The sequence below is a fragment of the Haliotis rubra genome, unplaced genomic scaffold (genome assembly GCF_003918875.1).
Source record: "Haliotis rubra isolate DU_JTF1 unplaced genomic scaffold, ASM391887v1 Scf382, whole genome shotgun sequence".
Lineage (NCBI taxonomy): Eukaryota > Metazoa > Mollusca > Gastropoda > Lepetellida > Haliotidae > Haliotis > Haliotis rubra.
Window position 1 is genome coordinate 204,975 of NW_025767060.1, and position 110,515 is coordinate 315,489.

The 110,515-nt window shown below is 43.1% G+C and overlaps 2 protein-coding genes across 4 annotated transcripts; one reads left to right on the top strand and one right to left on the bottom strand.

The window, feature by feature from the left end:
* Positions 1–11,553: 11,553 nt before the first annotated feature.
* On the bottom strand, positions 11,554–85,961 carry LOC124286401 (protein furry homolog-like). Its single transcript, XM_046722769.1, is given in 73 exon segments — positions 11,554–13,607; positions 14,571–14,668; positions 15,356–15,552; positions 16,278–16,388; positions 16,502–16,585; positions 16,695–16,793; positions 17,219–17,283; positions 19,569–19,659; positions 20,006–20,219; positions 21,270–21,394; positions 22,955–22,989; positions 23,296–23,488; positions 23,620–23,881; positions 24,008–24,169; positions 24,220–24,407; positions 24,781–24,869; positions 25,991–26,084; positions 28,103–28,120; positions 29,094–29,169; positions 29,438–29,445; positions 29,447–29,673; positions 30,467–30,641; positions 30,968–31,120; positions 31,307–31,474; positions 32,400–32,497; positions 32,638–32,737; positions 33,226–33,545; positions 34,302–34,530; positions 34,737–34,835; positions 35,189–35,399; positions 36,521–36,692; positions 37,127–37,306; positions 37,747–37,847; positions 38,056–38,215; positions 39,677–39,753; positions 40,497–40,696; positions 41,056–41,130; positions 41,759–41,893; positions 42,690–42,931; positions 43,426–43,709; positions 44,056–44,210; positions 50,308–50,319; positions 51,992–52,151; positions 52,702–52,810; positions 53,752–53,924; positions 54,072–54,130; positions 54,133–54,223; positions 54,854–55,030; positions 56,178–56,348; positions 58,198–58,334; positions 58,613–58,702; positions 59,001–59,192; positions 61,104–61,270; positions 61,911–61,978; positions 62,660–62,815; positions 63,028–63,332; positions 64,089–64,169; positions 64,434–64,590; positions 65,574–65,731; positions 66,417–66,515; positions 66,754–66,891; positions 73,206–73,329; positions 73,816–73,899; positions 77,292–77,551; positions 78,668–79,082; positions 79,499–79,683; positions 80,073–80,126; positions 81,417–81,447; positions 81,841–81,977; positions 83,320–83,373; positions 83,729–83,784; positions 83,787–83,897; positions 85,861–85,961. Coding segments are annotated over 73 exon segments (10,194 nt in total). The 5' UTR covers positions 85,913–85,961; the 3' UTR covers positions 11,554–13,446.
* A 1,696-nt stretch (positions 85,962–87,657) lies between these two features.
* Positions 87,658–101,199, top strand: LOC124286397 (anaphase-promoting complex subunit 10-like). 3 transcript variants are annotated; one of them, XM_046722765.1, is made up of 6 exons: positions 87,658–87,805; positions 95,005–95,023; positions 98,774–98,919; positions 99,791–99,953; positions 100,327–100,591; positions 100,742–101,199. In XM_046722765.1, exons 3-6 carry the CDS (start codon positions 98,805–98,807, stop codon positions 100,850–100,852), a joined length of 654 nt encoding a protein of 217 aa, XP_046578721.1. In that variant the 5' UTR covers positions 87,658–87,805; positions 95,005–95,023; positions 98,774–98,804; the 3' UTR covers positions 100,853–101,199. The 3 variants fall into 3 exon arrangements, with proteins under 3 accessions (XP_046578721.1, XP_046578722.1, XP_046578720.1); XM_046722766.1 differs by lacking the exons at positions 87,658–87,805; positions 95,005–95,023 and having other exon boundaries at positions 98,726–98,919; positions 100,327–100,593; positions 100,685–101,199; XM_046722764.1 differs by lacking the exons at positions 87,658–87,805; positions 95,005–95,023 and having other exon boundaries at positions 98,726–98,919.
* The last annotated feature ends 9,316 nt before the right edge of the window (positions 101,200–110,515 follow it).

A 110,515-nucleotide genomic window follows, 5' to 3' on the forward strand; every position in this document is an offset into this window, starting at 1 on the left:
GGGGGTCAACGCATGTCAACGCCTCTTCTTAGGAGTCAACACAGGACGACGCCTTTTCCTAGGAGTCAACGCATGACAAAGACTTTTCTTAGGAATCAACACATGACGACGCCTTTTCCTAGGAGTCAACGCATGACAACGCCTCTTCTTAGGAGTCAACACATGACGACGCCTTTTCCTAGGAGTCAACACATGACGACGCCTCTTCTTAGGGGGTCAACGCATGTCAACGCCTTTTCTTAGGGGTCAACACATGACGACGCCTTTTCCTAGGAGTCAACGCATGACAAAGACTTTTCTTAGGAATCAACGCATGACAACGCCTCTTCTTAGGAGTCAACACATGACAACGCCTTTTCCTAGGAGTCAACGCATGACAACGCCTCTTCTTAGGAGTCAACACATGACGACGCCTTTTCCTAGGAGTCAACGCATGACAAAGACATTTCTTAGGAATCATCGCATGACAACGCCTCTTCTTAGGAGTCAACACATGACAACGCCTCTTCTTAGGAGTCAACGCATGACAGTGATACTTCATAGGTGTGAACGCGTGACAGCGTCACTGTCAGCGTATCCTTTCACGAGTCAACACATGACATTGGCGTAAACAGATCACTGCCACAAGTGTGTTTGGTATTGTATTTTATACTCCACTGACGTATTAAGCAATAGAACTAAAATATAGAACAAACTTTATGCATAACAACTTCTTTTTATTCGTGAGTGCGATGTTTCGATACAGATTCTTGTACCACTGTCAAGCAGGAATGGAACATGAAGAAGGGGGATGTATATATACTCAGCAGCAAAACAAACGTCAGTACGAATTCAAAATTAGATAGGCACTGTAATCAAATCATTACAGAAATGGACATAATAAGCGGATCAAACACATTTTTTTGTGTACAATATCCTGACACAATTAATAACTCAGCACAATTCCAAGACATTACGTGAACGTTTGCAGTCCATTCAGACTCTTGACTTCAGTTTCTAGTGTGACCACCACGAGCGGCAATAACTGCAGCACAGCGTCTATGCATGGAGTGCACCAATCGATTAATGAAGGCCATTGGCACCTTGAACCACACTCTGAGAAAGGCCTGGCGCAATAAATCGGCTGTGTTCGGCCTTGGTATGACATTATTCAGTTTCCTCTGAATTTCATCCCAAAGATGTTCAACTGGGTTTCAATCAGGACTAAGGGCTGGCCACTGCATAATATTGACACCGTTCTGCTGTAGGAAGTCCCGTGTATCTCTGGCAGTATGGGCCCGGGCGTTATCATGCTGGAAAATGTTGTTCCGGTGACGTGCGAAATGTGGTATGACGTGGGGTCTGAGAGCTTGGTCGATGTAGCGCACCGCTGTGATGCCGCCTCTCTCCCTGGACCAAGGTTCTGGAACACCACAGGACCCACTCTGGTTCAGGCCTATTCCACCCCATACCATGATGCTTGCACCTCCCCATGGGTCTCTTTCCATAAAACATTGGTCTGAGTAACGCTGGCCACGTCGTCGCCATATTCTTGTTCTGCCATCTGCAGTTGATACGCAGTACCGACTCTCATCTGTGAACAGAACAGTTCTCCATTGCCTGTATCGCCAGTTTTGGTGGTGTAGGGCAAACTGTAGACGTTCACGCCGATGACAAGGGTGAGGATAGGTCCACGGTAAGGTCTACGGCAATGGAGGTTCCCGCTGTTAAGACGTCGGCGTACTGTATCAGTACTGATTGGTCTTCCGTGTGTTCCCACTGTCTGGCGTGCTGTTTCGGATGCCTGCATGAAGGGATTCTGTACATGCTGTCGCACAACATGGCGGTCTTGTCGTCTTGTGGTCACCCTTGGTCTGCCAGTACGGGGGCAATCATTTGTGGTGTTGGTGGCCCTGAAACCTTGCTGCAGCCTGTAGATGGTCCGAACGTTGACCTGGAAGTGATTAGCAACGGCTTGTGCAATGTGGCCAGCTTCAAGTCTTCCTAGCGCCTGGTTCCTCTGAGCTGTCGTGAGAAGGGGCATCCAGCTGACGTTGTAATGTGAATGTTTCAACCAGGTTTGGGGGTGCATTTTATAGCGCTGGTCCTTGTGAACAGCACGGGCAGCATGAGTTGCATGAAAAACATGGAGAACACCGTACCATCTCCGAGATCAGGCAGCGTTTTTGAGATCATTTCCTGGGTTCCATTCTGAGTTTGGGAAGGAATGTCTTTGCTCAGGTAAAGTTGGAGATGTTGTGAAAAATATATAAGTCTGTTTGTTTGTTTGTTAGCGAGAATGGTGATGTCAGACCACTCTCTTTGATTATTGGGGCTTGCTTTGATGTGGTCGGAAATGGCTGATTTGCTGTCGGAATTGGTAACAGAGGTCTGATGTTCTTCACTCGGGTGTTGATGGGTCGGGACGTTTCGCATATGTAGCTCTGCCCACAATCACAGTTTATTTTGTAGATGACACATTTTGTGTTGTTGTTCTTGACGGTGGCTGGTTTTCTTCCAATGGCAACGCAAAATAAACTGTGATTGTGGACAGAGCTACATGGGCGAAACGTCCCGACCCATCAACCCATCAAGAAAAGAAGTTAGAACTAAAATGTTGCTGAACTCATTGACTGTAATTTCGTTGATATTTTTTCACGTGTACGCAATTGTATGAAATCCATATACATGTATTTAGTGTTTGATGCACGTGTTTAGTTTTTGATATGCATGTCCCTGGTGTTTGATATGCATGTCCCTGGTGTTTGATATGCATGTCCCTGGTGTTTGATATGCATGTCCCTGGTGTTTGATATGCATGACTCTGCTACGTGATATCCATGAGTGTAATGCAACCACGATTGTTCACCAGGAAGTCCAGAGGAAGTAGGTGACTAGTTTTGCATATTCTATACGTTTTGACACCAAGAATATCACTTACAAAGTTAACAATTCTGGATATGATCTCGGTCAACACTTCTCACAAGTGTTCAAGTGGCATGGCTTGATGTACACTGATAGTGGCAAGAAAGTAGATTGAATCTTGTGTCAACAAGGCTCTCTCAAAAAGGAAGGACATGAGAATACTGATATCCCTACATCACGCAGCATATGAAAGACAAGAATAGCCTTGTCCCTACATCACAGGGATTGTATACGGCTGCAGAATATCTTTGTCCCAGTATCACAGGCAGCGTATAAAATATGAGCAAGGTCTTGTCCCTAAATCACGGTAAGCGTATAAAACATAAGCATGGTCCTGTCCCTATAAAACATGAGCATGGTCCTGTCCCTATAAAACATGAGCATGGTCCTGTCCTTGAATCACAGGGAGTGTATAAAACATGAGCATGTCTTGTCATAGCATCACAGGCAGCGTATAAAACATGAGCAAGGTCTTGTCATAGCATCACAGGGAGCGTATAAAACATGAGCCAGGTCTTGTCATAGCATCACAGGGAGCGTATAAAGCACATGAGCAAGGTCTTGTCATAGCATCACAGGGAGCGTATAAAGCACAAGCAAGGTCTTGTCATAGCATCACAGGGAGCGTATAAAACATGAGCAAGGTCTTGTCATAGCATCACAGGGAGTGTATAAAACATGAGCAAGGTCTTGTCATAGCATCACAGGGAGCGTATAAAGCACAAGCAAGGTCTTGTCATAGCATCACAGGGAGCGTATAAAACATGAGCAAGGTCTTGTCATAGCATCACAGGGAGCGTATAAAACATGAGCCAGGTCTTGTCATAGCATCACAGGGAGCGTATAAAACATGAGCCAGGTCTTGTCATAGCATCACAGGGAGCGTATAAAACATGAGCAAGGTCTTGTCATAGCATCACAGGGAGCGTATAAAACATGAGCCAGGTCTTGTCATAGCATCACAGGGAGCGTATAAAGCACAAGCAAGGTCTTGTCATAGCATCACAGGGAGCGTATAAAACATGAGCAAGGTCTTGTCATAGCATCACAGGTAGCGTATAAAACATGAGCAAGGTCTTGTCATAGCATCACAGGGAGCGTATAAAACATGAGCAAGGTCTTGTCATAGCATCACAGGGAGCGTATAAAACATGAGCCAGGTCTTGTCATAGCATCACAGGGAGCGTATAAAACATGAGCAAGGTCTTGTCATAGCATCACAGGGAGCGTATAAAACATGAGCAAGGTCTTGTCATAGCATCACAGGGAGCGTATAAAACATGAGCCAGGTCTTGTCATAGCATCACAGGGAGCGTATAAAACATGAGCCAGGTCTTGTCATAGCATCACAGGGAGCGTATAAAACATGAGCCAGGTCTTGTCATAGCATCACAGGGAGCGTATAAAACATGAGCAAGGTCTTGTCATAGCATCACAGGGAGCGTATAAAACATGAGCAAGGTCTTGTCATAGCATCACAGGGAGCGTATAAAACATGAGCCAGGTCTTGTCATAGCATCACAGGGAGCGTATAAAACATGAGCAAGGTCTTGTCATAGCATCACAGGAGCGTATAAAACATGAGCAGGTCTTGTCATAGCATCACAGGGAGCGTATAAAACATGAGCAAGGTCTTGTCATAGCATCACAGTCTTGTCATAGCATCATGAGCGGAGCATAGTATATAAAGCACAAGCAAGGTCTTGTCATAGCATCACAGGGAGCGTATAAAACATGAGCCAGGTCTTGTCATAGCATCACAGGGAGCGTATATAAAACATGAGCAAGGTCTTGTCATAGCATCACAGGGAGCGTATATAAAACATGAGCAAGGTCTTGTCATAGCATCACAGGGAGCGTATATAAAACATGAGCAAGGTCTTGTCATAGCATCACAGGGAGCGTATAAAACATGAGCAAGGTCTTGTCATAGCATCACAGGGAGCGTATATAAAACATGAGCAAGGTCTTGTCATAGCATCACAGGTAGCGTATAAAACATGAGCAAGGTCTTGTCATAGCATCACAGGGAGCGTATAAAACATGAGCAAGGTCTTGTCATAGCATCACAGGGAGCGTATAAAAAACATGAGCAAAGGTCTTGTCATAGCATCACAGGGAGCGTATAAAACATGAGCCAGGTCTTGTCATAGCATCACAGGGAGCGTATAAAACATGAGCCAAGGTCTTGTCATAGCATCACAGGGAGCGTATAAAACATGAGCAAGGTCTTGTCATAGCATCACAGGGAGCGTATAAAACATGAGCAAGGTCTTGTCATAGCATCACAGGGAGCGTATAAAACATGAGCAAGGTCTTGTCATAGCATCACAGGGAGCGTATAAAACATGAGCCAGGTCTTGTCATAGCATCACAGGGAGCGTATAAAACACAGGAGCCAGGTCTTATCATAGCATCACATGAGCGTATAAAACATGAGCAACGTCTTGTCATAGCATCACAGGGAGCGTATAAAACATGAGCAAGGTCTTGTCATAGCATCACAGGGAGCGTATAAAACATGAGCAAGGTCTTGTCATAGCATCACAGGGAGCGTATAAAACATGAGCAAGGTCTTGTCATAGCATCACAGGGAGCGTATAAAAACATGAGCAAAGGTCTTGTCATAGCATCACAGGGGGCGTATATAAAACATGAGCAAGGTCTTGTCATAGCATCACAGGGAGCGTATAAAAAGCACAAAGCAAGGTCTTGTCATAGCATCACAGGGAGCGTATAAAACATGAGCAAGGTCTTGTCATAGCATCACAGGGAGCGTATAAAGCACAAAGAGCCAGGTCTTGTCATAGCATCACAGGGAGCGTATAAAAAACATGAGCAAGGTCTTGTCATAGCATCACAGGTCTTGGTCATAGCATATAAGTATAAAACATGAGCAAGGTCTTGTCATAGCATCACAGGGAGCGTATAAAGCACAAGCAAGGTCTTGTCATAGCATCACAGGGAGCGTATAAAACATGAGCCAGGTCTTGTCATAGCATCACAGGGAGCGTATAAAACATGAGCAAGGTCTTGTCATAGCATCACAGGGAGCGTATAAAACATGAGCCAGGTCTTGTCATAGCATCACAGGGAGCGTATAAAACATGAGCAAGGTCTTGTCATAGCATCACAGGGAGCGTATAAAACATGAGCAAGGTCTTGTCATAGCATCACAGGTAGTGTATAAAACATGAGCAAGGTCTTGTCATAGCATCACAGGGAGTGTATAAAACATGAGCCAGGTCTTGTCATAGCATCACAGGGAGCGTATAAAACATGAGCAAGGTCTTGTCATAGCATCACAGGGAGCGTATAAAACATGAGCCAGGTCTTGTCATAGCATCACAGGGAGCGTATAAAGCACAAGCAAGGTCTTGTCATAGCATCACAGGGAGCGTATAAAACATGAGCCAGGTCTTGTCATAGCATCACAGGGAGCGTATAAAGCACAAGCAAGGTCTTGTCATAGCATCACAGGGAGCGTATAAAGCACAAGCAAGGTCTTGTCATAGCATCACAGGGAGCGTATAAAGCACAAGCAAGGTCTTGTCATAGCATCACAGGGAGCGTATAAAACATGAGCAAGGTCTTGTCATAGCATCACAGGGAGTGTATAAAACATGAGCAAGGTCTTGTCATAGCATCACAGGGAGCGTATAAAGCACAAGCAAGGTCTTGTCATAGCATCACAGGGGCGTGTATAAAACATGAGCCAGGTCTTGTCATAGCATCACAGGGAGCGTATAAAGCACAAGCAAGGTCTTGTCATAGCATCACAGGGAGCGTATAAAACATGAGCCAGGTCTTGTCATAGCATCACAGGTAGCGTATAAAACATGAGCAAGGTCTTGTCATAGCATCACAGGGAGCGTATAAAACATGAGCAAGGTCTTGTCATAGCATCACAGGTAGCGTATAAAACATGAGCAAGGTCTTGTCATAGCATCACAGGGAGCGTATAAAACATGAGCCAGGTCTTGTCATAGCATCACAGGGAGCGTATAAACCATGAGCCAGGTCTTGTCATAGCATCACAGGGAGCGTATAAAACATGAGCAAGGTCTTGTCATAGCATCACAGGGAGCGTATAAAGCACAAGCAAGGTCTTGTCATAGCATCACAGGGAGCGTATAAAACATGAGCCAGGTCTTGTCATAGCATCACAGGGAGCGTATAAAACATGAGCCAGGTCTTGTCATAGCATCACAGGGAGCGTATAAAGCATGAGCAAGGTCTTGTCATAGCATCACAGGGAGCGTATAAAGCACAAGCAAGGTCTTGTCATAGCATCACAGGGAGCGTATAAAGCACAAGCAAGGTCTTGTCATAGCATCACAGGGAGCGTATAAAGCACAAGCAAGGTCTTGTCATAGCATCACAGGGAGCGTATAAAACATGAGCAAGGTCTTGTCATAGCATCACAGGGAGCGTATAAAACATGAGCAAGGTCTTGTCATAGCATCACAGGGAGCGTATAAAGCACAAGCAAGGTCTTGTCATAGCATCACAGGGAGCGTATAAAACATGAGCCAGGTCTTGTCATAGCATCACAGGGAGCGTATAAAGCACAAGCAAGGTCTTGTCATAGCATCACAGGGAGTGTATAAAACATGAGCAAGGTCTTGTCATAGCATCACAGGGAGCGTATAAAACATGAGCAAGGTCTTGTCATAGCATCACAGGGAGTGTATAAAACATGAGCCAGGTCTTGTCATAGCATCACAGGGAGCGTATAAAACATGAGCAAGGTCTTGTCATAGCATCACAGGGAGTGTATAAAACATGAGCAAGGTCTTGTCATAGCATCACAGGGAGCGTATAAAACATGAGCAAGGTCTTGTCATAGCATCACAGGGAGCGTATAAAACATGAGCCAGGTCTTGTCCCTGCAACCGTTATTGTTGTGGGTGAAATAACAACCAATAATTATCAAACATTGTCACGGGTTCTGAAGGGGCAAGGTGACGCTCTCACTGGCTGTTATAACGTTTTTCAACACTTCACACCACAACACTGATTTTACCACAATGTTTAATGAAGGTATAAAACAGGTCATATGATACGTAGGTAGTGCAGCAATGGAATGGATCATTGAAATACAAGAAGGGTTACAAAATGTGATTGTTTATTTAGACATACAGTGTGCTCTCTGTTGCCCCACCCTCGATACTGGTGTCGTGTCTGTCATTACAGGTAAACACACGTGTCTCAGTTACCTCAATAGCTTTATTACTAAAAGTAGTTAACATGTTTGCACATGAAAAAGTATATTGCACTCAATTAACATTTCTTATTGCGTAATGGTACAAGTGGTTTAAGATTATATTGATGATGCGGTAATATGGTAGAATATTGTGACAAGTACTTGTGGTTGTTTTCAACATATGTATCTTATAACAGGTTTTCGAAAGTTTGCAAAATGGACGTAAGATATTTCCAGTGGTGCACCCAATGTTAAGTCCATTTCCACCTAATCTCATCTCATGTAGTTGTGTTTTTTGTGGTACAACATAATCATGCATTTGCCACTGGAAGCACACATTGCTGTTCGGAGCTGTTCTTGCTATTTACCGTCTCCAATCCGGATTCACCCCGGTTGTTTCTTCATCTGTCAGTGCCAGACCTGGTAGGCTTGAACTCGGAAACAACCTCTACCACTGGGCTTTGGTTTGCTTCCACACATCTGACATGTTACGATATAACTGACATGTCGATAGGACTTAACTCATTGTCCATCAAGTTCTGACAACCAGAGTGAATGAATGAGTTTAGTTTTACGCTGCTTTTAGCAACATTCCAGCACTATTCAGGCAGGGACACCAGATATGGGCTTCACACATTGTGCCCATGTGGGGAATCGAACCCGGATCTTCGGCGGGATGAGCGAACGCTTTAACCACCGGACTACTCCACCACCTCTCTGACAACCAGAATTGGAATCAAAGTGAATCATTACATTGAGTAATTTGGTGAGTCAGTTTGGTGGGTTTAACAGCATTTTCAACAGTGTTCCACCTGTCCCACGGCCTGTCGGCTAGATGTGGGAAAAGCCCCCAAGTCACAGAGGTCTTGGACATTAACCATTCGGTGAAATACACAAGTATGGGGGTTACAAACCGGGTAGCATAAATCGAACCCACAATCGCAAGTTTCTAACGTGTGAATTGCGGCAGTTTAGATGACTGTGTCCAGACAACTCTGCACAGAGCATTGTGGTACCTGTTGTGGTACCTGTTGTGGTAGCCGTTGTAGGAGTGGCAGCAGCAGTAGGCTGACTCAGGCATTCCATAATTCCTCCTCCATTCATAAAGCCATTTTTAAATAGATGACACCATACTAGTTAAGAGTTTAAACTTTATTTTACAAATGTGGTTTAGTAAGTACAAAACTATTTGTACAGATATGAGAAAGCATGGTGAAATGCAATACGTGTTCAAAATATTCATTATTGTTACAGGTCTTTGAATGGCTTTATAAGTGATACACATAAGGGAGAGAGTTTTTATGGATGTCAATTTCTTTATTATTAGCAACACAACGTTTTGGAGTATGTCCTTACTCCTTACCACATTCACCTATCAAAGGAGTAAGGATATACTCCCGAAACGTGTTTAGCATCATAAAGAAGTTGACATCCATAAAACGTTCCTCCTTATCATTGTTACAGTCTGAACCCAATTCACCACTGGGAGAATAATTAAAACCTTTGGTTTAAGTGTCACAGATTTTCACAATAGCTTCATGACAGTGAAAATGTACAGTGTAGTGAAAACAAGGTAATGTCGAAGTGTGACATCTGAGCAAAGAAATAACTTCAGAAAGAGGGAGATTTTTTTTCAAACAAATCAAGAAATACATATACAGACTTGTGGGATTGATCTGTACATATATACAGTTCAGTGTTATTTACGTCAGAGGGAAGTGACTCGTATATCTGCACTAACTTCAAAACTAATGAAGAAAACATACCACCATTTAAAGAAGAAAAACAAACTTTACAATGACTAAAATGGGTGAAAGAAAGAACGGGTTTGTGAATACAATAATTCCTATCCCACTTTTTTGTATGTTATAAAACTTAATAACTTCCGTGTAAAAAAGAATATTTCGGAAAATGTGTCAAAGAGGATATGCAATGACTAAAGGCCATGTAAGTGTCAGGTTTTCAAACTTATACTTCACTCCAAAACACATGGCTTGATTTATTGTGTGTTCCATCAAGATCTTCCAAGATCCATCTTGACAATATATCATGAATTTGTTTCCGTCTCAGAAATATTAATGCATTTCCATTTTACTTCTTTTCTTTGTCAAAACAGATGTAGAAGAAATAGGAAAAGATGCCAACTATACAATCAGTTGATGGTGACCTGAGCTAAAGATGCTTTCTGTATTAATACAATGATGTTGACTAGATCCTTTCCCTGTATCCCAGATCACATACACGTACTGACAGCACTCATTGTGGTAGCACTCAATACATAAGTATACACAAGCACTTCAATACACACATATCTACACTAGCACTTCAATACTCATGTATATATACTAGCATAATGGGCTTTCAGCAAATTATCTTTAAAATCATCATCATAATCATCATCTAAATGACACAATGTTGGATCCACAGACAGTTAGGGGCTACAGGCTTTTCAAGGTCAGAACCAAGCAGAAAATGGGTACCCGGTGGGCTAAGTCATGTAACAATAACCTTCTAGAGCCTCACCTTCAGCTTGGGTTATCGGGAATAATAATGAACAGTCTGAGCTATGAGCATGCTGTTGCTGTGTATGTAGTGCAATATAAATGGACTAATTATTATTATAATTAGCATTAATTATAACTTCAATTTCTTTACCCTAATCCAATACCTACATGTATTACTGACAAATCCTAAAAAGACAAACCAAATTGTTAACGTTATAAAACAAACACTGAATATTAAACACACAGCTGTACATAAGACATTGTAGCAGCACTGTGTGACATTTTGTCTGTTGTAGGGGTGTGTAAACCAAGTGGTGTGTTAAACAAGTCAGAGTACCTTACCATGCACTAATGACAGGTTCACTGCTTCACTGCTTACATAGCCAACATGATAACAACAATGCTATATCAAACATGTTTCTTCAAATGTAACTATTTGGAAGAGCAAATACAGTTTTCAAAAGCTAACTTTTCCAACTATGTTTTACTTATCTTACCAAAATACAAAGTAGGGATCTGTGAGATGACTAGATGAGTTTCCTATTACACAGCTTTGAATAATATTCAGGTTCTATCACTGTATGTCAGCTAAATACAGGATGAGAGACTCCAGCAGTGCTGATCGCTGCCGTTGACTACTTTGGTGAAACCCATGAGCAAGGGTGCTGACAAACCAGGAGTCAAACTACAAAGGTTCCTGGTGAGTCTAAGGGAGGTAACTCTGTACAATGAAAATTGGAGCACATTAATAACTGGGCCTCACATGTAACTTTGCCACTAGACTTAGAAAAGTGAATGTTTCTGTCATATACCTGTGGTAAATGCTTTACTCCCAGGTAAAAGAATTCATTTCAGTATGCATCCTATGTCAAAAACTGCAATGTATTACAGTTCAATACACTTGTAACTATGAGAACCACTGTGGAATCTGAACCTGTGTGAACCTGTGTGAACCTGACGGTAGTGCTGTGTCCTGTGAGTTGTATGACTACACAGACATCAGCACATCAAACATATATCACTAAGCATCAGTGACAACAGCAAAACCACTGCTGGTTCTGTCAAAGATAAAGTCTTTGTTGAATACTAAGTATACCCTACAGTAGTGATGTTTGGCACTCTCAGGAAGCTGGGAAACATCGCAGCAACACTTAAACACTGAATCAAGCAAACCACAAGCACAGTATTGTTGTACATACATACAATCAGCAAAACAATGTGCAATTAAAGCCACAATATATGGAAGCATACAGAGAATGTAAAATGTGATAAGCAAACACCACATGGCAGAAAACCATTAATAATCATGACATAATGATATATGAGATAGATATGAGATTCATATTTCTTTTTATGCATCATCCTTCCTCCAGAAGCACTTCTCATGACATGTCTCTGTACAATGTATTACATAACAAAACACAATACACAAAACATGATAATGCCATCACATAAGGGTCTGCAAATCAATGATACATGTTTTGACTTTTCCATTAAACCCAAATTTCAAGGGCCAAAAAGGTTAACCAGTAAACTTATTATCCCTTTCCTATCACCAAAATATGAGTTTGGAACACACTAAAGCAGTTGGGGAACTGTTAAAAACTGATGAGAAGCTCTTCAGCTGCTCACTGTCCCAGTTAGGAGTCTATCTGGTCGTTGTGAGTGGTGTTTCACCAATATTACCATGGGCCATGTCACAATTAAAAGTTTTCATCTTTTTGTATGAAGGATTGGGAACAGTAAAGCCAAGTAACACAACATGGATGGGTGGATGAATGAATGCCCCTTTAGAGAGCAGTGGATGGAAGAACTACTACTGCCTCTATTAGAAAGCTTAACACCAATATCATACATTATCAGCATAAAACTATATTGGGCCTTTAGTAAACATAATTCCACAAAAACACAATGACACATCTAATACTCAGACACTTGTGAAGGTTCTCCAGTTGTCTGTCAAGACTCCCCTCAGTTGTCTGCTAGGGCTAAAGTTTGGTCATGTAATGAATTAACTCATTCTGGTCTATGAAAGCAGGCTTCATACAAAGGATGGTTTACTTTTCAGGTTATCTTTTTATGGAACTCTTAATCCCTTCATAGAAATTTGGTTATTTACTAGTCACAGTTCTCATCTTCATCCAGACCAACAAAAATCAAAGAGCCTGGCAATCATCTTGCCTGTGACTTGCAGCAAGTGTTAGATATCATGTTAGGACATCATGTAAAACAAAGCTGAGCATTTATTGAATATAAAACACATTTTGAGTAAAATATAACACTGAATGTACATGAACGACAATTAATAGGGTGGAATTTGTTATTCAGTAGAAGAAAGTCATTTGATGTCTGGTTGCTAGGTGACAGTCCTGTAGCTTGAAGACAGGACAGCTTCCAGGTCCTATTGCTAGGCAACCGTCATCAGCACTCATCAGTTGAAGGACTGAGGAGACAGATACAAAGATGGAAGTGACAGCTGGTGTTGCTCAGTGATCTGTCTGTGGATGAGGACCTCCGAACATGGGTTCTCAGTGGTTACATTAGGGCAGTCATATCAATGTGGTCACATCATCGTGGTCAAATCACAGCAGTCACATCATTGTAGTCTCATCAATGTGGTCACATCATTGTAGTCTCATCAATGTTGTCACATCATGATGTCACATCAATGTTGTCACATCATGGTGACATCATCAATTCACCATGGTCACATCACAGTGGTCACAGTCGCTTGTCACATCACGGTGGTCACTTCACGGTGGTCACATCACGGTGGTCACATCATGACAGTCACAGGTCGGTGGACTCTTCACAGAGGTTACACCCCAGAAGTCACAATGAACTAGAGTCTTGTGGTTTCATGACCTGCTCGGCGCGGCTGTTGGACGCGGATGCTGGCTGTGGCCACTCCTGATTCAGTTTAATGTTGATGTCCATCAACTGACCGTACAGCTGGTTAAGGTCAAGGTCAACTCGAGTAAGAACAAAAATACCTGAAAGAAATGAACATCAGGAACTAAATGTGTTATATCACCACAGAATATATAAAGTAACTGAAATCTATGAAAGTATGTAACTTTCTGAATAAAATTGATATTTTATACTTATCCTGACTCATGAGGTAAGCAAATAGCATGAGTCAGGATAAGGAAAAATAATTGAAATCTAAACTCAGATTTACACGATCATCTAGGGGTGGGTATTGCAGATAATTTTCATATTACGATATATTGCGATGCGAAATCATATATTGCGATATGTATTGCAATATATTGCATGAAGACTCTTTTAACAAAAATGACTCATAATCGCGTTAATGCTTTATTATAAAGCAAAAACACAACAAATTCACAATGCTTGATTAAGTTTTAATAACAACTTTTAATCATGACAAAATAAAAACCGTGAACTTTTTCAACCCAAATGCTGCCATGCTTAAACCTTTGTCCTAGTATTTGTTCGTTGTTGGGTGTCACCATTTTACAACAATCGCATGACTTCCGGTGTGAAAAACGGATATATCTGAAGATTTCCGCGTGTTACAAAGTTTTCCTAACGCATGTCAAAATACCGTTTTTCAATCAGCATATCGCAATACGTATCGTTTTGATGACTGAACCGGTAAATACCGGTAAACCGGTTATATTGCACAGCCTTACGATCATCCCTTTGTAAATCAAAATCACCGGAAAATTGGCATATCCATGAAAATTGGAAATAATCATTCAAGTTATATAAATACATATTAAGTTCTTGGATGATTTACAAAGTACATATTCCATGACATTAAGAACTCCCGTACAAACCAGTTAAGAAAACACTTATCACTTGCGGCAGGTTGATCCATTCATGGAAATGAAAGATGTAAAAGCTGTGGTCACAGCACCTCAAGAAGCTCACTGAATGGAGTTAATCACAGCAGCGGACATTGTTCTAAAACTCCATCAGACACTCACCATTTTTCTTCTCTGCCAGACAGCTGCAGAAGATGTTGAGTAGCGTGAGGATATCGTCTTCAGATGACATCCCAAACACATCATTAGGCCAGATAGATCTGAAAACAGGACATACTCACATGTCTAAACTACCTGTGCGTAAAATGATATATTATTCTTCAGCTGTAATACAAAGTCTAACGTCAGTTCATTAAGATTCCAGAGAATGTTGCCAATGTGTCTAGGCAAGTTATACACAGTCATAGATACATGGTTGTAGTGTGTAAGTAATTGAGACCACACAATCCAGATTAACATCATAAGCATCTATGTGGGCAACTTGGATATGATACGCATCGACAAAGTCAGTGTCACCAGCTCATTCCATTAGTTGCCTCTTACGACAAGCAACAGTTGCTCTGAATGATTCTAGTTTCCTCCTACTCCTACCCGTGAAGATCCGGATCAGGATTGGTCTTCAGCAACCCATGCTTGTAAGAGGCGACTAACAGGACCTGGTGGTCAGGGTCGCTGACTTGGTTTATACATGTCATCGGTTCCCATTGCATAGAGGTTCATGCTGTTGATCACTGGATTGTCTGGTCCAGACTCAATTATTTACAGACTGCCATATAACTAGTATATTTCTGAGTGAGGCGTTAAACAACAAACCAACCAACCAATCTTGTCTCCTCCACAAACAAGACCAATGAGCAGTCTTGTCCACAGGCTGCTAATTACCAGGTGGATACAGAGATATACTGCAATATCAATGTAAACTAAACACTCCCCTGCCATCAACCTACCTGAATGACCGCAGTAGCTGGATGGCCTTCGGGTACTGCTGACTGTGGATGTACTCGGCCAGACTGGACACTGCCTCCTGTTTGCTGACCACCTTGCAGTCCACGTTGAATGGGGATGCTTGTCCGTTCTCCAGCTCCTGCATGGCGTGAGACAGGGAGCTCTTCACGGACGTGGCTTGTAGAGACATATCTGTCACCTGTACAGACAAAGTGTTCAATAACCAGAGACAGGTATATGTAGTAGACATGTGCTAGAACTACTTTATTGCTGACAAGGTACTGTTCTCCCTGTGGGCAATGGGTGATGAAATGCTAACAACACATTGTTCTCCCTGTGGGGAATAGGTGATGAAATGCTAACAACACATTGTTCTCCCTGTGGGCAATAGGTGATGGAATGCTAACAACACATTGTTCTCCCTGTGGGCAATAGGTGATGGAATGCTAACAACACATTGTTCTCCCTGTGGGGAATAGGTGATGAAATGCTAACAAGACATTGTTCTCCCTGTGGGGAATAGGTGATGAAATGCTAACAACACATTGTTCTCCCTGTGGGCAATGGGTGATGGAATGCTAACAACACATTGTTCTCCCTGTGGGGAATGGGTGATGGAATGCTAACAACACATTGTTCTCCCTGTGGGGAATGGGTGATGGAATGCTAACAACACATTGTTCTCCCTGTGGGGAATGGGTGATGGAATGCTAACGAGGTATTGTTCTACCTGTGGCATCCAGGTGCGGAAATGCTAACAAGGGATTGTCCTTCCCATATATACCAGGTGAAGAAACACTAACACGATATTGTTGTACCGATGTATAACAGGTGATGGAATACTAACAAGGTTTTTGTCCTACCTGTATTTTCACGGATAATGGTTAATGGAGTGGTTAATAGAATCATGCGCTACTGACTTACCTGTGGGGACTGGGTGACTGAGTGAAAGACCTCCAGAAGCTTCAGGTAACTCTCAAACAGCAACACCAGCCCAAACACCAGCTTGTACAGCCTCCGGCACAGATTCAGCTTCTGTAACACATAGTTACAACAATACTTGACTGACTAACACCCACACAAGATAGGCACTCACCAACATCTCACACATTATTACACAATAGACATTCCTGTCTGCTTGTACTAACCTGCTCCTCCCCACACAACAGAGCTGTCCCTCCACCGTCTCCCAGAGACTGTTGCTTAATGGAAGACTTCAGGGCCTCAAGGCTCTATCAACATAATCAGAAATAACATCAATAACATGAATAACCCTTAAGAATAAAATATAGGATGAAAAGACAGTGAAATTAGCAAAGGATGATCCTTAAATTTACACACCTGTTCTGATTGGTCCTTTCTCATGCAGTAGGTCTCAAAACATTCCTGTATCTCCAACATACAGAAACGGTGGCGCTCCAACACTCGACTGCCAATCAGCTGAAAATCACAGAAAGCAGATTAAACACCTTCCATACAAGTGCAGCTGGAGAAACAATTCAGCCATAATGAAGACAGCACAGAATATCCGACATAACAAGGGTATCTCTCGTAGCACTGGCACTATCACTAACACAGCACATTCCATACTGAAGTCCCAAACTGTATATTTCCTTAATTGACAGATGAACTTTCCCTGCATCTTGAAAGAGAGATTTAGAGAATGTTTTCTGTGTTGGTATTAAACTTCAAAGTGAAGAGTATTCTATTTAAAAGGAACTTGAAATAAAAATTGACAGACAGACCACCTAATCCCTACTAGGCTCCCACAAGCACAGGATGCTAGCGATTCAGTCTTCCCTACAATCCTGAGGGTCGATATTCAATACAAGGTACACATATTGTGATACATTGGTCATACTCACACTGTCGGACTCAGCAAATATGAAGGGGCATTCCATCTGCACATACAGCATGTCCAGCACTGTCAGTGATTACATCAGGAAGATAACGGTAATTCTGGTTGACAGACTTAGCTATCTACATAACACAATGTTGGGGTTTGTGCAGCAAACTGATTTGTTCAAAAACATGTAGTAGATCATTAAGTACAAGTAACTAACAACACAGCAGTACTGTAGGTGCTGGGATGATAACACCCAACACAGCAGTACAGTAGGTGCTGGGATGATAACACCCAACACGGCAGTACTGTAGGTGCTGGGATGATAACACCCAACACAGCAGTACTGTAGGTGCTGGGATGATAACACCCAACACGGCAGTACTGTAGGTGCTGGGATGATATAACACACCAACACAGCAGTACTGTAGGTGCTGGGATGATAACACCAACCAACACGGTACTGTAGGTGCTGGGATGATAAACGGCAGTACTGTAGGTGCTGGGATGATAACACTGTAGGTGCTGGGCTGTAGGTGCTGGGATGATAACACCCAACACAGCAGTACTGTAGGTGCTGGGATGATAACACCAACACACACTGTAGGTGCTGGGATGATAACACCCAACACAGCAGTACTGTAGGTGCTGGGATGATACACCCAACAACACATGCGCAGTACTGTAGGTGCTGGGATGATAACTGGGATGATAACACCAACACGGCAGCAGTACTGTAGGTGCTGGGATGATAACACCCAACACAGCAGTACTGTAGGTGCTGGGATGATGATAACACCCAACACAGCAGTAAGCGTGTACTGTAGGAGCTGGGATAACACAACACAGCAGTACTGTAGCTGGGATGTACAGCAGTACTGTAGGTGCTGGGATGATAACACCCAACACAGCAGTACTGTAGGTGCTGGGATGATAACACCAACACAGCAGTACTGTAGGTGCTGGGATGATAACACAGCAGTACCGTAGGTGTAGCGTACTGTAGGTGCTGGGATGATAACACCCAACACAGCAGTACTGTAGGTGCTGGGATGATAACACCCAACACAGCAGTACTGTAGGTGCTGGGATGATAACACCCAACAGGTGCTGGGATGGCAGTACTGTAGGTGCTGGGATGATAACACCCAACACAGCAGTACTGTAGGTGCTGGGATGATAACACCCAACACGGCAGTACTGTAGGTGCTGGGATGATAACACGCAACACAACACCCAACAGTAGTACTGTAGGTGCTGGGATGATAACACCCAACACAGCAGTACTGTAGGTGCTGGGATGATAACACCCAACACAGCAGTACTGTAGGTGCTGGGATGATAACACCCAACACAGCAGTACTGTAGGTGCTGGGATGATAACACCCAACACAGCAGTACTGTAGGTGCTGGGATGATAACACCCAACACAGCAGTACTGTAGGTGCTGGGATGATAACACCCAACCCAACAGCAGTACTGTAGGTGCTGGGATGATAACACCCAACACAGCAGTACTGTAGGTGCTGGGATGATAACACAACACAACACAGATGATAACACCCAACACAGCTGGGATACAACACGTGTACTGTAGGTGCTGGGATGATGGGACTGTAGGTGCTGGGATGATAACACCCAACACAGCAGTACAGGTGCTGGGATGTACAGGTGCTAGGGGATGATAACACCCAACACAGCAGTACTGTAGGTGCTGGGATGATAACACCCAACACAGAAGTACTGTACACTGTAGGTGCTGGGATGATAACACCCAACACGGCAGTACTGTAGGTGCTGGGATGATAACACCCAACACAGCAGTACTGTAGGTGCTGGGATGATAACACCCAACATGGCAGTACTGTAGGTGCTGGGATGATAACACCCAACACAGCAGTACTGTAGGTGCTGGGATGATAACACCCAACACAGCAGTACTGTAGGTGCTGGGATGATAACACCCAACACAGCAGTACTGTAGGTGCTGGGATGATAACACCCAACACAGCAGTACTGTAGGTGCTGGGATGATAACACCCAGCAGTAACTGGATGATAACACCCAACACAGCAGTACTGTAGGTGCTGGGATGATAACACCCAACACAGCAGTAGTGTAGGTGCTGGGATGATAACACCCAACACAGCAGTACTGTAGGTGCTGGGATGATAATACCCAACACGGAGTACTGGCCTTACAAATACGTAGATTGACAGTAAGTATGGTTTAACACTATTTTTAGCAATATTCCAGCAACATCACAGCAGGGATACCAGAACTGGGCTTAACACATTGTACCCATGTGGGGAATTGAACCCAGGTCTTCAGCATGATGAGCCAACATTTAAACCACTAGGCTGAAAGGATATTGATCTGTGAGGCTACAGTCTTCAAAGTCTCAGTCTTGGAGATGTAGAAACATGCTTCCTTTGTCATTGTCATTAACCGACGCCGCAGCTCCTGAAGTGGACAAAAGTCATAGTGAATATGGTCTCATGAAAATAATCAAGAGGAATCATGGTGGCCTGTTAATGATGGAGTCTGATACAGACAAACTACATCTCCACATGGTGTTCATAATATAAAGCATGCAATTTGACAAGAATATCTGTTCACTAGATAATTACTACCTTTGTGTCTCTGTAGATTTAGCAGGATTCTTATGAAATACCAGCTTGGATAATTACATACAATATTCCAGCAAGAGGAATCAAACCTGTGTCATCAACATAATGATCTAACACTTTAACCAGAGGGCTAGTGCCAGTACTGATCAGGTAATGGTTGAATTCAGGTAGCCACTCACCCGGAACAGCCTGGGGAACAACTGGAAGGTGTTGAAGGTGTGGGCCAGGGACACCTCCCCCATCACCTTGGTAACATGGTTCTTCCACACCTCCTCCACCTCGTCACTTTGCAGGTTGAAACTCAGCGACTGCAGCTGGGAGAAGCTCGGTGATGACACTGATGATGCCAACTCCACGATGTCCGTCTCACTTGGGTTGCTGCACAGACTACGCCTGTAAGGATATGCAACATGGAGTTTTGTATTTGACAGTAACGGTATCAGTCTCATATCTCACAATGTCAAAAAAGACAAGGGTCCACTCACCATTCAAATTACATACCAAGAGAGGGAGTGAATGGTACTCTACATATGTAAGTACATGTACATTAAATCTGGACCAGACAAACCAGTGATTGGCAACTAATGTACAACTAAGTGTTGACACCTACGTGGATGCTGTGAGAGGGCTGGACCAGACAAACCAGTGATTGGTACAACTAATGTACCACTAAGTGTTGACACCTACGTGGATGCTGTGAGAGGGCTGGACCAGACAAACCAGTGATTGGTACAACTAATGTACAACTAAGTGTTGACACCTACGTGGATGCTGTGAGAGGGCTGGACCTGACAAACCAGTGATTGGTACAACTAATGTACAACTAAGTGTTGACACCTACGTGGATGCTGTGGCTGGACCTGACAAACCAGTGAGTGTAATGACACCTACGTAGTGATGCTACGTGGATGCTGTGAGAGGGCTGGACCTGACAAACCAGTGATTGGTACAACTAATGTACAACTAAGTGTTGACACCTACGTGGATGCTGTGAGAGGGCTGGACCAGACAAACCAGTGATTGGTACAACTAATGTACAACTAAGTGTTGACACCTACGTGGATGCTGTGAGAGGGCTGGACCAGACAAACCAGTGATTGGTACAACTAATGTACAACTAAGTGTTGACACCTACGTGGATGCTGTGAGAGGGCTGGACCTGACAAACCAGTGATTGGTACAACTAATGTACAACTAAGTGTTGACACCTACGTGGATGCTGTGAGAGGGCTGGACCAGACAAACCAGTGATTGGTACAACTAATGTACAACTAAGTGTTGACACCTACGTGGATGCTGTGAGAGGGCTGGACCAGACAAACCAGTGATTGGTACAACTAATGTACAACTAAGTGTTGACACCTACGTGGATGCTGTGAGAGGGCTGGACCTGACAAACCAGTGATTGGTACAACTAATGTACAACTAAGTGTTGACACCTACGTGGATGCTGTGAGAGGGCTGGACTTCCGTCGTCTCTCCAACTTGGGGTTGGTCACCACGATGGACTCAGAAACCGGTAGGTCCTGGGGGATGTCGTCATTGTCATCCATCGCCGAACTCTCCGACTGCAGGAGGGAAAACAATACATGTAAACAACTTCCACAAAAATGATGGTCACAGAGGCCATGTACTGTGAAATGTCAACTCAAACTGATGGGACAGGCATTTATTACTTTGCTGCTTTATCTAATAGTGACTTAAGTAGCTGAAATCATGACATCAAATGATTTATGTGATCTTCATGACATTGTACCAAAGCACTTACAAATTTATAAACCACTTGTTAGGGATATATTTTTTATCCATTAGTTTTGTTGGGTATTTCTTATTGGTGCATTAGTACAGATCTTCAACTACTTTATCACATGTAGACAGAGAACGTCCCTATTAAGCCTGCGTTTGTATCATAGCAAACTAAAGAATGAATGTATTGTCGTGTTATGGGTTTCCAGATGCCTATAAAATCATCCAAGTATTTACAATGTCTGTGATGCAACAGCCCTTGTATGCAGCACGAGTGAACACTGCCATCTAAAATGTATGATGTCTGAAAACCTATAATCCTGTGATGTATGTGTCACTGTTAAACACATGAGCAACTCAGTATGCAGAGATGCCAACCCTATTTTGGGCCTAAGTGTAACACTGGAGGTCAAAAAGTGTAATTTGGACCTAAAAAGTGTAATACTTAAAACACTTACATAGTGAAAAGGTGATAACTTTATAAAAATTACTTTTAAAAAGGCTTATTCACATGAATAGGAAAGATTCTAGACAGAAATACACGTGACCAATCATTATGCAGTGCCATACATCAAAAATTGTTGGTCAGGTGACACAAAATACTTTAATTCCTTACAAGTTAATTTGAATGAGTGCAATGCTAAGAGTAAGCGATTCCTATCGGTGTAAGGCCATTTCTGAACCCCTGCACTAGTGCGTTACGAAAAATATTCCCTGTGAAATTTTATCCACTTTATTGATTTTCGCAAAACGGGTAGAAAAGCATAATTTTCACAGATTAAGTGTAATGGCGAAATTTAATGGTCAAAATCGTAATAATTATGCCCAAAGCGTAAGGGTTGGCATCTCTGCAGTATGTGTGTCAGTATCTCTGAGACTCACCTCATCCTCGGAGAGTGTTTCCTTGACACTGAGACTCACCTCATCCTTGGAGAGTGTTTCCTTGACACTGAGACTCACCTCATCCTTCGGAGAGTGTTTCCTTGACACTGAGACTCACCTCATCCTCGGAGAGTGTTTCCTTGACACTGAGACTCACCTCATCCTCGGAGAGTGTTTCCTTGACACTGAGACTCACCTCACCTCATCCCTCGGAGAGTGTTTCCTTTGATACTGAGACTCACCTCATCCTGACTTGACACTGAGACTCACCTCATCCTCGGGAGAGTGTTTCCTTGACACTGAGACTCACCTCACTCGGAGAGTGTTTCCTTGACACTGAGACTCACCTCATCCTCGGAGAGTGTTTCCTTGACACTGAGACTCACCTCATCCCGGGAGAGTGTTTCCTTGACACTGAGACTCACCTCACTCGAGAGTGTTTCCTTGACACTGAGACTCACCTCATCCTCGGAGAGTGTTTCCTTGACACTGAGACTCACCTCATCCTCGAGAGAGTGTTTCCTTGACACTGAGACTCACCTCATCCTCGAGAGTGTTTCCTTGATACTGAGACTCACCTCATCCTCGAGAGCGTTTCCTTGACACTGAGACTCACCTCATCCTCGGAGAGTGTTTCCTTGACACTGAGACTCACCTCATCCTCGGAGAGTGTTTCCCTTGACACTGAGACTCACCTCATCCCTCGAGAGTGTTTCCTTGACACTGAGACTCACCTCATCCTCGGAGAGTGTTTCCTTGACACTGAGACTCACCTCATCCTCGGAGAGTTTCCTTGACACTGAGACTCACCTCATCATCCTCGAGAGTGTTTCCTTGACACTGAGACTCACCTCATCCTCGGAGAGTGTTTCCTTGACACTGAGACTCACCTCATCCTCGGAGAGTGTTTCCTTGACACTGAGACTCACCTCATCCTCGAGAGTGTTTCCCTTGACACTGAGACTCACCTCATCCTCGGAGAGTGTTTCCTTGACACTGAGACTCACCTCATCCTCGAGAGTGTTTCCTTGACACTGAGACTCACCTCATCCTCCGGAGAGTGTTTCCCTTGACACTGAGACTCACCTCATCCTCGGAGAGTGTTTCCTTGACACTGAGACTCACCTCATCCTCGAGAGAGTGTTTCCTTGACACTGAGACTCACCTCATCCTCGGAGAGTGTTTCCTTGACACTGAGACTCACCTCATCCTCGGAGAGTGTTTCCTTGACACTGAGACTCACCTCATCCTCGGAGAGTGTTTCCTTGACACTGAGACTCACCTCATCCTCGGAGAGTGTTTCCTTGACACTGAGACTCACCTCATCCTCGGAGAGTGTTTCCTTGACACTGAGACTCACCTCATCCTCGGAGAGTGTTTCCTTGACACTGAGACTCACCTCATCCTCGGAGAGTGTTTCCTTGACACTGAGACTCACCTCATCCTCGAGAGTGTTTCCTTGACACTGAGACTCACCTCATCCCTCGGAGAGTGTTTCCTTGACACTGAGACTCACATCCTCGGGAGAGTGTTTCCTTGACACTGAGACTCACCTCATCCCTCGGAGAGTGTTTCCTTTGACCTCATCCTGAGACTTGACACTGAGACTCACCTCATCAGAGAGTGTTTCCTTGACACTGAGACTCACCTCATCCTCGGAGAGTGTTTCCTTGACACTGAGACTCACCTCATCCTCGGAGAGTGTTTCCTTGACACTGAGACTCACCTCATCCTCGGAGAGTGTTTCCTTGACACTGAGACTCACCTCATCCTCGGAGAGTGTTTCCTTGACACTGAGACTCTCACTGGGTAAGATGGTGATCTCTGTCAGGCTGGGGAACCAATCAGCTTCAGATCTGGCACACTGCCGAAGTGGGGACGTACTGTTGTCGGTGAGTCTTGGAGGTTCAGGGAATGACGCCTATCACCGATTTGGGAGAAGAAATCCTCGGTCTATGAAACAGAAATCATCAATGAAATAACCTCCTTCATGTTTTCATATGGCACTCATTTGAGAGTCACAGAAAGCTGTGGTGCTGGAGTCCAAAGACTCTTCACAGTATGAATACAGAAATGTAAGAAACTGACTAATATCCTTACAAAACAATCTACACAATTTTGAAACCCAAGATTTCATTCAATGAAAAAATACTAGAGGCAGTGACTTGAATTGTTTGGACAACAAGACACTTTTACCAACATTGATTCCAACAGCAAATGAAGACCGTGTTGTTAAGTCCCTGCTGAGGACCGGCTGTGTATTTAAGCCCCTACTTAAGGGTAATTATTTAAGAAAATTCCAACTGAGTGCAGACTCCCCACTTACCTCAGACTCCTCCAATTCATTGTCCAGGAAGTCGAATCCCTTGAACGTGACCATCAGCTCATTGCCGCTACTGTCGTCCAACACGTTGTCTACAACACAGATACAACATGGTTGACAGTCAGTATCCTGCATGACTTATCTCAAGCTATACAACATCACAAGTCATTTACAACATCTTTTTAATATAATATTACTAACCACATCAACTGCCACTTTTATAGTGTCATCTTAGATATTATTTATTTATGCGTGAGTGAGTGAGTTGGGTTTTACACCGCTTTTAGCAATATTCCAGCAATATCACGGCGGCGGACACCTGAAATGGGCTTCACACATTGTTATTATTTATGAAATAATATGAATTTATAATAGCTTCATTACCAAGGTCAGCATTACATGTTCAGAAATTATTTACCATGCTCATGTTATGTATTCAGCAAACAAAATTCAACAAAATACTTCAAGATGTTATTATCCATGCTCATGTTATTTAGGCAGAAAACATAATTCAATAAAATACTACAAGAGCACACAAGAAAATGAATTTTGACAAACCTGTAGAGGTTATGAATTCTTGAAGAAAGTCCTCCTTGGGGTACACATAAGCATTAAAATGTCCATTTTACCAAACAAAAACTTGTTTTGTTTAGTGAGACCACCCCTACAGGGCCCCCCTACAGCCAAGAGCAGGTAACTGGCTGCTTACCTCGTACCTCACTTTTCATGCTGAACGTATCAGACAGAATGAGGGGAGGTGGGCAGCCGTACCCCAAGGAGGACTTTCTTCAAAGAATTCATAACCTCTACAGGTTTGTAAAATTCTTTTTCAGAAGAAGTCCTCCTTGGGGTACATATAAGCATAAGACGGGTCGGGTCGGGACCACGTGGTCCGCCATCTTGCCTGCCACACGGCTGGAAACAGCGAACACGTCGGCAAAGTTACAACAAATCATGAATGAAAAAAGTCATACAAAGATTCCAGCTAGCGCCCATGCGAAAAAGAAGGAACCATACATACAGAATTCAACTCTTTCTCACTTATTTTCTCGTAGATAAGGCGAAGACGTGTCTTCTACTGGACCATGCACAACCGTTCTTGACAACAACAGCATGAAAAGTGAGGTAGACATTTTAATGCTTATATGTACCCCAAGGAGGACTTCTGAAACAGAAACCTGGATACAGTGTCTCTCAGATTCATCAGACTTACTGGTTGAGGGGGCTTCAGGCAAAGAGGCTTCCTCTCCACTAGATGCCACACTATGCTGGTGGTCCAGCGTGTCACTTGATTGGCTGAATATGACCTGGAAGTAAATGTAAGGTCAGGGTTAACCCCAGTTGTATGTCAGTCATCCTTTCTCATTTTGTTTCTTCATAAAGTAATTATTTGCGACCATAATAATCCAAATATAGCTTACAACAGTCATAGTGCTACAGATGTGGAACGTGGCAAGAGTACGGAACTTGCAATGTCAAGCATGATCGATTACAATGACTAACACAATACCAGATCAATCTATTATCCAATCATCCCTGAATTATTATTAATTTATTGGTAATACTTATTCATACTTGAGATTCACTGAACAAAAATCATGTTATCAGTATTTTCAAGATGACAAGTACTTGTGTCGACACTGAACACAATCACACAAAAACACACTGCTGTAGAAATGTGCTGAATCTTCAACACAATATTTTTCCATAATCTCTAGTAAAGTACAGGTTTAATGTGAGAAATTGGGAATTTTGTGTCTATTCCAGCTACACTGGCATGTCAGCTTTAATTGTCAATACATTCTTGACAACATTCTCAACTTGGAAACCCAAATACAAGGATGTGTACCTCATGCAAGGGAGACAATTATGCCTTGGACCACTCGGCCTGTGCTCCTTAAAAGTTGGGATGTCACCTCAGTAATTCATCAGAAACTGACCCCATACCAAATGAATAAATGTGGTATCAATGTAAGTATCATTGGCTGTGCAAGATGAGAAATATCTTTAAAAGATTTGTACTTACTTATTTACAACACACAAAACAAAACAATTCTATTTCCATTTTTATAATAGATATTGTGAAGTATGTCATAAAAACCTATCTTAGACAAAAACAAGGGCAGAAATTGAAACATTTGAAGAATTAGGCCACATCACTGTAATCGACTTGTGTCACAACGTCATATATACCATCAATGTGAAAATCAGATATAAGCAATACTAACTGAACATTAAGCAAAACTAACAAGCAAAAAACACATTTATCATTATCTAACTGCAAAGTAATTTCATGGCTACTCATTGCTACATCTCCAGTCACGTAACCACAATGAGATATCTGGTGATGCAATATAACTACAGAGTCCATATACATGTACTATGCTTTATATTGGAGTATTGGAAATCCTCAAAGAAAACAACACCTAGCCCAGAAGACCCAGGTGTACATGGGGAAAACAGGCAATATACATCATAATGCCCCACTACTATGACCCAGTCAGACCAATGGGGTGTCTCCAAATGGGGATGATGGGATTGAGACAAGAGGAGGAAAGTTTCATGATGCAAATCCGTGCATCATCCAACATAATTAGGGGTCTCTGAAAGGGAAGGATGAATGCAACAGAATCATTAAAACGTGCAGCCACCGAAACCTGGCACCGAAACACACACCTGGCGCTTCCAGTGACTGGACCTAGTCTAGCCTGATCTCACAAACAGTGCTGCTTTGAACATTAGACTACTTTCACGTGGCTATTATGGAGACATTGCGTCTAACAGAAGAAAGAAATCTACTTGTCCATGATTCAATTACAAATATCATACATACGTATGATGAAACAGAACTATCATTTTCAAGTTTGTGCCAAAAGAATTCCCAAAATGTCAAAGGTCACAAAACAAAGACCATTTTCAGGGTTGTAGATCTGTCAGAAGCAGGGATGGTTTGAAAACTCGTAAACTGGTTACTTTTCTCACACTTTAACATATCCAAATAATAGTTCTGCATAATTATTCATTTTGTGAATATAATTTGTCCCCAAACTAAAATCAAAACAAGTGCCAAGGGGCATCATCGTTTAAAAAACAATGTACTGATTACTGTTCTTTGACCATGTGATCCGAATGAATGTTCTTACATGAAAATAACTGAAACATCTACAGTGCAGGAGTCCAGGCGATACTAGTTACTGTCCCAGTCACAGGAGGCGTTGTAGGAGAAGAGTGGGGGGGTGAGACACAAGCAACTCAATACAGGAGGGCATGAAATAACTGAAGTAGACAGATGATGGGGATGTCAACGTCCTAGTCGACGTCTTACCTTATTGATTACAGTGTCCTAAACACCAGGACAAAATGAAGTGACGTTAGTTTGTCAATCTCTCATGTACTCATGACATATGCTGTAGTTTACACTGGTGCTAGTGGGTGAGGGAGTAGGAAGTGCTGTCACTGTGGCCAGCAAAATCTCAGCTATTGCGGGGCAGTATCTTGCATGCATGCACACACACCACACATGCATGCGCACACACACACTGAAACTAATGTTTCCCTTAAGATCCAAAAAGGAAAGGGCAACAGAATTTCAAAAGGGGTACCCTTATTCCAAAATGAGCAGGCAATGACAAATTTCCAAGGATGTCAAGTTATTTATGCATATGATACTTAAAGACTCAAAGAGCAAAGTTATTTCACTTAACTTAAACATGAAATAGAAACTAAAAACCATGAAGTACTAAAATAAATTATTGTATCATAGAAGGGCAGGGCACCAAATAACATGGGGAGGGCGTTGCACCCTACTAAATATGCATAGGAAATCACTAGAATCACTCACTCATGCACTCACACACAGAAACACACACACAGACAACATACATACAACACACACATACGCACAACACACAGCATGCTCAAGGTAAGCACTACTTGACTCAACATGCATCAAGCCATAGTCAGCTAACTGAAAAGCTGAGGCTGAAATCTGACACAGGTCACAGCCAAGACTTCTTGGCAGATGAAGCTTGGCACTCATACCCACAATGTAGTACAGAGCACCATGTGTCAGAAACTATCAAACACATGACATTTCCTAGTCAAACACATGACTCTTTCTGCTGGGAAGGAACAAATGCATGCAGTTTCTAAATGTCACTATGTTGAAAAATGAAACAGAAAAATGCAGAAGTTGTAATACTGACTTTTCCAAAACAAAATATCTGCTTGTGCATTAGTAAAGTTCCAATAGATTCCAGTAACACAAGACACTCTGCATGAACAAACACAGACCCAAGGGAACACTGCCGACTTACTGATGGGCTCTTGAGTAGGCCAACACGTGGACCAAAACAGGTGAGCAGGTTGACGAGGCGCTCTCGGAGTTCGAGCCTAAAACACAAAAATAGCATAAAAATGTGAAAAATAACCTAACCAAAACAATATCATTAAAAGAGTCATCATTAGTGATATGTTAGCAATCTATTTCAGAGCAGATATTTCTAAGTTACATCATAAATGCTGAAAAAAATTGTTCCCTTGTATTTGTCTACTAAAACAAGAGAATATTAGATTCATTCACGTATGCCATGTTGCCACCACTTGTATAGCAGCTGATGTGGCTAAGTGTAAATGACCTTGACCTAGTTTATTCACTGACCTGAGAAGCTTGGGGTCTGCGCCACACAGAGTCAATGTCCTGGTTGTTGGATGGTTTCCTTGACAACGACACACCTGAGCTGCTTTGTATTGGGCCACCAGCAGCACCAGCCGTAGCACCACCACCACCACCAGCAGCAGCAGCAGCACCGCCGGCTGAGGATTGGTCATTGACAAAAAACTTCCTGCCGATGATGGGAGTCTTTGACAAGTCAACAGAGAAGTCCAGAGTGCGCCCTACAGATTAATATAGACTGACCATCAGTGTACGATGCATTGAACAGGATTTCATTGCCTAACATCAGCTTAACATTAACATTTGTGTGCAAGGGGACATCAAGATCACTGTAATCTGAGTGAGTTTTTGCTTTTGGCAATATTCCAGCAATATCATAGCGGGGGACACCAGAAATGGTCTTCACACATTGTACCCATGAATTGAACCCCGGTATTCGGTGTGACGAGCGAATGCTTTAACCACGAGGCTACCCCACTTCCCCGTAACCTATCTGAATGACCCTCACCTCAGAGCAGGTAACCGATCATAGTGTTCTCAATGATGATGTCCTACTAACAGTGTTCTTACACTGAGGGGAATGGTACAGTTTATGGTCGTTACAAGCATGTTAAGACCATCGCTAAAGAACTAACATTTTCCTGCTGCTTCATATCTGCTGCCAAAATAAGCATAATTAACAAACATGTGCTGACAGAAAATCTAATACATTTCCACACCAAGAAATTTAGTTACCATGGTCTGGGTATAATGAACTATCTTAGTGCAAACATCAGTTACTTCTACAGTGCTGTTTTCTGTAATAAAATCTGTAACATACACAAGTGTATATATATATATTGACCTGTCAATGGTCTAGAAGTTGGCAAGAGCATGTCTATAGGAGCAGAGCAAATGCATTATGTGACATATAAACATCATATGGATGTTGATGAGATGAAGAAAGAAGGTGAGGCATCAAGACCAAGGACACAGTGGCATAAATCCATCCACTGTGATGTGCCTGCAGTTTACCTGGCAGCTCCTTATGAATCTTGGTGTATATCTCCGCCTCAGCAAAGGAGGTGTGGGAGTACATGCTGAGCTCGGAGCTGACAGAGAAGCTGAGGGAGGGTGGGGCAGCGGCCAGGGTGGACGACCTCGTTACTGCCAGCTTCAGGATCTTCAGAGCCTCTTTCCAGTGGACACTCTGAACACATGGAATGGATAAAGGAAGTTTACATCAGAACAACAGAAAATTGGTCACAATAACAGCAGACAAAGGCAGAAGCCCAATGTAACATACGTCATATTTGGGATAACACTTTCTCAGTAAAGTACAGATTCTAGTACTTTTGCTGGGTCAAGTCCCTTCTGGGATTCGAACCAACACTCTCTGAGTCAAGCACTCAATCACCAGCGCACAAAGTCAGCAATCTAACCCACTCAGTCAGAGGACTGCAGTCACCCAGGACATGACCTAAACTCCGGTCTGCTGAAACACCTCTACTTGTGGAGAGTTGGAGACCCACTGACCTGAATGTACTTGGTGGCAGTGTGGAAGACCTCGGTGTTGAGGACCGAGTTGTGTGCCGAGCTGTGTGTGGAGTTGATGTCCACATAGTGGGTCATACAGTGCAATATCTGCAGTACGCCGGGCTGGTGGGAGGGGGGACCCTTCTCTAGTACCTGCAACATGTCAAACATTAAACATCAAGTACCTGCAACATATCAACCACCTGAAACATGTCAAACATCTAACCCACAACTCACACATCAAACATCAATCACTTGCAACATAACATAACATCATAATCAAAAATAAGATACATGATCATTGACTGCATTAACAAGTCCAACATAAGTCTGACTGACCTCTACAAGGAAAGTGAGCATGCTGACAGCGGCAAAGGAGTTGACGTCCAGCAGGTACTTGACCACACACTTGGTCCACTGGAGGCTGTCCTTGCCAAAGGTGCCTCGGCTGTACAGGGACATCACAGTGGCCAGGTTGGACAGTCGGTCGGTCTGCTGGGTGCACATCTGACACGCAAACAATATCCCATGATACTTATGTTGACAGTTATACAGTAGCCTCTACAGACATCCTAATTGTCTTTAGAAGTGTTTCCATTACAACACTATGGAAATATCTCTGCAACAATAGTATGTGTGCACATTGTTCCTGGGCTTGTCTGTATCGGCTAATTCATTCTTATGCTGCCCATGCAACCAATATGGTCTGACTAAACTGAGACGCTTTCACAGAGTTGTTCTTTCATTTGCTACCCACACTTAGCAATATTTTATCTATAGGTCGGCAGCATGGAAAATGAATGGGTCTCGACCAGACAATCCAGTGATTTATGAGGTGAGCAATCATCACCACCGTAGGTGAACGAAGTATAAGGTAAGTCTGACGATCAGACTTATTACATCCCTTGGGATGTGGTCCTGTGCTCAAAGCTCAGGTCACAAATCGGTAAAGTTAAGCTGCGTCAAGCTCGGAGAGTCCTTGGATGGGCGACCGTGTTTGGCAGCTTGACTCCTGAGAGTTTCTAGGACTTGAGCCCTGCCCCACAACGAAGCACATGTGACACATGTGGTCTCACCTTAGGCAAGTGAGTTGGTTCAAAATTGTTTCTGTTCACCCAGCAGGAAAAATGAGTACCCGGTGGACAAAAAGTCATATGACTATAACCTTCTAGCGTCTAACAGGCAGCTTGGTTATCCGGGGTAATAATGTGCTGTGCCTTGATTGTTAGCGCGATGAGCACACATGGTATGGAGTTTGGCGCTATATAAATGGACACATTATTATTATAAATTCCAACACAAAATCTGATGGAGGCTTTCACAAAGACATCAGTCCGGTATGGCTGAAGTACAATCTATGTCAGTCACAGAGTCATGATACACTTGAGAAACATGGCACTTGGAACGGGTAAGAGAGATGAAAGAGACTGACCTGTGCGATATGGTCGGATGCTTCACGACAGGTCTGGTTGGGGTTTTTATAGTTGGCAACCAGGTATGGCAGCATGCCGATAATGTTCATAGGGAACCCTGTACATACACAAAATAAATTCAAGAAAAACTTATGACACTGATTGTTTTGGAAAAATCGTTAACTAAAGGGTTGTGATTAAAATCAGGAAATGAGTTAAGTTTTGATTAGTTAGGAGATGGAATTACAGCAGACGAACCCCATTTGCCAGAGGGATCAATGACAGGTGCCTTGATACACAGGATGATCTTGGACAGCAGGGACCAGGTGGCTTCTGCAGTTACTGGAGATGTGCAGCCCTGGGGACAGAAGGTCAGTGTTAGTCAGTGACTTAGTGTTTACTGTCATGATCTGAGGCAGCCTAGTCTTACATTCAACAGTAGAGACATCAACAGGGGAAGTTGGGCCACTTGGTCTGAGATGGGCTATTCTCACCTTCAACAGGAGAGTCTGCAGCCCTGGGGAAGTTGGGCCACTTGATCTGAGATGGGCTATTCTCACCTTCAACAGGAGAGTCTGCAGCCGGGGGAAGTTGGGCCACTTGGTCTGAGATGGGCTATTCTCACCTTCAACAGGAAAGTCTGCAGCCGGGAAGTTGGGAAGTTGGGCCACTCTGATCTGAGATGGGCCGGGAAGTTGGGCCACTTGATCTGAGATCTTCAACAGGAAAGTCTGCAGCCCGGGGAAGTTGGGCCACTTGGTCTGAGATGGGCTATTCTCACCTTCAACAGGAGAGTCTGCAGCCCGGGGAAGTTGGGCCACTTGATCTGAGATGGACTATACTCACCTTCAACAGGAGAGTCTGCAGCCCGGGGAAGTTGGGCCACTTGATCTGTTGCTGCATCTTGTCCAGCTTCTCCTTCCACTCCGGGTTCTCGGGCTGCAGGTGACACAGGATCTTGTCGAGGAGTCGCACTGCCAGGAGGAACTCATACTCGTAGTCCGACTCCAGCAGTGATACTGCGATCCAGAACATCTGTGTCACCAGGGTCTGTTTATCCTCTGTTCCATTCTGGTCTAGGTTCTTCAGAGACTGAGCACTGCGAGATCGGCCCAGATTTGTCCGACGATGGTCAAGTTCAGTGCTTGCTCTGTTACGTGTGTCATCTAAGAAAATATTTAAGTAATTACCAAGATGAAAGAACAATGTTTTCTAGCTGCTTCTAACAAAATTCAAGCAATACTATGTGTAGATGACCTGACAAATCATACTCCTCTAGGACATAAGATGGTGAACATTTCAAAAACTTCACAGTGAACAGGGAACCAGTGATCACGGCATGTCAGAGTTATGTGTGAGGACTGCCTGAACTGATGCAGGTGCCAGATATTTACAGCTTTGGTAAAACAAACAAGTATGGCTATGGTGTTGACAAATATAGAAACAAAATCAGACTGAGATGTGGAATTTTGATCATGTTCGAAGACTTCTGGCATGCCTAAGGGACGCAACTCTGTACAGTCAGTTGCACCACATTAGATAAATGAGGGTACACCTACAGAATACCGGATACCTATCAGCCATATTGTTTAGTGTCACGTCAACCTAACCCTAACCCTAACCCTGTGTTAACTCGTTTGCTTTCAAAGATGGCAGGAGGTATCCGGTATTCTGTAGTCTTACCAAAATGGGTCACCCCTGCAATGTGACAGCAACATGTAAACAACTGAGTTTGGATCTCACAAAACATGTGATTGATATCATGAGCAAGGACTACACCATTGGGGCAACAGCAGCATCCCCTAATGATCTCACTGTCTATCGTACTTATTTGTATTTGTTGTTTACTGCAGCACTCAGCAATATTCCAGCTATATGGCGGCGGTCTGTAAATAATTGAGTAAACTATACATGACACTAACTGGCAGCGTGAGCCCTCTGTATGATGACGGACACGGAGTAGCTGGTGCTGCGGGCGTGGTGGGGCAGTGACTGTTTGGGGGCCGTCATAGCTCCACGGCGACCATCCGAGTCTTTGGCAAGATTGGGTGTTGACATGAACAGCTCTTTCATGAAGTCGATTGGTCGGAATTCAAGGTCAAGGTTATCAATGGCCGCTTCAAGAGTCAGCATTATTTCTGTCACATAGCCCTGGAAGGAAACAATGCATTTTAGTTGAGTAGTCTGTATCATTTGTGAGTATGGCCATCAGTAATCATCCAGATCAGCACAGTTCTCATTTTGCATGGTTTTTCTTCCATATGGGATTAAGTTTTCGAAATACCTGACATGGTACTACACTGTGTACCAGCCACTGATGCCGGGCTACTGATGCAGGCTGCCCATTTGTGTCTCACCTGCATGTCATCTCCTTGCTCTGCCACAGTCTCTACAAGTCGAGACAGAATATCAGACAACATCTGCGTAGATGGACGGATTCTAAGAGCTCGAAGTATCTTAAAAAGACAAACAAAGACACATCATAAATATTCTCTCAATAAGACTTAAAATAATGCCAACTTTTTTACGACCATATTTTGTATTTCCAATAACTAAACCCATCCCCAATAATTCTTTCAGCTACATTTTTGGCAGAATTTTGTTAGAAACAGCACAAAACAGAGTATATATGAAACAGTAACAGTGAGTTAGTAAATGTTGCTTTAAGCTGCATCAGCACTATTGCAGCTATTCATAACAAAGACCTCAAAAGACAAACTTTATGTGACAAAGCCATATGAATATATTCATTGGTCCATGTATGTCTGTCTGTCTGTCTGTCTGTCCATCCGTCCGTCTGGATACTCACCTGGAATGAGCGGCCTGCATAATGTCGGGAAGAGCAGGAGAGGGCAAGCTGAAGAGCTGTCTGTGACCACCGCTGTTCAACCAAGGCCAAGGGAGATAACTCCTTGAAGGACTTGACAACACACTTGAGGAAGTATTCCAGAAGGGAAGAGCTCTGGGTGTTGAGTGTCTTGGGTGTGATGTCTTCACAACTCCACAGGGACTTGCACTTCCTACAACACACCACAACCAACTGTGACCTCCAGTCTACTTATATCCCACTCTTTGACATACAGGTTAACTGTTGATAGTCACTAGACACCGAGTACAACACACTTCCTACAACACACCACAACCAACTGTAAGTCTACTTAAATCCCACCCTTTGACATACAGGCTGACTGTTGATAGTCACTAGACACTGAGTACAACACACTTCCTACAACACACCACAACCAACTGTAAGTCTACTTAAATCCCACTCTTTGACATACAGGCAGACTGTTGATAGTCACTACACACCGAGTACAACACACTTCCTACAACCCAACACAACCACCTGTAAGTCTACTTATATCCCACTCTTTGACATACAGGCTGACTGTTGATAGTCACTAGACACCGAGTACAACACACTTCCTACAACACACCACAACCAACCTGTACCTCCAGTCTACTTAAATCCCACCCTTTGACATACAGGCTGACTGTTGATAGTCACTAGACAGACACCTACAAAGTACAACACACTTCCTACAACAACCCCAACACAACCACCTGTAAGTCTACTTATATCCCACTCTTTGACATACAGGCTGACTGTTGATAGTCACTAGACACCGAGTACAACACACTTCCTACAACCCAACACAACCAACTGTAAGTCTACTTAAATCCCACCCTTTGACATAGAGGCAGACTGTTGATAGTCACTAGACACCGAGTACAACACACTTCCTACAACACACCACAACAACCTGTAAGTCTACTTAAATCCCACCCTTTGACATACAGGCAGACTGTTGATAGTCACTAGACACCGAGTACAACACACTTCCTACAACACACCACAACCAACTGTGACCTCCAGTCTACTTAAATCCCACCCTTTGACATACAGGTTGACTGTTGATAGTCACTAGACACGGAGTAAACTCTACTGAGGAAACCTCAAATCTTGAAATATCTACACACTTTGTATAAACTTTTCTATATCCCACTATATTGTTCCTTAACCTGGCCTCAGTGAAGGCAATGGTACATACTTCAAGCTATGTGTAGTCGTTATTCAATATCAGCACACCTTAGTATCCAGTCTCAATGAAAGTACATACTCCTCTACATGTCTCCTTACCTGGCCTCCATGAAGTTCAGTATCGCCTTGATAACCTCCTCCACTGAGCTCAGTGAGTCTGGGTCGGTGAGGTTGCTCATGGTGTCAGGGGTGATGGTGGCACTGCTGTCGATGCTGAAGGTGGACTTGCCGATGGACAGCAAGGTGTTGTTTGATATGTGGGTGGGTGTTTCTAAGAACACAAACAGTACCAATATACATTCATTGGTTCCCGTTGAGTGAGGGAATGTTGTTTCAGTCACCATTATTCCATGCATAGTGGTCTGTACACAATCAAATCTTGGGGACCAAGTAAGTGGTAGACTGCATTGCACATTGTGACAACCTGATCTTCATTTAGTAAACTCTTTAGACTTCTGGGCATTTACTCTATCTTTTGAGTGAGTGATCTTGTTGTAGCCTCTTTTAGTAAGTTTCAAGCAATATCACGTTGGAGGACACCAGACTGACTGAGGGACAATATCCAGAAAGGGCTTGCATGTTATACCCATGTTGGGATTCAAACCCTCGTCTTCAGCGTAATGAATGAATGCTTTACCCACAAGGCTATCCCACCTTCCCATTTTACCCTTGATTACAGGTTACCCTGAGAAGACAACAGCTCACCTGATGTGAGGGGCAAGTCTCTATCCTCGGAGTTGACCTTGACAGCATCTGCCTGGCTACTGCGATACCCCAGCAGCACCCTGGAGGTGTCGTGGTGGTCTTGTGACGACGCCAGCAACAACAGATTCTGCAGCAGTTTCTTGCAGTGTTCATACACCAGTGCCCTTGAGTGGTCCAGGCCTAGGTATGAGATATTTGCAATCATAAATCATAAGTTTGGAGTAGAGAAGGTCACCTAAAGATTGGAGTAGAGACCTCTCAGAGGTGACCTAAGATTGGAGTAGAGACCTCTCAAGGTAAAGATTGGAGTAGAGACCTAAGATCGAAGGTGACCTAAGATTGGAGTGGAGAGAGACCTATATGAAGGTGACCTAAGATTGGAGTAGAGAGAGAGGCCTCTAAGATTGGAGTAGAGACCCTGAGGTGACCTAAGATTGGAGTAGAGACTCTGAAGGTGACCTAAGATTGGAGTAGAAGACCAAAGTGAGTAGAGACCTCTAAGATTGGAGTAGAGACCTCTCTGAAGGTGACCTAAAGGCTGGAGTAGAGACCTCTCTGAAGGTGACCTAAGATTGGAGTAGAGACCTATATGAAGGTGACCTAAAGGCTGGAGCACTGACCTAGGAAGATGATGTGCAGCATGAGAGGAAGATGAGGGGACCAGTCGATCTCCAGGCCATCCAGGACCAGGTCAGACAGGAACATGACAGCAAGGTTGCTCCTGTGTACAAAGGGCAGCATAATGTCAATAACACACATCTGTCTAGGATTCATCTCATGTACATTGTTCACACACATCAAGGTAACTCCAACCTAAACCATTGAATACAATTGGATTCTACTCCACTTATCGTCTTGTAATAAGGTGGGCCCAGCAATGGTAAAGATGGTCAACATTCAGGATATCTAATGGTACTTCTAACCCTCACCTGTGAAAGCCTGGGGTGGGCTGGATGTCTTCAGGCAGGAATTCATTAAGTTGAGCAAAGTATCCTCCATATGCTGGCATGGGTAGAGGGTAGGGGTCAGGGGACTCACTGTGGGACCGCTCCCTGGACCTTGTGGGTGTGTGGCCCAGGCCTTCCTCCTCTGTGGGTAAATGTACATAGATATATTTAGAGCAGTATAGTTGGAATAGATCATAAACTGCCAGACCTACCAGAAAATCATTTAAGCATATGACTAAGGATTTCATAAATGAATAAAGAGTGCCAACTAAAATGCTGAGTTACATGACCTACCCTGGGGCAGAGTGTATATGACCTACCCTGGGGCAGAGTGTACATGACCTACCCTGGGGCAGAGTGCATATGACCTACCCTGGGGCAGAGTGAATATGACCTACCCTGGGACAGAGTGCATATGACCTATCCTGGGGCAGAGTCAATATGACCTACCCTGGGGCAGATTGAATATGACCTACCTTGGGGCAGAGTGACCTACCCTGGGGCATATGACCTACCCTGGGGCAGAGTGAATATGACCTACCCTGGGGCAGAGTGAATATGACCTACCCTGGGGCAGAGTGTATATGACCTACCCTGGGGCAGAGTTAATACCCTGGGGCATGACCTACCCTGGGGCAGAGTGTATATGACCTACCCTGGGGCAGAGTGTATATGACCTACCCTGGGGCAGATATGACCTACCCTGGGACAGATGATGACCTACCCTGGAGCAGAGTGTATATGACCTACCCTGGGGCAGAGTGTATATGACCTACCCTGGGGCAGAGTGTGAATATGACCTACCCTGGGGCAGAGTGAATATGACCTAATATGACCTACCCTGGGGCAATATGACCTACCCTGGGACATATGACCTACCCTGGGGCAGACCTACCCTGGGGCAGAGCATATATGACCTACCCTGGGGCAGAGTGAATATGACCTACCCTGGGGCAGAGTGTATATGACCTACCCTGGGGCAGAGTGTAATATGACTATGACTACCCTGGGCAGAGTGTACATGACCTACCCTGGGCAGAGTGTATGTATATGACCTACCCTGGGGCAGAGTGTATATGACCTACCCTGGGGGGTATATGACCTACCCTGAGCAGAGTGTATATGACCTACCCTGGGCAGAGTGTATATGACCTACCCTGGGGCAGAGTGTATATGACCTACCCTGGGACAGAGTGTAGAGTACCCTGGGGCAGAGTGTATATGACCTACCCTGGGACAGAGTGTATATGACCTACCCTGGAGCAGAGTGTATATGACCTACCCTGGGACAGAGTGTATATGACCTACCCTGGGCAGAGTGTATATGACCTACCCTGGGGCTATATGACAGACCCTGTATATGACCTACCCTGGGACAGAGTGTACATGACCTACCCTGGAGCAGAGGGTATATGACCTACCCTGGGGCAGAGTGTATATGACCTACCCTGGGGCAGAGTGTATATGACCTACCCTGGGCAGAGTGTACATGACCTACCCTGGGGCAGAGTGTATATGACCTACCCTGGGGCAGAGTGTATATGACCTACCCTGGGGCAGAGTGTATATGACCTACCCTGGAGCAGAGATGTATATGACCTACCCTGGGGCAGAGTGTCTGCTGTGGAGGCAGTACTTGCAGCACTCTTCAGTGAAGCGGAGGAGTTGGTTCTTGGAGTCCTGCACACACAAACACAGACATGTCAACCGCATGATAAACACACTTCACTGAGGTCACCTTTGCCACATTTGTGTTAATAAATAAACATTGCATACCATGACAATTTGGCATTAAAGCATAACAGAAAATCCTCCCCATATTCTGTTATAAAACATGTGATGAATGTGAAAATGTTCTAACTCTATGTTCATGAAATACAGTAAGTGTCAAAATCAAGTCTTAAGCAATACAGGATGTGTGCAACCAATTATGTGTACTATTATATTGATGAAACTATGCTTTTACTCGTTAATGTTTCAAAAGATGAGATATATATCATGTTCACCTGTATGAAGACTTTTGTTTAAATGATGTTGTTTTATTGTGATGACAAATGATGTATGAGATTACTCCTTGATTTGGTCTACAACATTAAGAAACACTAAAAGCAAAATCCAGAAGGGAAATATTGGCAAACAATGTATTATAAATTTCTAATTAACGTAATGTGAGATATAATAAGAAAATATTTGAGAGCTTGTGGAGAACTTTTGTGAAATGTGACTACATGTGCATTAATACTATATTTGTTACATGGTTTTTTAGTCAAATTGCTGTGAAATAACAAAGGACTGAAAAGATACAAGTCCAGCAGAGTACAACAAAGATCAGCAAGTTGGTCACTTATCCACATATATACACTCTATACACACATCTTTCAATTTGTAATTCAGGACCCAGTAAAGTAGACAGATAGACTCACGCTTCACTAGGCAGATCCTCATTGGTGCTGTGTCTCTTGGTGTGGAGAACACCCTTCTCCAGTTGACAGTCTGTCGTCTGACACACCAGCTTCTCGTCATCGGTCGTGTTTGGGGTGCCACCTACTTTACGCTGAGCAGAGAGGCGATAGTAAGGAGGGGTCTGGGTCCTCTCAATGTTCATGTTGAGTGTCTCCACTGTCTGGAACAAAGCAACAACACTGCATGTATAGTACCCCAAACATCCTCTATATGTCCACGGCTTGCATTTTGGCAACATACACCATTCCCTGGATCAATTCCTGTGGTTCTCATGATGAAAGGCAACAAAAACATCCCACCTTTGACGTTCTTTAGCTAGCATCAGCAACAGATAGCAAGTTCCAGTTAACCATTAACTCTGTTATTTCTCAGCCTGTTGTACTGACAGAATACATGTTTGATTGGCATTTTAGAAGTTGGTGAGGAATAAGAAAGTAAGATTCTTTATGGATAACAACTTCTTTATTATATTACTTTCTTATGACAGAATACAGAAGTAACAATCTACAATTCTCTTACTTGCAGCTCATTCATCAGCTCGTCCACCAGCTTCTAGGGCTTTGCTCTACCCAAGTAGCTGACCACTCTCTTGACCTGCAACACACAGGTGAGCCAGTCAGCCACATCTCTCAACACTTAAACTATGACACATCCAGGCCAGATCAGGTTATACATCACATGAAGTTGTTGTTTCTCTGAGATGGATCTTTCTGGTATTGCTAGATTCATGGTAGTTCATAGCAGCAGTATTGTAAAATCAGAACACTGTAGTTTGTGAATGCTTATCAAAATGCTATCAGCACCACATACAAGGTTAAACTTAGATCTTGCATTCATCAGGACAGAATGAACACCCTCCCTTTCCACTTCAGGTCCACAATGGCTGTCATATCAAGGGTTATATCATGATCTGCATGTCTGTCACAATTTCCAGAATTGTTCAAAACAAACAACAATGGGTGACGTCATGTCAAGGGGAGGTAACTCTATTGGTTAGGAGGGATACATACCACTAGGGATAGCTATGACTTAGGATTAAAATTTTCATTTCATTTTCTGTATTTGTCTGTGGAAACCACAGAATTAAGGCAACCATAATCCAGAGGGAATGTTTACACTATAATTACATATTTTATTCTTCTGACCAATTTTGGAATCAGGCGATCTATATTTCTTTCTTGAACAAAATTCAATGTTAGAAACAGGATGTGATTTTACTTACAAATGAGAGTAGATGTGTGGGTGCAACATTAGTGATGACGACGAGGTAGCGGATGACGACCTTCAAGTTGTTCTGCCAGCACACCATGAGAGCCGCCCAGAGGGCCTCGATCTCCACTGGATGCTCATCACCAAACTACAACAAACAGAATATGTCACAAACAACAGCTCATCACCAAACTACAACAAACAGAGTATGTCACAACCAACAGCTCATCACCAAACTACAACAAACAGAGTATGTCACAAACAACAGCTCATCACCAAACTACAACAAACAGAGTATGTCACAAACAACAGCTCATCACCAAACTACAACAAACAGAGTATGTCACAAACAACAGCTCATCACCAAACTACAACAAACAGAGTATGTCACAACCAACAGCTCATCACCAAACTACAACAAACAGAGTATGTCACAACCAACAGCTCATCACAAAACTACAACAAACAGAGTATGCAACAACAACTGGACATACTTCACAACCACCAGCTCATCACCAAACTACAACAAACAGTGTATGCAGCGACAAGAGGACATACTTCACAACGAACTGATGAAACCTTCAATGTTATCACTGTTACACACTACCAGCTAGAGGTTCTCATGGGCGAGGCATAATGGGAGAAGCTTAATCCAAGACAGACACTGACCAGCCTTCAGGCATTTAAGTTGACTTTAACATAATGATTATCATCAAAAGAAACTTTTCTAAACATTATTTCCTACAGTGCGTGAATGATAGAGTGAGCACTACTTTGCAATACTTTAGCCTGTCTGAACCAGACAGAACAGTGTTTGGACATCGATGACATACAATCAACCAAAACACTGAGCGTGATCTATTTGGTCGTTCCTTGTGATAAGCACAGGTTGTTGGGGATGATGTCTAACTAGGAATACCCAAAGAGATTATTGTGGTTATCACCTTGACTGTGATGAAGAAGAGGTTGTTGAGGACCATCTCCGTAGACTGGGTGGACCCCCATCCTTCCCCTTTCAGTGGACAGAAGATCTGGCTGTCCTGGAGTCTGTTCAGGAAGTTAGAGATGGGGTTGGCAGGGGGCACTGCCGGATCAACCAGTTCCATGTTGTGTAACCATGGCAACAAATACTTCAGTAAAGTCTGTCGCACGGAGGGCTTGGCTGTTTGAAACCTGTGAGTGATTTCTGAAAAGATAACAGAAAATTATAAGCAAAATCAGGTACAGTGTAATTAAGGTAGTAAACAAGAACTTCTCTCCTGCTATCCATCCTCAAGAACAATAATGGTTCTGGTGTGTTCTGGCTAGCGGTTCAGACACTCACCTGAGAACATGGGCATGATGTGGTCCAGGTGTATTCAGGCTAGCTGTTCAGACACTCACCTGAGAACATGGGCATGATGTGGTCCAGGTGTATTCTTGCTAGCTGTTCAGACACTCACCTGAGAACATGGGCATGATGTGGTCCAGGTGTATTCTGGCTAGCTCTTCAGACACTCACCTGAGAACACATTGGCATGGTGAGGTCCAGGTGTATTCTGGCTAGCTGGTCAGACACTCACCTGAGAACATGGGTACTGTGAGATCCAGGTGTATTCTGGCTAGCTGGTCAGACACTCACCTGAGAACATGGGCATGATGTGGCCTGGGTGTATTCTGGCTAGCTGTTCAGACACTCACCTGAGAACATGGGCATGGTGAGATCCAGGTGTATTCTGGCAAGCTGTTCCGACAAGTACATCTGAGAGTGGCAGTAAGACACAGCCAGGAGGATGTCATTGAGAGGGAGCTGTGGTTGGTGGATCTCCTCGGAACTGTCAGTGAACACTGGCTCCTCCTGGAAGAAGCGGGTGTCCAGCAAGTGGAGCAGCTGTAGAGCTGTATCATGAGTCTGGATGCGGGGGTTGCCCACATTCAACACAGCCAGGTTCAACATGGCCACATGGTCACAGGGGTACTCTCGTCTGACAAACACAATAACAGTCACAAGTTGAAGCCTGGTTGTAGTGTTGCTTTACATTACAAATTCAGTACAGCAGGTTTAAGAATAGCCTTCCGCAAAGTCAATCATATATGCTTCTATCGTCTAAATAAACCCATATGGAATCATTATGCCATGATCATCATCGACTGCCATTCCAGAAACATGGTTAACAGTTTGTCCAGTATGTAGTCTCCTGTAACAGTACTTCATTAGAATTACCCATCTATTTGATGTAGAATGCTTAGCGCCAATCATACATGTAAACCGTCACCATATAGAGGTGGAAAGCTATAATGAGACCTAACATTACAGTGGTTCTGACCCACCTGGTTTGGAAGACTGCAGCAAGAGCATTGAAGCAGCCATCGGCCACTTCATTGGAGCCGGTGTAGCACCTGTCGATGACCCAGTCCAGCAGGCCCTGGACATCAGGGTTGAAGTCCAGAAGGAGGTACACAGTCTCCTTTGCCAGGTAGTAGATCTGAAATACAGTGAGAGATGCTGGAGAACGGACCTTCGACCCCCCCAAACATCCCCAACAACACCTGCAACATCCCCCTACATCACCTGCAACATCCCCCTACATCACCTGTAACATCCCCCTTCCTCACCTGCAACACCCCCATTACATCACCTGCAACATTCCCCTACATCACCTGTAACATTCCCCTACATCACCTGTAACATCCCCCTTCCTCACCTGCAACATCCCCCTACATCACCTGCAACATCCCCTTCCTCACCTGCAACATGCCCCTACATCACCTGCAACATCCCCTAAATCACCTGCAACATCCCCCTACATCACCTGCAACATCCCCTTCCTCACCTGCAACATCCCCTACATCACCTGTAACATCCCCTTCCTCACCTGCAACATCCCCTACATCACCTGCAACATCCCCTACATCACCTGTAACATCCCCTTCCTCACCTGCAACATCCCCCTACATCACCTGCAACATCCCCTACATCACCTGTAACATCCCCCTTCCTCACCTGCAACATCCCCTACATCACCTGCAACATCCCCTACATCACCTGTAACATCCCTGTTCCTCACCTGCAACATTCCCCTACATCACCTGCAACATCCCCCTACATCACCTGCAACATGCCCCTACATCACCTGCAACATGCCCCTACATCACCTGCAACATCCCCCTTCCTCACCTGCAACATCCCCTACATCACCTGCAACATCCCCTACATCACCTGCAACATCCCCCTTCCTCACCTGCAACATCCCCCTACATCACCTGCAACATCCCCCTTCCTCACCTGCAGCAGCAGCTTATACACACTGTCCCTTCGTTACTGGCGCCAGACTGCATAATTCACGACCATTATCATGCTAACTTTAAACAACCATAAGCTCAGTTGAAAACATTGCCATCTTCAGGTATTGTCTTAGAATACTAGAACCTCCATCTTCATGACCTACTGTTGTATTAATTGTAGCCATTAATATTATCTCAGCTCTCAAAATCATGATTATGTTACCATGGTAACTAAGCAGTTGTATTAACCTAACTACAAACGCCAAGCACACTGAAACTCAATGTTCTGAACAAGCTGACTAAAGCTGACTGACACAATTCTGGGAAGAAATAGTCCACAGTTTATTACTCAAGATGAGGCAATAAATGACAGCACAATAATTTATGCCAAGCTACTAAAAACAAAAGGGGCACAAACATATATGTAGCTCACCTACTTCAACACAGTGACCAGGTGTATGAGAATATTGTTGAAGCAATTAATGATGATAGGAAACATTATCAGTTGAATAATGAACGCCCTCAAAGCATCCCACATAATTTGTACATTCAGCAGAAGAGGTTCACTAAATTGTCTAACTGGACCAGGGAAACTGGATGATGTCTGCTGATCTGTGTCAACTTTTTCTGACATACATATTTCTGACGTTACTGGGTATTTCTGACAATACTACACCTGTGAAGATCCAGGTTAGAATTGATCTTCAGTAACCCATGCCTGTCGTAAAAGGCGACTAACGGGATCGGTTGGTCAGGCTTGCTGACTTGGTTGACACATGTCATCGTATCCCAAATATGTAGATCGATGCTCATGTTGTTGATCACTGGATTGTCTGGTCCGGACCCGATTATTTACAGACCACCGTCATATTGCTGGAATATTGCTGAGTGAGGCGTGAAACTAAACTCACTCACTCTGACATTACCAGATATTTCTGACATTACTTGACATCACTAGGTATTTCTGATATTACTTGACATCACTAGGTATTTCTGACATTACTTGACATTACTCGGTATTTCTGATATTACTTGACATCACTAGGTATTTCTGACATTACTTGACATTACTCGGTATTTCTGATGTTACTTGACATCACTAGGTATTTCTGACATTACTTGACATTACTAGGTATTTCTGATATTACTTGACATTACTAGGTATTTCTGATATTACTTGACATCACTAGGTATTTCTGATATTACTTGACATCACTAGGTATTTTGAATATTACTTATGACATCACTAGTATTTCTGTATTTCATGATTTCTGATTACTTGACATTACTAGGTATTTCTGATATTACTTGACATCTACTAGGTATTTCTGATATTACTTGACATCACTAGGTATTTCTGACATTACTTGACATCACTAGGTATTTCTGACATTACTTGACATCACTAGGTATTTCTGACATTACTTGACATTACTCGGTATTTCTGACATTACTTGACATCACTAGGTATTTCTGATATTACTTGACACTACTCCGCATTTCTGACATTACTTGGTATTTATGACATTACTTGACATTACTAGGTATTTCTAACATTACTTGACATTACTTGGTATTTATGACATTACTTTACATTACTAGGTATTTCTGATATTACTTGACATTACTAGGTATTTCTAACATTACTTGACATTACTTGGTATTTATGACATTACTTTACATTACTAGGTATTTCTGATGTTACTTGACATTACTAGGTATTTCTAACATTACTTGGTATTTCTGACATTACTTGACATTGCTAGGTATTCCTGATATTAGAAGGGGATCAGTGTTCATGTTACTGTGCTTGTCCAACAAACTACCATGTCATCTGCACACTTTACATAATGAAAATCCTTGGCAATGTCAAATTTTACATGCACATATTACCAGTAGAATTTAGCTTTGTAAATATTCCATCCACATATGTACAAGTCGCTTAACAACAATAAAATATCAACATATCAATTAGTGTAATTTTGTGAAGTTGGTTTTAAAGTTTAGTTATTTACCTACGATACTAATTAGCTTTGTCCATTGAAAAAATCACAATAAAACAAGTTCCAAGGCAAACACACAGGAAAATGCAAAAGTATAGATTTTATAACCGTAACATAGCTTGAGATTCTATTTCCTATTTGACACAACCCATGCTTATACAGAGACCTTGGAAACATATACATGTACACATATTCGAAGCCAATCCATCTTTCAACAAGTTTGAGTGAATGAGAGAGTGAGTGAGTGCTAAACGCTGCATCAGCAGTCTTGCATCTATCTATTCATGGATGTTTGATGTTAGATGTTGATGATGTTGATGAATACAGACAATGTACCTCCATCCAGTTCAGCCTAATCCTTAGGACCAAGAGAACTAAATATAAATTTTGATCTGCTCATTACAAAATTTACAAAAATATAATGTTCAGTCAGCACACAAACTCAGCAAAATATTGCATGCAAATTGAACCTAACTGAATCACTGGTGAGACACACTCAATAAACAATGTAAAACAACCATCACACTCTGCGTCACTGTCACAATATCTAACATTGTGTTTGGGAGGGATAAACAACACATCCAAATAATCCTGCACTCGGTTAATAAAGTCTACTCACTATCACACCATAATCCAACAAAATATGTACAAGACGTACATTTATGTTCTTTAAAAAATGTCAGAACAACATGCACTTTTAAACGTCACCAAGATAAACATTTCACCCCTGATCGTATCTACTACAATATGGTGTGTGGCAAATAGTATGTAGATATATCCAACTTCTAGCGGAACAGACAAGGGAGATAATTACATTGGTGGGGAATTAGAGACTGTTTTAAAGGTATATAGTCTCACAGCATCATTCTTGTTCAGAGGAGCAGAATCTGGAAATGTTTCCATGATAACATGCTGAACGGGTTCAGATAACAAGAGCGTTTTAATGGATCAGAGATTGTACTTTGGTGAATATGGAAGCGTTTGTATCTGGAGGAAGTTAAACGTTACATAAGCTATTTGACATTCAACTTTAAATGGTGACAATAATAATCACGTTCAAGACGTTGGTCGCTATATAGAAGATATGGTATGAATCCTTTGTGAATGTTTATAAAATAAGACAAATGCAAATGAAATCATAACAAGCATAATACCGCAGAACACTGACTGAAAGACACTGTTAAACACAACCTTGTCAAATTAACTGTGATCCGAAAACTAGAATCATATACAGGTCTGGCTTATAATCATATCAATTCATGTAGATTTAATATTTCATGACAATATAGACTTAGTTCTATCATTTGTTATCTGCAACATCTCAGGTGTTAATTAATTTAAATGAAATTCCTCCGTGCCTTTAACAGTGCTTTTCAGACTAACAAAAGAAGGGAAATATTGGCCACAGAATGACAACACTGAAATTAAAGTGGTTCCTCTGATATCTAGCCTCTTCTCTCTCAATCAGTAACAATACTTACATGATACTACCCTACCCTACCCTTCGCAGACTATAGGAGACACATCCACCCCTACCCGACGCCGACTGTAAGAGACACACACACCCCTACCCTACCCCGACTGTAAGAGACACACACACGCCTACCCTCCACAGACTGTTAGAGACACACACAACCCTACCCTTCGCAGACTGTAAGAGACACCTACCCCTACCCTTCACAGACTGTAAGAGACACACACACCCCTACCCTTCCCCGACTGTAAGAGACACACACACCCCTTCCCTCCACAGACTGTAAGAGACACACATCCCTACCCTCCGCAGACTGTAAGACACACACACACCCCTACCCTTCGCAGACTGTAAGAGACACACACACGCCTACCCTCCACAGACTGTTAGAGACACACACACCCCTACCCTTCGCAGACTGTAAGAGACACCTACCCCTACCCTTCACAGACTGTAAGAGACACACACACCCCTACCCTTCCCCGACTGTAAGAGACACACACACCCCTTCCCTCCACAGACTGTAAGAGACACACATCCCTACCCTTCGCAGACTGTAAGACACACACACACCCCTACCCTTCGCAGACTGTAAGAGACACACACACCCCTACCCTACCCCGACTTTAAGAGACACACACACGCCTACCCTCCACAGACTGTTAGAGACACACACATCCCTACCCTTCGCAGACTGTAAGAGACACCTACCCCTACCCTTCACAGACTGTAAGAGACACACACACCCCTACCCTTCCCCGACTGTAAGAGACACACACACCCCTTCCCTCCACAGACTGTAAGAGACACACATCCCTACCCTTCGCAGACTGTAAGACACACACACACCCCTACCCTTCGCAGACTGTAAGAGACATACCCACCCCTACCCTTCGCAGACTGTAAGAGACACACACAACCCTACCCTACCCATACCGTAAGAGACACACACACCCCTACCCTACGCAGACTGTAAGAGACACACACACCCCTACCCTTCCCCGACTGTAAGAGACACACACACCCCTTCCCTCCACAGACTGTAAGAGACACACATCCCTACCCTTCGCAGACTGTAAGACACACACACACCCCACCCCTCGCAGACTGTAAGAGACACACACACCCCTACCCTACCCGACTTTAAGAGAGACACACACACGCCTACCCTCCACAGACTGTTAGAGACACACACATCCCTACCCTTCGCAGACTGTAAGAGACACCTACCCCTACCCTTCACAGACTGTAAGAGACACACACACCCCTACCCTTCCCCGACTGTAAGAGACACACACACCCCTTCCCTCCACAGACTGTAAGAGACACACATCCCTACCCTTCGCAGACTGTAAGACACACACACACCCCTACCCTTCGCAGACTGTAAGAGACATACCCACCCCTACCCTTCGCAGACTGTAAGAGACACACACAACCCTACCCTACCCATACCGTAAGAGACACACACACCCCTACCCTACGCAGACTGTAAGAGACACACACACCCCTACCCTACGCAGACTGTAAGAGACACACCCACCCCTACCCTACCCAGACTGTAAGAGACACACACCCCTTACTGTCATACAAATCACTATGTCACACTTACCAAACCTACAGTAAGTCTAAGAGCCACGCCTATCCCACACTGACCAACCCCAGAAACCAACCAATATCTGACACTGACCACACAGACTGTAAGAGTCACTGTAGTCAAGAGAGTAGTGAGACTAGATACCAGAGTGAGGGATCCAAGATGGCTGCCAATGAGATTGCACTACATGCAGTAGCGACTGAGAGACGGTTGTGACCACTTACCTTCGGCTTCATCTGACATCAGAGAGACAAGAGATGGTCATCAGAGACACAATATCAACTAGAGCTCGGACAGAACCATATGGCTGGCTCTTGTGTGCCAGCTGCACAGATACCATGCCATCCCTTACTAACTGAGAGTCACCAAACCTTTCACTGACCTTGCCTGATTGTATCCTCAGTATCAGGGCTGTCAGTTCACAGGTCTGACAAATAAATCACTTAGGTACAAGGGTCCAATTAAGTTGAATCACTGACACATCCCCTTGCCATTTTCCATTCCCTCAACTACGGTTCTACCATTATGGCTGTACAGTAGCTCTCCTCGAGAATTCTTGTATGTAACACACTGTCAGAAGGTCAAGTTTACAGTGCATTTTCATACCACTTGGATGTTTTCATGAATATATTTGTATTTTTTCATAAGATGTTAAAAAGTATCACACTGCACAAAACCTGTGACGAGTTTATCACCTTCTCCCCTGTGCCTTGCTGTAACATCCAGGGAGAAGGTCCAACAGCATCTTCACACAGGTACCAGCATGGCAACTTAGTTGGTAGTTGAGGGTGTTGTAGCAAATTATAACTGAATCTCAATGACGCCCAAACCTTCATGAGTGATCGAGTTGGGACAGTATATTTTTTTATCATGGTATGTTAGCTAAATGGAAGGAAAGCCTGAAGTGACTTTAACAAAATATACCCCAAACATACTGAATCAATCTAAATGTCCATCACAAAAACCCACATGTAGATATTACTGACAATAAGCTGTTTATCACAAGCACTGGAACTGATTGGTTATGGCATTCACTGCTTCATGTTTCAACAGTCTCCAGCAGAAAAGGCTACAGTACACGGTTATGGCATTCACTGCTGCATGTTTCAACAATCTCCAGCAGAAAAGGCTACAGTACACCTGCAGCTTGGCACACACAATTGATTCCATACCATATGGTTCTGACAGTTCATTCTATGTCATTCTACACAGAATTCATTTCTTTCATGCTAGAAGTTAAGGAAGAACTTTGCACTACAAGAAATCAGACTTGTTTTCGTTCACATACTGCCAGTTAAAGTTCATGACTACTCGAAGTCCTCAATGCATGAAATTTTCATACATTTAGAAAGTGGCTATTTTGAAATTTGTTTGCCCAGGACTACAGGTTGACATTTTTCATGCATACAGAGAACAGAGTATTGACACAGTCTACAAGTCTACAACTAACAGATACGTGGGGAGATGGATGGCCATCTTTGTCCACAGTGCACTAGAGACAGCAGGAATGTAGAGTAAGACTCACACCTGGGTCAGAGTGACTGGTGCATTTCAAATATTCAGTAACAAATGCTGTAAGATGTCCAGTCAAGCATAAGTAGGATTGATATGAAACACAATGACAAAGAATCATTCTGTTGCTCATGGAATGAATATCATGAATCACAGAACATCCAATCTGGTTTTCAATCTCTGCCATCCCTGATTATTATGTTAAAACTTCAGCATATTCTTCTTGAGGTCTATAATGTATTCATGTATGACAATGTTAAAGGATTAATGTGAAACAGTGAGATGTATGTGATAAAGCTGAAGCTGGTTGAATGATAGATGGTGAAACTGTATGGAAAGTTTCACACATGTCTAAGTTCAAATCCTTAACATTAAAGGGGGATAACTCTAACCAACCTTCTCATCATGGGAGCTGAGCAGGGTATCCAGCCAGGAATAGATGTATCCGTCGTCTCCGAGGCCAGTCAGGTCAAACACAGGTCCACAGCACAACACAGCCGACATGGCGCGGACGGCCGACAGCTCCTGCTCATTCCAAGCCTCCTCCTTTGAGAGTCTAGTACAAGACAGTTGAGCATCATCAGCATGGAGTGGAACCATTAGACAGATGCATCAAACACTAAAGATATGCATGGGTGAGAGAGTGATTTGGGTGTTTGTTTGTTTGTGTTGTCAAACACAACACTCAGGAATAATCCATTTATAAGACAGTGATATGTGAATCATCCAGGTTGGACCAGACAAACCCGTGACTAACATCATGAACATCAATGTGGCAATGCATTGAGAGATGATGGATGGCATGCATCAAACAAGTCAGTGAGCCCGATCACCTGATCCTCCTAGTACAAGCTTGGACTGCTGGAAACCAATTTTCAGTAAGAGTCTGGCACAACTGTATTTCACTGTATTTTAATTACAACAGTGACTGACAGCATCAGAAAGACGTAAGTGATGCAGGTTTTACCTGGTCACCACGGTAACCCATCAACATGGCATGGTGCTTAGAGACCAGTGATCAGAAGCAGTGTTTCTGTGATTCAAACCAACAATCATCTGATCCTGGCACTGATAAGAGACACAATCTGAATCTCATTGAATCTTACCTCCTATCCAGGGCTCCAAAGGTGTGACTGAAGTGACCACTCCAACTGGCAAACAGATGGAACAGCCCGTACCTCAGGTCCCGCGACAACAGGGTCTTCCTCAACTCCACTACAACGTCACGCACATATGATTACTACCACAGTTGATTACCCAAGGAAACATTGATACATGATTGAGTTTCATAAATACAGGTACTTGATCATCCATCAACTTAACTGAGCATAAAACTACACACTACAAATACTGTAACATCCTGGTTGAAATTCTAATCCACATCTAGGTCTAATATCAGACTCATGGCCTCAACTACAGATAACTTTACATAACCTCCCTAGGACTAGGACAAGGAACTATGTTATCTTGCTTGTTTGTTGTTAAAGGCCCCTTATATTCTAGCTCTATTACAACAGCATGTATAGTCCGTTTGGCTCAAAAGCGGACCAATGAATTGGAATCTAACTCGAAAACTAATAAACATATAATACTCAATGAAACGCTGATCATAATCAAAACATCACACCAACTCTGTGATTTATTTGCAGAATATATGTACTAAAATAAAAAAAGTTGTTGAACAAACTATCTTTAAAATTTTGACACAGTTCACTATTTGTTACGAGGGAGGAGTGCAGAGAAAGGGACAGCCAGGTGTTAGAGAAGCACAGGCACAAGTGCCGACAAAGCTATTGATTCATTAATCTGTGCTGTGCCGTCTCCATCCTTTCTCGCACACCTGGCTGTCTCTCCTCTCCCTCGTAACAAATAGTGAACTGTGTCAATATTTTAATGACAGTTTGTTAAACAACTTTTTTTATTTTAGGACATAAATTCAGTTGGTCTGAGATTATGATCAGTGTTTCATTGAGTCTGTTTATTAGTTTTCGAGTTAGAGCAATTCATCAGTCACTTTGAGCCAAAGACTTCATTTGTAGCCAGAGAGTCAAGTGACTGAGACTAGCAAGTCACTGAGCCAAACAATTCATTTGTAGCCTCTTCGGACCATCATAGTTTCTAAACCAGAATGCCCAAGTCAGTGTGTGCCATCTTACGTGGAGTGTTGCAGATCAGATTCTGTATGAAGCCACTGAAATGAAGACGGATTTCCTGCAAGATGGGCAGGTCTCGGTCATTCTCCCCTTCCAGGTACTGCCGAGCTCCATCGATGTAGTCCACAAACATCCCACTCAAACACCCACGGTCCTTGTCGATGATGCCGGACTCACTGCCCACAAAAAGGTTAAGAACTCTTAGTTTACAACCTGAACAGCCCCAAGTGCATAAACTGTATTCAGAACATTATTGATTGATGTGTTGAAAAAGACAATAAATGATGCATCAATATTTCTCAAATGAATAGACTTTGGTGTACCTCTGTGCAAAGGTTTTGTTTTCTGCCATCAGCTCAAATATATGTGCCAGCTGGACTCGCGCAGAACGTCTCTCTTGCGGCGACGACGCAGGTTGTCCTGCTTCTTGTCAATGGCCTCTTTCAGGAAGGGTAGTAACTCTTCAGCCAGTTCCCTGCATAATTAAGACCATACTAACATTTTGGGTTGATGATTGGCGCTATCTGTACAATTACAAAAGTATTGAGACAGTTGTCAACTACTGCAACAGTACTGCCAGAGTGTGAATCCAACTTGAAGGCTTATTAATAATATTAATCTATGTCATAGAAATGAATCGAGTATTGCTGACAATAGCAAAGTAAACATTTTCCTCCTGCTACTGGTTAAACCAAAGGGAAGTAACCCTATTAATAAGTTACCATAATCCTTGCTAATCAACACATGATAGTATTTATAATTTGACTGCATTTTGTAAATTATCTATAACAAGTTGCCACTACTGAAATTATCAACAATCACAGGGAGTGCAATTGCAGGTGTATAATGCAGCACTCAGCAATATTCCAGACTCTGATATGTAATCCGGACCATACAATCCCGTGATTGACATCATAAACATTGATCCAGACAACTGAGATATGATATCATGCAACAACAAAGCCAGCAAGCCTGACCACTCAATCCCGTTACGTCTCCTCTTACGACCAGCGTTTGTTGCTAAACCGGATCTTTACAGGTTCAAACTGCAATACATCAATATTGAAATCAGTCTTTCATTCTTCAGTCAGATGTTGACACTCACTTGAAGACGACAGGGTTACAGTATCCCAGTCCATTGACCACGGTGTCCCTCATGTCGGAGTTCTCACACTTCATCAGTGGCACCAGGAGACGGAACAGGTTGGTGGCGGTGCTGTTGCCACTGTTCTGGCGGGACTCCCCCTTGTCGGACCCTGTTGCACTCTCTGGGGACGAGCTCCTGCAACATTAATCATTTCTAACATTAATTGTTAGGATGGTATGTAAACAATCTAGTCATTTACATCATGATCGTCAATCTACAAATTTCAGAAACAAAGTCAACCTTATCACCGAGCATGGTGGGGTATGACTGTCCTTTAACAACAGCTCTGGTGATGAACATTGGTGGGGTATGACTGTCCCTTTAACACACCTACCCTAACTCTGGAGATGAACATTGGTGGGGTATGACTGTCCCTTTAACACACCTACCCTAACTCTGGAGATGAACATTGGTGGGGTATGACTGTTCCTTTAACACACCTACCCTAACTCTGGAGATGAACATTGGTGGGGTATGACTGTCCCTTTAACACACCTACCCTAACTCTGGAGATGAACATTGGTGGGGTATGACTGTCCCTTTAACACACCTACCCTAGCTCTGGGGATGAACATTGGTGGGGTATGACTGTCCCTTTAACACACCTACCCTAACTCTGGGGATGAACAGCGGTGGGTATGACTGCCCCTTTAACACACCTACCCTAACTCTGGGGATGAACATTGGTGGGGTATGACTGTCCCTTTAACACACCTACCCTAACTCAGGGATGAACATTGGTGGGGTATGACTGTCCCTTTAACACACATACCCTAACTCTGGGGATGAACATTGGTGGTATGACTGTGGGGATGAACATTGGTGTGACTGTCCTTTAAACACACCCTAACTCTGGGATGAACATTGGTGGGGTATGACTGTCCCTTTAACACACATACCCTAACTCTGGAGATGAACATTGGTGGGGTATGACTATCCCTTTAACAACAGCTCTGGTGATGAACATTGGTGGGGTATGACTGTCCCTTTAACAACAGCTCTGGTGATGAACATTGGTGGGGTATGACTGTCCCTTTAACAACAGCTCTGGTGATGAACATTGGTGGGGTATGACTGTCCCTTTAACAACAGCTCTGGTGATGAACATTGGTGGGTTAGACTGTCCCTTTAACAACAGCTCTGGGGATGAACATTGGAGGGGTATGACTGTCCCTTTAACAACAGCTCTGGTGATGAACATTGGTGGGGTATGACTGTCCCTTTAACAACAGCTCTGGAGATGAACAGCGGTGGGGTATGACTGTCCCTTTAACAAACCTACCCTAGCTCTGGAGATGAACAGCGGTGGGGTATGACTGTCCCTTGCTGGGCTATGCTACAGGCCAGGACAACATAGTTCTGCCACAGCTGCATGTGTACGTCTCGCTCAGTGGTCACCTTCTTGCTCCCTGACCGCAGGATGGACGATGCTCGGTTCTCATTAGTCTGAGTACTGGAAGCGAAAACAAGGGCATGTTGTATATGCATGTAGTCAGCTAGGTAGTGAACCTGTAGAGTCAGTGGGGGGCAGTAATGTGCTCTATTTAGACTTCTACTATAACTTCATAGGCATCTCCAGTGGTGCTGACAACAAATTAAAACAAGCATTGTCACTAAGGTGACATAATCCCCCCCCCCCGCAAATTATCAAATCAAACTTATGATGTAATGAAATTTTAAGTTAAATGTCAACAAAAACATGACCAGTCAACCTCTCTTGATGTCTTGCTCTCTAGGTGTTCAAACACACACATACTTTCAAGACTGACTTTGACATGAATGTCATAGTGTATGAAATATGCAAAAATAGTACTAAAGAAATATCTTTTTGAAAAACATTTAAGGGAAGTCTTGAAAGTCTTTGAAGAAGATCCAGTGAACTGTTTTTGAAATATCTTGCTGACAATTCAGGTTAACATGCTCAAATCTTCAAAGTGTCTCTGTGACCTTGAAAATTAAGTGAAGGTCACCAAAATAGACTGGGCCCTGCGCCTTACCTAGATAAAGCTTCGTATTGAACATGAAGATAATCCAGTGAACGGTTCTTGAGATAGCTTAACATGCGGGTAAAAGCGTTAAAGTCCCCTTGTGACCTTGAAATTAAACTGACATTGCTAGGATCAATCTCATTAAAACAGAGAACGGTTTTTTACTCTGGGTTCAAATGATGGGACCTTCAGTGGAGGGTCATCTTCCCGCTTGATCAGCTGAGAGGTGGAGCATCAACAGTGAAAGATCCGACTTTTATGAGACTGCTTTTGGATGGGCAGATAACAAAATATTGAATGTCTTCCTAGCCACTTGATGTTGGAAGTGTTGCTGAGATATTGAATATTGTTGATTACATTGAATATCTCTGTTTGTTGGTTTCACACCTAGTTCTTAATATGAACTGTCTCTGGCTTGACTTTAAGTCACTTATGCAAACATCTTAAGTCTAATTGTGAACAATTGGGTATGGTTTTTGATGCTTTTAGAACTTTTCTTAAGTAAGGGTGGGAGATACATTGTACCCATGCTGGGAATCAAACTTTTTTTTTTTTTTTTTTTTTAAATGTTTTTATTTCCTATCAGAATGTTGTACAATCACATCTCAGAGTCGAATACAGTTTTTACATGCTATAGAATACAGTTTTTGCGTTACACACCACTTTCGAGCAGTATACATATCACATGTTACAGTATTGGTTTATAATATTTTCAGTTTTATAGACACAGTAGTATGTGTAGTAATAGATCTGCGTACTTGCAGTAATCATGAAGCGTATTCGCTGCTTAGCTGATACATAATAGGGACACTGTTCCGTATGCATACATACACTTGGGAATCAGGCGGCCCGGCTCCACCCAGGCCAGGTCCAGGTTAGAGAGGGACAGCACCACGGGCTACAGAACACAGACATGGATATTACACAGTGACTCCAGTGAGGATATGGGGCACAGAACACAGGGACAGGGGTATTACACTGCGATCATCCATCTTATGGGTTCTTTACATAGCTGATGATCTTATAGTTCTCATCGATGTCCGGAGGAGGAGGTCCATGTTATGCATTAAGAACTACTTGGCTTGAAAAGTTGGGCAGATGTGGTATCTGAACTGCGTAGCTTTTCTGGAAATGCATCTAGATTCTGTGGCACTGCATAATCCGAGGTCCCCGTCGAAACTTGGGTCAGCCAGCATGATAAGTAAATTCTTAAACCATGAGGCTACCCTACTGCCCTAGGTGTCATTGTATGTACTCTGTGAACTGTTAACTAATACACATGATGAACCTGGTACAGGATGTATCTGGACTTACTTTGGATCGACAAGAGGGAAGAGGGAGTTGAGCTTGTTGTACACGAAGCGTCTGGGCCAGGCATGAGCCAGAGCGTGGGGACAGTTGGTCAGAGCGTAGTCCGGTGACCTCAGGTTAGAGAGGGACAGCACCACGGGCTACACAACACAAACAAGGGTATTACACAGTACTCCAGTGAGGATATGGGGCACAGAACACAGGGACAGGGTATTACCTCGAGTGAGGATATAGGGCACAGTGAGTGATGGATTGGGCTGCACAATACAGGAACACAGGGACACAGGAAGTTGAACAGAGACAGTTATCCTGCATCATCTGCTTGTTGAGACATCATAATCTTGTCACTGGTTGGGTAGCCAGTTTTGAAATGAACCTGATCATATATGCTGGTTGTGGGTTGTGTTACAGATCTCACCTTCTCCTGGGCTGGCAGGAAGACTTGCAGCTTCTCCAGGATAGCGGGACAGGCTTTGTCTATGACATCTATCAGACACGGTGTGCACATCTACAACACAACCTCAAGCTGCTATCAAATCAAACAAGTCACAAACTGAAATAGACTTGAATTTTATAACTTCTTATCCATTAGCTTTAACCTTAGGGCTACATCAAGAACCCTTTTACATTCATTCTGAATATTGTTCAACCATCTGAATAAAAGGTAAAACATTGTTCATCCATCATCTGTCAGATGGCACAGGGAGCACAAATCAGGACCCAAGTTCACAAAACTGGATGTGCGTGTCAATAAAGAAACATGTATTCTGTGTATACCTGGTGAACTAAAGGATATGTGTACAGACCTGAGAGACACGGTATGAGTTGAAGATGTTGCGGACCTCCTTGAGGAGATGGACGGCGAGTTTGCGTGTGACGACCCTGCAGCTGCACATCATGACGAGGGCGAGTCCCTCCACCTCATGCAGCACCCCGAGACTCATCACCTGACTGGCCAGGTGGTTGGAGGTCTGCTGCTCCCCAAGTGGTTTGTCCTGCTGCAACACACAGCGTACCAGGGCGTGAAACACAGCTGTCATAGTCAACACACAACGTACCAGGGCATGGAACAACGGCTGTCATAGTCAACACACAACGTACCAGGGCATGGAACACGGCTGTCATAGTCAACACACATAATACAACATACCAGGGCATGGAACACGGCTGTCATAGTCAACACACAACGTACCAGGGCATGGAACACAGCTGTCATAGTCAACACACAGCATTACCAGGGCATGTGAAACACAGCTGTCATACTGTCATAGTCAACACACAGCATACCAGGGCATGAAACACAGCTGTCATAGTCAACACACAAGCGTACCCAGGGCATGAAACACAGCTGTCATAGTCAACACACAGCGTACCAGGTGTCATAGTCAACACACAACATACCAGGGCATGAAACACGGCTGTCATAGTCAACACACAACGTACCAGGGCATGGAACATGGCTGTCATAGTCAACACACAACGTACCAGGGCATGGAACACGGCTGTCATAGTCAACACACAGCGTACCAGGGCATGGAACACGGCTGTCATAGTCAACACACAACGTACCAGGGCATGAAACACGGCTGTCATAGTCAACACACAACGTACCAGGGCATGGAAACACGGCTGTCATAGTCAACACACAGCGTACCAGGGCATGGAACACGGCTGTCATAGTCAACACACAGCGTACCAGGGCATGGAACACGGCTGTCATAGTCAACACACAGCGTACCAGGGCATGGAACACGGCTGTCATAGTCAACACACAACGTACCAGGGCATGGAACACGGCTAGTCATAGTCAGGGTGAAACAAGGCTGCTATAGTCAACACACAGCGCATTCAGGGCATGGAACACGGCTGTCATAGTCAACACACACGCACCAGGGCATGGAACACAGCTGTCATAGTCAAACACACGCAAAACCAGGGTCAAAACACAGCTGTCATAGTCGTACCATACCAGGGCATGGAACACAGCTGTCATAGTCAACACACAGCGTACCAGGGCATGGAACACACAGCTGTCATAGTCAGTGAAACACAGCTGTCATAGCCAACACCAGCGCATCCAGGGCATGAAACACAGCTGTCATAGTCAACACACAACATACCAGGGCATGGAACACAGCTGTCATAGTCAACACACAGCGTACCAGGGCGTGAAACACAGCTGTCATAGTCAACACACAACGTACCAGGGCATGGAACACAGCTGTCATAGTCAACACACAGCGCTGTCAGGGCATGAACACGGCTGTCATAGTCAACACACAGCGCATTCGGGCATGAAACACAGCTGTCATAGTCAACACACACGCATACCAGGGCATGGAACACGGCTGTCATAGTCAACACATGAAACACAGCTGTAGTCCAGGGCATGGATGGAACGCGGCGTCATCATAGTCAACACACAGCATTGCCAGGGCATGGAACACAGCTGTCATAGTCAACACACAGCGTACCAGGGCATGGAACATGGCTGTCATAGTCAACACACACAGCTGCATAGTACCAGGGCATGGAACACGGCTGTCATAGTCAACACACAGCACGCACCAGGGCATGGAACACGGCTGTCATAGTCAACACACAGCGTACCAGGGCATGGAACACAGGCTGTCATAGTCAACACACAACGTACCAGGGCATGGAACACAGCTGTCATAGTCAACACACACAACATACCAGGGCATGGAACACAGCTGTCATAGTCAACACACAGCACAGGACATGGAACCATGGCTGCATGGAACACGGCTGTCATGGAAGTCAACACACAACACACAGTACCAGGGCATGGAACACGGCTGTCATAGTCAACACACAACGTACCAGGGCATGAAACACGGCTGTCATAGTCAACACACGACGTACCAGGCAAACCACTTTAACCTCACCTCACTGCCCATCCCGACATTAGTCGTCACCTTCTGTGCATGCACGTCTTTGCCGGACTGATGGTTGGACTTCCACTGCACCAGCAATTGCATCAACATCCGCAGCACACCATCAACCAGATGGGTGTTGGTGTCTGAGATGTCCTTGTGCACAAACTGCACAAAACCTGTACAACACGGAAACAAAGCTCCACAACACACATGGTTAACCTGTACACATTGTAAAGGTACTGTGAAAAGTTTACACTGCTGTCAGCTAAGTTTAAGCTCTATAACATAACAAGTGATTGAGTGAATGTTTATGCTCCTGTCAGCATTATTCCATCTATATCATCAAATAAAAATCCCAGTTAGACCTGTCCTAAAAGGCAACAAATGGGATTGAGTGGTCAGATTTGCAGACTTGGTCAATGCATGCCAGTGTATTCCATTTGTGAAGATTGATGCTCATGTCAATCATCGGATCGACCACAGTCATGTAGCTCAGATATTGCCATCTTTGTTAGCTGGATCTACAGGATACTGGAGAAATGTCCCCTTAGTTGATAGGGAATCACAATTGTTATCAATTTGTAGTCAAATAGCACCAGGAGGTTTTTGATACCTCTCACAACATAACTGACAGACTATGCATTTCAATAGCTTTCTTTACTACTGATAAGCTATCATGGTCTAACAGTCATCAGCTTGTCATCAAGCAAGTTATCAGTCTATATGTAAACAACAGTCAGTAAAGAGGAAACATCTTTACAACAAAATGGACAAGTACAGATAGATAGATCAGCCAGATTGCCCCAGCACACTCACCATGTATAACATGTTCCTTCCAAGCAGGGGACTCCTGCATGAGATTCTGTAGACCCTGGAAGGCCAACCTGCAAGAAGAATGGAAGCCATGACATAGAGTTACAATCTACAGGTTACAAGCATATTTTAGGTTAACAGGTAGCAGATTCAGTTTTGTACAATCGATCACACTGACAGTGACAGTAGTGAATAGCTTCTTCAATTCCTCACCCACATGGACAGTGAGCCCAGTGACCTGCCCCATGAGTTTTTCATCCACATGAAAGGGAAGTCTGGTGACTTACCCCTTGAGTTCCTCATCGGTGAGTCTGGTGGATCATGGACAGTGAGTCTGGTGACTTTACCCCTTGAGTGATCTGCGCTGGATGGTGAGTCTGGTACATGGAGTGAGTCTGGTGACTTCTTACCCCTTGAGTTCCTCATCTACATGGACAGTGAGTCTGGTGAATTTACCCCTTGAGTTCCTCATCCATGAAAGGGAAGTCTGGTGACTTACCCCTTGAGTTCCTCATCTACATGGACGGTGAGTCTGGTGACTTACCCCTTGAGTTCCTCATCTACATGGACGGTGAGTCTGGTGACTTACCCCTTGAGTTCCTCATCTACATGGACGGTGAGTCTGGTGACTTACCCCTTTAGTTCCTCATCTACATTGAGTCTGGTGTTTCCTCATCTACATGGACGGTGAGTCTGGTGACTTACCCCTTGAGTTCCTCATCTACATGGGCCCGGTGAGTCTGGTGACTTACCCCTTGAGCTCCTCATCTACATGGTGAGTGAGTCTGGTGAGCACCTACCCCTTGAGCACCTCCACTATTTCCTGGCTACTCATCCCATCAGGGATCAACCGAGGAATCGCAGCAATGCAGGTCGAAACAGATCAATCTTTGGCTTTACGATCACCCCTGTAATCAGAAACATTATTCATTTAATCTTTTCCTTAAATCGTAACATAGTTCCCTAAGAAAGAAATTCCACAATTTATCGCATATTTTCTAGTCTTATGTAGAATATTGGCTTCTACCAGAAAAATCTGAACACAAGGAGGCTCCAGTTGAAATTGCACATGACCTATCCCCTAACACTTAACAAAATTGAGTTCCTGTAGAGGACTTACACAATCATCTCATCCGCTTCCTTGTTGGCGTTCTCTGCCTTGGTCAGCAGGAGAGGTCGACCCACTTGGAGGTCAAGAGCTCTCAACATGGCATCAAAGGTCTTGCTAATGTGTGGGTAGAACTGGTTTAGGCCGATCGACTTGGCTGTGGTGTCTGACAACATCTTGTTCAGGAACTGTCGCTTGACCCTCACTGTGCTTCCAGATGGGAGGGCCCCTGTCGACTGTGGCATTGGTGGGTCGCCATCTTTCTGCTGAAGACTGTCAGCAATCACCAGGAAGGCTCGCAAACCGATACTCATTCTCTGGAGACAGAAACACATAGTTTTCAAAAACCTCCTTATAATCATTTTAAGATCAGACAATACATCAAGCAATGAAAGAATGTTTTGAGGTTTAATTGTGTGGAAATAAAGAAGTAGATTCAGTCTGAATCAGGCAAACCAGAGTCATGAACGATCCACTTCTCAGGACATAACAAGTCACAGAGCTGCCCACCAGAAACACTTAAGTCAACCCATATGATCAAAGACAAGAACAGGTTGCTGGAGACCACTTCTACCCTGGGATCCAGCTTGGTATTATACAGACAGTACATCAGACAAACAGACAAACATGAGGCTGCAGTCATTTAATGGTTGATGGATTGGGTTGTTTAACGCCACACTCAGCAATATTCAAGCTATATGGCGGCGGTCTGTAAATAATCAAGTCTGGAACAAACAATCCAGTGATCAACAGCATGAGCATTGGTCTACACAGTTGGGATACGATGACATGTGTCAACTAAGTCAGCGACCCTGACCACCAGATCCTGTTAGTCGCCTCTTACGACAAGCATGGGTTACAGAAGGCCAATTGTAACCCAGATCTTCAAGGGTGGGTCATTTAATGATAAAACACACAAATCTGTACACACATCATTATCTGCCACAATATTTAGCTGCAGCTAGTTAAGCTGAGTAAGATAAACAAACTGACAATATACAAGTCAGCACAAATCCTCAACCCAGTAGTTCTGTTTCTTTAAGTTGCTATCACAGGTAGAAGTGAATCCATACCTCTGGAGTCAGAAACTTGAAGTTCCTCCCGACACAGAGCAGATCGAAGATGATGTCTCGCATGGCAAAGTCAAGCCTCTCCTGTAAGGAGAAATCCAGGTTTAGAACACCAACACATAAATCAGAACACTTAATGATTTAAAGAGACTTAAACCTTGTACATGGAGTACTCTTATGTCTCTCCAATGTCTGGTATACTTTCCCACAGTGAATTCATGTGTCTTGAGATATGTGCAATAAAACGCAATGAGACAGCACTCATCCAACGAACAGAGTGCTGTAATATGGATACATTCAGTATTGTGATGCTGATCCATATAATAATAGACCAATGCCACAACTTACTTTGGCAATAAACTGGATGATCTTGACAAAGATATTGAGTGGTGTCTCTTTGGGGGTGACCATCTTGGATCCCTTGGGGAACAGACTGTTGACGATGCTTTGTAATCTGCTCTGTGTGGCCGTGTTGCTCTCACACTTGATCCTCACCATGTACACCCTGGCAATGTAACATTCCATCATCAGTAGGCTATAACATCACCATGTACACCCTGGCAATGTAACATTCCATCATCAGTAGGCTATAACATCACCATGGTAACATAACATTCCATCATCAGTAGGCTATAACATCACCATGGTAATAAACATTCCATCATCAGTAGGCTATAACATCACCATGGTAACATAACATTCCATCATCAGTAGGCTATAACATCACCATGGTAACATAACATTCCATCATCAGTAGGCTATAACATCACCATGGTAACAACATCATTCCAATCATAGGTCATAACATCCACCATCAGTAGGCTATAACATCACCATGGTAACATAACATTCCAACATTCCAGTAGGCTATAACATCACCATGGTAATAAACATTCCATCTTCAGTAGGCTATAACATCACCATAACCATCATCATCTCATTCATCCATGGTAACATAACATTCCATCATCAGAAAGCTATAACATTACTATGGTAACATAACATTCCATCATCATTAGGTCATAACATCACCATGGTAATATAACGTTCCATTTTCAGCAGGTCATAAGATCAGTTAGCAACAGTTCATTCCACCTGTGGGTCATAACATCACCATGACAATAAAACATTCCACCTTCAAGACATTATAACATCACCATGGCAACATAACATTCCATCCTCAGTAGGTCATCACATCACCATGGCAACATAATATTCTATCAACAGTAGGTCATAACATCACCATGGCAACATAACATGCCATCATCAGTACATCATAACATTACCATGGCAACATAACATACCACCTTCAAGACGCTATAACATCCCCTATCAACAAAACATTCCACCTTCAGTAGGTTATTACATCTGCCTAGCAATACACCACACCACCATGGCGACATGAACCGAAATCACACAAAAATCAGCTGTAATGTATCACTGACAGTGCTCTGCAGAGGTTATAAATGACTAAAGCTGTGCACATACCAGAGCAGTCTGTAGAGGGACTCAAGCGCAACTCGTGACATCTTGGTGTCCTTGTTCTTCAGCTGAGACAGACACATGGTAAGGAAGTATGGCCAGTTGTTGAGGAAGAACTGCTTGTGGCTGACACACAGCAGGCAGGTCACCAGTGGGAACAGGTGCTGAAACATAACACAGACATGACACTCACAAACACAGACATGACACTACGTTATTCATACAATCCTTAACGACAAGACTAAAAGATATGTATATTCAAACATGGTGTGAAAGGATATCCTTATCAAATAAATGCACGTATTATTCATTGTTTAAAAATGCCATAGTTCTTGAGTCATATCTATCCTGTGTTAATGTTAAAAAGTATAGAATAGCACTGGCACGATTCAGATGCTCTTCTCATGATTTGTTGATTGAAAGAGGCAGATATATGAATATAAAAAGAGAAAATAGAATATGTACACTTTGTAGTTTTAATGAAATAGAAGATGAATTACATTTTCTCCTAATATGTCCATTTTATGACCAGTTGCGAACAAAATATATTAAAGGATATTACTATGTCCATCCAAATGTGATAAAAGTCTCCTCACTGTTAAGTAGCAAAAATCCAGTTCTTCTACAAAATATTTCAATGTTCATTTACTATGCTATGATTACCCGATCTAAATTCCTCTCAAATGTAACATTACTTTATGTACTATAGGCCTGTGGCCTTCTCAGTGCAAATAAAGATTATTATTATTAAAACAGAGGATTCACACAGAAACACAATGGAGGAATAACACTAAACGTATACATAGTAACAGCGATACCCTACTCAATGATTTGCAATGATTTACTCACCAGTGTGTGTTTCCTCTTGGTTGTCATGTCAATAGACAGAGTGTACAACAACTCTACAAAGTTCTTCAGCACTGGGACATTCACCTCGTTCTTGGCAGTCTGGGGACAAACAGTGAGTGTAAGGCCACAAAATACTGAGAATCTTCAGAGATTGGAAACCCTTTGTAAGGATGACAAGCTAAAGAGCCAAGTGGCTAACTCAGCTCCCCAATTAATTATAGAATTATGTGGTCACAAATCAATTGCATTACATAAACAAGGTTACAAGCAAACATATGTACAGCAGTGTTGCCATTCCACACAACTCATTACACACATCCTCATATATGCCACTCACAGCTGCTACAGGCAGAAGGATCTCCACGAACAGTCCAGCCAGGGCGTGTCTGATGTCTCGGTCCTTCACCTCCACAAAGTAGTGGCCCAGCTCTTGCAGAAATGACACACACGCCTCGAAATCCTCTATCGGGTGCATCTGGAACAAAGGGAGGGACATGGTAGCAAAAAATGTAATTTTTAAAGTAAATTTGATATTTTTATACTTATCCTGACTCATGATCTTTTGCTTATCTCCCTTTCCCTTTCGAATGGTAGTGGAACACTTGAATCCCTTGAAGTTCCCGCAGCGGACGTATAAATACACTCACCCACGAGTTACCTCCCTTTGCCCTTTCCTGCACAAAACAGTCAGGTGACCTGCCTTACTTGTCACTCTCTCCTGATTTTCTGCCCATGCACTTGGATCTGCTGTGAAATCTCAAGTGTCTTCAATGGGGAGGTTGGGAGGGCTTCTCGTCATGAGTTACTTATCCTGACTCATGATCTTTTGCTTATAGAATCCGACAGTATGGTGGTGGGTCAACTGGATTCAACAGCTGTCCTTAGATACGTCCTGTATCCCCCATGGGAACTGCGAAACGGCATTTCCATGATCCTATTCTTCTAACTTCCGTTATAACTCGGGGGGACCACTTTCTTGTCTTACTTCAATCTCAGACAAGTTGAATCATGTTGATTCATGTGGCTATAGATAAACTAGTATCTTCCTATTACTAGATATCTTATAACAACCCATAGATTATGATAAGATCTTAATCATAAATGAGATGTGACCCCTTCACGTACAGGTAAGATCTTTACACGTACAGGATCTTTAATCACTCATGCTAGCCTGTCTTAGACTGTGAGCATGGACTTTCAAACTAGTACTTTTCCTTAGTAAAAGTTATCAACAAGTCAACGTGATAAAGGGTGAGATTTTCCAACTCAGCGCCTTTGAGGAACCGTTAGTTGCTGTGCTACAACGAGAGACCCAAATTGGTGAATGCCTGAGTCGTCTTCAGTGGAGGTAGTGGTTGGCAAACACCGTGTCCGACTTCCAAAAGCAGCCCTCCATAATTGTCGGTATAGAGCAATTTCCGTGCAGAGCCAGTGTTGACGCCAGTGTGGGTTGGAAGCTCTAGGAGGTTCTAGTCCTGCTGCTTTATAGGCTCTCAATATAACGGCTCTCATCCAGAACGATATGGTCGTTCTGGAGACTTCTGCTGAAGTCTCTGTTGATAATGGGATGAACAGGCGCTTGAATTTTTGTCTCCTCGTCTCAGTCTTTTGAAGATATATCTTCAGGGCTCTGACCGTACACAAGGATAAGTCCTCTATATCCTGTGGACCGAGGATTGTAGACAGCGCTGGTACGTAGAACTGTCTATCTGGTTGACCAGGTAGCTGGTTCTTGGCAATAAAGTCCCATCTAAGTCCTAGATGAACTGAATTATGTTGCTCTCTGTCGAATCTGGTTCGACCAAACTCCAGCGCAGGTATCTCCGATGACCGGTAGCTACACCAAAGCAGGAACAGCTGCCGTGGCTAAACTAGTGGCAAGCAGGAACAGCGCTCTTCTGTGTTAGCAGCTCAACAGTGTAAGCTGATCTAGTGGTTGGTAAGACTGACATCACTGGTAAGATGATGTACAATTACATTTAGATCCCAGGCTGGAGCTCTGAATTTCTTTGCTGGTCCTCCAGCATATAGGTTAATCGAAAAGATCTCAGCAAAGCAAGTACCTCGTGGCAAACAGGTCTATGCAAGGGGATCCTATCTCCCTTATGTTCTATTAAGCTCTCGCTGGCCAACGCAGCGATGGAGCATCCATTCCGTAGGTGACGGGTGCAGTGGTCTTGAGAGAGCGTTTCTGCCAGCAAACGTTCTTGGCTTCCAAAGCGCTTCTGGATGGAGCATCCATTCCGTAGGGTATGTGACATGCTCGCCTTTATCCAGAAGTTTGCTTCCTGTGTTATCTGGAACAACTGGAATGTGAGTTGCAATAGGCTTGGAGACCTTGTGGATCCTTGCCGGTTTATGGAGAACGCCACTGTAGACTTGTCCGTGTGGATCATCAGCATTTTGTTGTTCAGCCAGCTAGACCATAGGTGTAAGGCGTTGATCACTGCTTTCATCTCCAGCAGATTGATGTGAAGATGCTGCTCTATTTTGGATCACCTTCCTGATGCAACTTGATTGTTGAGATGTGCACCCCAGCCCTGCATCGAGGAGTCTGCATAAAGATGTGTGTCGAAGGCCGGCTCTTGTAAATAGGTCCCTCTGCAAACATTCGACCTGTGCGTCCACCACTGTAGATACCGCTTGTGGTTGTCTGGCAGCAAGATAGGGTCGACGCTGTCTAGATGTTTTGTCAGGAACCGTTGCAGCGGCCTTAGTTGTAACCGTCCTGTGCGAGTCAAGTCCTGCGCTGAGGTTAGTAGACCAAGTAGAACTTGCCATGATCATAGTGTTAATGGAGAGATGACTGCTGGTGGAATCATAGCTTGTATCTTGACCCAACGATCTTCTGGGACGACAATATGATTCTGTGTTGCGATAAACCTTATCCCCAGAAATTGCAGATCTTGTTTTGGTTCCAACTCTGACTTCATAAGGTTCACCAGCCATCCTAGTTGAGTGAGCAACTTGATTGTGAAGTTCAGCTGCAGTCTGAGTTGACTTGCATCTTGGTGAACCTGAATTCCGTCGTCCGAGTAGAAGGCATTGCGTAGACCTCGATGATGTAGATATGCGACTATAGGTTTGGTTACTCGTGTGAATAGCCACGGAGCCGAAGATATTCCAAATGGTAGGACGTTCCATTGGAAGTGCTGCCCTCTGAATAGGAATCGTAGATACTTTCTTGATTCCGGATGTATGGGGATGTGTAGATACGCATCCTGCAGGTCTATGCTGGCCATGTAATCTGCTGGACGGACGAGTAGTCTGAGTTGAGGTAGGTGGATCATTCTGAACCTCTCTGGTTTCAGTAGATAGTCTTTGTTGAATTTGCGCATGTTGTAAATCAGTCTGAACTTCTCCTTGGAGTTCTTCTGGGTACTAGAAAAATTGGGGAATAGAAGCCTGGAGTGAGATGATGCTGATCTATTATCTCTACCGCCAAGTGAGTAGTGAGTCGATGGCTTCTTGTAGTTTGTCTGCCTGTTCCTCTGCATAGTTGAAGACCATCGGGCTGAGGGTTGGCAGAGGTGTTGCCTTGAGTTGTACTCTGTATCCTTCTCATAGTACTTGGGAGACGTAGTCGTCCTCTAGTATTCCCCAATTCTTCCAGTACCTTTGTAGACGTCCACCCACTGTCGATGCTTTTACAGGAACGGCTGGGGGTAGAAGACTCCAGTCGTTCCGAACCCTGATATCAACGTCTAGTTCCTCTGGATCCTCTGGGAGTGTGGCCTCTCCCTGAGTTTCCTCTGTAATTTACAGATGGGCGACGAAAAGATCCTTTGCCGCCTCTGAAGCTGGAGTACTTCTTCTCTTTTGCCTTCTGTATGCCGGAATATTTGGACTTGCTGTTATACTTTTGCGAAGTATTACGGATAACGTTGGCCAGAGTATCTATGGATTTTATCATCATCACTTCTCTAGAGTCGTGCGTAGCTTCCTTAGCTGCATCCTCTATTTGTCCTCCAAAGATAGTAGGCGCCTCCCATGGAGCTCTCAGTAGCGGTAGGGTGAATCTGTCACTCCATGAACAGGATGCAAGTAGCCCTTGTCTGCGTAGTAAAGTGAGACCTGCAAATATAGATGCCAGATGGTCCGATAAAAAGTATTGGTCCTTCTTCTGAGTATTGAGTGCCTATTTATATCATTCTGTCCTCTTCTGAACTTGAGTTCTGGAATTTATTGATCAATGCTTCATTGATAGCTCTGGACCTGGCCAACCCCGAAAAAGGACCCCTTGTAGCTGTATCAAGTTGAGATAACTTTTTATCTTCTACTTTATACATCTTGTTCCGGGAATCGTTGACTAACTTTATGTTATCATCCCATTCAGGCGCCTTTGTAAATGGATCCATATGATGTAGAGGGAATCTCTTCGCATTAAATGATGGCAGATGCTGACTCTGGTACTTGGATGCTTTCGCGAAAGCTGTGCGAAGGTTGGCGGGTACCCTAGATATAGGTTCAATCGGAGGGATTGTGACGGAGTCAAAGTCGTCGTTACGCATCCTATAAGTGTAGACTTCATCTTTATCCTTAGAAGGAGACTCCAAGTTCAACCCATTAGCAATCCATGCTGTAACTTCTGAGTCTGGGAAGACAAAGTCCGTTTGCAAGTCCGAAGTCTCCTGATTATTAGAGCTAGGTCTCAACAATTCATCCATCTGCGAACCTGTTTCCCTTCTCGAACCTTCATCCTCATCCAACCCGTTGGCAATCCAAGCTGTAACCTCTGCGTCTGGGGAGACGAAGTCTGCTTGCTCATCCAGTGTCTACTGATTATTAGAGCTAGGCCTCTCACGTATCATCCATCTGCGAACCTGTATCCCTTGTCGAACCTTCATCATCCTTTCGCAAACCTTTGTCTGCAGATTCCTCCCTACGCGAACGTCTATCTTGAGAGTCCTCTCTTCGCGAACCTCTATCTGTAGATTCATCTCTTCACGAACCTCTGTGATGTGAGCTTTCTCTTTGCGAATGCCTGTCGCTAGATGTATCCTTTCGCGAACCTCTGTGATGTGAGCTTTCTCTTCGCGAACGTCTGTATCTAGATGTATCCCTTCGCGAACGTCTGTGATGTGAACCTTCTCTTCGCGAACCTCTGTCTCGTGATGAGTGACTTCACGAACGTCTGTGAGATCTCGATCTAGAGCAGCTAGGTGTAGGAGATGGATCCTTCGATGTTCTCCAAAGTTCAGGGTTCGCAGATGTAGAATGATGAGTAGGTATCTCATGTCTTCTATCCTCCTCCAAGATGACAGAGTCGTCTGACTGTGGAGACCTTCACAAAGGTGTACGTTGCCCAACGTAGTCTTGAGACGTAGTTCTCTGAGGAGTAGGTTCGCACAGGTCAGCAGGTTTGCGCACGGTGTCGGTAGATGAGAGGCTTCGTCGGGCCTTCGCTTCTTCCTCGAATCTGCGTTCCATCATGGTCATCATCTGGTTGGTGAATTGTCTCATAAATTGATGAATTGTCTCATAAATTCACCCAGGTCAAAGTTCTGCGTTGGTTGAAGCTACTGCGGGTTAGAAGCGTTCGCGAACGCTGATGAGTTCTGTGCCTCGACTTCACCCCGTTGAGAAGTAAGTGGTAGTTTGTCAAACAGCTGTCCTGCTGTGACCATTGCAGGAGATGATCTAGTAGTTGTAGATGTCGATTGAATCGCTGATCTCGTAGGCATTTCAGGTAGAAGTAGTGGGGAATCATCAAAAACGTCTACTTCATGTGGAGGTAATATCTCTTCGTTGAAGGATTTCTGATGCGTTGACTTACTAGCCCGCGTGGATTTGCCATCCGATCTGGTAAAAGATACTTTCTTCTGCGTTGTAGAAGAGGATGACGTCTTTTTCTTAGCTTGAGTCGGAGTCAACTGCGTTGTAGCCGATCTCTTCTTAGCCCCCGTACCAGCAGACTGCCCCTGCAACGTACTCAACATAGCACCAGTATTATGAATCTCCACAGTAGCAAGCAACATACGGATTGCAGGCTGATCTCCTGTTTCATCAGCCGTGACTTGAGATGATTTCCTCACCCGATCCATGGCATGTCTTTAGATATAAGACAAATATTGATTAAATTTTAGATTTGATAAATCAACACAATAAGTACAGCGTAAGCTGGAAGAACATGGTTTTATGCACGAAGGGCATTGGGGGTGAGGATCAGCCACGGATAACCTGTGCCTGTAAACACTGCAAGATTTCATGAAATGTAAACAAAGTTACATAACGATGAAATTATGACACAAATACAAATAATTTTTACAATTTTTTTACATATAATACAAAGTAGTTATTGCCAAATCCATACACAGCGTAGTTTTGAAGAATAGGACCTAAATAAAGTATATAATGCCGTATATGGGACTCCAGTGCTCGCCCAACCATCCACTTGGGCGAAAAGGGAGAGAGTGACAAGTAAGGCTGGTCACATGACTGTTTGCGCGGGAAAGGGCAAAAGGGAGGTAACTCGTGGGTGAGTGTATTTTTACGTCCGCTTCCGGAACTTCAAGGGATTCAAGTGTTCCACTACCATTCGAAAGGAAAAGGGAGATAAGCAAAAGATCATGAGTCAGGATAAGAAAAAATAATCATTTATAACTCTCATAACATAAAAAACATGATACAATTGCAAATTGTAAACGATACATAAACATATTTAAACCGATACTTTCAAAACTAAATATCAATACAGTTTTGAAAGCATCAATAATTGTATCGTCTTAGAGAAAGTATCGATGCATCGATGTATCAATGTATCGTGACATCCCTAGTAGGAAGCCTCACCTTAACCCTGAAGAACTTGAGTCCCATCAGGAGGCTGATGATGCTCTGGGCTGTGTAGGGAGTTTGGTCTCTCAGCTTAAGCTCCTTCAACTCACTCAGGAATGTCTTCCTCACGGCCTGGAACCTGGCAATACATCGGCAAACATTCACAACGGATGACGAGTATGGTGCACACACAGACTTGGCAGTAGTAACAATTCAGTCACCATAATGCTACTTTCTGAAACTTGGACTTCAGAGCCATCTGAAGATATTTTAAAATCTCATTCACATTTCTAGATATATTACTTGACTAAACAGAAGGACTTGAGACCAAACAGAAGGCCTTGAGACTGTGCATTCAATAAGAGCTGGTGTTTATTCAAGCTAGATACTTATTATCTTCATTTAAGTTTCCATTGAAAGATCCAAGTTTCAGCAAATATGCCAGTTTCACATCTGTATGTTGACATTCTCACAAACTTACACCAGAACATTTGACATGGGAGCATAATTTTACACCTTGTGAACTGGTATTTTTGAATGGCAGGTGCTTACTCGAGGCAGGTGTTCATTCAAAGAACTCAAAGTCAAAGAAGAACTATGATGAAATACATGAATACTGGCTTACCTGGACTGTGCCAGCACTCCCACCACCTCAGAATAGAGGTCTGCTATAGTGTTCACATTGGCAGCATTAGGGTTGGTCTGCAGGCTGAAGGGAAACAGATTGTTGGCGTCAGTTTGTCATATCATAGCATCCTGTAAAATATCTGAACTAGTGATTGATATCATGAGCACCAATCCATACCATCACTGAGGCTGACCACAACATGCATTTAGTGCGTCCAACGACTAGCACAGAATGTTGGAGAACAAATGTAACCTTCAGTATTATCAGGACTAGACACATGATGAACAGGAATGATATTTTATGGATAGACAACTTCTTTATTGCAATGGAAGCAACGTTTCAGTGTATATGCTAACACAGTATCAAGCAAGCGATGATGATAATGGTGTTAGCATCTACAGTGAAACGTCACATCCATTGCAATGAAGAAGTCTATCCATAAAAACTTGTTCCTGTGCATCGTACCAGTTTCTAAACGAAGTTACCCATGAAGATCTGGGTTAGAATTGATCTTCAACAATTGATCTTGGGTTAGAATTGATCTTCAACAACCCATGCTTGTTGTGAGAGGCAACTAACAGGATCCGATGGTCGGGCTTGCTGACTTGGTTGACACACGTCATCGTATCCCAATTACATAGATTGATGCTCATGCTGTTGATCACTGGATTATTTACAGACCGCCACCATATAGCTGGAATATTGCTGAGTGCAGCGTAAAACTAAACTCACTCACTCTAAATGAAGTTAGACACAAACTCCCCTTGTAGCACAAGCTGGAAGAGATTCATTATGTTGAATTTTCCTCAACTGCAACTTTGGGCTATTTGCTATGTTTCCACAACTTTCAACATTTTCAACTCAAGTGATAACACAAACATATTTCATTCATATCTCAGACAAGACAAATGTAGCTCAGTTACATGCAGGAATAATATCAACTCTGAAAACACTTAAGTCTATTCATAAAATTGAACTAACCTGTAGAGGTTTAAGATTCTTTGAATATATTCCTCCTTGGGGTACTTATAAGCATTTAAATGTCCATTTAAATTCCCTCGACAGTTGTAACAATATTTGAATAAAATATTTACAAAACAAAACTTCGTTTTGTCTTGTGAGACCACCCTTACAGGGCCTTCCGGCCCCTACAGCCAAGAGCAGGTAACTCTAGGCCGTAACCTCGTACCTCACTTTCCATGCTGAGCGAAGTCAGACAGAATCTTGCGAGGGAGGTGGTAGTACCCAAGGAGGAATATATTCAAAGAATCTTAAACCTCTACAGGTTAGTTCGATTCTTTTTATATATTCCTCCTTGCAGGGTACTTATAAGCATAAGACAGACTCCTAAAGGCGGATCTCAGGGCGGCATTCTGTCTGCTTAAACACCCCGACAAAAGTGGAATTTCCCAAGCTAATTATAGCAGAAAAGGCACACTTACCGGTCCGTGTCCACCAAAGCCAATCAGGCGGGGGCATGAGCCAGGGTCAGGGAGTAGCGATATGCAAATTTGTCCAGCGAAACCTAAGCTAATGCAGCGAGCGAGACACACCCTCCCTCCTTCCCGTAATCTACCGGAAGTGAAGATAAGGGTCCCATAATAAACCCAGAAGCGAAATGCGGAATATGAACAGCAAAGTTTCCAAGGGCAGTTTAGTCTAGAGCTTCTCGGTTAGAAAGCAAGAGACATGGGAATAAAAAACCAGCACCACATAAAACCCATCACCAAGGGAAAAATGTAACAAGATTTGTAAAACCCAACACCAGTGTTAAAAATTGGCAGATAATGGTTCACACAATAATGTTTTTAAAAACCTCGAAAGCTCAATCGGCTAGAGAGGTGGAACCATGCCCACTGGAGAGAACTGACTGACCGAACCGAGCACGCTCACTGGAGAGTCTGTCAAGTTGGTAATGGCGGATGAGCGTACTCGGGCCGGCTCCAAATAGCAGCGGAGCAGATCTCCTCAATGGGCAGGGCTGCAGCGTAAGCTGTCGATGTAGCCACTGCCCTAACCGAATGAGCTTTCAACCCAACAGGCGGGATACGCCCTGTTTGAGTATAACTCATATGTATGGCAGAGACAAGCCACCGAGAAATGGTCTGCTTGGTGGCGGAAGACCAGCCTGAACCCGCCATAACAACAAAACAATTGGTTACCCTTACGGGTACCCTTGTTCGTTTGATATAAGCCTGAAGTGTCTTCACGGACATCTAAGGCGTGAGCACGTCGTAGAGAGGTACCCGGACAGGGAAGGCTGAGTGAAAGCTGGGAGCTCAATAGGCGCCGTCACATGGAAGGGACTATCCTTCTTAGGGCCGGTAAGTCTCAGGCAGCGAATGCTAACTCTGTCTTTGTGAAAAACAGTAAAGCGGGATCGGCCGACATTGCATGAATATCGCCAACCCGCCTGCCAGAAGTCACCGCCACAAAAGCGCCCGTCTTCCCGTCAACAGCTGGAGGAAAGAGCCGACAGATTGTGAAACAGTGGACGGACAGCCAATCAAGAGCGATTGACAAGTCCCGCGGGGACTAATCCGTCGGACAACGGGCGGATTCTGTCCACGCCTGCTAAAAGCTGTACAAGAGGGTGCTGCCCCAAGAGAGCACCGTCAACAGGAATATGAAGCGCCAGAAATAGCCGTAGAATATCCCGAACAGTGGAAGCCGCTAGACCGGCTTCCAGCGAACTGGAGGAATTCCAACACACAGACTAAATCTGTAGAAAGGGATCAAGAATCCCCTGTTGACACACCAGCGAATAACAGGCCCATCTATCCTCATATTGAGCGTTTGCCGAATCCCTCCATGAAGCCAGAATTGTGTCTGCAACTGGTGCAGGAATTCGCTTCGCATGGAAGCGATCCCGGATAGCGGCCAAGCCACCCACTGAATCCTGGGATTGGTGGAAGCTCCGTTCTGGGATAGGAGGTCGGTCGAAAGGTAATAGAACAGGAGGCTGAGCCAGAAACCTGAAATTACGGAAACCAGCTTTGTGCCGACCAAAGGGGTGCCAGAAGCACAAGTAGCCGAGCTGGTTGTGCGGTCAGCTCGCGACAGGACCCTGGAAATCAGTGGTATCGGAGGCATACAGTACCCTGTCCGTCAATCTAGCTGAAAGCGTCGTTGGCTAGCGCACCCGGATCGAATCCGGGAGCAAAACACAGGAATCTGGTTCGTCACCCCAGGCGCCAAACAGATCCACCTGGAACGACCGAACAACTGGGAGATAATCGAATATCTCGGTCGAGCATCCACTTTCGTGTGGGGCTAGTATCGCCGTGAGAGAGCATCTGCGGGCGTTGTCTACCCGGAGATAAACAGGCAAAACCGAATGTTGAACTGATCGCACCACAGTAGAAACTGCCGCGCCTCCTGAAGGGCGGCGGAGACACTGTGCCGCCTTGCTTGAGAATGTAAGACATGGCGTTTGATTGTCCATTTCTAGGCGAACCACCGCGGCCCTGCACCAACACCCTGAAGCACTTTCGAACACCCTGCGGACTGCTCTCAGTTCTAACACATTGATGTGTAGGCTGACCTCCCGCTCCGACCAGAGGCGGAGGCTGAGTGCTTCGCCCAGGACCCCCAACCTGTGAGGGCGTCGTCCGTCTGAACTGAAGGGAAGGTGTCGGGGTGTCGAGGGGATCCCCTGGACAAATTCCGGCGTCCGTCCACCATCGCAAGTGAGGATTAACCACTCTGGCGTTATGAGCATAATCTCGTAGCCCTGCGAGTGGGACCACAGCTGAGCTAATGCTTGCTGAAATTGGTGCATCCTCAAGCGCGCCGCGCCAAACCCGTCCACTGTCGCCGCCATGTTGCCGAGCAGCGAAGCCATGTTAGGGCGGCCTTAGCGGGTACTGGAGGAACTGTAACACAGTCCCCGGACTTTGGCGATGCGGTCGAGCAGGAAACAATCCCTAAGCGCCGTGTTGAATCTGGCTCCCAAGAATATCAGATCCTGCGTCGGAGCGAGGTCTGATTTCTTGAGATTGATAATCCAGCCCAGTGACACCAGAGTATCCCTTGCGCACAGTGTGGAGGCTCTGCTTAACTGAGCCCTAAGGCCCGTAGAAGCCAATCGTCCAGATGCGGGTGACAACACCTGCCCGAGACCTGGCTAACTGAGCTGGGATTAGCATAAGTTTGGTGAACACCCTTGGCCCGTGGAGATGCGAAGGGAGCCGCGAAACTGGTAGCCGCGTCCCGTCGAAGGAGAACGGAGGTACTTCTTGAATTGGGGTGCATTGGAACATGGAGGTATCGTCTTTGAGATCGATTGGCGTAAGCCAATCCCTGTCACCGGCGGAGGAGATCACTGACCTGAGTGTCTCCATCCTGAAGAGCGGCACCTCCAGTAATTTGTTCAGCCCTCTGAGATTCAGAATGGGTCTGAACCCTCCGTCCTTTTGGTCACGAGGAAGTAGGTGGAATAAAACCCCTCTTCGCTGACTCACAGGAACCACCTCGATGGCGCCTTGGTCAGTAAAGACTGAACCTCGACGCGCGGAGGACTTCCGCCTTGTCGCGGGGAAGTGCGGCACAGGCGTGTGCGAACCCCGGAGAAGGACGGAGGATGGCGCCTCCACTGTGGCAAATGGCCATCCCTGGCGTGGACAGGACCCAGGGATTTGAGGTGGCTGCCTCCCACTCCCGGAGGAATAGGGACAACCCGACGCCCGACAGGGGCGTGTGGCAAGAGGCAGTGCACCCCCACCGTCGGCAAGTCTCCGCTTGCGTGAGTGGGGGCAACAAGGGCTCTGGGGAATGAATCAGTGGGAAGCGGGGCTGGCTTCCCCTTGCCCCGAAAAAGACTGCTGCGCTGGAGCAGGCTTGCCCCTACCTCTCGTCGCCTGCTCGCTTGGACTGCAAGGGGCAGCCCACTTAACATCCTTCGCCCGAGGCAGAAGGGTAAGCGGGCATAGCGGGGAGGGCGATGGCGAGGCGGAGGGCTGCTCAACAAAGGCTTTGAGTCCTTAAAGGTAGAGACAGCCTCCAGCGGCCTCCCGTACCACCTGCAAGGCCCCAGGGAACAGGGAAGATCCCATGGTATAGGGCAATGACAGTAGAGCTTGCTGTGTGGCGGCGAATGCAGCGCCACAGACAGCCACAGGCGGCGCAAGCCCATGGCGGCTCCCATCATCTGGCTGGCACAGCACGAATGCTGTCGAGCCAGATGCGAGTGTCGTCCGTTAACTGCGAGGCGAGCACCGACTCCGATGGTCGGCACCGCCAGCGCTGTGGGCCACCAGCTGTCCCTGCAGCGCCCGACAGGTAGGCTGAATGGACTGCTACTTTAAGTTGCTGAGCGGCGCACGGTAACATTCTTGAATGACCGGTAGGCAGACTTCAGCGGCAGTGGCGTACTAGCGGAAAAGGGGAGGCGCCTGCCCTGCCTGGCGAGGCCAGGGAAGGCGAAAGCGACCCTCCTAGCGTGACTGAGGCAAAGGCGCATTGCGTCCACCACTGGTGGTTGGCGTCTCCGCACCTAACTGGTACCGCCCGGCCGACTTCAGGCAAATCAAAGCGATCAGTACCAGCCAGGGGCGGATTCACCACCTCACTGACCAGTGATGGGAGAATGCGCAAAGCGTGCCTCTGCGACCTGGTTGGGTGCAAAGCGCCTCCCGGGGCGAAACTCCAGCGGGGTCGGGTGCGGGGCGGGAACAGCCACCTGCGGCAGGACTTGGCGATTTTCTCCCGAACCTGCGCGGGGGCGAGGGCAAAGTGCGGCACTCCCGCCTCCGATTCCACCGTCCCTTCCTCCTCCTCCATATCGACCTCGGCAGAATCCTCGGCCGCCATAATCTCAGACTCCTGAGAGGCGCCGAGGAGGCGCCAGAGCAGAGACCAGAAAAACTCATAAGGTCAAGAGGAGCCAGGGGAAAAACATCAGCCCTGCGGGAGGAACCAGCGCCAGGTCGCCGAGTCGCCGAGAGGAACCTGCGCAACAGGCTTCCCGGGCAACCCGACTGGCTGCGGCGGGCGAGGTATCCCGAACTGGTGGCGCCTGGCGACCGCCAGTCGGGACACCAGGCAATGACAGGGGGCAACCCTGTATCGCCCGGCACCAGGCACCTGTGACAGACCAGTGCATAAAGCCAGGTCGTCACCAGGCGCCCGAGGGCATGCCGTCACCAGGGCGAAGCCAGGATCAAAGCGCCCGAGTGGCGTTCTCGAGCGGGCTCGGGCGCAATAACCCCAGATGTGTCAGCCCGCCCCGGCGACCCGGCGGCTGAGCTCCTTACGGAACCCGCTAGCGCGCCCGTATCAATCAGGGACTTGACTGGCGACATCTGCTCCTGGAAAAAGCGGTTAGCGAATCAACAGGAACACTTTTACAGGTGCTGAATCAAGAGGGGGTGGCGGGTACAGAGGCGGAAGCAGTAGGAGATGCAGAAGGGGCATGAGTGCGTGAAGGCGAAGCCGCCTTGGTAAGCCTTAGCTTTCTTGGGAGCCGGCTCAGCGTGGGAAGCGGCTCCCGTGGACCCTTTTTACTATGGGGGCGCTTGGGCCGGGGATCCTGTGCCCAGAGATCACCCCGCCCGAAGCAAGTTGCCGTAAAACAAGCGTGTCTATCCGCCTCGCCCGAATGGTTTGGGGCGAGAACTTGGCACATGCCGCACCCCTCTTCCTCATGTTCCTTCTGCACTAAACAGCGTAAGCGAACCTCGTGGGTATCCCGTGCGGGAATTGCAGCAAAGGCGAAGTACAGGGTTTAAACTGCAACAAGTAAAAACCTGTGCAGCAATCTACCCTATACCCACATACAAATACATGTAAAAGGCGCGCATAGGCGACACAACTAATCGACAAGCGTGGCATGCAGTTGACAACCTAGTACATACTGCAGCATAACTAACAATTCACGGTTTTAGCGTAATATAGAAAATGCGAGCAGTAGACATCGCCCTACTGCGTACAAAGATACAAATAAAAATCACTAAAACCACCTGTAACATTGAAAAACCACAGGGAAACCAATGAACAGGAAGGCTAGCGAAGGCACCTGTCCGCCATCTTGCCCGCACTAGCGAGCCGACCCGCGACAGGTACCAAGTTACAGCGAGAAATTATGAATGAAAAATTCAGAAAACACCTCCAATTAAGCCCATGCGGAAAAAGAGAACCATACATACAGTTGCGTTTCTGAAACACTCATAACTCTCTTAGTTAGCAAGGAAAAACCTTCTGGTATGGACCCACGTCTTGTCGGTATTTTAGCGACAGCATGGAAAGTGAGTGCGAGGTTCACGGTCTAGAGTTACCTGCTCTTGGCTGTAGGGGCGGAAGGCCCTGTAAGAGTGGTCTCACAAGACAAAGCGTAGTTTTTGTTTTGTAAATATTTTATTCAAATATTGTTACAACTGTAAGTAGGGAATTTAAATGGACATTTAAATGCTTATAAGTACCCAAGGAGGAATATATAAGATCAATTTTTGGTTTGCTGATATTCAGCAGAGCATCATGTATTCAGTATGCATTTACGCTTCATGATGTCCCACAATATTTAGTGAACTGTGACACTGATTATCATCATGGTAAGCTTATTAAGATTCTGAAATAACAAGGAAAAGTCTTGGAAAACTTACATCTCTCCTTTCACACAGGAAGTCCTTACTCCTGGAACAAGAAGAATGTTTATTGAGGATTTTGACCAATTAATGCATTCATGAACATTGACTTACAAGGTATCAACTGAAGTCTGGTGGCAGGGTACATTGTAACAATATAATTCAGCAACTAAGACACTGTACATAATTTATGGCTAGGGGGGTGATTTTGATTTGATGATTTTTATAGAGAAGCATGTACACTGTGAATGACCCCACTACACGTTATGCACAAAGTGACTTCCTTGCATGTCATGTACAAAATCAATGACACACATCCCTTAGTACATGTGTACAAAATGATTCCCCCCCCACGAACAAAACTGGTGACCCCGTCCCCTTTTAAAGTCATAACCCCCATCCCTTACCCCTATCACACCTAGTTACCCCCTTCCCCACCTACCCCTTGCTCCTGTGTCGCTGTCTCGAGTCCTGCTGCATGGCTTCATCGCCGCGAGTCTGACGGTCGTACCAGCCAAACAGAGTCCGCAAGATGGATGGCAGACTCTGTTCAGCAACGCAGCCCAGAGCACCGAGGATCTGAAGCATACAGGTTGTGTTGAAATCTTTCACAAACAATTCATCATTAAACCAATAACAATATTTCAACAACAGATTATCATTAATTATAACTCTCTCATTAAAGCATGAAGACATCTGTGTTTTGCTTCGAAGGATAAAGGGACCTTTTCTTCATAATGTCAATACCTCTTGTAGACCTTTCAGTGTGAGATCAAATGCATACAACATAGGTGAGGTGAGGTGAAAGTGGGTTTAACGTCGTGCTTGAGAATATTTCGCTCATATGACGACATGCATGCGTGTGTATGTGTATGTGCGGCTGCTTGTACTAGCCCAGTCTTAAGCTGGTTTTATAGTGCTAGCCCACTGAGATACCATGCCGCAGTGAAGCATGAATACCCCACTCAGACACATTATACTGACTCGAGCCGACCAGTCCTTGTTGTACCCATTAATCATTAATGCCGCGCGCCAGGCAGGGACCAACAAGTACCATATTTTATCGTCTTTTGGTTTGACGTGGTCGGGGATCGAACCCGCGACCTTCCGTTCTCCAGGCAGACGCTCTAACCACTACACCACGGAGGTGGTCGCGCATACAACATAGAGTAAAACATGACAACTCACAACAATCACAAGTACTAGGTACCACACACAAAACAAGTTTTACACGTACTTTAAGATGCCATTATACACACCAACCTTAGCGCTATGACTGTTTTAAGTCTATGTGAAGGTATTGTTTTTAGGGTCACTCAAGGATCACTTTGTACAATGGCACCCCCTTGGATATGACAATAAAGTTCTGCCAGCATCATGTGTTTCCAAGATATACCTGATAGAGGTTTATACATTACCAAATAGACAGAGTTCCAAGTTATAATGAATTATCAACATAGAGGCAACCTGTGAAGATCCAGGTTAGCATTGGTCTTCAGCAACCCATGCTTGTTGTAAGAGATGACTAATGGGATCGGGTGGTCAGGCATGTTGACTTTGTTGACACATGTCATCGTATAACATTGACATAGATCAATGCTCATGCTGTTGATCACTGGACTGTCTGGTCCAGACTCGATTGTTTACAGTCTGCCATCAAATAGCTGGAATATTGCTATGTACCAGGATGCGGCGTTAAACCACAAACAAACAAACAACACTGAGGTGACTATGGTACTGTAACTGACCCAGGATCAGGTCCAGCTACCAAAAGAGGATTGGAGATTAACCTATACTTAATTAAAAGTAAAAATGGTAGTCAACAAGACCATTTCACTGCTCCTTCCTAATTGCACCAGACCAGACTGAGACCAACCGTAATGGATATTTTGAATCACAGGTACGATCCAGTCACACCTACCTGGTCAAACAAGGCATCCTCCCCCCTCCGTAGTGAGTTGGACAGAGGACGTTCCTGGAAATACAAACACACTTGAAACACTGAACCCATCAGATGGACAATGACTGACATTAATTTCTCTAACACCAGACCATGTAGATGGAAATGTTCCTGCGTGTGATTTCCTTGCCGTGCCTATGCCAAAGAAAATTTAAAAGCTGACAAAATATTACTCGAGGATATCAAAATAATAGTTAATGTTCAGCACAACAGAACGAAACAGTTCTGTCATAACAGAAACATCCCCCAATCATGCTTATCACAACTACTGTCAATGAACATGAATTTAGAGGCAAACGGCATGCAACACGATTCTTAGGTTTGAACACCAGCTCTCTCTGTACATGATCTTAGGAAGGGTGTCACTTACCAGTGGTTCCGCAAGAACCTGTTCAATCTTCTTCTCTGACAAACGACAGAATTCCAAAAGAGGCTCCGGAGAATATACTCCCCCGGTTTGCCTTCCTCTGTACTTGTGTTGTTGGGTCGCCATGGAAACTTCAGCAACAAGTCCGATTCCATTGGTGGCCTAGCACCATCTAGGAATGAATATACAGCAATGTCTACAAAATGAAACTTTTCCATCATATTGATAGTATGACTATAACCATGGCAACGATGACACTGTCTTACTGACTGTTTGCACACATACTCCAAACAGTATGCCAAGATCATTTAAACCATCACAGGAATAACCTAATTTAATCTCTTAATCTTTATAGGAGATTATGACTCACACAAATACAGTGATGGGCTGGACAGCTAAAACAGATAAAGACAATTATATCAAGCTGCTAGCTCAGCTGGGACATGAATGTTGTAATGACAAACCCTCACTTATGAGGCGTTATCTCAGCCTGCACCGCACAGTTTCTCTATTGTTGGTCTCCAACTGAGGCATCCAATCAGACATAACTTAATAAGCTCACTGTAATTGCATCATATGCAATTTCGATAAACGATGTATTCAGATAATTCAAGGAACGTTTGACATTTCATCATGCATGCTTCCTCATCAGTAATTAGCTGCAACAAATATCGGCTGATTAGGAATGCAAGGCTGGCGTTTCTGAATCATTTGTTGTATCTGGAATGACCAGGCCTCCCTCATGCGGTTAGTGAGTGAAGCATGTTCTACTCTGCCCAAATGAGTCATATCACTTCAGCAATGATTCATACAGACATGATCGATAGTATGAGCAATGATTCATACAGACAGGATACAGGCATGAGTACTTGTCATGTACACAATCTGTAATAGAGACAAGAACCAGTGACTGATAGTGTGAACACAGATCAATACAAACACTATAGGAATGACTGCTTTTAAAGTAATCAATAGGTATAGAACACGTGATCAATAGCGAGAGCAACATTCAATGAACAGTATAGACAGGCTATGATTCAGTGTGAATGATGGGCTGAGTTTGACACTGCTTCAATACACTTTGTCTCATAGTAGCATGACATGTTATCCTGGGGAGGAAAGTATGATCTCTCTGATGATCATCATAACGGACATACAAGAATCAAGAATTCTACTATGGCAATGAAGAACCCATGATTCTATGGGTCAAAATGACAAAACTGTCCGATATTTAGACTTGTCACACACAAACCTATGTGTACACTTAGTCATATATACTGATAATTACTGACAACAATGTAACGCTACTGGCGCTTCGTTCCAATTTAAAATAAGGATACTTCATATGTCTGAAATATCAAAACATGGCTGGTTTACCTTCCCCAAAAACAACAGCAGTGGCTCTAAGAGATACAACTTAGCTAGAGAAATGTCTTTGGGTACCACCACTGCTACCACCTTCATATGGATATTAGTTTTTTACAGACAAACTGCTGCAATTATGTTCAAAACATCGATGTGATCACATGATTTTGTCTGATTGTTTTATGTGAATGATATATTAACAAGAAAAAATTGTGTCCAGGGACACGGATGCCCCCGCTGACATTCATAAGACATATAAAGATCAATAATTGAACAAAATTCACGAACAAGTTCAATAAACATCTATGCAACTATGACATGCACACCTTTCGAGTCTCAATGAAACACATGTATAAGCTTAATCAATTCTGTTGAGCATTTTTTGTGGAGAAGTTGATAGACTTCATCCCCTATAACACTATATTCAGAGAGAAATTCAACAAAATTTATTCAAGTTTAAACGGCATAAAAATTGGAAAAATAAATAAAATCTAAAATCAAAAAATGTTGAAACATTCAAATTATTAACAATGCAAATAACCTCAGGAAAATGGAAATATTTACCAATACAATTAATACAAGATGAAAACTAGACAACACACTACAGGACGCTATTGCAACATTGAAGCATGTGCCAGCATGAAGATTATGAATACACATTATAGAAACACAAGACACCAATGCATGTATATGTCACGTCCAGCGTTTTACCAGGCTACCATGTTGCATGCTGAAGCATTAAACATCCTTTAAACATAGCAATGTCTTACAGCACTTTGTCAAACTGTTCTTTCTCCGTTTACAAAGAAGCTTGGCTGCCATGGCTTCTCGTGTGAGTACATGGATTGTGTATCTAGGTGATGGTCATGTCATTCTGCTAAGTCACACACTGATGTGACTGTAATAATCGAACAGTCACATACACCAGTCTGCCATGAGGCTCTACATGGCTGGGGCATTTCTTCTAGATTTAGTATGTTACCTTTGATATTAAACCTGTTCAGCATTGTTTGTCAAAAAATTTTACCAATTGACAAATTCGGTTTTATTTATGATTATTGTAAACATCATTTTCTTATTAATCATCTTAATAAAAGACACACCTTCTCCATGACCTATCATGTTTTGGTAAGTATATACATATATATACAGTTGTCGCAATACACCAGTGTATTAGTTCATTATGAGAGATTGATTACATGATACACCCACTAAAGTACCAAATCACAGTTTTATTCCAAACATATTTCATAACGTAATATCAACAGGTTCTTACTAAAAAACTGGCCTGATATAGACTCAGGCTGGTTGAAATGTTGTTGTAAGTTGGAAGTATTGAAGACACAATTTTGCCATGATTACTTTATCATAAACATTACTGAAGGACATTTTAAGTAAAATCAATATACTACATTATGAACATAACTCCAGATATGCAAAGAACATGTTTTATTCAGGGGTGAAAATAACCCATTGCCCGACGTCCGAGTCCAGTGTTTTTTTCTGTCGGGCAAGCAAATTTGTATATCACACTGTACCGGTGTCCAGTTGACTTTCCAATGTTAATTATGTTGTTTATTTAAAATATCAACAAGAAAACAGCCGGTATAGTGGGAAAATTATCAGGGCAAGTGATTTTACATGTGCCACTGTACCCGAGTACACTAGCAATTTTAAAGTTATTTCCACCCCTGTTATTACTTGATAGTGTAACAAAAGGATTAACTTAAGTAATTCAATACAGATTTGTTAATACTCTATTTCCGATGACTGATCACGACCAGAAGATGTACCGGCCTATGCACTGAACGTAACATTTTCATACTGATTTTTTGGGTCAAGTTAGGACGTCGGCTAACAATGAGATCAGCTGATCTACGGTCATAGGTGATAACCACCAAACAACATATAATAAATACGTTAAATCTGCTTGAATTATACTACAAGAATGAACCTTAATTAATAGGGGTGGGTATTGCAGAGAATTTTCATATTGCGATATATTGCGATGCGGAAGCATATATTGCGATATGTATTGCAATATATTGCAAGAATTATTTTTTTAACAAAAACTATTTATAATCGAGTTAATGCTTGATTATAAAGCAAAAACACAACAAAATCACTATGATTGATTAACCTTTAATAAAAACTTTTAATCATGACAAAAGAAAAATGTAAGTAACATTTAGCACTAATGAAACAGGGAAAAGAACAATTAAAAAAACGGAAATATCCGAAGATTTCCGAGTGTTACGAAGTTTTCCGAATGCATGTCAAAATACCGGTTTTCGATCAGCGTATCGTAAGACGTATCGTTTTCATGTCTGAACCGGTAAATACCGGTAAACCGGTTATATTGCGCAGCCCTATTAATTAACTAGTCAGGTCAATCACAAACTGATTCATGGCAACAATACTTGTTAACTGGGCCAAAGGTAATGTGGAAAACATATATTATAAAATGTTTCAATGAGGCTCCGCCCCCTCATGTGGAGCCTCTCACCACCTGTGCTGCATCTGGTTCATGGTCACTCTTAAAGCAGGAGCTCACCACACTCCGATTCACAATCCCAACAAAAGCTACTTCGACCTCCATGCCAGACGTTTTTTCAATCAATATCAGCAGGATATGGATAAATTCAACATGGAAGTGAAACCAGTGACAGTATACACTATGATACTAATGGACACAAAGCACAAGATGTTTTACAGGTAAGAGCTAGCCAGTAGATGTGTTGATAATAAGTGAGTGAGTGAGTTTAGTTTTACGCCGCTTTTAGCAATATTCCAGCAATATCACAGCAGGGAACACCAGAAATGGGCTTCACACATTGTACCCATGTGGGGACTCGAACCCGGGTCTTCGGTGTGACAAGGGATAGCTTTAGCCACTAGGCTACCCCATTGCCTCTGTTGATAATAAGGAAAAGCCAAATATTCAGCTGGAACAGCTCATACAATGTGCTGGCTACACTTTAAAGTCTAAGGTCTTACATTTTACAAATATTCGGCTATTGTCCAGGTTAATATTACCCGGATATGGCAACTTACCTTCGTGCAATTCTAATTCTGCCCTATTATGACATCTATCATGTTTGATTTTACTCTATAGTAAAAATATCTCAATAGGTGTTGAGCAGTCAAGCTAAAATGTCAGACTGACCCTATCAGAAAAGTCATGTGACCCATCGTGAGCAACTTCTTCACAAGAAGAACATGGTTTCCACGAAGAAAGGGGTGTTTTCTAACTTGTCACACCGGAAACCCCTATGCAGTGTATGAAATAAGGCCCGTCCGACCGCCCAAGACGGGCTAGATTTGTGACGGACGGTCTAAATTTACAGCTAGCCAGCCCGATGGTCTGGTACAAATTTTAGATAACATGTTCCATACATCTGAGTAAATTCACCATATCTTAAAATCTATTTTTCAAATTGAGCGTTACATTTAGACTTGACATTAGTTGTCAATTACTGTTTGAAAGCTACCGATACGCGGACTTCTGAAAACTCAGAGTCAGATTTCTTTGTAAATGGCAGTTGTGAATTAACTGATCGACAGAAAATACATGTCTCAGGTTCATTAAAGAATTCATTGTAACTAAAAATTGCAATTTCTTGGATTGTCTGGTCTGGTTAAACCCAGCCAGACATCAGGGCTGGTAACTTCAAAATTTTACCAGCCCTGATGTCTGGCTGGGTTTCTGGCTTATTTCTAACACTGCCATCTGGTGTGTTTTGGTGCCCCAAACCTCCTGAACAGGTTTAACGCAACATTGAGACTGCAATACAAAATGCATCCCGATGACAGAGGTGCAATGCGACTCGTATCCCAATATTTAGGGATGTTTGAAAAGATCAGTAATCAGAAATATCTTTGATGGGAATAATTATCAATAACTATCAATATGAAAATTGTGTTATCAGAAATATCAAGAACTGTGATGAAATAACGGTTTAATTTACTCCGACAATACACAAGGTTAGATCTAAATTCATGGACTGCTTCTACAATATGTCCAGGATGGTGAGTCATCCAAGCCTAAATATGTCACCACTGACCAGTGATGTAAAACATATTGATTTCATTCAGATCTATATAGATAACCAGTCTTTCTTTAATTTCATAAGTTCATATTCCCTGCATTTTCATCGGTGAATCACATTCCTGAAAGGGAATGGCGTTAACATAAGCAGTAATGCTTGTTTAAACCACATTACTTAATCATTTGGGGTTTTTTTATTTAAAAATTGTAAAATATGAAAGATGGGATATTGTAGGTGGAAACATATAAGTTGGGGACACTGTGAAGACTCTGCTATTCATAGCCAAACAAGAAATACTAGAGAATATGCATACACTTGTTCTTGACCATTTTCTGGTATCATTCACAGTTGTTTTACATTGGTATCACTTGCAATAAAATTTTATGTATTGCAATACAGGCGTTGTGAATGGATCATCCAGACTTGATTATCTACAGACTGTCATCACGTAGCACAAATAACGTTGTGTGCAGCACAACACAACAAACAAACTGAATCCATCAAGCCAATAACTAATATCAGAATGATTGCTTACAGAAAAATAACAATTAAAATCTTATTGGGATTTTGAGAAAATAGAATAAGGTTTTCTGGCCAAAGTCTGAATTTAAGCCAGAACCAAAGGTTTGGCAAAATAGTGCTCGTGCTATCAACCAGCGGTTTGCCAGACCAAGATTTGATCAACATTAAGTTTTGGTCAGGGTTGTCGAGTTTTACACCTAACCAGCCCTGTGGTCTGGCTGAAATTTTTGGGAGTTTCATACCCTGGTTTCAGACACTAGATTCTGGAGCAGGATATCACAATGACACAAACATGATAAATCACCAACGACCTTTTCAAAAATCCTATCAATACATTTAATTCTTACATAGCATAAACCTTTGAAATTGAACAATGTCTGTATCGGTCATATTTTATTTAATTCCATGGTTTATAGTTTAGTTGCTAACCAAAAAGATGCAGTGAAATAAAAATACTATATTCCTACTCATTTGGAATAGTTGTACTTGGTTGATCAGTTTAGTCTGATGACCATGATGCCATGGCTGAGAAGCAAAATTAGAAATAAGTTTGTTTAGGATGGAATATTGCTGACAGTGGCAATAAACAGCAAACAAACATACTTCTGTTGATTATAGCTGAGACCATATAATAGATAATATTTATTATATGGTCTCTGATTATAGCTTTATTCTCTTTATGAGCAGTTCAGAAAATCTATAGAAACACAATTGATCATTTATCATCATTACTAAAAACCTTTTGGTTAAAATTCTTATGATGTATATTACTATTTTTCTAATCCATCCAGTAGTGTAATCTGGCTGGCAAATGAAAATATAAGCCCTCTTATTATCCAGATAGTTCATCTACAAAAATTAACAAATACACAAAACTGGAGATATTTGATATTCAACAGCACGACTTAGCACAGTATGAACAGGGTCCTATTCAGCTCTGGGTCTGCATAGTGATATGCCATGCAGCTTCAATTTCAGTACAACATGCTGTTTCCATGGTAACAGAACTAACACCAACAGAAAACTGTGTAATGCAAAATGGTAGGTGGGGTTATTTATATAACCAGCATGTAATGGTGGCCCACATTGTTTAATTGTGCCAAATAAAATGAGCCTGTGAGTTTAGTTTTACCCAGCGTTTTGCAATATTCCACCAACATAACAGACGGGGACACAAGAAAATAGGCTTCACACATTGTACATAGGAGTGAATCGAACCTTTGGTGAGACAAGCAAACACTTTAACCATTAGGCTAACCCACTGACCCCAAGATTAAAACCTCACCATAACACATGCCCACTGCCCCCACGATTAAAACCTCACTATAACACATGAGTGAGTGAGTGAGTTTAGTTTTACGCCGCACTTAGCATTATTGCAGCTATATGGCAGCAGTTGTAAATAATTGAGTCTGGACCAGACAATCCAGTGATCAACAGCGGGTTCATAGATCTCCGCAGTTGGGAACCGATGACATGTGTCAACCAAGCCAGCGAGCCTGACCACCCGATCCCGCTAGTCGCCTCTTACAACTATAACACATGAAGCAAGGAGGAAACTGCAAGTTCCTATGAAAGATGCTGGGGAACTCTCTACTTCTAACTCATTACAGCATTGTATACTGTTTTATGTATAAGAATTGTTTTCTGCTATTTGACACATCACAAGTTAGCTACAACTTTCAATTTGGCAAAGATTTCAGTTTCTAAACACAATTTATTATTCATCACATACACATGTGATCATAACTGATTTACAGACAGACAGTTTATGCAGTATTTAATGGTTTAATGGCCCATTGTACAGCTATAGATCATAGTAGATAATAATTTATGTCAGTATAAATCCTGAAACACTGAAAGATGTGACACATGTTCGTCACATACCAGCAGTTAGATTCACAGCATTCATATTTATTTGTTGCAACTGCGGACACAATACACAGATGTTATCATGTCCTTATGAAATTGTAAAGAACTGCTACCAGTGTGGGAAATGGATCATGGAATATATATACACTTAATGACTGACATGTGCAACAACCCTTTCCCTTGACGACTGTTGACAGTTTATAAAACACCTATCTACCTTTGGGCATAATCAATAATTATTCTTATCCAGATTAAAATTTTGAAAAAATATCTGCATTTAATGTTCAGGATTTTATATACACAAATACTTGAGAATGTTCTGAAAGAGATTTATATCTTGTTCACTTAATTTGAGAATTTAGTTTTATTTAGCTTGATCAGGGCCCACTTGCACAGAACAATCTTAGCGCTACAATTATTGTAAATCTTAGGCTATGGCTACAGTTGCCATCCAATTGCACAAAGCAATTGTAGGCTAAGATCATTGTAAGTTACAATAATTGGTCCAAACCAATTGTAAGAAGCTAAGATTATTGTAGACTGTGACAAAGTGGCATTCAAGTTAGTGTGTGTTTCACACAAATAATCAGCTTTATGTTTGAAGACTGCTTTAATATTGCATAAAACTGATTCACCTCAATACTTCAACAACACATATTTTTTTTTTCGGTCATGTTCGTGTCATTGATTTTGTCTTAGTTTATCATTAAAGGTCACATGCAACCAAAAAATCAAACATAATTAAAACACAGCTATCACTTATTCATGACATATAATATACATTGCATGATTATGAAGAAACATCTAAACAAAATTATAGGCGCACAATCGCAAATCAAAGTGCAATATTTTGTACTTGGGTTTACTTCCCGAAGCAGCCGGGATACCGAACCCAGTCAGAGCGGGTGAGTGTGCACTCAAGCGTAACCGCTGGTTCATTTGCAGATGCCCTCACGGCTCATTGTGTGTGTGTATATATAGAGATGTTGGGTTTTGTAAATACATGTTCATTTTTTGTGTATAACATTTTTCAATCAACAGACATCATAACATGTCATATGTACAAGTATCACACCTGCCTGTCTGTGTAATTACATAATGTGACAGAGACTGAACTCGGGCCATATATCAATGCGTTTTCTTTATGGTGTATAGCCTGATAGGTGTTAAGTTCAAATTGCATGTGGTCAGTGATAGGTGTCAATAAAACAGACATTGAGTTTTGTCTGTGACAACAACATATCTATATCACAGTTAGAAACTCTGTCAGCGCTAAATAATGACATTGCTTTTAAGTATCGAACTGAGAAAGTGACTCGGTAAGAAGAACGTGTGGTGAAATAGACAAATGAAATTATATAAACAGTTAAATTGGTAATCTACTGTCACAACATATAAAAAGCTCGCGCCTGTGCAATATCAACAAAACATTAGAAAAATAGCTCGCACCAAAGCTTTCACTGAGTATTCACCAGACAACCCGCTTCCAAGCTGTGCGAAAGTATTTCACTGCGCATGTGCTATGAGCGCAGCCCAGCTGTTGAAACCACTCTTCCCCCAAGCGCTTGGGGAAAACTAGTGAATCGTTTGAACTCCGATTTCGCGCGGTTGTTTGCATCACGTTATTTTTCAACTTTATAAGTTGAATTTGCATTTTTGATGATTTGTATCGGAAGTCCACACCGAAAGGTATCCAAATCTGCAAAGTTGTGTTGTACGTTGCATGTGACCCTTAAAATAATCAACAATTAGAACAAGTTTCTTTCTCATTCTTAAATCTAAAATTGAGTCATACAAGAGACGAGGGTTTTAATCTATACATTTTAGATATAATACAAGTATTTTTTTGTATTTCAATATTTTCATAAAACAGGGGAAGGTATCTCTGTGGTTACACTATTACATTCTTAGTTCATGAATCAAGACAGTTAGAATGTAGAAAAATATATGGTATCATCCACGTAATCGTTTCCTTCAAAGATTTGTTGGAATGTTTTTTCATGAAAATTCTGCAAGGTGCGATTGAGAGAGGTATGTGTTGTGTGCAGTAACCAGTTCCACTTTATATTTGTGCAAAATGCCATGCGCACTACCAGGCAACTGTAGACAGGTGTCGAGTTTAAGAAATTCATACCTCCAACGTTGAAGAGTTCGATCTTAGTTAAGATGGCGATTTTAAATCCATGTCGTCTTACAATCGTGCTAAGATCGGCTTTGTGCAAATGGATTAGGGCAAGTGTATGGTGATTGTTATGTTGATTGTAAGGCCCTAAGATTGATTGTAACTAAGATCATTCTGTGCAAGTGGACCCAGGAGGTTAAATTGTCCATGTACAAGGTGTCTATACATGTAGGCTCGGTGTGTCCAACAACTTTCAAATATCTTTCTTTTTTCTTAATTTGATGAATGGGTTGCATGGTTCATGATGGTTGCCAAATTTAGTAATTGAAGGCTTTTAAATCTTAATATTTCTGAAGTTCACCTGAACTCTGTAGTCTAGCCTAGAACTGTTTGCTTTCTTTGTTTGTCCCTAACCATTTTAATGTCTCACTCTAACAATATTTGATTCTTCAAGTTACTTTACTACTGGACTTTACCATTGCTTACAGGACCCACAGGTATATCAGTTGGGTTTAATACCACTCTTAACAATATCCCAGCTATATCAAGGCATGACGGAGTCAGTTTAAAGTGGGAGGATCGTCAAATGTTTCTAGGGTGCCCAAGAGACCCCACCTCTGCACAGTCAAGTGTGTTGCCTTAGATCTCTGGCATGCCTGTGCCTCTTTGCAGGATAGCTTGGAAAGACTACTAGAAATTGTTTGATTAGACAACACTTAATACTAATAATAGATTCATTTGCATTATCACAAATAATTAGTGTCTGTTTATACTGTTTTCATGATAAGGATCCGAGGGTTAAGGATAGAGTTGGGGCTAGCCTAGACATGCTAGTCATGGTTCATGTTGACAAATACACTCTATGACAATGACAACACAGATCTATAAAAATATCTGCAAAATTCTTATAAAAATAAATAGTGATGTTCTAACATATAATATAATTGCAAAAATCATACTTGGTGTAATATAATCATGTGATGATACACTGTAACCATGGAAACATCTTTTAAAAGAATCTGAGTAACTTTGGCAAATATGGTAAATGGATGTGTTGCAATATGGCCCTAAATGAAATTGTGTATGCATCCTCACAAGTATTAAACAGTGAGATAAGTTGCATAACTTGTATAATGTTGCCAAGGCTCCTTATGGCACTGTCACTGAACGGCATTGTTCTCAGCTCATTTTGCTTTATGAAAAATATCACATAAATATTTAAATTTAAGCAATTACATGACATATTTGATGTTTTAATGTTTTGATATTAAACATAAATTTATATATTCGTATTTGTTACAATATATTCGTAAACATATCATATTCACCTCATTGTGTATTTGTTGCAGCTCCAGTGCTGGTGTCTTGGTAAGCGAGTACTAATTATTTGTGACAGCCCCTGTGGCCCCATATCTAAATGGGGGCAGTGGGGTAGCCTAGTGGTTAAACTGTTCACTTGCCCGCCAAAGACTCGGGTTCAATTCCCCACATGGGTACAATGTGTAAAGCCCATTTCTGGTGTCCCCCTCCTTGATATTGATGCAATATTGCTGAAAGCGGCATAAAACCAAACTCACTCACTCACCTATGTCTAAGTGTTGGCCAATGAGATTAACTCAGGCATAGCTTCAAGCTGACAGTCAGTTTGATCCTCAATGCTGCACAAATTGAAATCCCTAAATAGTCCACCAAGTTAAGTGCACTACTCCCAAGAGATTAACTGTAGCAGTTATCATGGGACCCTCTACTATCACGGTGCTAGTGGGATTATAAACACCTATGGACATTTGACATTTATATTTCTTCAGTTGACTGATGTTTAATCTTAATTTCTGTTGCAAATAATGTGGCACATAGTCGCAACTTATTCAATATGATCACAGCAATCCTGATTGCCTCATTTGACCCGGAAATTGAAGCAACTCCCTATCATAACAGTATTGCTATTTTCTTGCTATAGCGTGGTAAAAGAAAATGACACTGTCAAATGTTTACTTAAGACAAGTAACGAATCTTAATAGTTCATATGTTAAGAATTATTCAGGAATTTCTTTACGATTAGTAATACCATCATGGTTTTAACCAAAACATCTGCAACTTTTATTGATTTGTATACAAGGTAAAAATAACAGAAATTATTTTTTGCCCTCTTAAAGGGTGCCATACCATTTGCTGCCATGTGCAGGGTGAAGTTACACAATAAGTCACTCCTGTTTTAGCTTTTGGACCGAAAATATGCAAATGATGTTATAGATGTTGCAGGATTACTCTTCACGAAGTAAGATTTGACTCATGCAAGATGCAATGTCATCTTTCTTTCAAAATGTTCCAGAACTTACTGCAAAGATGAATACCTAAATATTTCTACGATTAGACATGACATTACATTGAAATAAATCCCTTTTTCAACAGCGATGAATTTATTTTAAGTAAATCGCATATGTAAACAGCCGATCGCGATGCGGGAGTGGTGTTTCTGCTTTCCCGATGTTTTCACGTGCCGCAATAATAAGACAGCCCTCGGTAATAGAGAGTAATATGCCACAATTTCTTTACATTTTACAAGATAATCACATAACACACTTTAAGTCTGTCTACCAACCTCTGTCACTTGGAGCCGAGGGTTGCATCTTCAATCAGCAACGAGAAATGTGGATGCAGAAGATAAATCAGATGATTTCTAAACACATGTCATGTTCAACATTTCCGATGACAGGCTAAAATTCTCAGTTTGACAGATGAAAAACGTGCTCGCTGCCTCTCGTATTTTACGGAGAAATCAACGTCAGTATCACTTATCTATGTCTGATTTACATCCATGACACTATAAAATATAGACAGAGGCTCCGAATTAACGTACAGAGTTGTAAGATATGCAATTTATCATCATTCAAGTTATCTCTGGGCAGAATTATTTACAGATAACCTACTTCCTGTTGATATTTGCCAAGCATGCGTAAATGTCATTTCCGTTTCTTTGTAAAGTCGGATTAATGTTAACCGGACTCAATGTTAACTCCATAGTCTCTTTTGTAAAACAATGTATTCTCTGGGGGGACTTGCGAAAAAAAACGCCACTGGATGTTCAAATCTATACTTCTTGCTACAATCCCTCCAAATATTCCACTAATCCTATTGTTCATATAACTGAGAAAATATTGCCCAGCCGATTATAGGAAAAATAAGTCCTTGGTAAAAAAGTACAGGTAAAAAAGTCCTTGGTAAAAAAGTCATTTTGTAGTAAAAACTGATTTCGTTATTTATTTGACAAGATTGACAAGGGCCAACAACGTGTGCGAAGGCTGGAATACGAAGGTCTTTAACTTAGTCGGTCATCACCACCCATCTGTCTGGAAGACCACTGAATGTTTCCAGAAGGAGCAGACGACAGTAAGAATTGTAATTGCCCAGGACGCCATTGGAAATGTCCATGTGAAGAAAACCACAACTGTCTTCCTCTGCACAAACTGTGTAGTTACATTGCCGCTAGAAGTCCATCCCCGATGTTTTTCACGGTGTGGCAGTGAACATCCGACTCATAAATATCAGTAGGCCTAAACTATCTCACGTCATCATGTGATGCATTATGTAACTTTAAATATAACGTATAATGCTAATTGTAGTCATTTCGTATCTTTTTTATATCAACATTTCAATACGTCATTATGTCATAAGACCTTTACATTTGTTGTGTGTGTGACGATGAAAAAATATAAAATAAAGAAGCATTGATTTTCTACAATGAAATGAAAAGGGGCCTTTTTTACATAGACAAATTTAAGACTTTTTTACCAGTACTTTATAACCGAAGACATATTTACCAAACACCGCCCAGCCGGACCAAACACTGTTTTGATAAGCGTTTCCAGCTCGTTTAGTTACATGTTGTGTGGTTTGTACCATTTTGATTGAGAGTTATGATGTATAGGTAATTACGGAGGATTTTTCACGAGTTTGTTTACTTACATGGGAAATATCAATTGAGGCTAATCTAATCTGTTCTAATCTGATCAAATGGCTTGGGGAGAAGAAATACTGTTTTAATATGATATTTGTATGTTTATGTTGGATCTTTGTTTCTGGGAGGAGGAATTAATTTCAGCAAGAAAGGTGTACAGTGTTTCACAGGATAATAAAATGTGTAATTAATTCACGTTGGACATCGCATTTGGAGAGAAAGAGTGAGAGAGTGAGTTGGGTTTTACGCCGCTTTTAGCAATATTCCAGCAATATCACGGCAGGGGACACCAGCAATGGGCTTCATACATTGTACCCATGTGAGGAATCGAGCCCAGGCTTTCGGCTTGACGAGCGAACGCTTTAACCACTGAGCTACCCCACCGCCCTTGGAGAGAAAAAAAACGTTTACATACATAGATAAGAACATTTGGATCACTCTCGTCCCATTTCTCAATATTTCTGTCATAGACTGACATTATTTGTGAGTCCGATATTTTATTATTTACATATATGATGTGCAATGTTTACAGATAACATTATGTAAGAATGCTTTACTTGCTCCGATATATGTCGGGAATCGATATTTGAACCCACCTATCAAGAAGATTGCTCCTGAACAATGACAACCAGGTGATATTTTAAAACTGACATTTCAGAAATGTTAATGTAGGGAATAGTTTGTTGGCTGTGGTAAAAATGAGTAGCAATATTCGATGAAAATTATTAAACCAAGAGTATTTTTTAATTAGTGAGAAGGAACAGATTGTTTGATGATGCTCAGGAAGTAAATGGTGTGTTGGATACAGCTGGGGAAAACATAGATTGTTCACGAATACATGACACGTTTTTTTTATCTTTACTCGACGTTTCAGAGCTAATTCTTGCTCCTTCATCAGGTGAATTAGATTGTTCACGTTTATGATAAGATTACCCCCACCCACCCTTTCCCACCACCACTACCACCATCATACAATTCAAAAGGTCGCTCACTCAATGAGCAATCAACTTAATCATTTTCAACTTTCAAATCACGACAGACAGTTTTATATAGCTCTATTTCTCGGCACATGTGCACTCCGGAATTGTCCGTATTTTAAATGCAAACCCACTTCCGTTTTAAGACAGCGGTGAAATTAAACATTTTAGTCTTCTGTTCAGATAGAGAATCTGCGATTAAGTTCTATCTATAATGGCGAAGAAGATGAACGGAGTGCAGGATGTTGATATATTCAAAGCAGAACGGGAGGGAAAATTGAGAGAAGTTGGTAACCAAGCAGTATGGTCTTTGTCATCGTGCAAACCAGGTAGGTTCAGGGAGTATCTGGGCCAGTGCCCCTGGCAGTGGCAGTGGGTGTTTGGGTGTGTGTGAGGGCGTTTGTCGGGGGAAGTGACTTGGTGGTGATAGGGTGTTGTATAACAATTTTTTGCGAGGAAACATTTGGCTCCAAACATTTGTTTAAACCGTTCAACCATCTTTTGTACCTTAGCTTTTGAGAAGTGTATTTCTGTATGCTTACACCAGAGATCATCAGATTCGCATCATTTATCATGTGTTTATATGAGGTTTTATAGCCGTAATAACTTTAATCATTGAAATGTGAGTTCTCTAGTAACTGTTGTGTTAAGTTTTCTTAATAATTTTAGTATATTTATAAATATTATTTGGGATGGGGAACGGGAGGAACTCTTACCGCAAAATCTTGTGTATGATTATTGGGGATGAGTGTTATCAGGCCCAAAATACACAGGGATTGCAAAAAGGTTTGAAGACTAAGACACAACCAGAAGAAACCACAGTGGAAACCCCTGTGGAAACCCCTGTGGAAACCCCCTTGCTGACATTGTATCATTAGTACACCACCATCCTGCAAAAGAAACAATTTGTTTAAGTAAATATTGCACAGTCTTTGGTTTTGTTACAGCCTACAGCCATGTTCAGGAAATGACAAATATGTAGCTGTAAGATGCTGCCTTTAAGATGTAATGATCATGATGTGCCAGGAAAGCTTAACAATGTTGAAATTCCACTCAGACTGTGCTAAAAGGAAAACTTCTCAGTCAGTCACTTCAATATTTTCTGTTTTCGGTAACTTTTAAACTTAGGATTTATACGACACATGAAAACTTGTCATGTGTGAAAATCAAAACCTGTAGATAGCTGTGATTATTTTACAGGATTTGGAGTGGATCAGCTTCGGGATGAATCGTATGAAACCTTCTGGCAGTCAGATGGACCTCAGCCTCACCTTGTGAACATTCAGTTCAAGAAGAAAACAACAATACAAGACATTTGTCTGTATGCAGATTACAAGGCAGATGAAAGCTACACTCCAAACAGGTATACTGTATAATTCATGTACACACTGTAGATTGATTTGCACCAAGATCATTTCACACTAACATTGTCACACGAGGGAGACATTTCAAGAATTATACTATTACTAATATACCCTGAAGAAAAATATGCGGACAGAAGCACTTACTCTGGGTCAGTTTGGTTAATGTCTGTCCCGAAAAGTGACCTCAATATGTATAAGAACAGAGTGAGAGGCTACCTCTGATCTTGTACATACTGGTAGACATTTTTCAGTCAAGAACATTATAGTGAGCTCCAGAGACCTTTTCTCCAATATATTTCATGAGTGTATTTACTTATTCGATTGCTTTAGAAACTGGCAACTTATTAATACTGTGCGATATGAATGTTACAGAATATCCATCCGAGCGGGCAACCACTTCAACGACCTGACCGAGGTGGAGCAGGTGGAGATGAGTGAGCCGGTGGGCTGGGTGTGTGTCCCACTCAAGGACGTTAATGACAAGCCAATCAGAACATTCATGATCCAGGTCACTGTGCTGTCCAACCACCAGAACGGCCGTGATACACACATACGGCGGATAAAGGTCCGTTCTCCCACCCACTGTTCAGACAATGCCATGGTGAGGGCACAACTTCACAGCGTTAGAGTTCACACAGTAGTTGATGACAATGCCATGGTGAGGTGTACAAGATAGTGACGATGATCTTCTGTCTCCATCCATTAGAGTTCATACAGTTTGTCATCTGGATTTCAGTCACAAGATAGTGACGATGATGATCTTCTGTCTTCCATGATATTCAGTCAGGTGTACAAGATAGTGATGATGATCTTCTGTCCTCCAGGAGTTCAGTCAGGTGTACAAGATAGTGATGATGATCTTCTGTCCTCCAGGAGTTCAGTCAGGTGTACAAGATAGTGATGATGATCTTTTGTCCTCCAGGAGTTCAGTCAGGTGTACAAGATCGTGACGTTGATCTTCTGTCCTCCAGGAGTTCAGTCAGGTGTGCAAGATCGTGACGTTGATCTTCTGTCCTCCAGGAGTTCAGTCAGGTGTACAAGATAGTGATGATGATCTTCTGTCCTCAACAGTACTGGTGTTGATAGTTCTAGTATCAACAGTACTGGTGCTGTCAGTTCTAGTATCAACAGTACTGGTGCTGTCAGTTCTAGTATGAACAGTACTGGTGATGCCAGTTCTAGTATCAACAGTACTGGTGCTGTCAGTTCTGGTATCAACAGTACTGGTGCTGTCAGTTCTGGTCTGATCACTTCTGCAACGTTGGTGCCGTCGGTTCAACATCAACCAGTACTGGTGCTGGTATCAACGGTCAGTTCTGGTATCAACAGTACTGGTGCTGTCAGTTCTATCAACAGTATCAACAGTACTGGTGCTGTCAGTTCTGGTATCAACAGTACTGGTGCTGTATCAGGCTGTCAGCAGTTCTAGGGTATCAACAGTACTGGTGCTGTCAGTTCAACAGTACTGGTATCAACAGTACTGGTGCTGTCAGTTCTGGTATCAACAGTACTGGTGCTGTCAGTTCTAGTATCAACGGTTCTGGTATCAACAGTACTGGTGCTGTCAGTTCTGGTATCAACAGTACTGGTGGTCAGTTCTGTATCAGTACTGGTGCTGTCAGTTCTGGTATCAACAGTACTGGTGTTGTCAGTTCAGTATCAACAGTACTGATTACTGGTGCTGTCAGTTCTGGTATCAACAGTACTGGTGCTGTCAGTTCTGGTATCAACAGTACTGGTGCTGTCAGTTCTGGTATCAACAGTACTGGTGCTGTCAGTTCTGGTATCAACAGTACTGGTGCTGTCAGTTCTGGTATCAACAGTACTGGTGTTGTCAGTTCTGGTATCAACAGTACTGGTGCTGTCAGTTCTAGTATCAACAGTACTGGTGCTGTCAGTTCTAGTATCAACAGTACTGGTGCTGTCAGTTCTAGTATCAACAGTACTGGTGTTGTCAGTGGTCAGTTCTGGTATCAACAGTACTGGTACTGGTGCTGTGCAGTTCTGGTATCAACAGTACTGGTGCTGTCAGTTCTAGTATCACTGGTGCTGTTCTGGTATCAACAGTACTGGTGCTGTGTATCAACAGTACTGGTGCTGTCAGTTCTAGTATCAACAGTACTGGTGCTGTCAGTTCTGGTATCAACAGTACTGGTGCTGTCAGTTCTAGTATCAACAGTACTGGTGCTGTCAGTTCTGGTATCAACAGTACTGGTGCTGTCAGTTCTAGTATCAACAGTACTGGTGCTGTCAGATCTAGTATCAACAGTACTGGTGCTGTCAGTTCTAGTATCAACAGTACTGGTGCTGTCAGTTCTAGTATCAGTACTGGACAGTTCTAGTATCAACAGTACTGGTGCTGTCGGTTCTGGTTCGAATCCCACATGGGCACAATCTGTGAAGCCCATTACTGGTGCCCTGCCATGATGTTGCTGGAATATTGCTAAAAGTGGCGTAAAACCAAACTCAGTCAGTCAGTCTAGTATCAACAGTACTGGTGCTGTCAGTTCTAGTCAACAGTACTGGTGCTGGTGTCAGTATCAACAGTGGTGCTGTCAGTTCTAGTATCAACAGTACTGGTGAATGTTCTAGTATCAACATTATGTGCTGTCGGTTCTAGCATCAACATTACTGGTGCTGTCAGTTCTAGTATCAACAGTACTGGTGCTGTCACTTCTGGTGTCATTCAAAGTGTGGAGAATGTCATGTACAGCATGTAAGGCATCTTGAATGTTGCAGTTCTGGTGCAGGCATGTATGTCACAGTGTTGATAGAGTATGACAATAGTCTTCTAAAGTGTGACATAAACATTAGCTTTACTGAATATATCTACAACAGTTGTTTTGTGATAGTGCGATGGAGCTCGTGTTGGTGTTGACAAGTGAGAAATAAAACCTATCGTTTCCCATATGCATATTTTCCTAATTATTAACTAATTCTTTATGCCATTTCTTCAAAAACCAAGGTTTTACACTGTCTGACAATTCTTCACATAATGTACATCTCTTGGAGGAGAATTTTCTACTTAATGTTATTTACGCAGTAACTACACAGTTAACATGAGAATGTCTGGTAACATGGCGGTATATACATGGTTGGTTCCCACAGTTGGCATGAGAATGTCTGGTAACATGGCGGTATATGCATTGTTGGTTCCCACAGTTGACATGAGAATGTCTGGTAACGTGGCTGTATATGCATTGTTGGTTCCCACAGTTGACATGAGAATGTCTGGTAACATGGCAGTATATACATGGTTGGTTCCCACAGTTAACATGAGAATGTCTGGTAACATGGCGGGATGTACATGGCGGTTTATACATGGCTGGTTCCCACAGCTGACATGAGAATGTCTGGTAACATGGCCGTATATACATGGTTGGTTCCCACAGCTGACATGAGAATGTCTGGTAACATGGCCGTATATACATGGTTGGTTCCCAGACTTAACATGAGAATGTCTGGTAACACGGCAGTATATACATGGTTGGTTCTCACAGTTAACATGAGAATGTCTGGTAACATAGCGGTATATACATTGTTGGTTCCCACAGTTGACATGAGAATGTCTGGTAACATGGCGGTATATACATGGTTGGTTCCCACAGTTGACATGAGAATGTCTGGTAACATGGCGGTATATACATGGTTGGTTCCCACAGCTGACATGAGAATGTCTGGTAACATGGCGGTATATACATGGTTGGTTCCCACAGTTGACATGAGAATGTCTGGTAACATGGCGGTATATACATGGTTGGTTCTCACAGTTAACATGAGAATGTCTGGTAACATGGCGGGTATATACATGGTTGGTTCCCACAGTTAACATGAGAATGTCTGGTAACATGGCCGTATATACATGGTTGGTTCTCACAGTTGACATGAGAATGTCTGGTAACATGGCGGTATATACATGGTTGGTTCCCACAGCTGACATGAGAATGTCTGGTAACATGGCGGTATATACATTGTTGGTTCTCACAGTTGACATGAGAATGTCTGGTAACATGGCAGTATATACATGGTTGGTTCCCACAGCTAACATGAAAATGTCTGGTAACATGGCCGTATATACATGGTTGGTTCCCACAGTTGACATGAGAATGTCTGGTTACATGGCGGTTTATACATGGTTGGTTCCCACAGCTGACATGAGAATGTCTGGTAACATGACAGTATATACATGGTTGGTTCCCACAGCTGACATGAGAATGTCTGGTAACATGGCGGTATATACATGGTTGGTTCCCACAGTTAACATGAGAATGTCTGGTAACATGGCGGTATATACATGGTTGGTTCTCACAGTTAACATGAGAATGTCTGGTAACATGGCGGTATATACATGGTTGGTTCCCACAGTTAACATGAGAATGTCTGGTAACATGGCCGTATATACATGGTTGGTTCTCACAGTTGACATGAGAATGTCTGGTAACATGGCGGTATATACATGGTTGGTTCCCACAGCTGACATGAGAATGTCTGGTAACATGGCGGTATATACATGGTTGGTTCTCACAGTTAACATGAGAATGTCTGGTAACATGGCGGTATATACATGGTTGGTTCCCACAGTTAACATGAGAATGTCTGGTAACATGGCCGTATATACATGGTTGGTTCTCACAGTTGACATGAGAATGTCTGGTAACATGGCGGTATATACATGGTTGGTTCCCACAGCTGACATGAGAATGTCTGGTAACATGGCGGTATATACATTGTTGGTTCTCACAGTTGACATGAGAATGTCTGGTAACATGGCAGTATATACATGGTTGGTTCCCACAGCTAACATGAAAATGTCTGGTAACATGGCCGTATATACATGGTTGGTTCCCACAGTTGACATGAGAATGTCTGGTTACATGGCGGTTTATACATGGTTGGTTCCCACAGCTGACATGAGAATGTCTGGTAACATGACAGTATATACATGGTTGGTTCCCACAGCTGACATGAGAATGTCTGGTAACAGGTGAAAGTCTTGTTCTGCAGTATATACATGGCTGGCTCACTGCTTCATCTAAGAACTTAAAGGCCCCATTAAGTGTCCAACACCAGTGCTACCATATGTTCCATCACCTGCAGGTGCACCCCATTAAGTGTCCAACACCAGTGCTACCATATGTTCCATTACCTGCAGGTGCACCCCATTAAGTGTCCAACACTAGTGCTACCATATGTTCCAGTACCTGCAGGTGCACCCCATTAAGTGTCCAACACTACTGCTACCATATGTTCCATCACCTGCAGGTGCACCCCATTAAGTGTCCAACACCAGTGCTACCATATGTTCCATTACCTGCAGGAGCACCCCATTAAGTGTCCAACACTACTGCTACCATATGTTCCAGTACCTGCAGGTGCACCCCATTAAGTGTCCAACACCAGTGCTACCATATGTTCCAGTACCTGCAGGTGCACCCCATTAAGTGTCCAACACCAGTGCTACCATATGTTCACCATATGTTCCAGTAGGTATGTTCCATATGTTCCACCCCATTAAGTGCATGTTCCAGTACCTGCAGGTGCACCCCATTAAGTGTCCAACACTAGTGCACCATATGTTCCATTACCTTGCACCCCATTAAGTGTCCAACACCAGTGCTACCATATGTTCCAGTGTCCAACACCAGTGCTACCATATGTTCCAGTACCTGCAGGTGCACCCCATTAAGTGTCCAACAGTGCTACCATATGTTTCCATCACCTGCAGGGCACCCCATTAAGTGTCCAACACTAGTGCTACCATATGTTCCATTACCTGCAGGTGCACCCCATTAAGTGTCCAACACCAGTGCTACCATATGTTCCATTACCTGCAGGTGCACCCCATTAAGTGTCCAACACCAGTGCTACCATATGTTCCATTACCTGCAGGTGCACCCCATTAAGTGTCCAACACCAGTGCTACCATATGTTCCATTACCTGCAGGAGCACCCCATTAAGTGTCCAACACCAGTGCTACCATATGTTCCATTACCTGCAGGTGCACCCCATTAAGTGTCCAACACCAGTGCTACCATATGTTCCAGTACCTGCAGGAGCACCCCATATGTTCCAGTACCAAATGTTGCACCTGCAGGTGCACCCCATTAAGTGTCCAACACCAGTGTGTCCAACACCAGTGCTACCATATGTTCCATTACCTGCAGGTGCACCCCATTAAGTGTCCAACACCAGTGCTACCATATGTTCCATTACCTGCAGGTGCACCCCATTAAGTGTCCAACACCAGTGCTACCATATGTTCCTACCCAGGAGCACCCCATAAGTGTCCAACACCAGTGCTACCATATGTTCCATTACCTGCAGGAGCACCCCATTAAGTGTCCAACACCAGTGCTACCATATGTTCCATTACCTGCAGGAGCACCCCATTAAGTGTCCAACACCAGTGCTACCATATGTTCCATTACCTGCAGGAGCACCCCATTAAGTGTCCAACACCAGTGCTACCATATGTTCCATTACCTGCAGGTGCACCCCATTAAGTGTCCAACACCAGTGCTACCATATGTTCCATTACCTGCAGGAGCACCCCATTAAGTGTCCAACACTAGTGCTACCATATGTTCCAGTACCTGCAGGTGCACCCCATTAAGTGTCCAACACTAGTGCTACCATATGTTCCATTACCTGCAGGTGCACCCCATTAAGTGTCCAACACCAGTGCTACCATATGTTCCAGTACCTGCAGGTGCACCCCATTAAGTGTCCAACACCAGTGCTACCATATGTTCCATTACCTGCAGGAGCACCCCATTAAGTGTCCAACACCAGTGCTACCATATGTTCCAGTACCTGCAGGTGCACCCCATTAAGTGTCCAACACCAGTGCTACCATATGTTCCATTACCTGCAGGAGCACCCCATTAAGTGTCCAACACTAGTGCTACCATATGTTCCATTACCTGCAGGTGCACCCCATTAAGTGTCCAACACTAGTGCTACCATATGTTCCAGTACCTGCAGGAGCACCCCATTCCAGTGTCCAACACCCCAGTGCTACCATATGTTCCATTACCTGCAGGTGCACCCCACTACCATATGTTCCAGTACCTGCAGCACCCCATTAAGTGTCCAACACCAGTGGTACCAAATGTTCCATTACCTGCAGGAGCACAGGTTGTCAAATCATCTAAGATGGTGAAATTCACTGTCCATAATGCATTGCTTAGGTGCGCCAGAAACCAATGATCATGGGATTACAAATCCAGATACACCCTTATGATGTTTCTCATCACTTTCGTTCCTCCAGCAGTGCTTGTGGGTTTCACAAAAATGGCTCCATCAAGTTGACACAAGCGTTCCAAAATACACTGCAACTTACCCCCACCATCCCTCCAAGGGCAGTGAAGATCCAGTTTACAATTGATCTTCTGTAACCCATGCTTGTATTGAAAGGCGACTAACAGGATCGGATCGTCAGGCTCGCTGACATGGTTGACACATGTCATCGTATCTCACAGAGGGATGCTCATGCTGTTGATGACTGGATTGTCTGGACCAGACTCAATTATTTACAGACCGCTGCCATATAGCTGGAATATTGCTGAGAGCGATGTAAAACAACTCACTCACTCCAAGGGCAGTCGGATATCTTTGTACACGAAGTGAAAGTATTACGTGTATTCTAATTAATCCAGTAGCAATGTGTCTGTGTAAATAGGTGAAGTTTACTCTTGCCACTATATTTACAAATACATCATATTAAACTAACTTGCCTTGCATGTGTTTGTGACTGACGACACCCTTCAGGCAGAACACATACCTGTCCATGAACACCGAACACTATTTGAGAGTGGTTCTAGAACACACGCTCGTGATTTAGTTGGAATCATGAAATGGAATCTACTCTTAATAGGTGAGGTGAGGTGAAATTGGGTTTAACGTCGTGCTCGAGAATATTTCGCTCATATGACGATGTGCATGCGTGTGTATGTGTATGTGCGGCTGATTGTACTAGCCCAGACTTAAGCTGGTTTTATAGTGCTAGCCCACTGAGATACCATGCTGCAGTGAAGCATGAATACCCCACTCAGACACATTATACTGACTCCGAGCCGACCAGTCCTTGTTGTACCCATCTGCTCTTAATAGAGATTTGTTAGATTTAGGAGGTCTTTATATTCAGTCAATGAACAAGAACATGCCATCTTGGCCATACCTGTCTAGATGACTTCTACCAAGACTATAGGCCACTGTAGAAGCACCAACTCTCCAGTCATGGTCAACAGTGTATTGAGGTCATTCTTTTGCACTGACAGGGCGGTGGGGTAGAATAGTGGTTAAAGAGTTCGCTCCTCACGCCGTAAACCTGGGTTCGAGTTCCCACATGGATAGCATGTATAATGTCCATTTCTGGTGTGCCCCTTCATGATATTGCTGAAGATTGCTAAAAGCGGCATAAAACACTCACTCACTCAGGAACACTGTGATGACAAGGAGTTTCTAAAGACCTCCTAGCATATGATCACATAAGATATTTGAAAGCAAAGAAAACAGTCACTGAGGTGTTAAATGAGAGTTTAATTCAAAACACTAAAGTAACTAAAAGGCTACAGAAGTAAATGTGCCAGGTTAAAGTTTAAATAACAACACTCCCATGCTTGTTGTTACAGGTTTTGGGTGGTCAGGCTCGCAGACTTGCTAGACGCACGTGATTGTATCCCAGATGCATGGAACAGTGCGCATAATGTCTAGCCCAGTCTCATTTAGTCCTCGACCATATCATGTCGCTGGAATATTGTTATAAAAATATAACGTCATATAAATGTGACGAAAATGTTCAACACTAAACAAAATCAATACTTAAGACTGTTAAACAGATATTGACAGATATAATAATATTTTCCCTAACAACTTATAGCCTGGTTCTAAGTGATTGATTCAGTCAGATGTTTGGTGGCAATAACTATCATGCATAAATCATATAGCGCTTATAGCTTAGTTCTAAGTTATTTAATCAAACTACCTTGAGCTACTTGCATAAAATATTAATATTTCCCTTACTGTTTATTGCCTAATTCTAAGTGATCTAATTATACTACATTGAGTTACTTGTAGATCGATGCTCATGCTGTTGATCACTGGATCGTCTGGTCCAGACTCGATTATTTACAGACTGTCGCCATATAGCAATATTAAGCTGGAATATTGCTGAGTGCGACGTAAAACTAAACTCACTCACTCTAAGTGATCTTACTTCCACGGTACTCGAGTACTTGAGGACGAGTCGGGTTCAGCTGGACTCGAGTCCATTTTCAAGGACTCGAGGACTCGAAAAGGGGAAATAACCCGAATTATTTGACGTTGACAGACTGTCTGTCATGTGCTAAGCACGAGCGGCCGTTAACTCTAATATTAAGATAAGATATACATCCAAACTGTCTCAAAATGAATAATATACATAATTCACAAAAATATACACAATAATTACATGCTCAAAACGAATGTTATTTACAAATAAAACTGACATGATATAATTCAATTAACCACATAGGTAAAGAGGCTGAATAATTCTAGTTCTAATCACATGATGGTGATTCAAAATATTTGTTGCATTCACGAAATCTTGATGGTATGAAAGACTATCGAGCTCTGTTTGTTTTGAGGGAAGGTAATCGACAGCAGCGTCCAGAAGGAAATAGTTCAAAATGGTGAGATCAAATATATCATCTATCAAATCTCATTTTAGCTGCCTTTTTGACAATCTGGGGCTCATAGACAAAGGGAATATACTCGAAAGACACTCCAGAAATTTTGCAAGCAGTATTAAACATTTTGAAAAGTTTGTTTTTGTTGCGATGAGACATCCCCATACCAACATAGAAAATTGTAGGTCAACACACTTTGAATAAAGGTTTGATAAAAAACTGTCTTTACGGTTTTGTCAATGCCTTGACGATAATAATGTTCAGAATCAGAAATTAGGCCAGTAACAGTGGCGTCATCTGCAAATTTCACAGTAAACAAGTCATATATTGACAAGTAACAGTCATTGGTATACAAAACGAAGAGTACGGATGAAGGAACACAGCCCTGTGGAACTCCACTAGAGGTTGAGAGAAAAGAAGATTGATAGCCATTGACACCGACATACTGAGTTCTATGTACCCTGAATTCTTTAAGCCATCTGGTAATGTTTTCATTAACACCTAGATTAAATAGTTTACTCCTCACACGGTGTGGCTGTATGGTATTAGTTGTTACAAGTCTGCAGATGAGAGTAAATATTATACATCGTGTTAGATTTCACTTCTTAAAATGATTAGGTAACTATCTTGACAATTGATAGACATAGAGAAAGGTAAAAAATCAAATGTATGGGCGTATCTTGATCTGGATAGTGAAAAGAGCAAAATAACCAAATGCCGCCTGTGCGGTATATCACTGCGTTTTGCAGGCAGTACAAGAAGTACGAAGAAAAAAACATTTGTCAAGTAAACATCCAAATACTGATTCTGACCAATAGGAAATGTTAGTCACATGACGATATGAAGTCGGAAAGAAGTAAGTGTTCACTTGTGTGATCGGAACACGTCATGC

Coding starts and splice junctions, on each gene's coding strand:
- LOC124286397 (XM_046722765.1), top strand. CDS start 98,805: ATGGCGAAGAAGATGAACGGAGTGCAGGATGTTGATATATTCAAAGCA. Junction 98,920..99,790: donor TTTGTCATCGTGCAAACCAG/GTAGGTTCAGGG, acceptor ATTATTTTACAG/GATTTGGAGTGGATCAGCTT. Junction 99,954..100,326: donor GAAAGCTACACTCCAAACAG/GTATACTGTATA, acceptor TGAATGTTACAG/AATATCCATCCGAGCGGGCA.